Source organism: Lemur catta, chromosome 17, assembly GCF_020740605.2.
Source record: "Lemur catta isolate mLemCat1 chromosome 17, mLemCat1.pri, whole genome shotgun sequence".
NCBI classification, from domain to species: Eukaryota; Metazoa; Chordata; class Mammalia; order Primates; family Lemuridae; genus Lemur; species Lemur catta.
In genome coordinates this window covers 21,041,473-21,166,701 of record NC_059144.1, presented here as the reverse complement: position 1 = coordinate 21,166,701, position 125,229 = coordinate 21,041,473, and the positions used below count along the sequence as shown (strand labels likewise).

Here is a 125,229-nt window from a genome sequence, read left to right as displayed (position 1 = left end):
ATGGGACCAAGTTAAGGATCTTGAGATGGGGAGAGTATCCTGGGTTATCCAGGTGGGCCCCATGTAATCGCAAGGGTCCTCACAAGGAGAAGAGGGAGGCAGGAGAGTCAAAGTCAGGGATGTGATGATGGAAGCAGAAGTCAGAGTAATTCAGGGCCATGAGCCAACAAAGGTGGGCGGCCTGCGGAGGCTGGGAGAGGCAAGGAGACGGAATGCTCTCCTGGGGGCTCCAGAACGACCACAGCTCTGCCAACGCCTTGACTCGAGCCCAGTAAAACCCATTTTGGACTCCTGACCTCAAGAACTGTAAGATACTGAAATTGTGTTGTTTATGGTAACTTGTTGCAATAGCCATAGGAAACTAATCCCCCTCGCTCCCCCAGGGCATCACTCAGGGCAGCTTTCTGTAGCCACCCAACACAAAATTTTACACTTTCCCCCAAAGTTCCTCTCTCTCATCCTTCATCTGTTTATTTTTTCGCTTTAGCGTACAGTGCCATCTAACATACTATATATTTTACTTATTTTGTCTGTTGTCTTCTTCACCAAATAGAATGTGAGCTCCAAGAAGAAGGGAATTTTGTTGTTCTTGCTTCCAGATAAATCCCCAGAGCCTAAAACAGTGCCTGGCACACAGTTGGTGCTTGATGTATTTGTGGCATGAATGACAGCAGGAGAGGGCGGCCGGCCCTGACGCTGCAGCTTAGCGAATAAGCATCACGTGTGTCCAGACGTACCGGATTTCATTTTGTCCTCACGGCAACCGCATGAGGTTGGTAAGGTCATCATCCCGTTTTACAGGTGAGGCTGTGGAAGGGCCTGGACTTGAACTCAGGCCGCCTTACTCCAGTGCCCACTCTCTGAGTCATGCTGCTGCCGTTTCCTCCCTTTCTGCCCTGGAATTCTCACTGGGGGTAGCGGGGGCGTCTCAGGGAGAAAAGATCAGGCCTGGGTGCAGGAGGCTTCAATACCCAAAGGACTGAATCACTCATGGTAAAATTATGCTTGTCAATGAGGAAGAGACTCTACGGTAGAGTTTTGTTTTTTATTTTTTAATTTTATTGGGGTGAAATTCACATAACATGTAATTAACCATTTTAAAATATTTCGAGTAATTCAGTAGCATTTTCGTGCATTCACGGTGTTCTGCAACCACCGTCTCTATCGAGTTCCAAAACATCTTTGTCACCTGGCCCCAAATGAAAGCCCCACATCCTTTAAGCAGTTGTTCCCCATTGCCTTCTCCCCCCAGCCCCTGGCAACCACCAGTCTGCTATCTGCCGATGTATTTACCTATTCTGGATATTTCATGTCAATGGGCTCACAACATGTGATCGTTCGTGGCTGTCTTCTTCCACTTAGAATAATGTTTCTGAGGTTCATCCATTTTGTAGCATGTAGCAGGACTTCATTCCATTTTTTTAGCTGAATAATATTCTATTGTATTGTATATAAGGTGGAGTTTTTCAAGGAGGCAACTTGACAAATGAGATTTTGGAGACAGCCACACTTTGAATCTGGGTCTTGGGGAGACGTAGCTGTGTGGCGTCAAGCAAGGGAGTTCACATCTCTGATTTTCAAGTCCACCCAGTGGAGATCATATAGCAGCCTTACAGGGCTGTTGTAGGAATTAGGCATACATAAGGTGCCTAGAGCATAGTAGGCAGTTTATAAATGGCGGCAGTGTTAATGATTATCTAATCAGGGACAAATTCATCACGAAAACGCTCTGACCTCGAGTCAGCCACGATCTTGGCTCCCTCGGAAGGCGAGCACGTCCTTAGCACCCCGAGTCCTGGGAAACCAAAGCTAAGGGAGGGGTTCTGAGGCTGAGCTCATGCTTGTTTTTAAATTTTTATGTTTCTAGTAGACTTTGCCATCAGTTTTTCCCTTCCTCTTTTATTCGCCAGTCTTGCGAATACATGGCAGTGAAGGAAAAAGGAACTACCTTAAAAAAAAATTCTAAATAGGCCTATGAAAGGAGTTCATCATTAGTCATCAGGGAAATGCAAATTAAAACCACAAGGTGACAATGATACCACGAAGCACCCACCAGAATGGCTAAAATCGAAAAGACTGACCACACCGAATGCTGTAGAGGATGTGGAGTTACTAGACTCTCAGACACGGCTGGTGGGAATGTGAACAGTACAGCCATTTTAGAAAACCATTTGGGAGTTTCTTTTAAAAAATTCAACATACATCTACTCTATGAGTCAGCATTCCACTCCTCGATATTACCCAAGAGAAATGAAAATATTTGTCCACAAAAGTTTTGTACTAAATTCAAGCTAGAATGTTCATAGCAGCTTCAATCATAATAGTAAAAAAACTAGAAATAACCCCAATGCTCATCAACAATAGAATGGGTAAAATGTAGTATATTTATATGATGAAACTCTACACACAATAAAGAAATGATCTACCAATATGCATTAATACGAATGATTTTCCACTTCGATTTTTCGACTTTATAATCATGCGAAAGTGATATGCATTCAGTAGAAACTGTACTTGGAGTTTTTCACTTTCAGTACAGTATTCAATAAATTACATGAGATATTCAACACTTCATTATAAAATAGGCTTTGTGTTAGATGATTTTGCCCAACTGTAGGTTATTGTAAGTGTTCTGGGTGTGTTTTAGGTAGGCTAGGCTATCCCACTGAGATTGAGGATAGTGAAAAAAAACAAAGGTAGGCTAGGCTAAGCTATGGTGTTTCGTTAGGTATATATATGTTTTTCTTTTTTTAGAGACAGGGTCTCACATGTTGCCCAGGCTGGAGTACAGTGGTGCGATCACAGTTCACTGTAACCTCGAACTCCTGGGCTCAAGCGATCCTCCTGCCTCAGCCTCCCGAGTAGCTGGGACTACAGGTGCACACCACCACACCTGGCTAATTTTTTCTATTTTTAGTAGAGACAGGGTCTTGATTTTGCTCAGGTTGTTCTCGAACTCCTGGCCCCCCAGAGTGCTATTATTACGGGCGCTCGCCACCACACCCAGCTAGGTTAGATGTATTGAATGCATTTTTGAGCTAAGATATTTTCAACTCATGATGAGTTTATTGAGATGTACCCCATTCTATGTCGAGGAGCATCTGTAAGCTGTCTGGTTCTTTTCAAATGGAATTCCAAAATAGACAACACTAACCTGTGGTGATAGAAATCAGATCTGTGTTTGCTTTTGGGAAGAGGATTGATTAGGAAAGGGCTTGAGAGGACTTTCTGGGGTGATCAAAATGTTCTGTATCTTGATATGCAGTCATCAACATTGACCAAATGCTTAAGATCTGAGTATTTTAGTATATGAAATTCTACTTTCATAAAAGTAAATTCTACTTTCATAAAAAATCTTCCTGTGGGCCAGGAACTAAGCCATGTGTTTTATACACATTATGTCATTTAACTTGTCAGCAAATCCCTTGAGGTAGGTATTACCTGCTTTATAGATAAGAAAACTGAGGCTCAGAAAAGTTAAGCAACTTGCCTCCAGACACACAGCTAGAAAAATAAGATTAAAACCCAGCAGTATAACTCCAAAGCCCATGCCTGAAGGGTCACCTCTTCTCCCTCAACTCATTCTTTTCCCTAAGATTTTGTAAATGGGAAACTACCTGAGTCCTAGAGAGGGCTGGAGACATGCTCAATGCCACTTAGCTCTTTGGAATCAGAATTGAATTAGAACCCAGATCTCCAGAGCTTTCTTACTGAATCACATTTGGGCAAAGAGGTCAAACTCACTCCCACTTCTGCTCAGCTGGGGGTTGGAGCTAAAAGTATAATTTTTAAAGAGTTCATGTAACATTCATATCATGGGAGGCCCAAACTCAGGGCATAGATATCTTGTGACTTCAAAATGAGAGACGAAGCTTTCCATCTGTCTTTGTGTTGCTGGAGCTGTTCCAGGTTGGTTTTCTGTGAATCATGGCGCCGTGCCATCCACCCTCCCTGTGATTGTCTCGTGTCCCCCAGAGACCCCCTCCCAGACTCGACTGTTACCTCCCTTCCATGCCTTCTTGGGTCGTAAGATGTCCAATTCCAACACATCCAGAAGCTTCCATCTGCTTAATTCAAGAAGAGCAAGCTGAGTTTCTCATCCTCTCCTTGACAGCAAGAGTTCTGACATGGATGAATGTCAAGAATAACTAAAACAGTCAGTCTAATTTGGTCTTAACCCACATCCAATCAGTCAACAATGAGAGTGACTGTTGTCAGGTTCAGCCCATCAAGTTGTTTAAAAAGCAGCGTTGTCTCTGGTGTTCTTGGAGGGCACCATCTTGTGTTTTGAGAGAATTGGGCTCGAACCGTGATAGTTTCCTTCCAAAAACGCTTGGCTTTCTGGGAGGAAAAATATATAGATGTCCCAGCTTCTTCAGCCCTCATCCACTAAAGAGAAACTTCATCTTGAAGTTCCTTTCTCTTCTCTTTAAAAGTCGCAGAATGTGTTTCACGGTCTGCCTGTTCTCTGGAACTGGCAAATGGTGCTGTGAATGAATCACCCTGGCTTCTTGGGAATGTTTTGCTCCAAGAGCTCAAGGGGGTACAACAAGATGATAAACAGCCTCTCGAAAGGCCTCTCCTCCCCCACCCGGGGCCCGAAGCCTGTGAGTTCATGGCACTGGGCTGTGCTTTCGAGACTGCTGGGTCCAGCCCAGCCCTGCCGATGAGGAGACCTAGGCTTTAGCTTTTATGGAAAGGGAGCCGGGGAGCAGGGCCCTGAAACGTGGTTCTCTGCTTCCCAAGCCAGAGACAGATCAAAGTCTGTGGCCCTTAACAAGAGACCAGGAGTTTCAGTTCAGTTGAGGTGGATTCAACAAGCACACCCAAGCCCTTGCTCTGCCCAGACTGTGCTGGGTCCTGAGGACAGCCAGGTGGATCAGACGCAGTCCCTGCCTTCGATCTGTGCGGCCAGGCAGACAGACAGACAATGCCAATAGACTGTGGCAAGCCTGGGGACACTATTCCTGAGGGGCTTTGGGAATACAGGAGATGGCCCTAACCCAGCCTGGAGGACAGTCAGGGAAGGCATCTAGGGGCAGGTGGCAACGCTGGAGGGGGCACTGGTGAAAGGAGGTGATGCTTAAATGGAATGAGACCTTGGGCAAGGCCCTTCCCCAAGCTGGGCCTACGTGTCCCCAGAATACAGTCGCCGGGTGGCTGCCTCAGCTGATGGCTGAGTGTCTCTCCCCTCCGAGCTTCAGAGGTGGAGAAAGTGTTGATATGAGTTTTTGAGCTTCAAGAGTACCCGTCCAGGGGCCAGGAGAGACTCTGCTATTCTGGCATTCGAGGCCTTGGCCTTCTTCATCTCCCACAGGCCCAGAGTCCTCCAGGAGCATTGGGGCGCTGCCCTACAGCCCTCGCAGCTCTGCCCGAGTCCTGATGTGTGTGGGAACACCCGGTGACAGAGGTGAGCAGGAGTCACTCTCCCCACCCCTGACCCTGAACTTGGTCCATTGGAGAAGCTGCTGCAGGCAGGACAAAGCCCTTGGGCCAGCAGAGGACTTAGGTGCACAGCTGCCGGGCAGTGTCACAAAGGAGGTTCTCATTCTGAAGTGTCCCTCTCTCTGACAGTCGCTGGAGTCCCTGGCCCTGGATGGGCAGGGGCGTGTCCTGGGAGCCTCAGTCCCTGTTAGCGGCTCCTGTCTCTCTCCTGCCAGGCTTAGCTCCTGAGGCCCTGGCTCTCTCCCCCTCCTCTCCTCCCGCTCCCTCCAGGACCTCCTGCAGCCCAGCTCCGCCCTCCACTCCCCTGCAGCCTCACTCCCTGAGGTCAGCTAGAGCTGCTTTGTGGCCCAGTCCCCTGGACACTTTGTCAGCCCTGTCTTGTCTCACATGGCCTCCCAGCAACACCCAACCCAGGAGAACACCCTTCTGGAAAGCCTGTTAGGAGGGCTCCTCGGGGCTCTGTCTGGCTTTCTCATCTATATACAACATCTTACTCTGAGCCTCAGTTTCCTCATCTGTGAAATGGGGATAATAATACAGGTGGAGCATCCCAAATCTGAAAATCTGAAATCCAAAATGCTACAAAACCTGAAACTTTTTTTTAAGAGATTTTTTTTTTTTTCTATATTGCCCAGGCTAGACTCGAATAGCTGGGACTATAGGCATGTGCCACCAACTCCTGCCAAAACTTTTTGAGCGCTAACATCATGCTTAAAGGAAAGGCTCACTGGAGCATTTCGGATTTGGGGTTTTTTGGATTGGGGATGCAGTAAGCATGATGTGAATATTCCAAGATATGAAAAATTCTGAAGTTGAAACACCTCTGGTCCCAAGCATTTTGGATAAGGGAGACTCGATCTGTAATACCTTTCCTAAGGGGGTGATGAAGGGATTCAACGAGTTAATACGTATAAGGCACTTAGCGCCCGATGCAGTGGGTTCAATGAGTGATGGTTAAATTATTAATTTTCGCAACATCTCCTTGGATATCTAGGAGGTGTGTCCTATATCATTTGGCCAAAACCAAGCTCTTGATATTTCCCCTCAGCGAGTTCCTACCCAGGCTTCGCCATCTCAGCAAATGCACCTCCACGCGCCCACCCAAAGGCTGGGGCATCTCAAGTCCACCCTCTCTGTGCACTCACACTCCCGATCTGTCAGCAAGGACTGTGGGTGCTTCCTCCGAAAGTTTTCGAATCATCCACTCTCGCCACCTCCCCTGCCAGGGCTGAGCCACTTTCACCCCCTCCTGGCAGCCTTCCCAGCCTCCTTGCTGGCCTCCCTGCCTCCCCTGCCCCCAGTTCCTCCCATGCAGCTGCCAACGGGATGTTTCAAAAACATACCCTGGGTCTTGTCACCACCACCTGCCTCCTCCCTCAACATGCACAGTGGCCCCCCTGCGTGCAAGTCAGGCTCAGATGCCTCCCCGTAGCCCAGGAGGCTCCAGCTTCACCTCCCATTACTCTCCCTCCACCCCCCGCCCCGCTCAGATGAATTCAAGCTAGTCCCTGCCTCTTGCCTGAATGCTCTTCCCCCCAAATCTCCCTATAGCCACTCTTTTCCATCCTTCAAGTTTTAGCTCAAATCCCTTTCCTCTGGGAAGCCCTCCCAGACCTGCCCTCACTGCCTACCCAGCCTGCCCCCCAGTTACTCCCATCCTAGCAGCGGCACGATCTGCATTTCTGCATCCTTACATTTGTTCTCTGCTTTGTCGGCCACCTCTCCCACCAGCCTGGGACCTCCACGAAGGCGGGAGCCGTGTGCAGTTTATCAACCAGGGTGCCCCACCGGACACTCCGTAAATGCTTCATCCATATTCAAGGCCTCAACCAGATCTCCAGCCCTGAGCTCTGTGACCTTGGAGAAGTTACTCACCCTCTCTGAGCCTTGAATTTCTGGTGATGGAGGCCTCCTCCTAGCCCTGGCCCAAGTTGCAGCAGAGAGGGCAAGCTGCCCAGGCTGATCTTTCACCTGTGCGTGCTTCTTGGGGCAAATTTCTAGAGAGAGAGCTCCACAAGCGTTTGCTGAATTGAATCGAAGGACCTGAAGGCCGGGCTCTGTGGCTCAGGCCTGTAACCCTAGCACTCTGGGAGGCTGAGGCGGGAGGATCATCTGAGCTCAGGAGTTCGAGACCAGCCTGAGCAAGAGTGAGGCCCCATCTTTACTAAAAATAGTAAAAATTAGCTGGGCATGGTGGTGCATGCCTGTAGTCCCAGCTACTCGGGAGGCTGAGGCAGGAGGATCGCTTGAGCCCAGGAGTTTGAGGTTGCTGTGAGCTAGGCTGACGCCATGGCACTCACTCTAGCCAGGGCAACAGAGTGAGACTCTGTCTCAGAAAAAAAAATAAATAAATAGAGCTGGCTTTTTCGAGAAAAGAAGGACCTGGAAACACAGACGCCAATACCTCTAGGAATGAGAAGGCCGCAGGGGAGCTCGTAGTTCAAGGCCTAGGGAGCTAATTTGACTATTGGATGATTAAATATGTTTAATTATTGGGAGGTGCCTGTGGTGGAAAGTTGAGCGCAGACCACAGGCGGCAGCAGGCTTGGCTCAAATTCGGGTTGTGGGGAGGAGCCTCCCCCAGATCCAGCCATCTGGATGGGAGAGGTCACAGCCAGGGCCTGTGGCCCCATGTGGCCGAGGCCTGGGCTCCTTCCGGGTTCTTCCGGGGATCCCCGCCCCCGCAGTCCCTCCCTGGGCTGGCAGAGGCACAGGGAGAAGGTGAGGCCAGACGGAGGGTGTGACCTGGGGCGGGGTGGCTGGCTCAGTTCCTGCTGTGGAAGCCAGAGCTAATGTGCTAGCCTCCGGCAAGGGCTGGGACATGCCTGGCACTGCTCCACAGACCTGGGCAATCCAGGCCCGAGATTCCTGTCCCAACAAGCGTGGGCCTGGTCAGTGTCAAGCCTTGTTCTGAGCAATGCTGGGACACGAGGATGACCAGGCCCAACTCCTCCACCCCCAGCCCCCAGGAACATTCACTGTGAGGAGTGCAGGCGGGGCCCATGAGGCTTTGCCCCAGGCTGGGGGGTGGGGGGGGACAGGGCCAAAGAATGAGCAGGAGGTAGCTGGGGAGTAGAGGCAAGAAGGACACCCCCCCCAACAGAGGCATGGGTGGGAGTGCGGGGGTTCAGCCCTGGGGGAAAATGGCAGGGCCCTGCTTGGCCTCCTAAGTGTGGGCTTTGGCCCGAGGCCACAGGGGAGCCACAGAAGGACCAGAGCTATGTGTTGGAAAGAGGAACAGGAGGGCTGTCACAGGGTGAACTGTGGCAGGGGACAGATGGTATGAGATGAGCGTGGGGGAGGGGGTGGGGATGAGTGTGGGGGAGGGGGTGGTCGGGGATGCTGCATTTCTGGCTGAAATTCCTGAAAGCTGGGTCAGCTATTCCTAAGCGGGGGACCCAGGGGAGGCCAGTTTCAGGGAGCAGAGGATGTGTTCCGCTGGGGATGGGTGGACCCTCCGGGATACTGGGGTGGGGACAGGGGGGATGTGCTGAGGGAAGGCCTGCAGGATGGCTGCACTGTGGGGCCAGAGTTCTGGGGAGACCCAGGGCTGGGGAGGGCGCTGTGGCGAGAAGCTGGGTGGGAAGTTCCCTTCCAGGTTTGCTCCCCGCGGCCTACAGAGGCGGCCTCCATAAGCTCCTGATGTTGGCTTCTCTCCTTCCCTGTCCTTCTCTTCCTGCTCCCGCACTCCAGCTCCCTGGGGTCACTTCCCGATGGAGTACTTGTCTCCGGCTCTGCTTCAGGAGAACCCAACTAAGATAAAGTCTAGTGGAAGCCACCAGACGGGCTCCTCCTTGGCGAACGCTGGCTGTGTCTCAGCCCCAAAGCCAGGCCCAGGGCAGAGGAGTCCCTCCTTCCTCAGCACCTGCCCCTGCCCCACCCTGGGAGGGTTCGCCAAGGCCAAGGGGAAGGGGAAGAGCTGGGTCCCGGAACGTCATGGAAGAAAACTGGGCACTTCCCCCAGGGAGTCTCTCTCTTTGTCATCAGGTGGGAGGACAGGAGCAAAATGAGCATCTGCAGCAGGTGCACCCTGAGGGGCAGCCCAGAGAGGAGGGGAAGGCCAAGTGCGTGACCAGGCGCCTGGAGGACCCTGGCCCCTGGGAGCCCTGGGCTGTGGAGCTCTGTGACCAGGCCTTGCCCTTGGGCACACGGACCAACTGGGGAGCAGAGACTCACCGTGATTAGAGGGTGCTAGATGGCACTTTTAAAAACTTACACTATTTTCTATTGCCCAAGTGACATGAGCTCACTGCAGAAAATAAAGACAAGCACAAAGGACAAAAGTTATTGAACTCATCTGTGACCCCCCCCAACCCCGGGACAGCTGATAGTAACAAGGAAGTGTTCATCCCCCTAGTTTTCCTGTGCCCACTCTTTTTAAAAACAGAAATGGGGCTATATCATTAACATTGTAACATTTCAATTTACTAATATAACGCAACATGAACTCTTTCCATGACAAAATATATAGGTCTACATCATTAATTTTAAGGCTGTCATAGTTGTCTACTTTATTAATGGCATCTTAGGTCAGTGGCACCAAAAATAATAATAATCACATCCATTTACTGCACACCTAGCATGTGCATGTCCTGCTGATCATTGAACAGCCGTGTGAGATGTGTACAATTACCCTCAGGTTACGAAGGAGAGAAGGGGGGACAGTTAAGGACTTGCTCAGGCCCGCATGGCTATTGAGGCAGGATTCGAACCTGTCTCTGTCTCCAGAGCTGCTCTCCCCCATGATGTCCAGCCAGCTGGCGGGTGCCCCCTCCAGGGCCCTCATATTTGCTTCTGCAAAGAACTTCCGATGACTCACAGCACTGTGCATGCACGTTACCAGTTCCACTTGGGGGAGACTTTATCGGGGGGAATGATATTGGGGTCGGCAGGGTGGGGTGGGCAGTCCTCACCATCCCTCCTGGCCGTCCCCTCAAGGCCCCCTGGACATTGCACCTCTGCCCTCAGTAGCTATGGAAACGATGCTGGCCAGAGAGGGGAAGGGACTTGGCCACGGCCACACTGGGCAGAGGCTGTACAGGACCGAGGTCCTGGCTTCCGATTCCCCACCCACAGTGTGGAAAAAGCGTGCAGGACATATAGGACAGAGGGAGTAGAGGCTGGAGCTCCGAGGGCAGGGGCCGTGCCGGTCTTGGTCAACCACTGCTGCATCTGCTCCCACCCCCACCTCCGGCACAGCTGCTGACAGGCAGGAGGTGTGAATGGTCAAGGCAGGGACCTGTCTTCCTGCAGAAGGCTCCCAGGAGGGGCCTGGGGTAGGCCAAGGGGGTAGAGTGGGGTTTGGACCAGCAGAGAGGTGCCGGCGAAGCTGCGTGGGCAGACGTGTGGGGGCAGGAAGGACAGCGTCACGTGGTAGGGCAGGGTAGGCTGAGGAGTCAGACAGGCAGAGGGTCTGTGAGTCTGGGAGTGGCCGAGTTGACCCCAGGAGGCTCTAGGCCCAGCCTTTGGGGCACCCCCCTGCCCCCCCCCCCCCGGCCACCACAGAGCCCTGCCTGGGTCATTCCTGAACAGGAACAGAAGGGGGAAGTTGTACAAGTGACACTCAGCTGGTGAGTGGGAGGCAGGGCTTGGTTTCCTTTCCAGACAAGCCCTGGAGTTTGTTCAGCCCCGGCAGCCGCCCCCAGCCCTGCACAGCCCCTGCTGTCTCTGCCCTTGGCTCAGGCCATGGTGAACCCCAGGGCCCAGGGAGGCCAAGAAAGGAGCCATCTAGGCCAGGAAAAGGGGAAGTCCCGTCCTGTGGGAGCCCCTGGGAGAGTGATCTGACGTGTCTGCTTTTCTCTGGGACCAGACTGTGGCATCTGGAGGCCGGGGCTGCAGCTTCCACATCCTCCTCCCTGGTGAACTCCTCCCCGTCCTTCAAGACCCAGTCTAAATGGCCCTCATCTGGGAAGCTCTCCGAGAAGCCCGGAGCAAGGCAAACTCACAAATGCTCCCCCTCTGAGCTCCTGCAGCACTCAGAACACATTTAAAAATAAAAAGAATCACTGTTTATTGAGCGCTCACAATGGACAAGACCTCGCCGCTTTAGCACCTTGCTGGCTCCTCCAAGTGTCGCTGGGAGTTGGTAGCATCACTAGCTCCATTCTGCTGGGCAGCACAGTGAGGCTCAGGGAGGTGACACGGGCTGCAGATGGTGGGCCCGGGTCTCCTGGGCACCGAAGCTCGTGGCTCCCTGGCTGTCCTGCTCCGAGTGTCTCAGGGTCTGTTTCCTCTTCTGGCTGGGGGTCCTCCTGAGGCAGGGTTTCTGTCCCTGGAGACCTGGCCTGGGGAGCTGCTGACCACGGACAAACCTTTGACCCTCCCCACCTGCCTCCACCATGATGAGGACCTATGCTGGTGCCTGGCGTACAGTAGGTTGTTAATAAATTCTGTGACATTGAGAAATCTGGATGATAGTCCAGGCTCTGTCACAAACTTGACCTTGGGCAAGTCACTTCTATTCTCTCTGGTCCTCAGTTCCCTGAGCCTTGGAAGGAAGTGTTTAGAGACGGCTCTCTTAGCTTCCTCCGTAAAATTCTGTCCTTTGCTCTAGAACATAGCATGGCACACAGGCCACCACGCCCAATTTTCCCTATTACGAACATCTACATTAGTCTGGTACATTTGTTACAATTAATGAACCGACACGGATACATTATTATTAACTAAAGTCCATATTTTATTGAGACTTCCTTAGTTTTTCTCTAATGTTCTTTTTCTGTTCCAGTAACATATCTCCTTTTGGCTGTGATAGTTTCTCAGCCTATCCTTGTTTTTGATGACCTTGACAGTTTTGCAGAGTACTAGTCAGGTATTCTATAGGATGCGCTCGCTTGGAATTTGTCGGATGTTTTTCTTGCGGTTTGGCTGGGTTCTGGGGGAGAACGACCGCAGAGATAAAATGCCATTCTCGTCACATCAAGGGTACATGTTATCCACGGGACTGATCGCTGTTGGTGTTGACCGTGATCACCTGGCAGAGGTCGTGTTTGGCAGCTTTCTCCCCTGCCCCTCTCCCCACAATACACTCTCCGGAAGGGAGTCAGTACGTGCAGCCCACACCTAAGGAGCAGGGAGCTACGCGCCCCCTCTGTGAGGGCAGCGTCTAGTATTAACATTTTTTCTTCTTTAGTATCTACTTTTCAAAGTACTCCCACAAAACATTGCTACATTCCCTCTTCCCAGCAGCCTGGGAAATGGGGAAGATGGAGACATTCTGCCCAGGTGGAAGGCAAGACTCAGAGGGGGATCTATGATTCCCTGTCGGGCTCCCGTGGGTCCAGCCTCCTGTCCCTCTGGGCTGTGACATACACAGGTCTGAGCAGCACAGATCACAGTACCTGAGGTCCAGAGTCAGGAAGGGTGAATCCTGCCAGGGTTTCAATTTGAGGTCCTGCGCTTCCCCACCATGTCATGTCACCTCACTGAGCCTCAGTTTTCTCATCTGTACAATGGGGCTAGCAGTAGCTCATACCTAGTAGCGTTGTAAAGAATAAATGAGATGCCACATCCAGAGCCCCCGGAACAGGGCCCAGCTTGGGAAGCTCCATGCACAATGACTGTGAGCTGTTACTGTGATTGCTATTTTTACAGTTATTCTTTCAAGCCCTCCTGTCGCAGACTGTCTCCTTCCTGCGCAGCAGGTTTCTGACCCCCTCTGGTCTGCGGGGTCACAGCTCGGGCTGCAGATTTCCGGGCTGCCCTCTGCCCTGCCGTCGTGCCAGGAGGATCAAGGGCCCTGCCTCCTTTCATCTTTTCACACAGACAGGCCGGGATGTGGCCGAAGGAGGACTGTGTTGGAGGGGGAGGGCAGCTCTGCTTGCCAGTGACTCTCTGTGTGACCTTGGGCGAGTGTCTGTCCCTCTCTAGGCCTCGCCTGTGGCTGAAGGCAGTGACGTGATCAGTGGCTGCGTTTCTTGGCACTTGGCCTTCACACGAGCCTTGTGGGGCCGGGCGTCTCCTCCATTTTCACAAGGGCTGATCTTTTTGGTCTTTGACCTCCACTTTTTGTCTCCGGACTGCAGGCTGGACAGAGATGGGCTTGAGCTCAGGTTTCGCACCTGGGAACTGGCCACACAGTGCGGAAGATGAAGCTGTGAGGGTTTTGGTTGTGCAGGGCCATGCTCAGGGGTTAGCGCCATCTGTATGTCATCTCTTGGCTCCACCTGCTTAGGTGCTGCTGTCTCCATCCCTTCCCTGGCGGGTGGGCGGGTGCTGGAGGGACCTGCCAGCGGCCTCCAGGGAGGACATGCCCCCCTGCTCCCAGCTCCTCCGACACTCATGTGGCTGGGGATGAGTCTATAGTGTCTTGGGTTTTAGGCCTCCAAGCCAGCTTGGCCTCACTCCCTGGAACATAGATATGTGCCCACGCACACACACCCATGTAAGCCAAGGCCTCCGCCTCAGCTGGATCCTGGCTGGTCCTCAGCTGTGGCTGCCATCAGCACAGGGGCCTCCTGACTGCTCCCTCCCTGCCCCCAGTCTGTCCTCGCCTCCACATCTCCCCAGGCCAGGCTCTCTCACCATCCTCAATGGCTGCCCGGTGCCTCTGGACAGAAGCCAAGCCTGGCATTCAGGGATGCTTGGGGATGCCCACTTCCCCCACTCCCAGCCGGTGCCCCATGAGCACCTGCCTGGAGTTCCAGGCACAGTGGGTTTCCCAGCCTCTGTCTTGCTTATGCTGTCCCATTGCCTGCACACCTGTCCTGTCCCATTTCCCCCTGGCCACCATCTCAGGCTTCTACACTCTCCATAGATGACCCCCCCAACAGATGCTGGGGTGGGAGCCCCTCTGGGCCCTTCCAGCCCCTGTGCTTGCCTGTCTCTGACTGAGAGCTCCTCCTGGTCAGATGCCAGCCCTGGTTTGCTCACTGCTGTGTTCCTAGCACCTAGCACAGACCCCAGCACATAGTAGATGCTCAGTAAATATCTCCTGACAGGAGAAGGGATGAGTGTGGCCCAGCCAGGGCTAGTGGATGGCGAACAGTCCAGGCAGAGGGACCAGCATGTGCAAAGGCCTCAGGGCAGGAAGGAGCTGCTATGTGGAGGGATAGCAGGTGGCAGGCTTGGCAGAGGAGGGAGGGGGACCAGGGCCTGCAAATTGGGACATCTCTATGTAAACTGTGAAGTGCAGTGCCAGAGGAGGTGCCAAGCCCACCCCACAGCCTCAGGCTAGAGCCTGCCCACCCCTCCACCCCACTCTGTAGCCCTGAGCCTGGTGGCTTCATGTAGACTACTCACAGCCAACCACCTGGGCAATGGCAGAGCTGGTCTGGAATTCCCCACTGAGTGTCTGTGATGGGTCCAGCTCCAAGGGTGAGCTGGGCTGGGGCTGGGCATGGCCGATTGGCCACCACTGAGCCAGAGCCACCAAGGCTGTGGGTGAGGTAAGGGCAGCACCCCTGATCCCATGTCACAGCTCTGATCTGTAGGTCCCTGGCCAGTCGTGTGAGGCCAGGTCTCCCCCACATTCTCCCTCCTGCCCTCAGCTGTGACTTTGACCCAGATGGAGGCAAGGAGGGAAGAGGAAGTTTCTGGAGACAGAGGACTGTGTACAACCAGTGCTCACCATCCCAACGATGTTGACATCAATAGTATCTATCATCTGCTGGTGCACTGGGCTGGGAAGTTGTCCCTGTTGGGGTTCCAGGACTGGCCCAAGACTATGTATATAGTCAGTGGTCAATAAATGTTTGCTGTTCCTTAACAATGATGAAGGTATTAAGCAATGAGTTGCTGTTTTACTAATAAACAGAATATTTTAAGCAAAATAATGCACAGAGTTACTATCCACCAGGCCAGACCAGTAACTCCCACCTACATAACCCTGGAAGCTGGTGGGGTTGTTACCCCCATCTTGTGATGGGTAAACTGAGGCACAGAGAAGGCAGGGTCACATAGCGATGGGAGGAGTTGGAACTTGAACTCTTGTCTGTGGCTCCCAAGTCAGTGTGTTCTCCCGGGCAACTAAGTGGTGCCTACTCTGTGCTGGCCATGGGCCATGGTCGCTGCCCTGAGGGTGGGGACAGACACACCCAGAGTGGACTTGGGATGTGCCTCCATGGGGGTGTGTCAGGAAGCACGTAGTGGAGGAGGTGGCGTTTAACGGACAGGGAAGATTGGGAAGCTTGGGACAGGGGGTGAGCACTGCTGCTGGCAGGGGTTCCAGCCTGAGCAAAGGCCCCGAGGGGTGGTTAAAAATAAAGAGCACTTCAAAAGCTCAATAATGAAACCACTGTGCTGGCCACTTCCTCCTGAGGTCTTCGCCGCTGAGCCAGACCCTTGAAGCCGGCGGTGGCTTCAGGTGGAAGAAGGCTTTATCTGTGCTCGCAGAGCCGATTCCTGTCCGAGTTGCCCCCTCGCCGGTGAGAGAGCGTGGAGGGGTGTGACTAATAATGACAGCTCACACATGCTGAGCACACAGGACCTCCTTTCATCCTCGTGTGCGCCCGCTGAGCGAAGTGCTATCTTTAGCCCATTTTGCAGGTTGGCATACTGAGGCTCAGAGAAATGGCGCACTCAGGGTCATATATCTGAGAAGTGGCAGAATTGAGACTTGAACCTAGGTCTGTGGGGCCAAAGTCTGTGCTTTTAAGCTTTCATCTCAGCTCTAGCAAAGCCCAGAACTTTCTGTTGGACCCCTAGGGATGAATTTAGTGATGTGCTGGTAAATATGTAACAACCAGCTCTTTGAAAGAAAAAAAAAAGATTTGATTTGTAGCGCTTGCTGATTTCCAAGGTGTAAATACTTCAGTGTAGCTGATATGAAGCTACCGATGTGACGTCATTAATATGGAGTTGGGAAGAGACGAGCACAGTAAGTTCTTGCAAGCGGCAAGAGCCAGCTCCAGCACGTCACTGGATGAATATCACTCCCCACTCCAGCCCAGTATGGCCAGGAAAGGCCTTCAGACGTGTCTAAGGAGTGAGTGAGGGCTGAGAAACCTGCTCCTCCAGCCAGGGCCCCGCCCTGGTCCTGGGAAGCTGCGTTAATCTTTAAGCCAGCCTTGCAAACAAGTGCAGCCGTTTCACCAGCCCAGGCTGGCTGCTGCTGCCGGCTCTGCTGCCGGCTTGCTGTGGGACCTCAAGCAGTCCCTTCCCCCTCTGCCCCTCTGGCCTGAGCATATAACCACAAGCCCTGCTATTCACTGAGCGCAACCCTGGCCCCCCTCACACTTGTCAGTTCTAACCTTCCCAGGAATCTCCTCTGGCCCTGTTCACGCTGGTTTTCTAGGTGAGGGGACAGGGCTGGGGGCGTGGATGGACTTCTACACAGCATAGCACAGGGGCGACTCACCGAGATGTGAACCCGATGGGTCTGGCTTAAGGCCTTGCTCACTCCCGGTTTCCTGGAAGGTATGTCGCACCCCGAGGCCTTTGCCTCCCACATTCTAGGTGCTCCTCCCAGCTATTCTCTGCAGGGCCCTTTGTCCAGGGAGGAGAATCCCAGACCCAATGCCACTTTGACTGGCTGGGCCTTAGTTTCCCATCTGTGAAATCGGAGCACTTTCAAAGAAGGAACATGGAGGCAGGTGGTGGTGTTTAAAGCTGGATTCAAGCCCACCTTTCCCTGTGCCAGGGTTCCGGGAGGACAGGTGAGGAGCTGAGGGTGGGATGCCCACCCCCAACAGGGCAGCCCTGGAGCCTGGGCCAGGGGTTCTGGGGGGAGCCCTTGTGGCCTAAAGCAGCATTTCCTCAATGTCTCATTTTTCTGTAATACTTCCTGTCCCCTGGGTCCAGAGGTACTTGGTCTCTTTATTTACTCGGAAGTGTGATTGCTGCTGAACTGCCAGTGTGAGCCCCCCCTAAGCAATAATATCCAGAACTCGCTGACTTCTGATGGGCTGCCAGTTTTTTTCTTATGCACTTAAAATGATCACATGTCTATTAAAGTAAACGTTGCTCTTCCTTGCCCTGTGCCTCCCGCCCCAGTCCCCACTTTGAGAAACTCAGGTCAAGGACAAGGTCCAAGGTCCAAGGCGGGTTCTTGTCCAGTGCCTCAGTTTCCTCATCTGTACAGGTGATGCCCAGCCGCCCAGCCCCGGGGTTGTTAGGATTAAACCCTCCTGTCGACCTGAGCGCTTGGCATGGCGCCTGGCAAGGAGCGAGTGCTCCATTCGTGCTGATGTTATTATTACTAATAATAATTGCGGGAGAGGTGGATTTGGGGCATACCGGGCGGGTGGGTTGGGGAGTTAGGGACAGATGGGGACCTGCGGTGGAGGGGGGCGCTCAGGCGCGAGTGGGGGGCGGGGCTCCTGCGCCCGACCCCGCCCCGCCCGGACCCCCGGCTCGGGCCACGCCTGGGTCTGTCCCAGGTCACCGGCTGAGAATCCGTCCCCGCGCTTCCTCCTTCCTCCTCCTCCTCCCGGCTGCCTGCCGGGCCCCTCCTCCCTGCTCGCGCGCGCCCTCCCTCCTCTTCCCCTCCCCGGGCCGCCGCCGCCGCCGCCGCCTCCCTTTCTCTCTCGGTCCGTCTCTCCCGGCCCGGAATCCATTCCGGCCCGCGAGCCGGAGCGGCCAGGCCGCCGTCTGCCGACCCGCTGGCCGTCCGGCGGTCCGCCCTCGGGCGCGTCTGTCCGCCGGTGCGCCCGGCCGCCCGCCGGCCCAGGTGAGCGGCCCCCGCCCCTCCGCGGGCCCCCAGTCCCGGCCTGCGCGGGGGCCTCCGGCCCGCGACCACCCTGGCGTCGGATCGCCGGCCCGCGGCGGCTCCTGTCCGCCCCCCGCGGCCCACCCCCGGCCGAACCGGGGTCCCGGAGCGCAGGGCGGGCGCACCGGGACGCGCCCGGCGCGGCCTTTTGTTGTGATGCCGCGGGGGGAGGGGGCCGGGCGGGGGGCGCCGGGGTCCTGGCCGCGCGGGGACCCCCTGCAGCTTGCGCTCCCCCCGAGAGCCCCCAGAAGAGCCGGCGAGCCGGGCCCTGGCCCCCGGGCTAGGTCTAGGCCAAATCTGAAATCTGAGCCGGTCGGCGCCGCCTCTGGTCGTGGCTGCTGGGCCCTGCGCCCCCCGCCCCGGTGGGAGGCGGAGGTCCGGCGGGACGGGCTGAGGGGCCCCTGGGTTGAGGCGCTGGGTTGGGCCACCAGGACCTCCCTGCCTTCGTGGGGCCTCTGGTAGGGCCTGGTGCTGCCGGCCCAGAAGGGACTGGGCCAGACTGCCTTCGGTTCCTGCTGCCCCCAGCCCCCAGCCTTGTCCCTGAGCAGGCCCAGTCACTGGCCCCCTTGAAGTTGGCAAAAGTTTTGGGTGTTCGCCACTGGGCCAGGTCCACCTGTCTGTTTGGGCTGGGGCTGAGGGTGGTTTTGAGTGCCCACCAGGGATACCACTTGCTTTGCTGTGTGTCCTTAGGCAACTACCTGCCCTCTCTGAGCTGGGGTCCTCATTAGTAGCAGGTGGGTCCCGCTGGGATCTCGGGGCTGGTGGAAGGATGGGGGTGAACAGAAGGGACTCACCTGTGGGGTATCTGCTCAGCCCCTGGTGCTTTAGGTGGACTGAAGTGCGGAAAGAGCATGTGTGTGTAGCCCTGACAAGGCTTCCTGAACCTCATGGACTCTGTACAATTGGGGCAGTGGTCACTGGGCCGCCTGGGTGAGTCCAGGCCCAGCCCCAGAGCTGCTGGGATCAGACTTGGTTTCAAGAGTGGGCCAGGCTGGGAGTCAAGACAGCTAGGCTTCTGGGCGCACTGGGCGACCCGGGCCCAGGGACTGCCTGTCTAAGTCCCCATATGTGAATTGAGAATCCTCAGGTGACGATTCTGTGCGCTTCTGCATGGCATGGAGGGGCTTGGCATGTAGTAGGTGCTCAATAAATGAGTCCTTCCCTGGATGAACTGCCTAAGAAAGATAGGCGGGATGTGAGGTTGCTGGCTGGAGTGGGGCTCAGCCCCAGAGGAGGATGGATTGGTGCCCGAAAAGGAGAAAGAAGTCACCCAGCGTAGTCCTGCCACCAGCAGCTGTGTGACCGTAGGCAACTCACTATTCCCTCTGGCTTCAGTTTTGCCAAGTGTAAATGGGCCAATAATAATGATAGCTGCTGACATCTATTGGACATAGAAGATAGGGACTCTTGTTTATCCTCATTTTGCTGACGAGGAAACGGAGGCTTAGAGAGGAGAAGTGACTTGACCAAGGCCATACCGTTTGAAGCTGGAATTAGGGCCTAGACCTCAGAGACCCCAGTCTGGCTGCCCTTGCACCCCTGCCGTGATGGGGGAGCAGGGCTTGCCCAGTACAGAACCAGGCCCGCGGCAGCATCGGAAAAGACTATGCTGATGAGTGATGGCATGGAAGCCACGAGGCCCTTTTGGTGATGTGGTGATGTGGTCTTTCCACCCAGGGAAGTGATTTATAGTGTGTCACCTTTCTCAGCTGACTGTCTGCCTAGGCCCTCCTGTGTGCCCCTGGGCCTTTGCTCCTGAACATGTCCCACCGCGATGCGCTCTCCTCCGTGAGCCCGTTGTCTGCTCTTGCTCTGTGAGACTTAACATAGACCCGCCTCTCTTCTGTCCCCGAGCCTCTTCTTGGAGTGTGAATTATCCCCAGCACACAGCCTAGCTCTTGCTTTTGCTTCTCTGATTGTGACCTGGGGGCTGGGGGGTGGGTGATATCTGGCCCCCCAGAGCCCCAGGGACCAGAGAGGAGATGGCTCAGTGACCTGCCGATGGACCCCTCCACCCCTCTGGTCCTCACCTGACCCCATTTTCCCAAACCTGCCCAGGTACAACCAACCATGACCCTGTATTGAGCACCTACTATGTGCTAGGAGCTTTGGACTCAGGCTGAGCAGTATTGTGACGGGGTTAGCTGTGAGTGGGAATTGTGGGGGGCATTCGAGGCTTCTAGGAGGTGGTGTCTGAGCTGAGGAGGAGCAGGAGTTCACCCAACAAAGAAGGGGGGAGGGAGCTCTTATTTCCCCTCTTGTTCAGACACTTCGAAGGGCCCCTGGGGTTGTGGGGAGTGGCCAGCCTGGCTGGGTACTTGCTGGGGAATTGTGCATAGGTCCTTGGTCTCCCAGAAATTTGAATCTGGAGGGTGAGCCAAGTAGCAAACAAGTTGCCAGATAAATTAATATATAAGCACAGATATGATAAGGGCTCCGAGAGAGAGGCCAGGGGTACTAAGGAATCTTGAAGGAGGTACGTAGGAATAGGCCAGGCATGGAGTTAGGGAAAGGGCTTGCCAGGCAGAGGGAAGTGCATGTGCAAAGGCCCTGAGGTAGAGAAGTGTGTGCTGTTGTGGAGAAACAATGGGAAAACCTGTTGGGCTGAAGCATGGAGAATGAAGGGGAGGGGTGTTATCAGCAGGGCTGGACCATGCAGGGGGCCGAGTGGTCCTTGGGCAGGAGTTTGGCCTTCATCATCACATAGGGGGACTGATTTGTGTCCCCTGTGTGAACAGCCCCATGCTGGAGGCCAGAGGTACAGAGCAGACCAAGGCACATGATGGAAACAGATCTGTGGGCTGGACTCTGACATTCTATGGGGGCCTAGATCAGATCTTAAGAGGAGGAGGCATTTGAAGTTGGGCTTTGGAAGTGGGATAGGAGTTTGCTAGCAGGAAGGCCAGAGAGGGTGAGAGCCAGGGCTTAGGGACGCACAATGCAGACAGGCTGGAAGCCGGAATGAGGTGGGGAACAGGGAGGGGTCGGCTGGAGAGATGGAGACCAAAGACGCGGTAAGGGCTCGGGAGTCACTTCAAGTTCTGACTGTCCCCGCTTGCTGTGTGTCTTTGGGTCACTCGTTGTATCTTTCTGAGACTAGTTTCTTTGTCTTGAAAATGGGGACAATAAATATCTCCCTGCCAGGTCAGGGTTAGAGGAGGGCTGTTATGCCTGGCACCAGTAGATGCTCAGAAAACGGGACCTGCTTTGTGCTGTGTTACATTGGGCAGATCAGTTGGCATCTCTGGGTCTAGCCTCGCCAGCTGTGCGGTAAGGCCTTGAGTGACGATCTCACTGAGTTTGAAGGTGCCGGTCCAGGCAGGGCTGGCCTAGGAGAGGATGTTGGCAGCCAAGGCCACCAGTGTGCTGGGTGACCTTGAGCTCTGCCCTGCCCTCTCTCCGCGTCTTCTCTGGCAAGGAGGCTGCACTGGGGAGAAGGCCATAGGTCTAGCCCAGCCCCGCTTCTTGAAAGTCTGCCCTGGTGAGGTTGGCCCCATTTTCCAGCTGTAAATACTAAGACCCAGAGAAGAAAAGCCACTTGCTTAGGGTCTCCCAATTGTCAAGTGACAGGGCTGGGACTAGGCTGTAGGGTTCTGGGCTCCTAGTCTAGTGCTCGGCACCACCAGGAGCCTCCCAGGCCTCTGCAGGCTGCAGAGCCACTACAGAGGGCCTCAGCACCCCCGCTCTGGGCCTTTTGACCAGAGCCTCACTTCCTGCCCGGGCTTGTGGCCCCTGCACCTCTATCTCCCTTGAGGTTCCCACAGGCCTTTACTTCTCCTCCCCTGCTCACCCCTTTATCTCCATGGGAAACCTCTCTGGTTTCCCCTTGAATAGCTCCTGCGGTGGGGGGGGCACTTCCTCTGGGGAGTCTTAGTTTCCTCATCCATGAAGTGGGATAGTGAGTCATGGTTCCTGAGATGTCCCAAGAGGACAGAAATAAAGTGCTTTGCACACATTAGGTGCTCAATAAATAGGGCAGAGAAGAGCCAGACCTGCTCAAGTTCTGCCTCCTTTGGCAACGGATGCCCCCTTCCTCTGATTCCGTTTCTGAAGCTGTAAATGGGCATAGGGCTTGCACCTAGTAGGGCTAAGGAGAGGATGATGGGAGGCTGTGCCCAAGGCCCTCACCCGTGTTCAAGGCCTCATTCTGAGCTGTGTGTGCAAAGGCAAGTCACTTAGCCTCTCTGAACCTCAGCCTCTGCACACCTTCCTTGTGAGGATTAAATCAGCTAATATATTCCAGTGACTTGAATCTACTAGATGCTCAGTATATTATACATTTTTCTTTCTCTGTTCTCCTCCCTTGTGGGAGTTTAGATATTATCCAGTCTAGAAATGGCCCAAGGCTTAAGTCCCCCAGACCTGGAGTGCTGTGTTGAGAAGCATTCTGAGGTCCAATCTTGGCTTCATGGGAAAGAGTGCTGTGATAGATTAGTAATGTCTGCCTTGGGTGGAGGATAAGAGAGTATTGTACATTTGCCATGAGAGTGTGTCATTCCTGATCTATTCTGACCTTCTCTTTTCACAGATGAGGGAATTGAGGCCAGAGAGACCCAGGGCAAATCATCCAATTTGGGGGGAAATGCAGATCTCTTGTCTTGTTCCAGGACTCACCCCAGCCAGCCAGCCTGCCCTTTCCCCCAGTATACCCGGGTGGGGCTGAGTCGAGGGACAGATGACTGGGGAGGACCCCAGAGCTGGAAGCCTTTGGGACCTCCATCTCCCTACTCCTTGCTGTGGGTCCTTGGGCAAGTGACTTCCCCCCAGCCTTGGTCCCTTCCATCCTCCCTCCCCCTAGAACTACCCAAATAAGCTCCAGAATAAAAGGAGAAGCTGGAAGGGAGGAGAAGTTGAATGATCTTGGCCAAATCCCCTCCTGGTTCTCAGTTTCCTCATCTGTACAGTGAGGGGACTCCCCTCCCTGAGGTTCCCAGGCGGAGGCCTGGCCTGAGTCCTCTGTGGTGCCCATGTGGGGGCATGTGCGGGGCAGGTGGATGGAGGTGGCCGTGGGGCTGTTGAGAGACTCCAGGAATTGGGCTATGAGGCCAGCACTGGCAGAATTGGGGTGCCGGGGGTGGCAATCGGGCTGGGGTGGCATTAGGAAGCGTGGCCTCCCTGGCAAGGTCTGATTAGCTTCTCCAAGGATGCCTTGTCCAAATTTGTGGTCTTAACTTTTACTTCGACTGATGTCAATATCTTCACATCTGATGTTGTACACTCCCGAGCTGGGCCATGGTAAGGTGACCCATTCCATCCTTGCAGAACTTTTATTCCTGTTACACAGAAGAGGAGACTGCGGCTCATAGGAGTTAAGGGCTGAGGCCACAGTCATCCCAAAAAATGAAGTGTGAGCTCAGACCTCTGGCTTCTGAATGACCTGTGGGCATCTGATTCCTGCTGCGTGTGTACCCAGTACGCACCCAGGCTGGACTCTTTCCCAGGTATAGGATGGGTGCGGTGCTGGGGGCAGGTGACCCTGACCCTCTGGGCTTCCAGCTCTGGCTGTTGGATCTCCACTCAGACCCGGAGTGCTGAGATCTTGGATGCTCGTGGATGCTCGTGGATGCTCGTGGCATGATGCTCGTGGAAGTAGCAAGGCCTTTGAAGCCAATTGTTTCTGGGTTTGAATCCTGGGTTGGCCCCTTGTTTGCTGTGTACGATTGTGTGAAAATGACTGCTCAGAGCCTCAGTTTCCCCATCTGTGAAATGGAGATAACAGTGCCAGCTTTGACAAGGTGGCATGAGGCTCAGACGAGCCAATGTGTGCCAAGTGCTGGGGCACAGGGCCCGCACTCAGGAAGTGCTTGGTATTTACGAGAGCCTGTGATTAGGAAGGTAATTCCCTGATGCGGCAGGAATTCTGGGCCTCTGCGGGGCAGTTGCTCTGGGGATCCCCAGGGCTGTGACTGGCACCTTTGTCTGTGGTTGGCTTGTCCTATGGGGCAGGGGTTAGGGGAAGGTTACCTGGAGACGGAGGCTTGGTGGCTGGAGCTATTGGAAGTGGCCAGCTCCATCCAGCCTCCCCGAGCCCCGCTGCTGCCTCAGCCCTTGTCCACATGTGACCCACCAGAGCTTCCCAGTGCCCTGAGCCTCCACTTGGCATTCGAGGTGCTCTCACCAGATGGACTCATCTCTTCAAAGATGGTTACCATTTGAGCACTGTGAGCCTCTTTGAGCCTCAGTCTCTTCTTCTATGTATTAGGAATGAAAGTTCTTCGCGTCCTTGCCTGCCTGGCCTGACAGGCAGGGGCTGTTCCTGCCCCTGTCTTTTCGGGAGGCGGTGAGGCTGCGGGAGAGGCAGCCATGGGCCCAGGCTCCACAGCAAGGGCTCCCAGAGGTGCTGTTGGTCTGGGCCAGAGCTCTTCCCTCTGCCCTGCCCTGATCACCTCCCACGTTCCCTGTCACTCAGGTGACACTGTAGCCTTTCTGAGCCGTTGGCGATCTTCCTGCTTGCCCTGGGTCATCCGGCCTCCATGCCTTTGCCGCTGCAGTCCCCACTGCCCAGCACGCCCTCCCTCTCAGCGCCCTGCCGGTGGCCGGGATGCCGCTGGCTCCAGAAAGCTTTCATCAGCCACCCCCTTCCCCTCCCCAAGCCCACACCGCCCTCCTCTGCACCCCCCTGTCCCTTCTTTGCCCTTCCTCATGGCTCCGGCACATTCTGCAGTCATAGGATTCTTTCTGCCTCTAAGGGAATACAATCATCACTCCCAAGGGCACAGAACTTTACAGTTTACCAAGAGCTTTCCACAATCACCTCTGAGCGTCTGCAGCAGGGCTCAGCGAGACAGAACGGCCATAATGATCTTCACTGGGCAGATGAGGAAACTGTGGCCTCAAGTCGGGCTCGTGCTAGTCCTCTCTCGGCTTGGGCTCTTCCCCCCACCGAACCCCCAGTTGCCCCAGGCAGGAATCCCTCTCCCGGAGCCCCGTGAAAGACTTGACTTATTGTCAGAAGGAGGATTTGGAATTTCAGAGGGGTAAAGTGACTTCCTTGAGGTCACACAGCCCTGAAGGGGCAGAGCTTGGTGCCTTCTAAGCATCAGAGCAGAGGCAGATCATACCACTTTCCCTCCCTTTCTGGAAGGAGCATCAGACACAGTCAAGATCCTGCAGGAAAAATGAGCGACCGTGGGCCAGCCCTTGGGGTCCTTCGGCAGTCACTGATTCCTCCAGCACAGAGTTGAGCCCTCGCTCTGTGCCAGGCAAGTGGCATGTCCCATCCTTGCAGCATCCCTGCGAGGTGGTGGTCCTGGCCCCATTTCACCAAGGAGGAAACCCAGAGAAACAAGGGGACTTGCCCAGGGTGGTCCAGTGCATGGATTTGAACCCAGGCCCCTGAGCACTGCGGGCCTGCCCTGCCTCACCTGGGCTGAGCCTTCTCTGCACCCCCCTAAACCCATGGCCACTCCCCCAGCCCTCCCCACAGTTCTTCCCTGGGGAGCATGAAAACCAGGAGACTTCTCTACACGCAAACATCACCCACTAGCCGTGTGACTTTCATGAGTCAGTTTAACCTCTGTGCCTCAGTTTCCCCATCTGAAAAATGGGCCTAATGGCAGTACTCACGCCATGGGCTTGTTCCAAGGATCGAGTGAGGTATTGTGCACAATGCTGCCAGCAATGCCAGCACGTAGTGCACACTCAATACATGTTAGTTGTTATTTTATTATGATTTGTATTAACCTGGGGAGGAAGAGAAAGACAACCCCAATATCCAGATGGGAAAACCGAGAGGAAGGAAACAGCATCCACCAGGTCACAATGGGGGATCACAGCCCCGAAGGCTCTCGGGGTACATCCCACTTTCCAGATGGGGAAACTGAGGCCTAGAACCTGAGAAGGGACTCAACCAAGATTCCGATTTCTTGCTTTCAGACTAGGTTGAAGCCTGTTTGTCCACTTTCTTGCTCTGGGACTGTGGGCACGTTGCTTCCCCTTGCCGAGGCTCGGTGTCCTTATCTGGGAAATGAGGGTAATAAATAAATGTGTCCAGACCGGGGCCTACGATTGATCGTCTACATCAGCAGTTAGTCTGAGGCCTGGCCTGGAGGCAGCACTCAACAAACAGCTGCAAGGAAAAAGTTCCTGCCCCTTTTCCAAGACTCGGTTTTCTCATCTGTGCAATGGGTCTGTGCATATTATGGGGGAGACAGTTCTATCACATCCCACCAGTGTGGCTCTTCAATCTCTTAGCAGCCACTCTAGGCAGGGGGGAGGGCCGGGGAGGGCAGGTAGGGGTTCCTGTTTGGACTGGGTGTGTGTGGCTGTACCCTGTGGACTTTGTCCCTGAGCTGTGCCAAGTCCCCAAGGTTGGGCCTGGTTAGGAGGCTGAACCAGGCTCCACCAAGCCTTGTGGGTGCCCTGTGGCTGCCAGCATGTGGGTGCTACCACGTCACCTGGTCCACCTGCCCCCTCTGCCGTGGGCCCTGGATAGTGGCTTCTCTCCCCGAGCCTTGGTTCCCTCACCTGTGGGCAGGAGACTTTTCCTTCTAGGGCCGTTGACAAGCTCATTCTGCCCAAATGCCCGCCCATGCCTGGTTTATAGAAAGCACCTAGTTCTTCATGGGATCTGTTAAAAAAAAAAAAAAAAGAAAGAAAGCAAAAAAAAAGCTGGTGTCACGGTTAACTGTCAACGGTCCCGGCTGTCAGGATGGGCAGGGTGCTGACTGGCAGGAAGGGGGAGCGGCGTCTCAGGCAGAGAACCCACGTGAGCAGAGGCTTAGAGGGGGGACAGTTGAGGGAGCACCCCATATCCAGGTGGGTGAAGTGGGAGAGGCCCCCAACCCCCAGGGTTTGGACAGGCCCTGAGGGAAGTGCCAGGCGTCGGCACGCTGACTGCAGCGACATGCGGTGACACTGCCGCCCTGCCCGCCAAACTTCAGGTTTCCTTTTGAAGCCTTGGGAGCTGCCGCCTGCCCTCCCCGCCCCCACCCCTGCCAGGTGTTCCCGAAGGCCCCGGAACCAGATGAGCCATAGTTCTATTTGGGGACAATTCTGCTGTTCCCGTTTCTCTCCTGTGCCCTAGTTTTAGAAACAACGTGGGTTTGGTTACCAGTTGGCCACTTGCAGAGAGCTCCCCGCTCCGCCCACTCTGCCCACACCTTAGATCTGTGGCCGTCGTGGCACAGTGGGATCCAGTGTTGCCGCTGGGAGTTGCCCCTGGGCTCCGCACCTGAGTTCCCCGGGCAGGGAGTTGGCAGCTGGACTCTCAGTTACCCATGGTGACATCTGGGCCTTGTGATGAGTGCTGAGGACCCCAAGAATGTACTTTGGGGGCGGCCTGTACTCTGAGGAAGCCAGGCAAAGACCCTGATCCTTTCCGTGCCACAGGGTGGGAGCCATGGGAACGGTGGCAGCCTAGCACGGTGCCCGGAGAGCTTCCCAGAGGAGGTGCTACCTGGCCTGGGTCTTAAAGGGTGGACGGGAGCTCATGAGAAAAAAAAAGGGTGAGGGTGTGCCAGGAAGAAGGGACCCTGTGTGCAAAGGCTGGAGGTAGCAAAGAGCTTGGCGTGTGTGTGTGTAGCTCGGGGAGGTGGGGAGCAGCAGGTCGTGTACAAGGTGGTGTAGAAGGTGACTTGGTTGATCAGGCAGGGCCTCTAACCCTCACCAGGGCACTCAGGCTCTGGCCTGGGGCCGATGGGAGCAGGGTGGTTGTGGTTGGCCTTTTGTGCGGGTGTGGAGGGAGGACAAAAAGAAGGGTGAGACCCAGCACAGCTGCTCAATTACTGTTGCCAAGTAGAGGCAGCCCACAGAGGCTGGGGCTCGAGACAGGGATCAAAACTCCCTACCTGGGGCGGAAGGTAGGGGCTGATCTGGGCCTTGGAGGGGGTGGGTCAGGGAGGACTTCCTGGAGGAAGAGGTACTCTGATGCAGTAGAAGGATGGGAGGGGTCTCTGCGGGGAGGCAGAGCTCAAACAGGGACTGGAAGGTACCCTGTAAGCAGCTCCTCATGTTGGAGCCCCGAGGAGCCGTGGAGTTGTGACTTGGGAGGGTGGCTGGCACCGGTCGGTGGAAGGCCTGGCCCTTGGGCAGTGAGGAGGGGCCCCTGGGCGAGACAGATTTGTCCGGCACTGGGCAGTGCCTGGCCCACGGGCAGTGTGGGTTTGGGGAGGCGCCCCTGGTGGCTGTACCGAGAACCGGTGGGCCTGGGGCAAAGGTGGGTGCTGGCCAGGGAGCCTCTGCCCCCCGCTCTGCCTGCCTGCCCGTCCTGTCCTCGTGGCCGCCCGCCTGGCAGGAAGAGATGGAGACGTGCTGCGGCCCGACGGGCAGGTTCCAAGGCTGCCTGGCCGTGGGGCACGAGGAAGCCTCGCCAGGCAAAGCTGCCCCGCTCGGGCGCAGGGCCAGCTTGGTTGCCCACCCCTGCCTCTATAAAGACCCCTCTACCGGCTCGAACCCAGAGAGTCCAAACTCTGGGCAGGGCGAGCTGGGAGCTGCGGCTGCTGACTCCGGTGCCAGGGGGGCCTGGGTTTGAATCCGAGCTTTGTTACCTGCCGGCTGCGAGACCTTGGCCAAGTGACTTTGCCCTTCTGAGCCTCAGTCTCCCCATCTCCAAAAATGGGGGTCACCCTAGGGCCTCCATCCTAGGGCTCCTGAGAGGATTAAATGAGATTTTGGAGGAGTGTGCCCAGCACGGTGCCAGCCTCTGGGATCCGGCTTCTGAGCTGTCGCCCCAGCTGGCCGGGGTGCGGGGACCTGCCGGGCTGTGGAAGGCGGCTTCCGGTCTGCCCTGGCTTCTCAGAACGGAGGACAAAGCCCCTTTGTGGCGGGACGGATGGAGCCTGGGAGCCCCCCTCCTCCTCACTCAGTTCCCCCGGGGAAAGGGCGCTTCCTCAGATGGAGAGGATGGGAAACGAAAGTTGGGTCGTGCAGGGGGAGAGGCCAGGCTGGCTGCAGCTGCTCTTGCCAAGGCCTGGCTGGTGAGCTCGGGGGGACCCTTCTCTTCTCTGGGCAGCAGGTGCACTGGGGGTGCCCTCCGCACCTATCCACCCACCCATCCATTCATCCATCCGTCCGTCCGTCCATCTGCAGTACCCTCCCCGTGCTGGGCTGTGCACTGGCAGCCAGCGTCTGTCCCGGCCTGGTGGTACCCAGGCATCCCAACTGTTTTGAATATGACACCCACCACCGAGTGTTCAGCTATGGGAAAGACAGAAGTGGCCCCTTCTTCACGAGACATGTACTTACACTGTGTGTTACGTCATCAGAGCTGTGGTTCATGCTGGGAAGACGCTGAAGGTCCTCACTAGGGCTGGAGCATGAGGGAGGCCTTCCATGAGGAGGTGGCTTTTGAACTGAGACTCAGAGAGAGCAGAGTCAGCTGGGTGTTTTGCCGTTTAAACAGCTGGTCAAGAAAGGCCTGTCTGAGCAGGTGACACGAATCCTGAAGACTAGAAGGAAGTGAGGGAGGGAGGCGCGTGGATGTTGGGGAAGTGTGCTCTGGGCAGAGGGAACAGGGGTGCAAAGGCCCTGAGGCAGGCGTGTGCTGGGGTCTTGGGGAAAGGGCAGTAGCCTATGCGGATGGAGCAGGACCAGTGAAGGGGGCGGGGCCGGTACAGTCGCTTTAGGGCCTTGTGGGGATTTTGTCCTTTGTCTTAGGAGTGTGGGACTGTGAGGTGTGTGAGCAGGGTTGAAGGCTTCAGACGGGCACTCAGAAAGGCTCTCTGCCTTGTACTGGGCAGCCCTAATCCTAACTCGGTTAGGATGTGGTGGTGGAGGGAGGGAGGGAAGTGGACTCGGGGTGTGTGTGGAGATGGGACTGACCGGGGTTGGGACTGGGTTACCTGGGGGTGTCGGGGGCAAGCAGAATCATCCTGCCTCTGTCGGGCAGCTGGTGCTGAGGGGCAGCGTCCTTTCACAGACAGCTGTGGGCTTCTGGTCCGTGTTTGCTGCCTCCCACATCCACGTGGAGACACACAGGCCCAGTGGCTTCCCGGCCTTGCCCCGAGGGCTAGACAGAGTCCTCTAGTTCCTGCAGCTTCAAACACTAGGTGAAGCCAGCTGGATCGTACCCATTCTACAGATGGGAAAACTGAGTCCAAGAGTGGTATGCCATGGCCTGGGTTACACAGTAGGGCTGGACCTTGGCCTCTCAGGGCCCAGGGAGCCTATGGGTTTGGGAACTATGAACCCTTCCCCCTGAATCCCAGCTAACAACTTCAGAGTGTGCCGGGTGTCAGAGCTGGACTCTCTCGGGGAGATGGAAGCTGCCCGGTGTGAGCCCGGGGGTGGGGTCAGGAGGCCTGGACTCCAACTCGCCATATGAATTGGCCCTCAGTTCCTGTGCTCTGAGATGGCCACAGCAACGGTCCCCACCTCACAGTGCTCTTGGGAGGACCACGTGGGACAGCGCAAAGTGCCACCCCCAGTGCCAGGCACCCAGTCCGGGTTCAGTAGTCAGCAGGAGTTTTGATTATTGTTTCTGTGGGGAGTGCGGGAGTACGTGTGACCCCGGGCCCTGGCTGTGTCCACCCCAGAGCTGGGCTTTGGGCAGGGCTGGACGTGCTGAGTGGCCTCTTCCAGATAACTCAGCACCTTGGCACTGAAGGTCCTGGGATCCATGGCCAACAGCACTTTCCACATGGGGAAACTGAGTCCAGAAGGGCACCTGGATAGGCTCAGGGCGACACAGCAACTTGGGAGAGAGCGGGGTTTCTATACCAGGTCACCTGCCGCCCAGCCCCGGGACTCAACTCACCTTGCCCTGCTCAGGCGCCACCCACTTCCGGGCCTTGCCCTCCCCTCCAGGGCTTCCTGCAGGGGTCCTAGTGGGACGGGGTTCTGTCCCCTACACTGCAGGTCTGGGCTGGGGTCCAGAAGGGTCCCCCTTCCTGCCCACAAGGAAGCTCCAGAACAGCTGGGGCTGGGACAGCGTGAGTTAGTGGGAGCGCTGCGGTCCCCTGGCTGCAGTGTCACCCCTCCGTCTCTGCCGGTGCCAGCCCGAGTCCACAGTCCTCCACCCGGCCCCACCTGCAGAGCCGGTTTGAGGCCCGTCAGCCCTGAGCATGTTCACACCGTGACCACGGGACCAGACGTGTCTGGCTGCCCTGGCCTGCCGGCCCTGCTCGCTCCTCGCGCATTCCTTGCTCATTCAGCAAACATCCCCTGGGACCGAGTTCCGGCCGGGCGGGGCTTGGGGCCTGGAGTGGTTGGTGGCAGCCTTGCACACTGCCCTGAGTAAGCGCTGGTCAGAGGCCACAGAGACGTGCCAGGCAGGTGGCAGGAGAGCGCAGTGGTGGGGGCATAGGCTGTGGGGCTGGACAGACGTGGGGCTGAGGCCTGCCACCTCCTCCTCCTGCGGGGCCCTGGGCGGGGTCCATCCATCCATCCATCCATCCAGCAAATATTTACTGAGCCCTGCTGTGTGCCAGCCAGTGTTCTAGAGGATGCAGGTATAGCACATAACCAACCAGACAGAAGTCCCTGCTGTGGCAGAGCTCACATTCTAGAGGGGACATGGGAAAACACAACAAATAAGGCAGCCGCACACATGGGCTGTAAGAAGGTGGAAAGTGCCCCGAGTCCAGCCTCGAGCAGGAAGGGGGTTGCGGAGGTTGCAACTGGAGGGTGGCCAGGGGACACCTCCGGCACCTCCCGGGAGCTCACATCAAAGCAGGGGCGGGAGGAGCCATGCAGCTCTCTAGGGAGGGAACGGCCAGTGCAAAGACCCTGAGGCAGGGCAGGCCTGCAGTGTTGGAACAGCAAGGAGGCCAGGGGAACAGAGCGAGTTAGGGGGAGAATGCAGGGAGGTGAGGGCAGAAGGACCCAGGGGCTGGATCAGGTGGGGCCTCTGGACCATTCTGAAAACGTTGGCTTTGGACTTGGAGTGAGATGGGGGTCACAGAGGAGGGTTCTGGCTCTCATCTGGCTGCTGTGTGGAGAGCAGACTGGGGAGGGAGGCGGGGGCAGGGGGACCAGGGAGCTGGCTGCACGATAGCCCCACGGGGTGGGGGGGTGGTCACGGTGTGCCCGGTGGGGGCTCGTTGTTGGAGAGGGAAAGGGGCAAGCATTTTTTTTTTTTTTTGCAATATTTAATTTAATCCCTCCTTTTCCACTCTCTACCCTGGAGGCGTATTACTGTAACGAACCCTCCTGAACCCATTGCTGACCCCAGCACCAACCCCTCCACACCCATTTTGTCCTACCCCCTCTCCCATGTCACTTTAAAGCAAATCCCAGGTGTCACCTTTCATGTGTAAATACTTCAGTGTGCATCTCTAAACGACAAGGACTCTGTGTTTAGAAAAGTAGCCATTGAACCATAATCCATCTAAAAGAAATTAATACTAATTTCTTTAAAATTTAATTAATTGATTGATTATTTTTGTAGAGACAGGGTTTCCATATGTTGTCCAGGCTGATCTCAAACTCCTGGCCTCAAGCCATCCTCCTGCCTTGGCCTCCCAAAGTGCTGGGATTACAGGTGTGAGCTACTGCACCCAGCCAACAATAATTTCATTATATTGGCAAAATCCTCTCCTCCCAGATATATTTTGATGATGAAGCTGATGCCTCTGGGCCTCCCTCTTCTTGCCATAAAGTGAGGTTCATAACAGCCCTGCCTCCCATGCTGTTGTGCAGTAATTCAGGTAAGAGAGTGAGCACAGGGCCTGGCACACAGTAGGTGCTCAACACGTAATAGCTGCTACTATGACTTTGGTTGATAGCAAACACTTGGGGCACCCTTGCTAGGGTCAGGGCCTTGTCCTGAGCACTTCACCTATATGAATTCATTTAATCCTCACAACAACCCTTTGAAATAGGTTATTATGTTTATCCTTGTTTTACAGGGGAGGAAACAGAGGCACAGAGAGGTGGAGTAACTTTCCCAAGGTCACACAGCAAGGAACATCCAGAGCAGGATTTTGAGTCCAGCTCTTAATCCCCATGTGATGGGGGTTGTGTGAGCCCAGAAAAGGGGGGTGCCTCTCTCACGTCTCTCAGCCTAGGGGGCAAGCAAGGTCAGGTACTACCTGTGATCAGGCCCAGAGGGTACCCTGGGGTTCATGGGGGGACATGGTGGTGGGGTGGGGTGGGTGACGTGCAAAGGCTTGCAGGCTGGAGGATAGTTAGAGTTCAGGGAGGGGAGGAGAGAGGGAGGCAGGAGCTTGCAGCAGCCTCCTCCGGCCGAGTCTGGCCTTGGCCCTGTGCGCAGCAGGCAGGGGTGATGAGGGTTTGGACCATCTTGCTGGCCACCGTCCCCCCACCTCCAGCGCAGAGGTTGCCAGAGACCCCATTTCGTGGATGAGTAAAGGGAGGCTGGACCCTCCTGCAGCCACACAGCCAGAGAGGACCATGTGGAGGGGCCTGGCCGCTGTGTGCTCCTGCCCACCAGTGTCCCTGGAGGGACGTGCCTGCACGGGCGTGGGCGGGGAGGAGTGGCACTGTGTGTTCCCCGAGTGGAGAAGCAGCCAGAGCGGCTGGCAGGAAACAGCGGGTGCCGTGGGCAGGGGCCGGCTGGTGCCTGCACCCCCGAGGGCCCGTCAGCCATCAGCCAGTGGGGGTGGGGCAGCTGGGGGCCCCGGAATTGATGACCTTAGGCTGGGAGAAAGCGAAACTTGTCACCTCCTGATACTGGGGGCGTCTGCTAAGGGATCCTTGACATGCCTGGCCCTCTGGGTGCAGGCACAGATGCTGAGGCCCAGGTGGGGTTGTGACTTGTCACACAAGATCCGATGGGGGCCTTCCGCTCACCAGGCCGGGCCGTGATGCCCTGTGGGCCCCTTGGGGCCGGCGTCTCCCCTTCTAGCTTCTCCTTAGCACAGCGCTCTGGGGCCTGGTGCCCCAAGAATCTTACCTTTGGTGCCAGTGCCCCCTGCCCACACCCTTCCTCAGGGCAGGCCTCAGCCTCGCCGTGTGGCCCAGGGCTGGGCAGCCCCCTCTCTGAGCCCCAGCCTCATCTGTGAAAGGGGATGTCCCAGTGGCTCCCTGAGGTTGGGACTGTGACCTCCCGGCCTCGTGAGCTGCCCTGCCCACCTCCCTTTGGGGCTGCCTGGTGATGGACTCTGGGCTAGCAGCTGGGGTCGGGGGTCAGTGAAGCTCCCCCAAACCTACCAACCTCACCGGCCCCAAGAGGACCCAGCAGCCCGCTTCTCGGTGACCACACTCTTGGCCATGGCCTTGGAGGAGGGAGGGGTGGTGGGAAGTAGGTATGGGGAAGGGGGAGCCACACTGTGTGCCTGTCTTTCCCCCATTTTGCTGCCGAGGAAACTGAGGCTGCCTGACTCAAAGCGACCGGCCCCCTGCCTTTGTCCTGTGGCAAGCGGTCCCATCCACCTGGACCACACTCCCGCCTTCTCTTCACAACTGCCTTGCCTTTGGGCCTCAGCCGAGATGTCTTCTCCTCCGGGAAGCTCTCCGTGGTTTAGATGTCTCCTCTTGCCCTCGCAGAGCTGGAGATGGCTGTGCTCTGATGGGATCGCTGTGGAATGGGGCCTCTGTGCTGTGACCCCCCCACCCCCAGCCCCAGAGGCCTAAGAAAACCTTCATGGCCCCCCTCAGTTTTTTTGGCCTTCCCAATGTGAATTGCTGAACAGACCCCTTTTGGGGTCTCCCCTGAGCCTCCTCATGTCTGGGCCAAGGGCCAGCAGCCACCGGTCAAGCCGGGACTCGACAGGCCCCTGCATTCTGCACCCCTGCCTCCGGCCGCCGTGCCCCCTCTGGGCTGCCCACCGTGCTCTCCCTGCAGGTGCAGTGGGGGGTAGGGGACGGGCTGTGGTGTCACTCAGATCTGAGTTGCACCCCGGCTGTCCCCTCTCTGGCTGGGGCAGCCTCCTGGAGCCCCTGTGTCCTCGTGTGTAAAATGAGTGTGGCCACAGCTTGCGCCAGGGCTGCTGGGAGCATTGGAGGGGTGGCGTGGACCCCAGGTGGGAGGGCGGGGGGCGAGAAGCCCGGGGGGAAACGTGGGCCTCCACACCGCGCTCAGCACACCCCATTGCACCCCAGTCTGCACCAGGGCAGCTGACAACCGTGGGTTCCGGGGAGCGGCTGAGTTGGCCCCGGACCCTGCCAACAAGACCCTGGTCCCGGCTGCTGGCCTTTCCCAGCAGCTCTGGGTGGCAGCCCCTGCCAGGGAGACACTCAGAGGCGCGGGGACTTGTCACGCAGCTGCTGGGAAGTGGGATCCTAGGCACATCATCTAATCTGTGTGTGTTTCAGTCTCAGCTGTACGGTGTGGTAATAATGGCACACAGTAGGTGCTAAATAGATGCTAGCTGTTACTACTGCCATTACTCAGATTCTCCCTGAAGTCGCTGTCCTTTCTACATTTCTACACTTGTAGAAAAACACCCAGTTGAGCAGGTAATTCTTCTGATGGTGTGAAGGACACACAGAGAACCAGGGGACAATCCCTGCCCGTGGGCAGCTTCCACTGGGGTGTGGCAGGCCACACAGGAGGCAGGAAGAGCATGTTGGGCCCAGAGGGGATGCAGTTCCCATCTGCAAGATGGGCAGGTTGGGCTGGTGCCCTCTCGTGCCCTTGCCAGCCTCAGTTTCCCCCTCTGTGGACAGGGCCACTCCTGCTGGGGGCCTGCCCCATAGGGCTGTTGAGAGGAGTATGTGGCACCAGCCCTGGGAGCTCCGAGAGGTCACACACTCACTCCGGAGTGGTCCTTCTGAGGCTCCTTGGCCCAGTGCCGACACTAGCCAGGCTCAGCTCAGAGGCCCACAGGGCGGGAGGGAGAGGTCTGCTGAGCCTGGAGGCTTGGGGCTGCTCCCTGCCCTACTCCGGGCCTGCTGTGTAGCCTTGGGCCAGCCACTCTTCCTCTCTGGGCCTCCATTTCCCCTTTGGAAGATGGGCTGGTTAAGGGACTCTGCTTAGTCCCTGGTGTAAGGACTTCCTGCCTGAGCCCAGCTGGGCCCAGTGGGCTCAGGGAGAGGTGCCAACCGTGGCCCGGGGCCAGGAGAGTCAGGGGCCACAGCCGGCCCTCTGCCGTCTTGGATGGTGGCCCAGGCACCTGACACGGCTTCTCTGAGCCTCTCTCTGTCCCCTCCTCTGGAAGAGGGGGCTGATTGTCACTGTAGCGGGGTCCTGGTGAGAACTGGAGAGTTGACTGTGACTATGAGAATGGTAATGCTGGCAGTGACAGTAAGGGCCCCCCTTTACCCAGCGCGGCGTGTGTGCCCAGGCTTTGCACGCATTGCCTCGTTCACCTTCGCCACTGCCCGAGGACGATGTGGGCATCTCTGCGGTTCCAAAGGAAGCTTTGGTCAACTTGCTCAGGGTCCCCCGTTAACCATGATGCCCCCACCTGGCTGGAGCAGGTGCGTGATGCAGCCTTCTGCGTCTTCTGGAAGATGGATGGCCAATGGGTCCCCACCCTCCCACTGCCTCCTTTCTCCATGCCCCATACATTCCCCACCCCCCACGCCTTGGGCCTCTGTTATTAAGGGACATTCCTGGACCAGCTGAGAACAGCTTCCACCTAGGGCCCTTCTGAGAGGGTGTGATTGCGGATTGCTGCTGGAGGCCCTGCGGGTGTCTCCTTTAGGGGAGGGGCGGGGGTGGGGGAGAGACTGGGAGCCCAGACAATCCAGGTTGCCTCCTGACACTGTCTTTTACGAGCTATGTGACATTAGACAAGCAGCTAGACCTCTGCGCCTCAGTTTGCTCATTGCAAAATGGGGCTGACCACAGAGGACTGGGGCAGGTTTGCCTGGGCTCACGCGGCTATAGCACACTTCTTAGCGTGGAGCCTGCCACACACGGTAGCTGTTGTTACCGTCTGAGAGCCAGCTGTCCCTCCTCTCTGGGGCCCCCAGTGTATTCGGCACCCGTCTCCCCTGCGATGAATGCATGTCAGGAGGGCCCCTGTTTTTCTGCTGCAGGTCTATGGGCTGAGGAGAGGGCGGAGCCGAGAGAGGTTATTTTCAAAAGTTGAGAACATGCTGTGTGATCTGGGGCAGTCCCTCTCCTCTGAGCCTCCTTTTCCTGGTCTGCTCTGTGAGCACTGGGACCTGGGCAAAGCTCTGTCCCAGCCCCTCGTTGTCACTGTCACTGTACCTTCTGTAATTTGTCCCTAGGCTAGCCCAGCCGGCTGGCTTTTGGTATCTTTCCCACTGCAGTGTCTGGTGCATAGTAGGTGCTCAGCTAAGCTTTGTGGAAGGAGCCAGTGACTGCGCAGCGATTGAATGAATATCCAGGGCTTTGCTACTTCCCGCCATTTACTTGCATGGCTCCCTGCCAGGAACATCACCCCCTGAAATCCTGCTTGTTCTCGAAGCCCTTCTCAAACGCTGCGTCTCCCAGGAAGCCTTTCCCAGTTTCTCCCAGCTGGAGGGGATCTCTGAACGCCTGGTCTGAGGCTCTCTGGTGGTACCTGGTACAGTCCGCCCTGGTGCCCTAGTAACAGATTAATAACCAGCAAGGACCTGTGCTTGCATCGGCTTATTTAACCCTCTACAACAATCCTGCGAGGTAGCTATTCACATTATCCTTCCCTTTATAGAGCAGAACACAAGGCGCAGAGAAGTGAAGTAACTTGCCCAGCTATGAGAGCCAGAGCCAGAACTTGAAACCAGGTAAGCCTGCGTTTTTTCTTAGAAAGGAAAGAAAAAACATTAAAACACACACCTACACACAGAGTACAAAACAATTCATTTTAAAAGGAGACAGGGAGAAGTAAATCTTTCCTACCTACCCAGGTCTCCTTGCCAGAGGCAACCACTTCAAAGAATTTCTGGAGTTATCCTTCCAGGGAGATCCAGGCATGGATAAGCATGTATATCTAAACAAATAATGTGAATTTCAATAGTGATGTGCTGGGTGCTGATATTTTTAACTTCTGCATTTTACTCAATATGAAACATTTGCAAAGAAAAATATATATATATATTTTTAGACAATGTCTTTCTCTGTTGCCCCAGGTAGAGTGCAGTGGCATCATCACAGCTCACAGCAACCTCAAACTCCTGGGCTCAAGTGATCCTCCTGCCTCGACCTCCTGAGTAGCTGGGACTACAGGTGTGCACCACCATGCCCGGCTAATTTTTCTATTTTTAGTAGAGATGGGGGTCTGGCTCTTGCTCAGGCTGGTCTCGAACTCCTGAGCTCAAGTGATCCTCCTGCCTTGGCCTCCCAGAGTGCTAGGATTATAGGCATGAGCCGCCGTTCTCAGCCAGAGAATAAAATATTTTTTAAAACAAATGACAGCATAGCATCTACAGCTGACTCTTCTCTTGAGAGTGTACCTCGAGGATCAGTTTGTGCCATGCCTTTCTTTTTTCATGGTTGCATAGTATTCCACTGAGTGCATGGAGGTGAGGTTTTATTTAATTAGTGAAAGATACTTGAGTTGTATCCAGTTTTTCTCTTGTTGCGGACAATTCTGCAGTGCACATCCCCAATCATATGCTTAGTGTTTGTGTGTGAGGATTCCTCTAAGGTTAATCCCAGACTGCAGGGTCAGTAGGTGTATGCATTTGTAATTTTGATAGATACTGTCAGATTGTCTTCAGAGAGGTTGTGCTGTTGCACACCACGCCGCCTGGTTTTCTCCAGTCTCACCAACACAGGATATTATTGAATTCTGTGATATTATTGAATTTTTTGCCAATCTGATAGGAGAACAGTGGCTTCCAAGGTAGTTTTTTAAAAAAATACATCATAGCTTTATTGAGATAAAATTCACATCCCATATAATTCATCCATTTAAAGTGTACAATTCAGTGGTTTTTAGTATATTCACCGAGTTGTGCAACCACCACAGTCTATTTTAGAACATTTTCTAGTTCAAGAGTTCTCAAAAAAAAAAAAAAAAAAAAAACCCAGAACATTTTCATTACCCCAAAAGGAAACTGGGTACGAATTACAGTCATTCCCCACTTCCCCCTAAACTTTCCTCCCCCAGGCCTAGGCAACAATGAATCTAGTTTCTGTTTCTATAGATTTGCATATTCTAGACATTTCATATAAATGGAATCACACAGTATGTGGTTGTTTTATGACTGGCTTCTTTCACTTAGCATAATGTTTTCAAGATGCACTCGTGTTGTCACATGTATCAATACTTCATTCCTTTTTCTTGCCAAATAATATTTTATTATATGCATATACCATATTTTATTTATCCGTTCTTCAGCTGACGGATGTTTGGGTTGTTTCCACTTTTTGGCTATTACCAGTAATGCTGCCGTGGACATTCACGTGCAAGTTTTTGTATGGACATATGTTTTTACTTCTCTTGGGTAAATACCTAGGAGTGGAATTGTTGGTTCATATGGTAGCTCCATGTTTAACCTTTTGAGGAACTGCCAGACTGTTTTCCAAAGCAGCTGCATCGTTTTACATTCCTACAAGCAATGTATGGAGGCTCCCATTTCTCCATGTCCTTGCCAACGCTTGTCTTTTTGATTCTAGCCATCCCAGGGAATGTAAATAGTATCTCATTATCTCATTGTGGTTTTGATTTGCATTTCCCTAATGACTAATGATGTTGAGCATCTTTTCAGGTGCTCGTTGGCCATTCGTATATCTTCTTTGGAAAAATGTGTACTCAGGTCAGTTGCCCATGTAAAAATTGGGTTGTTTGTCTTTTTGTTGTAAGAGATTTTTATAGAGTCTAAACATAAGTCTCGGATCATATATATCATTTGCAAACATTTTCTCCCATTCTGTGGGTTTTCTTTCTTTCTTTTTTTTTTTTCTGAGACAGAGTCTTGCTTTGTTGCCTGGGCTAGAGTGAGTGCCGTGGCGTCAGCCTAGCTCACAGCAACCTCAAACTCCTGGGCTTCAGCGATCCTACTGCCTCAGCCTCCCGAGTAGCTAGGACTACAGACATGTGCCACCATGCCCGGCTAATTTTTTCTATATATATTTTGGTTGGCCAGATAATTTCTTTCTATTTTTTTAGTAGAGACGGGGTCTTGCTGTTGCTCATGCTGGTCTCGAACTCCTGACCTCGAGTGATCCGCCCGCCTTGGCCTCCCAGAGTGGTAGGGTTACAGGCGTGAGCCACCGGGGTTTTCTTTTTAATTTCTTTTTGGTGTCCTTTGGGACATAAAAGGTTGTAATTTTGATGAAGTCCAGTTCATCTCTTTGTCCTTTTGTTGCTTGTGCTCTAGGTGTCGTATCTGAGAAATCATTGTAATCCAAGGTCATGAAATTTATGCCTATATGTGTGTGTGTGTATACACACACACACACACACACACACACACACACACACACTTTTTTTTTTTTAAGAGACAGGGTCTTGCTCTGTTGCCCAGGCTGGAGTGCAGTGGTGTGATCATAACTCACTGCAACCACCAATTCCTGGGCTCAAATGATCCTCCTGCCTCAACCTCCAGAGTAGCTGGGACTACAGGTATAGGCCATCACGTTTGGCTAATTTTTCTATTTTTTGCACAGGCGGAGTCTTTCTATGTTGCCCAGGCTGGTGTTGAACTCGTGGCCTCAACCAGTCCTTCTGCCTTGGCCTCCCAAAGTGCTGGGATTACAGGTATGAGCCACTGTGCCTGGCTATTGTAAATTGTTTTCTTAATTTTATTTTTGGATCATTCATTGCTAGTGTATAGCAATACAATTTATTTTTATATATTGATCTTGTACCTTGCAACCTTATTGAACTTGTTTATTAGTTTTAATAATTTTTTAGTAGAATTCTTAGGATTTTTTATACATAAGATCATGTTATCTGCAAATAGAGATAGTTTTACTTCTTCCTTTCTAATTTGGACCTTATATTTCACTTACTTTCTTCCCTAATTGCTCTGGCTAGAACCTCCAGCACAATCTTTTTTTTTTTTTTTTTTTTGAGACAGAGTCTCACTCTGTTGCCCCGGCTAGAGTGCTGTGGTGTCAGCCTAGCTCACAGCAACCTCAAACTCCTGGGCTCAAGTGATCCTCCTGCCTCAGCCTCCCAAGTAGCTGGGACTACAGTTGTGCTCCACCACACCTGACTAATTTTTTTTTTTCTATTTTTAGTTGTCTGGCTAATTTCTTTCTATTTTTAGTAAAGACAGGGTCTTGGTCTTGCTGAGGCTGGCCTTGAACTCCTGGCCTCAAGCAATCCTCCTGCCTTGGCCTCCCAGAGTGCTAGGATTACAGGCATGAGCCACCATGCCCGGCCTAACACAATCTTGCATAGAAGTTGTGAGAATGGACATCCTTGTTGCATTCCTGATTTTAGGGGGACAGTGTTCATTCTTTTACTGTTGAGTATGATGTAGCTGTGGGTTTTTCACAGCTGCCCTTTCTCATGTTGAGGAAATTCTCTTCTATTGAGTGTTTCTATCATGAAGCGTGTTGGATTTTGTCAAATGCTTTTTATGAATGTATTGAGGTTATTATATGGTTTTTGTCATTTATTCTACTGGTATGGTACATTACACTAATTGGTTTTCAGAAGTTAAACCAACATTGTATTCCTGAGATAAATCTCACTCAGTCATGGTATATAATCCTTTTCATATGTTGTTGGATCCAGTTCTCTACTATTTTGTAGAATATTTTTGCATCCATATTCATATGAGATATTGGTTTGTAGTTTTCTGATGATGTCTTTGGTTATCGTATCAGGGTAATACTGGCTTCATAGAATGAGTGGGAAGTGTTCTCTAGTGAAGAATTGATATTAACGCCTTAAATGTTTGATAAAATTCACCAGTGAAGCTATCTGGGCCTGGGTTTTTTTTTTTTTTTTTTTGGTGAAAAGTGTTAAAATTACTAATTCAATCTCTTTACTTGTTCTAGATTTATTAAGATTTTCTATTCTTAGGTTTGGCAGTTTGTGTTTTCTAGGAATTCACCCATTTTATCTAAGTTATTTAATTTGTTGGCATGGAGTTGTCCCTTGTATTCTCATATAATCTTCATTTCTTTAAGAATAGTAGTAATGTTTTCTCTTTCATTCCTGATTTTAGAAATTTGTCTTCTCTCTTTTTTCCATGTTCAGTGTAGGTAAAGGTTTGTCAATTTCGTTTATCTTTTCAAAGAAGCAATTTTTAGGCTTTTTTTCCTCTATTTTAAGACATCTTCTATTTTATTAATTTCTGTTCTAATCTTTATTGTTTCTTTGCTTTTCCTTGCCTTGGGTTCTTTTGCCAGTGTCTTAATATTGATTTGAGATCTTCTGTTTTAATCTAGGCATTTACAGCTATAAATTTCCCTTTAAGTTCTCTTTTACTACATCCGTACATTTTTTTTTTTTTTTTTTTTGAGACAGAGTCTCACTTTGTTGCCCGGGCTAGAGTGAGTGCCGTGGCATCAGCCTAGCTCACAGCAACCTCAAACTCCTGGGCTTCAGCGGTCCTACTGTCTCAGCCTCCCGAGTAGCTGGGACTACAGGCATGCGCCACCATGCCCGGCTAATTTTTTCTATATATATTTTAGTTGGCCAGATAATTTCTTTCTATTGTTAGTAGAGACGGGGTCTCACTCTTGGTCAGGCTGGTCTCGAACTCCTGACCTCGAGCGATCCACCCGCCTCGGCCTCCCAGAGTGCTAGGATTACAGGCGTGAGCCACCGCGCCAGGCTACATCCGTACATTTTGATGTGTTGTGTTCTCATTTTCATTCATCTCAAAGTATTTTCTAATGTTTTTGTTATTTATTCTTTGATTTATCGGTTATCGAAGAGTGTTATTTAATTTTGATATCTTTGTAATTTCCCAAATTTCTCTGTTATTGATTTCTTATTTCCTTCTCTCATGGTTGGAAACATACTTTGTATGATTTCACTCCTTTTAAATTTATTGAGGCTTGTTTTATGGTGTAGCATATGGTCTATCCTGGAGAATGTTCCATGTGTACTTGAGAAGAATGTGTGTTCTGCTGTTGTTGGGTAGCTTGCGTGGTTTTAATTTGCATTTGTCATACGAGTGAGGTTGAGCATCATATGTTTAAGAGCTGTTTGGCTTGCTTTGTCTGTAAACTGTCTGGTCATTTTTCTTATTTTGTGGGAGCTCATTATATATTAAAGGACAAAAAACCCTTGTCTATCATATGAGTTGCAAATATTTTTCTTAATTTGATCTTTGTCTCTTGAATTTGTGTATGGTGTTTATTGAGCCACACAGATATTGTGGATTTTTATGGGACATTGATTTATCATTTTAAAAATGATTTCTAGGTTTTGTGTTATGTTTAGGAATGCTTTCCCCATTCTGAGATCAGACAATATTATGTATTCTCTCCTCCCCCTTTTAGAGCTTTATAGTTTCACTTTTTTTGTGGTTTAAATCTGATTGATTGGGAATTTGCTGGCATAAGGAGTGAGACTGAGATCCAGCTTCATTTGTTTCCTGCTGGCAGACTGTTGGTCCCAGCTCCATCGTAAAAATAGCCCACCTTTTCTCTCACTAGTGTGAAGTGACACCTTCATTGTGTATTAAATTTCTGTGTGTTTGGGGACAGTTTTTGGACCCTCTATTCTGTTTCATTGATCTATTTATGTGCTGATATCACACAGTTTTAAGTATAGTGACTTTAAGTTTTACTATCTGGTTGTGCTATTTCTCCCTCATTACTCTTCTTTTTAGGATTTTGCTCTTATCTATATACTTTAACTTACAAATTTATTTTATTTTATTTTTTCTTTTTTTGAGACAGAGTCTTACTCTGTTGCCTGGGCTAGAGAGCCGTGGCGTCAGCCTAGCTCACAGCAACCTCAAACTCCTGGGCTCAAGCAATCCTCCTGCCTCAGCCTCCCGAGTGCTGGGACTACAGGCGAGCACTACCATGCCCGGTTAAGTTTTCTATTTTTAGTAGAGACGGGGTCTCACCGTTGCTGAGGCTGGTTTCAAACTCCTGAGCTTAAGCGATCCTTCCGCCTCAGCCTCCCAGAGTGGTAGGATTACAGGCGTGAGCCACCATGCCTGGCCTTAACATAGAAATTAAAAAATTAACTTACCTAGTTAAAAAAAAAATCCTGGGGTTGTTATTGGGATCGCATTCAACTTTTAGATTGATTTTGGAATAATTGATATTTTTATAATGCTAAGCTTTCTTTCATTTTATTTTCTAATTGCTATTGGTATATAGATATATTGTGGAGTTTTGAATATTAACTTAATTTGCTGCCACTTTATTTAATTTGATTTTTGTTTAATAGTTTTGCAGTAAATTCTCTTGGATTTCCCCTGATTTACATCCATACCATCTGCAAATGATGACTCTTTTTTTTTTTTTTGAGACAGAGTCTTGCTCTGTTGCCTGGACTGGAGTGCTGTGGCGTCAGCCTAGCTCACAGCAACCTCGTGCTCCTGGGCTCGAGCAATCCTCCTGCCTCAGCCTCCCGAGTAGCTGGGATCACAGGCACGCACCACCACGCCCAGCTAATTTTTTCTATTTTTAGTAAAGATGGGGGTCATGCTCTTGCTCAGGCTGGTCTTGAACTCATGAGCTCAAGCAATCCTCCCGCCTCGGCCTCCCAGAGTGCTAGGATCACAGGCATGAGCCACCTCACCCGGCCTTTTTCTAATTCCATTTTATTTCCTCCATTTCATTGTCTAAGCTAATTGCATTGGCAGGCATTGTAAAGTGAGGTTAACTAGTGACATGTGTCCTAGTCCATTCAAGCTTTTGTAATGAAATACCACAGACTGGGTGGCTTCAACAACACACATTTATTTCTCACAGTTCTGGAGGCTGGAAAGTCTAAGAACAAGGTGCCGGCACATTCAGCGTCTGGTGAGGGCTCTCCTCCTGGTTTGCAGATGGCCACCTTCTTGCTGCGTCCTCATATGGCAGGAAGAGAGGGCTCTGGTCTTCTCTTCAGGGCACTGATCCTGTCATGGGGACTCTACCCTCATGACTGCATGTAAACCTAATTACCTCCTAATGGCTCACCTCCAGATGTCATCAGACTGGGGACCAGAGCTTCGACACACATTCAGTCCATAGCAACATGCTGGTCTTTTCTGGACTCTTTCCCTGTGAAGTGGCTTTCCTAGCCCTCAGCTCCTAGGCAGTTCTGCCAGACAGTCCCTCCAGGGCCATGCACAGGGTGGGGCACATAGTAGGATTTTTGGAGGCTTTTGCCTAATTGTGAGAGTGATTAGAAACGAGGGCCAGGGTCTGAAAAAGGTCTTCCATAGAAATGATAATGATCGTCTCCGGCCACACCACCCTAAACGTGCCCGATCTCGTCTGATCTTGGAAGCTAAGCAGGGCTGGGCCTGGTTAGTGCTTGGATAGGAGAAATGATAATAATAACTAGTATTTGTCGAGCACTTCCTATGCGCCCAGGCACTTTACAAATATCACCTCATGTTTTCCTCACAATAAGCCCAATTACGTAGGAGCAGTCACACCAGTTCCCAGTTAGAGGGGTGAGCTGGGGCCCATGGGGGCCGCTGCGGCTGCATGGCTGGGCGGTGCTGAACTGGCCTCTGAACCTGGCTTTCTCGTTCCAGCCCTGAATTTTTAAATTTTTTTTGGACCCCTCCATGGTGCTTCTGCTTCCCTGGAGGGTCCAGAGATATGGGTGGTGATGGTGGAGGTTGCCCTCTGACCCCTGTGTTGCCTTGGGCACGGTGGGCAGGGGAGCAGGGGTGCGTCCTGACAGCACTGTCCCGCAGTGGGAGTGTCCCAGCTCCGCCACACTCGCTTGCTGTGTGGCCTCAGGCGAGGTTCCAGCTGCTCTGGACCTCAGTCCCATCTGTGAAGTGGCTGCAGTTACAGTCCCTGCTTCACGGCGCTGAGCGCCGGGACAGTTGAGAACCAACCATGTGTAAAGTCGCCGGCTTTGTGCTCGGCACCCAAGGTCCTGCTGCCTGCTCCTGCCTCCTCCTGACAACACAACAGTAAACAACATGGGTGCTGTTGATAGAGCACCGATTCTTTTCCTCGCAGATGGACTTGCTCCCCAATTTTCAGATGTTGGGCTTATGATTATTCCCCTTTCAAAGGGAGGAAACGGAGAGGCAAAATGACTTGCTCAAGGCGATTTGGCTTCTGAGTGAGGCTCCTCGCCTGGAGTGCTCACTGTCACCTCCGGAGCTCCTGCCCTCCCCACTGAGAGGCAGAGGTGACGTTCTTCAGAGCTGGGAAGGAAGTGGCTGGGGTGTCGTGTCTGAACAAGTGTGTCGTGGGCATCTGAGACCAGGAGGTGAGGGACAGTGTGGTGCCCTCTGGCCGGGCAGGTCGTGGGGGGAGGCCGGGAGAGGCCTGGGGGAGGGTGGCAGCACCAGCCGCAGGGCCGGGTGACCCAGGTGAGGGGGTTAGGCCTCATCCACAGGGGAGTGATAGGAAGCTCTTGCGTATTTTTTTAACGTCTCATTTAAAGAAAATCACAACAAAGTAATTTCTAAATGTCAGTTGACACAGGATATAAAGTAAAAAAGGGATTTTCCTCTCCCCATCCCACACTTTTTGGATGAAACACTGCGAAGAGTTTAGAATCCTTCCAGAACTTTCTCTAAGCCTCCAGAGTGCCTGTGTGCGTGCATGTGTTCACATCCACATGCATGCACGACCCATTTTCTTTACAGAAATAATAGTTGTTCATATTGGCTACAGGCCAGGCACCACGCTAAGTCCATCGCACACATTGTCACATTTAACCTTCCTGCCACCCTGTGATGTAGGTGGCATTGTCCCCACTTTTCACATGAGGAAACTGAGGCCCTGAGATACCCAGAGGAGATTCTACGCTGCCGTCTTCCTCTTCTCACTTAACAGTGTGTGCTGAGCTCTCGTTCTTTTTTTTCTTCTCCTTTATTTCACCTTTTTTAGACACAGGGTCTCGCATCTCGCTCTATTGCTCAGGCGGAGTGCAGTGGCGTGTAGCTCACTGTAACCTCAAACTTCTAGGCTCCAGTGATCCTCCTGCCCCAGCCTCCTGAGTAGCTGGAACTACAGGCAGGAGCACACAATCATGCCTGGCTAATTTAATAAAATTTTTTTGTAGAGATGAGGTCTTGCTCTGCTGCCCAAGCTGGTTGCAAACTCCTGGGCTTCAACCAGGATCTGGCCCCAGAACCAGATCCTCCTGCCTCAGCCTCCCACAGTGCTGGGATTCCAGGCTGTGCCACAACGCCCGGCCTTCTTCTTCTTTTTAACAGCTGCTTCGCTGTCCACTCGGTGACCGGAGCATGGCTTGTTTCGCAGTCCCCCTCTGATGCACACTTAGGCTGTTACAGTTTTCTGTGGAGGCCCCAGTTGTCTGTGTGGTTTAGAGACGACTCTGGCCACAGGAGGAGGGCGGGCTGGAGGGGGCCGCCACTGCTGTGTCCAGGCCCAGGATGACAGGGCCCTGCCCAGCCTGAGGAACGGGAGACAGGTGCGGGGAGGAGATAGCCCAGGGCTCCACATGGGCAGAACCCAGCACAGGGCCTGGCACATAGTAGGTGCTCTGCAGATATCTGGTGAATGACTTGGGGCACGTGCAGAGGCAGGGGTGGGGTGCTGGGCTGGGGAGACGCCGAGGCAGCCGCAGCCCCGGGGAGCATGCAGCACAGGGGACATCGAGGGGGCAGTGTGGGGAGCCGTATCCTGGCACCTCTCCTGGGAGCGATAGCGCAGGCCTGCTGCCTGGGGAGGAGTCCAGAGCCTGTGGTCAGGAGTGGCTCTCTGGAGGAAAGGGGCCACCTTCCCCTGGGAACCCAGGCATCCCCAGGGCGGGGTCTCCACTGCTTCCTCTCGCCCCCCCAAGGATCTATCTCTACCTCGGAGGCTGCAAGTGGAGGAAGAGATGCGGAGGCTTGGCCCTTGTCCATGGGGAGACTCATGGTGACTGGGCGTTTGGGCCCCAGAACCAGGAAGTGGGCAGATAGGGTCCTGCCCCTGGGAGGATGGCTGTCCCTCCCCAGGTCACACACCACAGGGCAGCGGCCCTGCTGAGACTAACCCCACCCTAAACAGGCCATCCTTCGTCAGGCACAGTCTGCTTGGCTGAAGCCTGAATTCTGGTACTTTCTCCAGGAGCGGGGCTGGGCCGCCTTCTCTGCTCACTCACTCCTGCCAAGGACACGTGGCTGCTCCACGTGAGAGGGAGGCCCCGAGGGCAGGAGGTGGGGCCCGAGAATTCCCCCACTGGACCCCGTGAGCAGGCCCTGATTCCTGCCTGCCCAGTGTGGTTCCCTGTTCCCCTTTCTTTCCACTCTCACCCATGCTGTGTGACCTCAGGCAAGTTCTTCAACCTCTCTGTGCCTCAGTTGTCTCCTAGATTATCATGAGGATTCGATAAGTCAATATTTACAAAGTGCTTAGAGCAGGGCTCAGGCCAAGGTCAGGGCTCTGGAAGTATTTGAATATCATGGACTGGTATTTGGTATCTACAATGTGGCATTTCGGGAACAACACAGGGTGCAAATTATACATCTGTGCTCATTTAGTCTTTTGTCTGTTCTGCACATATTTCCAGACACATCCTGGTCACTGGGGATGAGGAGATGGGTCCATTCGGGCCTTGCCCACGGGGAACTCACAGTCAAGGGTGCTGGATGGATCCCGGTGTTGTGTACAGTCTCTCGTTCCCGTGATGCTGGAAGGAAACACACAGCCATGCCCGGGTGGTTGTCTGCTAGGGGCAGGGTTGGGGGGCATTTTCTTTTCTTCCTGGAGTTCCCAAAGAGTCCACGCTGAGTGATAAACATGACCGTTTTGTTGAGGACTGGCCACGTGCTGCACTGTCCTAAGCATGTTCCGTGTACTTTTCTCACTGATTCTCCCGGTAGCCCTGCGTCAGGGGTACCGTCATCCCCAATTGACAGAAGACGCAGCTGAGGTGCAGGGTCCCACGCTGGGGTGGCAAGGCTGGGATTCAGGCACAAGAGTGTGTGTGCTCCAGCACGCTGCCTGCCTCTCACACACACGTGTCATTTGTATGATCAGAATCAACCACTGACCAGAAAAAAAAAAAAAAACAACCCAAAACACACAAGCCCACAAACTAACAAACATTGCAGTTGGTGGCTCAGGTCCCCTTATCTTGGTCTTACGGGTCCTGTTATGCTTTTACTGAGTGACCCAGTGGGCAGCAGTCTTGATTAGTTTAGGAGCTTAGTGGCCAGGGGCTGTGTCTTTTTTTCTTGTTCCCCCCAAGAGGGCACGTGCATTCTCTTGATGCTGGACGGGGCCTCAAGGTCCAGCCCTGGCTTGCCCTATCCATATGCAGCACATCAGCCAAGTACCCATTTTCCTTTGATTACCCCCAGCAACAGGGAGCTCACTCTTCATCATTTAGTTCACTCTAAAGAAAGTGAGGGCTTTTAGATAGTTATTTATATATTTAAAAAATTTGTTACTTTAAAATATATTTTTATGGCCAGGTGTGGTGCTCACACCTGTAATCCTAGCACTCTGGGAGGCCAAGGCAGGAGGATCGCTTGAACTCAGGAGTTTGAGACCAGCCTGAGCAAGAGCAAGCCCACCTCTCTGCTAAACGTAGAAAAATTAGCCAGGCATTGTGGTGCGTGCCTGTAGTCCCAGCTACTTGGGAGACTGAGGCAGGAAGATCGCTTGAGCCCAGGAGTTTGAGGTTGCTGTGAGCCGTGATGATGCCACGGCACTCTAGCCTGGGCAACAGGGTGAGACTCTGTCTCAAAAAACAAAACAAAACATATATATATTTTTTTTTTTTTTACAATTTTTATTTCCTCTCCAAGTCCTACAAACAAGTCCCCTGAGGCAGGACCTGGCTAACTCATCTCTGTGTCCCCTGTAGTGACTAGCAGAGGGCCTGCTAGTGTGTTGTCGATGGCGGCCAGGGAGCAGGTGCGGGTGGCGGGTTGGGCCTCCGCCTCCATCAGGCCTGGGGCTGTAGGTAGTCGGGACCTGACCCGTGGGACACCAGCTATGTGACCGCAATGGCATGGGTTGCCATAGAGACCGGCCTTCCTTGTTACCAGGCCCATTGTCCCTCAGGAGGCCCTGGTGATCCCGTGGGCTGTTGAGCAGGTCTCCCCAGGGCCTTCCCAGCCCCACAGAGTCTGAGCTGGACGGTCCCCAGGGAGCATTCAGGCCACACCCCCATTGTGCAGCCGGGCAGCCTGAGGCCCAGAGGGTTCACATGGGGAGGGGGTTGTGCAGGGGGCTTGGGTGCTCAGGACAAACAGCCTTGCCCGAGGCCCCAGCTAGTCAAGGGGACTTTTCCCCATTCTTGGGTTCTCAGAGGAAATTCTGGCTTGGTTCTGGGTTCTTCAGTGTCCCCTGGAGAATAATGGGAACCCCGTACCTTGCTGGTGTGTCCAGGATCACCGATATCAGTAACAGCTGGCGTGGCACGGTGACGTGCGATGTTCCTGGCACTCTGTATGCCTCATTCATTCGTTACAATAGACCCATCATCGACAGATAAAGAAACAGGGCACAGAGAGACGTTAAGTCATGTGCTGAGGTCACACAGTTGATTAGGGACAGAGCCAGGATCTGAACCTGGGGAGTCTGGCTCCAGAGCCACCTTCACCACCATTCCCTCCCTCGCTCTGGCTCATAAAACACTTTGGGACGGTTTCAGGCCTGGGAGAGTCTTAGCACTGGGCCTGCCGGAGTCAGAGCCTGATGAACAGTGATCCAAGAGTGACAGCTGCTACGATTTCTCTTTCTAATCATATCCTCACAGCAGCCCTGACAAATCTGCTTTGTCCCTGCTTTGCAGATGAGGACACAGAGGCCCAGAGAGGGGAAGTGACTTGCCTAGGGACGCACAGCAGGGAGAGGTGGAGCTGGGCCTCTAGTCTGAAACCCCTGACTCCACACCTGGTGTTTGTGCCCAGGCCCCAGGCTGCTTCCCAGATCCTCTGGGACAGCCCCTGCCTTCACCAGGTGAGATGATGGCTAGGCTTGGTGGGAGCCGTGGCCTTCCAGGGCCTGTGGATGAGGAAGTGGGAGGGAGGGGGTGGCAGGGCCGTGGGCACTGGGAATTTTCAACTTGGTTCCCTCTGTAGTTTCTGATCTCAGCACCTCCTAGCTTTCTGGCACAGAAATATCTTAACTTTTGAATAGTCACTCATTCATTCAACTCCTTATTGAGCACCTACTGTGTGCCACTCCCTGTGCTAGGCACTAGCAGCACAGCAGTGAGGAAGACAGATAAAAGGCCATGACAATAATCATATAAGCACGTGAATTAAAAAAAATTAAAAACAGGGCCACTTATCAAGGAGAGGCACAAAAGTCAGGGGAACTTAACCCAGTGAAAGGATTTGGGGAACACTTCCCAAGGAGGTGACTTTTGAGCTGAGAATTGAAGGAGGCACTGGTTACCCTGGTGAAGTACTCAGGGCAGTGGGAACAGCATGTGCGAAGGCCCTGTGGCTGGACTCAGCTCCCAGCCATCTCTCCTTTAAACCTCCCCGTGTTGCTGCATTGGTTGCCGTTTTTAGCACCTTTCTCCCAGTGTTAGACAATTCCATTCAGTCATACATTCATTCAACAAACCCTCAGTGAGTCCCCTCCTCTGAGCTAGGTGCTGAGTACATAGGCATGACTCAGATACTGTCCCTGCTGCCCATGAGGGAGAGAAACAGTGACTCAAGGAGAGGTGAGAAAGGTCAGGGCTTCTGATGATGAGGGCTGCTCGTATGCCTGGCCCTGTACCAACAAAGCCCTTTTTATGGGTGTCATCATTATGCCCATTTTACAGATGAAGACACCGAGGCTCTGGGAGACTAACTCACCCCTCCTTGGGCCTCGGTTTCCCCAGGCAGCCCTTCCTGCTCCCGGAGGCTCTCCTCCACCCCAGGGTCCTCTCTCCCTCCAGCCAGGATCATGGGCAGCAACAAGAGCAAGCCCAAGGATGCCAGCCAGCGGCGCCGCAGCCTGGAGCCCGCCGAGAACGCCCACGCTGTCGGCGGCGGCGCCTTCCCCACCTCGCAGACCCCCAGCAAGCCGGCCTCGGCGGACGGCCACCGCGGCCCCAGCGCGGCCTTCGCCCCCGCCGCCGCCGAGCCCAAGCTCTTCGGAGGCTTCAACTCCTCGGACACGGTCACCTCCCCGCAGAGGGCGGGGCCGCTGGCCGGTCAGTGGCCGGGGTGGCGGTGCGGGACGGGCTCGCCCTGCTGGCCAGGCCCGGGCTGCTCCGCCAGGGGGGCGGTGTGCCGGGGGCGCAGACGCCCCTCCCTGGGCTGCCGCTAACGACCGTCAGGAAGGGGAGGGTCCGCGGGTGGCTGGCCCGGGGGCCGGGGCGGGCAAGGGCTTTGCAGGGCGTGGCCGTCGCGCGCCCCGCGGTGCCGTCTAGGGGGATCCGACGCCGTCTACGCGGCCTGGAGACGGGCACGCAGGGGACGCCGCCGGAGAGAAGGGCGGCACAGGGGCCAGGCCCGAGGCCGCCGCCCCCCGGCCCGGGACTGTCTCTGCCCCGGGGCGCCGGGAGTTGGGCCGGACGCGCGGCCGGGCGTGGCGCAGGGGCCGGGGGCCCGAGGGCCCGAGCGCGCGGGCGGCTGCTCGGCGGGGCCCGCGCCCAGGTGCGCCCCTGCGCCCTCTGCTGGCGCCCGCGGGCACGGCAGCCCCGGCCCGCGCCGCTCGGGGAGACGCGGGTGTCTGGGATCCGGACACTCAGACCCGGGTGCTCGCATGCACGTGCGCTGCGCCGCCTACTCGGCCGGGGCCACACCCGCGGGCACACCCACGCGGCACACGCACACGCGCCGGGCGGGGCCGCCGTCACGGACCCTCGCAGACACAGCGCGCGCAGCGGTAGAAGCAGGGACACGGGGGCGCACACACTCCCCATGCAGACACAGACACACACGCACAGATACTGTGTCTCCGATGGAGACGCACGCCATGCAGTCTGAAGCCCGTTCAGAGACACACAGGGACACTCAGACTCCGGGGTGGAAATGCACGCATGCGCAGTGAGAACACACGGACACACGGGCGGGTGTGGACCCCTGAGACCCAGACGCACACCCAGGTGAGACACATGAACCCACAGACACACCCCCATTCATTTGTTCAAGAAATATTTGTGGAATTCCTACTATGTGCCAGGACTGCTGTGACAACCTCCGCCCACGCCGGGGCAGGGAGAAACGGAGGACAGGGGTGTACACCTGTGTGGGGCCTTGGAAGGGACAGTTGCCTGGAGCCAGGTCTTCCCAGATACCTGCAAGCCCCCAGAGTCACTCACGGAGAAACAGAGTGTGCCACCCCGTGGGGCTTTCTGCGGTCACTGCTCATTCAGCCCCCAGTTCTTACCTGAACATTTACTGCGTCCCAGGCTCTGGGGACAAAACAAAGATGCTTGTTATCAGGGACTTCTGGTTCCATGAGCAAGACAGACACCAAACAGATAAGATGATACCCAGTGCCACCCAAAGCCCAGATGTGAAGGGACACTCACACCCCCGCACGCCCTTGCAGGGACGCACGGACACACAGACAGTGTGGACACGCATACAGCTCCCCCCACTGTGACCTCGTCTCTGGGCTGGGCACTGATGGTGGTGGGAGGCCCCCCAACTGCTCTCGGCCCCGCCCTTCTGACACACCCGCCCCTCTCTGCAGGTGGAGTGACCACCTTTGTGGCTCTCTATGACTATGAGTCACGGACAGAGACTGACCTGTCCTTCAAGAAAGGGGAACGGCTCCAGATTGTCAACAACACGTGAGTGCCCCTTCCCTGTTGCCCCTCAGGATGCCTTGGGGGGACTTCACAGGGGGGGCTCCTGCCACACAGGAGCTGCCGACAGGGGGCAGTGGGACAGAGGGCAGTGTGGCGCCCAGCACCTACTGCACCTCCGCCCTTGGCAGCACCTCTGTCCTTCCCCAGCCACGGGGACCCCTCCCTGGCCACAGGGGACCCCTCCCCATCTCTGGCTCTGCTTGCTCCCTCCAGCCCTCTCTCAGCTTCTCCCTCTCTCTGCTTCTCTCTCGCTGGCCCTTAGGAGGAAGGTGGATGTCAGGTGTGTACACACTGCGTGGACGGTGGGCTGGGTGGGGGCGCTTTGCTAGGGGTCGGGGTTCCGGTGCCGTCTGCATGTGCTTCCATTGCCCGTGTCCCTGCCTGTGGTCTCTGGCTCCCTCGGCTGCCCCCCACCAGCTTCCCCAGCTTCTTCACCCCCTACTGATTTGACCAGGTCCTGGACCCGAACCCCAGGCTGAGATTGGGGCCATCCATTGCACCTTCCTCACACCTCCTCCCCGTGCCCCTCCCCACTGCCTCACCCCTCCCCACGCAGACCCTCAGCCCACCTTGAGCACTAGCTGCATGCAAGGTCTGGTGCTGAGCCCACTGTGGCCTGGGGGGAGAAGGCCTTGTCCACACCCTCCTGGAGCCAGAGTGCGGCCGGGGAGCCAGCCCTCTGCTCCAGTCCGGGCCAAGTGTCAGGCAGAAACTGGGGTCAGCTCCTGGAACCCCTGCAGTGTGCCCCCCTCTGGTGGTGTCCACAGGGCCTGGGAGGGTCAAAGGCCTTGGAGGAAGGACAGTGAAGTCACGTGGCAGGTAGAGGTAGTGGACGGCCGCCCCTCGAGGAGGGCAGCTTGCAGGAGGGTGCAGGGCTGGAGGGGGCTGACGCCTTCAGGGCTGTGGCAGGCAGGGGGGTTCTAGAGGGAGAGGAGAATCGATCCCCGAGTGTCCTCAAAGTCCTGGCTCAGGAAGTGGGACATGTCCACCGTCCCCAAGCGTGTCTTGCTTGTTCATGCCTCCCTTCCCTTGTGCATGCTGTTCCCTCTACCTGAAATGCCCTTTCTCCAGCCTCTGCCTGGTGAACTCCTATTCATCCCTCAAGATCCAGCATAGGACTGCCTTCTCTGTGAGGCAGAAGGGAACACAGGTGCCAGGTGCTGTGCCAGTCATCGTTGCCCATGTCCCCCTTGTATTAGCTCCTCTTTGCAATCCAGCCAGGGCTGTAGTGATGGGGGAGGGGGCTGACTCCATTTTGCAGATGAGGAAACTGAGGCTCAGAGGTGTCGAAGGCCCTTGTCCAAGGTCACATGGCTACCAAGTAGCAAAGCCAGGATTGGAATTTGGGCTGTGGCTCTCTCCCCTCCTCAAGCTGCTCTCTGGGGGAGGGGAAGGAGCTGTCCCAGCTCCCCCCTTGGCATGTCAGAGTCCTGGCTCCAGTTCGTTTATTGTCACCAGCTCTTTGCACCTGTTTCCCCCCAAACTGGGAGCTCCTTGAGCCACTCTCTGGTCTACCTCCATTCTAGTCCCCATGTCACCTGTTGTTCAGCACACTGGGGTGGCCAGCTGGTGCTGGAGAATGGGATGAATGAACAATAATAACATGGTGCTCTGGGCATTTCTCATGCTCCGGGTGCGAGCCGGGTCCTGTGCTGAGTGCTTTAAGTTGCATTATTTTATTCATGTGTCACCGCAACCCTGAGAAGTGGGAACTCCCATTTGCTCCATTTTACAGATGAGGAAACTGAGGCCCAGAGAGGGGAAATGACTTGCCCAAGGTCACACAGCCAGTAGTGGCAGAGCTGGAGGGGTGGGCCGGCCCTCGGACCCATGGCCCTTGCGGGAGGGCTCAGTGGACGTGCAGCGAGCCCAGAGGAGGGAAAGGCCCGTTCAGAGGAGGAGGACGCCTCAGGCTGGTGGCTGTCAAGTGCTGGGGGCATCTCAGACTGGGTCACAGCGTGAGCAGAGGTGTGGGGGCAGCAAAGGCTCGGGGAACTTTGATTCTGCCTCTTCCACCCGGGGACAGAGGGCAGCCCCCACTCCTTCCTCTGTCCAGCCCCTTCCCTCACTTCTCCCTGCCTTCCAGGGTGGGCTGGGGCTGCTGAGGGGTGGGAGTGATGGAGTCTCACCCACGGGAAGCCCCCGGGCGGCAGGGAGGGGCCCTGGTGGGGGTGGCGGTGGGTGGATTGGGAGCCACTACGCTCCGCTGCTCCTTGCCTAGAAGTCGGGGAGGCAGGTAGAGCTGCGGCTGGCGTTAGAGGAAGAGGAGAGAGAGGTGCTTCATGGAGACGGGCCACCCACATTTGAGGTGTTCAGGTCTCGTACCTCACCCGGGGCCCATCACGATTGCTTAGGGGCCATTGTTGCTTAGTGCCTGCCCCAGCCCGTGTGCGTGGGGGACTCTCTGCATCTAGCGTGGCCCCCACCCCATGTGGCTGTCAGGGGAGGTGGAGCCCATCTATCGGGGTTTGGCCAGGTTGGGGTCCTCACAAAAGCAGGCCCGGAGACTCCGCTTCATGGAACCTGGTGCCAAATGTCCCCGGGTCCTAGTGTCCTGCGTACTGTGTGGCTCTGGGTCAGAAGAAGCCTACTGGGGTCTGAGGTCTGGCTGACCTGAGCCCACTGGCCTGGCGTCTGAGTTTCCAGGGCCCCTCTGGGTTGCTCCACGCACTGCCCCCTCCTCCCGTCCACATTCCGGCATCTTCTTTCAGGGAGCTTTCCAGCAGGTACTGCCGGGCAACGGCACTGCAGCCGACCTCTGCCCCCTTGCCTGGGCATTCCAGGGCGGGGGGCACTTCAGGACTTCAGAGCCTCCAGGGACCCTGCCTTCATGTCCTCTTCCCGAGACCTGCCCTGGCCTCACCCCTCCCTCCCTCATCCCCTCACCTCACCCCACAGACCGTGCACCCCAGGCTTGGGGCTTGGAAACCCGACTGCCGGGCTCTAACTGGGTCCTGGCCAGCCTCAGGCCTGGGGCTGTCGGGCTCTGAATGGCCACGCCCAGCTGCCCCCACTTCTCTGCAGTCCCCAAAGAGCTTCTCTGACCAGTCCCAACAGCCCAAGTGAGTTAAAATGTCAAGACCCAAACTGGCATCATGTCCCAGGTTCCAAAGCTGCCACAGTCCTGGTCCACATGCCAGCCTGGCTGGACTCAGGGATTAAGTCCATAAAGAGGATCCCAAGGCTCAGAGAGGTGAGTTCAGTTGCCTGAGGTCACACAGCTAGTGAACAGCAGCTGGGATGTAAAATCTCAGCTCGGGGATTCCTGGCCCAGCGCTTCCTCCTCCGGCCACACGTGGGAAGGTGAGGGTTTGAGCAGGGGACCTGCGATTCTGTCCTTCCCTTCCTCCCGCCCACCTCATGAGAGTCAGGCCCCAGGGAAGGCGCTGGATGCGTAAAACTCCACCTGACAGGTCCCCAGGGAAGGCGCTGGATGCGTAAAACTCCACCTGACAGGTCGATGTCGCTGTTACTTCCCACCACCGCCACCTGAGGCAGGTTTGAGCCTCCCAAACCCTAGACACGGGAAGATGGGGATTGATGCTTCCATTTCACAGGTGGGCAAACTGAGGCCCTGATGATAATCACAGTAATTTTCTCAGCTTCCCCTGAGCCCAGCTTGATGCTGACTATTTGCACACTTTGCCTGCAAGGGAGATTCCATCCATATGATCTCCTTTATACCTAAAACCCAGAGAGGGTATGACACTTGCCCAGGGTCACACTGCAAATCCTTGTTGGAGACTGGGACTGTGCTGCTTTGGTTTTTAAAAACATTTTGGAGAGTAGGGAGGGGCACCCCGGAGATATAGATTTAGTTGTTTTTATGTATTTGTTTAGCCAGATCAGGATACTAGCAGCTCATGCATATGCTCCGAGGGAGGCATGACTATCCCGTCCTACAGATGAAGAAACTGAGACTGGAGGGTGTGGTGTGGAGGGGTCAAGGTCACACAGCCAACAAGGGGTGAGCTGGGATGGCGCCCAGAGCAGGCCAATTCTGGAGCTCGAGCTCTCAAACACCTCCAAAGTCAAGGGACAGGCTGAAGTTGGACCTCCCGGTTCTTTAGTGATATTGCAGTCCCCTTTCTCCCTGTCGCTTGTGAAATAAAACCCCCACACTGGACTGTGAAACCCCAGACTCGCATGTGGCTGATGGTGGGAAGCCGGGAGCTCTGCTTGCTGAAGTCTGGGTAACGTCAGCTGAACCCGTCTTGCTGCTGGGGCCTCGCTCAGCTGCCACCGGGCACTTGCTTCTGCCAGCCTCCCTCTGAGTTGGGGGCCAGGGGCTCCCCAGAGGCCAGCTTGCAGACTCTGGCTTTGTCACGCTGCCTCTTTTTTGTAAATTTTTTTGTAGAGGCGGGGTCTCATTTTGTTACCCAGACTGGTGTCAAACTCCTGGCCTCCAGGGATCTTCTCGCCTCGGCCTCTCAAAGCGCTGGGATTACAGGTGTGAGTCACTGCAGCCGCCCAAGTGGCCTCTTTTTGTAGCCTCTTGACCTTAGACCTTGGCCCAGTCCTGGTGTGGCCTGTCCTCTGACCCCACCCTGCTGCCTCGGGTTCTGTCTTCCCCTGGCTTTCCCGAGGGTCTCAGCCCCTGTGAGGCCTGGAGGGGCCAGCTGTGGGCACCCAGAGACCCTGGTTCCCACCCCTGCTCTGCTATTGATTCGCTGTGTGGCTTTGGGCAAATCACTGCCCTTTTGTGCCTCAGTTTCCCCACTGGTGAGATGGAGGCTTTGGATTAGAAGATCTCAGAGGGCTGTTCCCTGTGACTTGAGTCCTTGCTTTACAGCTTTGGGCAAGTCCCTGCCCCATCTGTTCCTCAGTTTCCCCAACTCTGTAAAGAAAGTGCTGGACTACTCTAGCCTGGGTGCTGTGTGTCCCTGGGTTGATCCCTCAACATCTCTGAGCCACAGTTTCCTCATCTGGGGGCTGGGACCTTGCGTTCCTTCCTTGCAGGGTGGTCGTGAGGGTCAAACGAGACAGACAGGTGTGGACACCGCGGGTGGGTTTGCAACACGGAGGTGGGTGGAGATTTTGTGCATCCAAAGGCTTCTTTCCTTGACGTGGGACTTGCCCCCTCCCTCCAGGGCCCCCCTTCCTGAGAGATCCCACGTGAGCTTGCCGCCTCCCTGAGCATGCGTGCGGCTGTCACACCACTGAGTCAGGCCCACACAGCCCCGGTCGTACCCCCTTTGGCTCACTCCATGCAGAAGGGAGCCCCACCCTCTGGTTCACCTCAGCCCACCCAGCTGAGCCCCAGGGTCTGGGGTGCTCACTTGTCCTTTGACAGGTCCTCGTAGAGCTCCCTCAGCTCCACTCTTTCCTGGCCTCAACTTCTCCGTCTTTAAAATGGGCTGCAGAATCTGGCCAGGGCAGCTCAGAAGAACTGGGAGCCAGGGAGCCAGGTTCAAGTTCAATTGTGTGACTGTAAGCAAGGTCCTTTCTCTGGACCCTAGCAGGGGCTGGGGGGACATCCTGCTTATATAGATCTTCTCAGGGTCATGGTGAGGTCCAAAGGTGGCCTTGGGTTGAGAAGAGCTCAGCAAGCCGTCAGCCCCACCACACCCTGCACGGACTCGTCCGGGAGCCCAGGCCTGGCTGTGTGACCTTGAGCAGAGGGCTTCACTTCTCTGGCCTCAGTCTTCCCATCTGTACAGTGGGATGGAGAGGGGGCCCTAGTTCCCAGGTCGCCTGCCCAGTGACACCCGCCCCGTCCCTGTGGTCCCTCTCCCTGTCCCCTTTGGTTGCTGTGGATGTGAGGCCTCTGTGGCTGCCCCCGTCCCCGTCCCCAGCACCGCCTGGCTCTCCTGCTCTCTCCCTCGCTCTTCCTGTCACTCTTTGCCTCTCACCACCCCCATCTCTGCCTCTTCTCTCCTCTTGGGCTCTCGCTTTCTCCTCCCTCCTCTGTGTCTCTGGACCCCCGCTCCAGCCAGACCTGGTTCACATTCAGATGGCTGCAAAGGTACTTCCACCCCTCCCAACGCCCACCCTGATCGGGGGACCCAGCCACCGCGCCAAGAGCTCCTCCTGCCCGTGCCCCCAGCACCTCCTCCCCCCTTCCTCCTCCTCACGGGGCAGTTCGCATAGAAGTGCCCTGGGTATTGGGGCTCTGCCACCTCAGCCCCCTCTGACATGGCTTGCTGTGTGACTTTGGGCAAGTCCCAGCCCACTCTGGCCTCAGTTTCCCCTACAGATGGTAGGCTGCAGGAGGAGGCCTGTAGTTTTCAGCTGAGAAGCCCTTTAGGTGTGACCCATGGTTTGTAACAGGGACAAGCATTGCTCTAGTTTGCAGGGTTGGGGCCTAGATTGTCACCGGTCACCAAAAGAACCACCCCTTGCCTCCACCCACATCTCATCAGCTCCCAGGATTGGGCTTCTGAATCTCAGGGCTTGGGAAAGTCTGTAGGTCTAATTTGACTCCATTGCTGGCAGGAATCTTCTCTCTTGTTACAACTTTGCTTACCCCCAGGGACAGGGAGCTCCCTCCCTCACTCCCAAGACAGCTTGTGGCATCTTGAGATGTCTTGATACATCTGAAAGGAAGCAGCTTACTGCCCGTCCCAGGACTTTGCCCCTGTGGATTTGGGGCTCGGGCTGATCAAGGTCAGTCCCGCCACTGTCCTGGACAAAGCCCATCTGAGCCAGCTTTGGCAAAGAGGCATGTGGGCCAGGGAGGGGCAGAGTCCCAGGCCAGCTTGACCTGGGACTCTGCGAGAGCTCAAGCCAGCCCCGCTGCCTCCCCGGGCCTCACTGGACCTCAAGGGCCCCAGCACAGCACCCAGGAAGACCCGGGCACCGGGCCCACCGCTGATGGCTCCCTTCTCCTTTGCTCCTCCTTCTGCCCCTGCTCAGAGAGGGAGACTGGTGGCTGGCCCACTCGCTCAGCACGGGACAGACAGGCTACATCCCCAGCAACTATGTGGCGCCCTCTGACTCCATCCAGGCCGAGGAGTGAGTATATCCCCGTCACTGCCGGCGCAGAGTGTCTTTCCTGGGCTGGGGTGGGAGGTCTGGCTGCCCAGGGCTCCAGCCACATCCAGGGAGAGGCGCTGTGGCTGGGCAGAAGCCTGGACCACCAATGACACCCACCTCCCTCCCACCCCAGGTGGTACTTTGGCAAGATCACCAGACGAGAGTCAGAGCGGTTGCTGCTCAACACCGAGAACCCGAGAGGGACCTTCTTAGTGCGAGAAAGCGAGACCACAAAAGGTACGAACATTCCTGCTGGCCACTGAAAACTGAGTCTTTTGCGGGTGGTTTAAGCTGGGTGTTGCAGAGTGAATAGGAGTTTGGTATATGGAGTGGGGAGGGAAGAGCCCTCCAGGTGGTGGAAATGGCAGGATCTAAGTCAGGGAGGTACATCTGAGGAACTCTGAGCAATCTGGGGTGGCCAGAGGGCCCAGTGAAAGATGAGGCTTAGCCTCTCTGGCCTCAGTTTCCTCAGATGAGGAATGGGCACAGGTTGTCAGGAGGTCTGAGTGTCACACGGCAAAAGGCTTGTTCCCAGGGTGGGTGCTGATGTAATAGGCCCCTCTTCTTCCCCTTCCCAGGGGCCCTGGGGCTGCACTGGGTGCCGGGCCTGGCTTTGCGCCCCCCCGGCCGGGCAGTCCTGGCCCCTGCTCCTCTCCTGTCCCTGCCCCTGGCCAGAGAATGAAGATCATCCCCTTTCTCTCCAGCCCCTCTGAAAGTGGGTTGCAGGCGCCTCGTCACCATGGCAACCAAGCTGGGCCGCTTCCTGTGGGCCTGGGGCTCAGCGGGAGATGGGGAAGCAGAGCATCCATGTCGTGCGTGTGCGTTTATGAGCAGTTGTGTGGCCGTGTACACGTGTGCATGCCTCGCGTAGGCCTGGGCATGCGTGTGTGTGCACGTGGGGGTGGAACTGTGTGTCGCTGCGTGGGAGTGAACTGTGGTTTGTCCTTGTGCCCGGGGGCCTGGGGAGCGTGTACCTGTGTAAGCATGTGGCCGCTGGGCACGGCATGCCTGTGCGTGTGTGCGCACGTGGTCAGGGTTGGCTTCAGCCTCAGGCCTGTGGCTTCTACATGCACACGGCCTGGACCCCCTGGAGAAAATCATGGTTGCCCAGTGCAGGCTTTAGATGTTCGGGTGTGGGCTTGAGTGCCAGCTCTGTGACCACAGGAGGGCCACTTCCCTCTCTGGGCCTCATTCCCCCTTCTGCACACCGGGATTGTAACCTCTGCCCGAGGAGTGCCCAGGGAAAGGTCCGTGGGCTGCCCGGCTGGGCGTCCCGGGATGTCTGCATGCTGCTGGGCTGGGCTCCTGAGAGGCTCCCGCTTCTGGGGCTCAGCCTCTGTCCCTGATGCCACCCAGGTGTCTCTTGGGCTCAGGTTAAAAGAGGTTCCTACCCTGGCCTGCTAGGCAGGAGGAAACCTTTCCAGCCTAAAGCTTGTCTAGGCTCAAAGGAAAAGGGAAGGGACCACCAGGGCTGGCGCAGCTTGGCCTTGGCAGCCTTCAGGCCTCACCTAGCACATGATCCCCTGCCCGTGACTGACATCGCTTCTGCCAGCCACCCCCTCCTGCCTGAGCCTGGGCCTGTCTTCAGAAAGGGGCGGGCCACAGACAGTGCCCAGAGAGGGAAAGCAGTTAGGCCAGGGACACACAGCCACATGGGGCCCTTCCCAGGCTCCCAGCAAGCATTTACTGAGTTCCTGGTATGTGCCAGGCCCTCTTATATGTTGTCTCATCGAATCTTCCCAGTAGTCCTGGGAGTGCCCCCATTGTGCAGAGGAGGAAAAGGAGGCTCAGAGAGGGCAAGTGACTTGTCAAGGTCACACAGCTGGGATGCATACCTGGGATTCGGAGGTCTTGCCAGGGCCGAGGGTGCATGGCAGGACCCTAGGTCAGGTGTTGCTTTGCTCACTTGGCCCTGCCTCAGTGGCTGGCCCAGAGCTGGTTGCTGAGCGACAGAGCGACCCAGGGGCTCTCAGTCCCGGCCTGTCTTCCCTCCCTTCCCTCCCGTGTGGGGCAGGCACAGAACAGTGCTTAGTGCCACGGCCTGCGGGGGCCACCGGCGTGCCGGTCACACGCCCCTCTGGGCCGGCTCTGCAGGTGCCTACTGCCTCTCCGTGTCCGACTTCGACAACGCCAAGGGCCTCAACGTGAAGCACTACAAGATCCGCAAGCTGGACAGCGGCGGCTTCTACATCACCTCCCGCACCCAGTTCAACAGCCTGCAGCAGCTGGTGGCCTACTACTCCAGTGAGTGCCCGGGGGGCCAGGCTACCCTGGGGACATGGGAGAGGTCTGGGGGCTGGGCTACCCTGGGGGCATGGGAGAGGTCTGGGGGCCGGGCTACCCTGGGGGCATGGGAGAGGTCTGGGGGCCCCAGCCGCATACCCTGAGGAGGGGGCTTTGGAGCCTTCAAGGGCTGGGGCCTCTGTTACCCTGAGGAGGCCCAGTCTGCTGCTCCCCCCACTTCGCCTCCCTCTCCCCACCCCCTTCCTTCCCCTTCTCTGCTACTGTCTCTCGCCTCCTCCCTGTCCCCCTCCTCCCTGTCCCCCTCCTCCCTGTCCCCTGCCCTTGCCCACTGGCCTCCCCCACTCCTCTTTCTCTGCAGCTGTCTGGTGAGGAGGGGGTGCCTGCAGAACACCAGAGTGAGCTGGTGGGAGGGAGGGGACAGAGGCTGGTGTCGTTTGTCTGCGTAGCTGTAGCCGTAGGACCGGTCTGAACCGGTTACTGGGAGAGGAGGAGGGGGTGGCTAGACCGATTGCAGCAAAGAGGGAGAGAGCAGGAGAGAGTGGCTGAGGGGGCTGAGGGGGCTCGCGGAGCCCACCCTGTGGAGGGTGAGGGATGGGGCGTTGTGCCGTGGTGTGTCCCACGCACGTGTGGACCGCAGTGTCAGAAGCCACCGTGTGCCCATGTGCCCGTGTGGCCGTGGCCTCTGTGTGTAGCTGTGGTCTACTCCCCACCTTGTGTAGCTGTGGTCTACTCCCCACCTTGCGTCCCCTCCTCCTCTCAGCGGTGCCTCCCACCTTCCCCTACCATCGCCACCGCCACCGCTCTCTGTCCCGTGGCCACCACTGTAGGGTCCCGTTCCTGCAGACCAGAACGCTCCAGGGGCTATCTTGGGAGCTTAGGATGAAGACCCTGCTGGCCCTGAGGCCTTGGGTGTTCTAATCTCAGCCGCCTCCTGGTGCCACCCTTCCCCGACCACTCCCTGCAGCCCCTCGGCCTCCTGGGCTTCTCCAGCCTTCTCCAGCCCGCAGCTGTTCTCAGAGCGCTTGCCTGGGGTGCCCTCGCTCCCCAGCCCCTCGCCCTCCTGCTGTTGCGCACACAGCTCTCCTCTCCTGGACGCATTCCGACACATTTGCCGTCCTGGGGGGTGATCGGGTTCCTCCCTGGACTGTGAGCTCTGAGGGCAGGTTCCTCTGGACGTAGTCCCCACCGGGTCCCTGGGTCCCCGTGAAGTCTGATGGATGAATGAATGAGTGACCCAGTGAGCAGATGCATAAAGCACTGGGGGCCCGTGCAGGGGCGGGGCCGTGTACACACAGCTGTGCACGCCTGGCCTCCAGGGCAGCCCGTGTGCGTGCGTGTGCGGGGCTGCACACGCAGTGGAGAGGGAGGCCCAGGGCAGACGTCCCACCTGACCTGCACCTCCCTGCCTGTGTTCTCAGAACATGCCGACGGCCTGTGCCACCGCCTCACCACCGTGTGCCCCACGTCCAAGCCACAGACTCAGGGCCTGGCCAAGGATGCCTGGGAGATCCCTCGGGAGTCGCTGCGGCTCGAGGTCAAGCTGGGCCAGGGCTGCTTTGGAGAGGTGTGGATGGGTAAGGCTGGGCCCCTGCCCCCTCGGGAGAGACCACGGCCCCCTCGGGGGGAGGCGTGTGGTGTCTCCACCGAGAACCAGGCAGATGTCTGTCCTGTGTGGCGGCAAAGCCTCCCTTGGTTCCCTTTCTCTTTAGTCACCTCTGCTGAGCAGTAGGACCTATTTTAAATATAGAGCTTCCCGGTGCTGACGGGCACTGAGTTGGGGTGTAGCCCCCCCAAGTGCTGTGCTCGGCAGCCCTGCAGATTGTCGCACCTATTTATCGAGAGCTGCTCAGGGCCCGGCACCCTGGCTGCCCACAGACCTGCGGGGTGGTCTGGGCCAGGCAGCCGCACTCTGAGCCTCAGTCTTCCCAACTGTAAAATGGGGCTGGTGCTAATAGGACCGTCAGGGGCTTGTGAGAGAACAGTGGCCCATGCGTGTCCACATGTTAGCTGCTGCCCGTGGGAAGAGCAGCCCCCGCTCGCGGAGGGGGATGCTGGGAAGCTTAGGGTCTGGCATGTTCTGGGCCTGCCTGTTAGTGATTTCCTGTCTAACCTTGGAGAAATAGCGAAAGCGTCCTTGAAAATGAGCACCATGCGGCCGTGACAAAACCCAGACCCCTCTCCTGCCGGCTGCTTTCTGCTGACGCAGAGGAATCCTACGGGCGGGGTGGAGGTGGCAGATTGTGAGTCTGCGGCTTTAGCGGGAGCACGGGGTGCTGCTTGCAAGGTTGTTTCATCTGCGCCACAGTGTGCACGCGGTGTCACTGTCTCCTCTCCCCTCTCCAGGGCTGACAGGGGAGAGCAGACAGGCTTCCCTCGGGGGAGCCGTGCAGGGACAGAGGCCTGGAGGCTGGGGAGGGCCAGGGCAGGGAAGGGAAGGCGCCGGCTTGAGCTGGTGAGAGGGGAGGGCGGTGGGACGCCGGCGCGTAGACACGGCAAAATGGGGACTCGAGCAAACCCTGGGTAAACCCACAGCATCAGCCGTTCTGGTGGCTGCAAAACCACCGGCCTTGGGTGTGTGGTGACGCCTGGGGGAAGGGTCTCTGCTCCTCCCTGGGTGCTCCAGGTAGACTCTTGAAGTGCCACATGCGGATCCCCAGATGGCCTTGGCCAGGGGGGCCACAGAGGTGGGCCTGAGCCCCAGCCCACAGAGGGAGGCCGGGTGACGGGGAGAATGGGCCCAAGGCCACTCATGAAAGAAGACTCCTGCCCAGCTGGGACGAGAACCCGGATTAAACACGCTGGTTTAGCACACAGCGTCCCCCGAGGCCCCCAGATAATAGTGAAACGATAAGTACATTCTTTCCAGAGCCTCACAGTGGGCCTGGCCCCGTCGCTAAAATCTCATGTAATCCTCAGTCGGCTCCCACAGGCAGGCGCGATGGCCTTGCCGCCTTCCAGACGAGCTGGCTCTGGCCGGAGGCAGAGGTGGAGGCAGGCCCCGGCCAGTCTGACCGCCGGCCTCTGTGCTCAGTGCAGTGCTGTGCTTTTGGGGGAGCGTGGGCTCCAGAGGCGACCTCTTGCTCTGGGGGCCTCCGTGGCCCCCGGCCCAGCTTCCCCTCGCCCCTGGCCCCAGCCAGTGCCCCTTCCATCTGCCGATGCCCAGAAGGAACGTGATCACCCGGGAATGGGAGCACCGAGTTGGAACCCCGGGCTCTCATTTGTCAGGCCGATACGCTGCTTCGGGGGACATTCCTAGTAATCATAGTCCTGGCGACAGCCACTGTTGTTTGAGCGTGTTACCAGAGACTCATTTGATCCTTGCAACAGCCCTGTGAGGAGCACCCTGTCATTGTGCCCATTTTTACAGATGGAGATATTGAGGCGCAGGAAGGGCACCGGCCTTGGCTGGCCTTGGCACGTGGCTGGGGAGGCCAGAGCTGGAGCTGGCACCCAGGCAGGCAGATCCTGGGTCCCTGTGCCATGGGAACAGAGGGGCCTCCACTGAGGCAGCCTGTGCCCCTCCCGCCACAGGGACCTGGAACGGCACCACCAGGGTGGCCATCAAAACCCTGAAGCCGGGCACGATGTCTCCGGAGGCCTTCCTGCAGGAGGCCCAGGTCATGAAGAAACTGAGGCACGAGAAGCTGGTGCAGCTGTATGCGGTGGTGTCTGAGGAGCCCATCTACATCGTCACGGAGTACATGAGCAAGGGTGAGGCCGGCACGGCTGGCACGGGGGTACGGGGCCGCCGCCTCCAGGCAGCCGCCACGGACAGGGCCGTTCACAACTGGGGACAAGCCGCATGTCCCCCCAAATCAATAGAATAGAATCAAATGCTCATGTCAATGGAAATTTAAACCAAAGATTGCCTTTCTCATTTCATTTTTTAAATGATTTCCCGTGGTCCATCTTGTCCCCCCCACTTTGGTGGTTCTCTAAAGCTGTTTGCCGTATTTGGGGCTAAAAGAGAACTCCCTCAACCCTCCCCGCTGAGCCACATCTAGATCAAGTTGCTGGCTTGACCTTGACTTAATTTTTAAATTAATTAGTTATTTTTCAAAGTTCCACTTTTTGGAGGTGTAATTTACATATGATAAGATACGCCTGTTCTAAGTGTCCGGTTCAATGAGTTTTAACAAATGGTTTCTCTGTGCATCTCTGACCACTGTCAAGATATACAACATCACCATCACCCAGAAAGTTCCATGTACCCCTTTGCAGATAGGACCCTCCAGCCCCAAACCCAGGCAACCACCGATTTGCCGTCTGTCATTATAGATCCGTTTTGTTTGTTCTAGAACTTCCTATAGGGAACCTTTTACATGTGAGATTCATCCTTGTTGCATATCTCAGTAGTCTGTTCCCGTTTTGCTGCTGAGTAGGGTTCTGTTGTATGCAGGTGCTACAGTCCATCTGTCCACCTGGAGGGGGACGTTTGGCTGTTCCCCTTCCTGCTTGTCTTTGAGTGACAAACGCTGAGTAGGACTTAATTTAGTGTTGGGTTTCCATAAAATCTGCTGTGCTGGTTACAGCAAGGCCAGCCTGGCTGGGGGGACAGGATTTGGGAATCCCTGCTTCCTGGCTCAGGGAGGACAGGGCAGGGGCTAGAGCTGGCTCTCTCTCTCTGCCCAGGGAGTTTGCTGGACTTTCTCAAGGGTGAGACGGGCAAGTACCTGCGGCTGCCTCAGCTGGTGGACATGGCTGCTCAGGTGAGTCAGCCCCTCCTGCCTCCTCACACCCTGGGCCCTCGACACCCAGACCTATCCAGCTTAGCCAGATCTGGCCTCTTGAGTGCCCCCTTCAGGAAGCCTGCCGTGATTGCCCCCACTTACTCATTGATCTTGCCCCACGTGTCACTGCTGCCATGAGTGGTGCTTCTGGGCAGAGGAAAGCCCTTACCTGGGCATCAGGAATCAGTGACTTGCTGTGGGACCTCAGGCCTCAGTTTCCTTCTCTGTAAAGGTTATTTAGTCACTCAGCAAACGTGTATTAGTGCTTGCTGTAGGCGGTGCTCTACAATCATTTTTTCATTTAATCCTTATCACAATCAGGAGTAATAGGGATTGGCTGTTATTATCATTTGACAGATGAGAAAACTGAGGCTCAGAGACCGGACTTAGGGCAATGGGCAGGACCTGACACCCATCTGTGTCTCTGGGTCAGTGGAGGCCTCTTTTCACGGCCACCACATTTTCCTGGCTGCATCTTATCTTGTGTGTCCCCTTTGCCCTCTGCCCTGCGCCCCCTCCTCCCGCTGAGCGCTGTTCCTGCTTTTTATGTTTAATGTAAACTGGCTTCACTTGCCTGAAGTAGTGTGGGGAGGGCGGGGAGTGTGGTTGCCTCTCCACCCCTGTGGGGACCCCAACCCTGGACACGTGCCCCGTGCCCCTGGGAAGGGCGTGGGGTGGCCCCTGAGCCAGGCTCCCGCGGTTGTGCCTGCAGATCGCCTCGGGCATGGCATACGTGGAGCGGATGAACTACGTGCACCGGGACCTCCGCGCTGCCAACATCCTGGTTGGAGAGAACCTGGTGTGCAAAGTGGCTGACTTCGGGCTGGCCCGGCTCATCGAAGACAACGAGTACACAGCCCGGCAAGGTGGGCGGGGTCTGCGTGGCGGGAGCCGTGTGGCCCTGGGCAGTCACACCCCGCTCTGAGCCTCAGTTTCCTCATCTGCCAAGTGGAGATGAGAATGGTGCCGCACTGATGAGCCTCCCTGACCTTTTTCGCTCCGGTAGGTGCCAAATTCCCCATCAAGTGGACGGCTCCAGAAGCTGCCCTCTACGGCCGGTTCACCATCAAGTCGGACGTGTGGTCCTTTGGCATCCTGCTGACGGAGCTCACGACGAAGGGACGGGTGCCCTACCCTGGTAAGCAGGGTCCCCATGGTCATCTCTAGTCCCTGAACCCCTCTGCCCTGGTGGCCTTGGGCAAGCCACAACCCCTCCTGAGCCTCAGTTTCCCCATCTGAATAACAGAGAGGTTGAGCACCTGATCTTAGGCTCTCTCCGTGGTCAGGGCTCTCAGCCTCGGGGACAGGACCGACCATGGTCACGCCCAGCCTGTCCTAGGCAAGAAGCCCTTCTGTTGTCCCCTTCAGCTTCCCCCGCCCCACTCTCCTGCCCATGCCTCGCTCTGCCCACAGGGATGGTGAACCGGGAGGTGCTGGACCAGGTGGAGCGGGGCTACCGGATGCCCTGCCCGCCCGAGTGTCCCGAGTCCCTGCACGACCTCATGTGCCAGTGCTGGCGGAAGGAGCCGGAGGAGCGGCCCACCTTTGAGTACCTGCAGGCCTTCCTGGAGGACTACTTCACGTCCACCGAGCCCCAGTACCAGCCCGGAGAGAACCTCTAGGAGCAGGCAGGGCCAGACTGGCTTCTCCGCTTGGATCCTGGTCTGGGGCCCCCCTTATGCGGATCTCGCCTCCCGCTGCCTGCCCACGTTGGCCCTCTCTCCGGGGGGCTGAATTGCCAGGGGCCAGGCCTCTCCCTCTTTTGTGGCATGGAAGGGCTTTGGGACCTGCAGGAGCCTGTGAGGGCAGGACCCAAGGCCGGCACAGTGACTCTGTCCCTGCTCCTGCTGTAGCCACACGCCCCCTCCCTGCGCTCCCTCCCTGAGCTGGCCGGTCTCTGGAGGAGGAACTGGGAAGAGCTGGGCTGGACTGGGCCTGGCTGGGGCGCCCTGTTTCCTGCCCCAGCCTACTCCACGCATCGGGCTCCCCTCCCCACTTCCCACGCCCCTATGTCTGTCTCGAGAGCTGGCCCAAAGAGCCTTTCCAAAGAGGAGCGATGGGCCCCCGGCCCTCAGCCTGCCTGCCACCCTGCCCCTTGCCATCCACTGCGGAAACATCTGTAGGTGGAGGCCGCCAGGGCCAGACCCCTCTGCCCAGCTCGACGTGATGCTGGCAGGTGGGATGAGTACCCCTCAGACCCCGCCCTTCTTAGATGTGAGGGACCCTTGGAGACCATCCATTGCTTGCTCCCATTTTACCCATGGGGAAACTGAGTCCAGAGAGGGGATGTGACTTGCCAAGGCCACAAAAAAGTTCAGGGTTGAGGTGGGATTGGAACCTGGTGCTCCTTCCATCTTCCTCAGGAACCAGTGAGAATCATCCTCTGAGGCATCACAGATAGACTGGAGCAGCCAGGGGACAGGGGACTGAGGACGGGTTAGACACAGCAGAGCTCTGCAGCTGCTGCCCCCTCGGCTGGGCTGTCGTGGGGGAGGAGAACGGAGGCAGATGTGAGGCTGAGCTGGGAGTGCGGGGAGGGCAGGTGTGGAGAGGCAGGCTTCAATCAGGATGCGGCTGGCTTTAGACCTTCAGAGCCAGCCAGCTATGAAAGAGTGAGCTCCCAGGCTCTGGAGGCAATCAAGCAGAAATGGGAGAGCCAAGAGGCTGGGAGGCCCTGGCCCTGACCTCAAGAGGGAACCCCAGGTCCTCCTTCCCCCAGTTTGTCCTGTGGCATTTCAACACCTGGTCTCTGCTCTCCTGCCTAAGTTGGCACCGCTTGGCTCATGAGAAGGGAAAGGAGTGCCTGGGCTGGGGTGCAAGAGGATGAGGTGCCCACTGCCATGCACCAGGACTGGCTGCGTGACCTTGGGCGGCCCCTGCTTTTTCTCTGGGCTGTAGTGTCTGCCCCACGTGTGGCCATGGCCTCTGCTACTGCTCAGCTCCTGTCCTGTCCAGACTCTGTGGCAGGACATCCATAGGGAGCCCAGCCCCGGGACATCAGATGACTATTTTGGCCCTGGCTCTGCTGTTCAGCCTTAGGGTGTGTGGTGGCTTCTCCCTGGGCCTCAGTGTGCCCATCTGTAAAAGGGCAGCCGATGAATTTGTGGCATCTTGCCAAGGGACCCCGTGTGTGTGTGTATGTGTGTGCATGTGTGTGTGTGTCTCCATGTGTGTCCATATTTAACATGTAAAAACGCCCCCTGCTCCGTCCCCCAGACACATTGTACATTTCACCCATGGCACCCCATCATAGCAATAACATTCCCACTGCCAGGGGTTCTCGAGCCAGCCAGGCCCTGCCAGCGGGGAAGGAGGCCAAGCAGTGCCTGCCTATGAAATTCCAACTTTTCCTCTCATCCATGTTTATTACCCACCCGTCCATCGCGGTCACCTCTGGGCTCGCTCACCCCAGCGTGCTCTCAAATCCCCTCCGGTTGCCCGAGGCCCTTTGTATAAGGTGTCCTAATACTGTCCTTTTTTTAAAAAAAAACAGTGTTTTGTAGATTTCAGATGACTATGCAGAGGCCTGGGGGACCCCTGGCTCTGGGCAGGGCCTGGTGGTCCCAAATTCTGTGGCCCAGGCTTTGGGGGGAGGAAGGGGAGGGGTCCATAATTGGTTGTAAATACTTTGCATACTGTCTGATTAAACACAAACAGACCTCAGAGTTTGGCCAACAGTTTATTGAACATCTACTGCGTGCCAGAGAGTGACAGGGGTGGGTTGTGAGAACAAACTGCCATTGGAAGGGCCTTGGTCCAGCAGCTCCGGTAGCTGGAGGGCTTTGGGCCGGGCGGGAGGTGACATGATCAGATTGGAGGCAGCCACGGTGGAGCATGGCTGTGTGTGCACCTCTGCACCTGTGTTTGGGGTGAGCACCTGGGAGAAGCACCAGGCGAAGCCCAGGACTTCCCAAGTGTGACAAGGACAGGACCCAAATGCCCGTGGTGGATGGTGGCAGTTGACACCGGGCACTGGGTGGGGGGGCTGTCAGGCCTGTGTGGAGTTGCTGGTGTGTTCACAGGGAGACCACAAACACCCTGGGAAGATACTGCTGTGTGTGCTACTCGCGTGTTCCGAGGCACGCTGGGCAGGGCTGCAGGTGGGGGTAGATCAACAGAAGTCCTGGGCATTCTGAAGCAAAATCCAAAGACCCTTCCCTGCCTCCTCCGCTCCACCACCAAAGGACACAACCTGGAAAGTTGATTAGCAAACAGTCTCCACAGGAAGAGATTTATTTTACATAAATACATATCAGATCGCACACCTACGCATGTGAGTCACCTCTGGCCGTAATAACATTGCTTAATTAAAAACAAGTTGCAAAAACTGGACATTTCTCTGTTCAGAGTTATTTTCACAACCTCATATACCATAGTGCCCAGGTCAGAATGGAGACTCCACGGGGTGTGCATATGTCATGCAGAGGTGGGGAGCAGAGGTGGGGGAGCAGAGGAGCAGAGGTGGGGGTCTGGATGTGAGTTTGTCCTTTTCTTGCTGGTAGGGGTGTGTGCCCGGCTGGGTGTGCCTTCGTGTTCATGTGGGCAAGTGTGTCGGCCCGTTTGCTCCCGGGCGTCTGTGCAGATGGCTGTCTGGATGTTCGTGTCCAGGTGGGCTGTGAGCCTGGGCTCCTGGGGCGTGTCCCCGATGCGTGTACTCGGGCATTAATGAGGGATGCCGCCTGCGGGTCTGTGCGCTCTGGCTGTGTATACGATGTGTGTGTATGGCGTGCACACAGATGGGGGGTGGGTCCTGAGCCTGCAGCCTCCCGGGGCGTGCGGGACCCGCCGCGTGTACCTGAGTTCACGAGGACGTGGGTGGGGGCGGCGTGTGCCCGCGCGGACCCGTGTGAACTCAGGCGCGCACCTGGCGCCGGCCACTCCCGGCAGGGCCCACGTGTGCTCGGGGGCGCAGGGCCACGTACGAGCACGCGGGGACGCGCGCCAGCCCCGGCGGGGACAAAGCGCTCGCCCGCGCTGCCGCGGCGGGTCGGGAGTGCGCCTGCGCGGCGCTGGCGGCGGGAGGGGGGCGGCGAGGGGGCCGGCGCAGTCCCCAAGGCTCGCGGGGCGGGGGCTGGTGGCGGGACAGCAGCCCGCCCCCCCTTTCTCCCTCGTCCTCCCCCGTCCTCCCCCGTCTATCAGTGCCTCTCCAGCTCTCTCTGGGCTCTGCCTTGACAGTTTTCTATTTCTTCCTCCCTCCGGCCACCCCCTCCCCTTGGTCTTTCTGTCTCTGCGCTTCTGATTTTCTTGTTTGTGTGTGTGTCTCTCTGGGTCTCCCTGCTGCTCATTCCTGTCTCTCTTCCTCTGGGCCTCGGTGCTGTGTCTCTGTTCCTTTAGTCTCCCTCGGTCCTCCTCCCGGCCCATCTCTGTCCTCTCTGACTCTTCCCGGGCCACCCCACAGCCTAGGCCTTCGCCAGGCCCCTGGCCACTGCTGGGAATGCTCTTTCTCCCTCTCTGCAACCTGGCAGACTCCTATGCAGCCTTCAAAACACACCTCGGAGGCCACAGGCTACCCCTGGGAGCTCTCCCTGCACCCAGGCACCATGGTCCCGCGGCTGCCCCTAGAACAGCGCCCCAGGGCCTGGCTGAGGTTCCTGCTGCGAGCCCAGGGCAGGACGCACTGGCCACGTCTGATCAGGCAGGGCAGGCGGGAAAGCCACTCTGCCTCTGCGTCCTCCTGTCCCTGGTGCCTTCTCTGGTTGCAACTCCACACTCTGGGCCTGGCTCCAGGTCAGTCGCGCTCGGCTCTGCCTGTACAGGGAGACACAGTGCAGAGGCGCAAGGCTGCCCCTCCTCCAGCCCTTCTGTCCCCTCCTTCCTCAACCCTGTCCAGTTTCCAGCCCCCTTCAGGGGAAGAGAGGCCCTGGGACCCGGTGCCCAGCCGTCCCTTTCTGGTTTCAGTTGGTTTCACTTATTCTGCCTGCATTTCTTCTTCTTGAGAGACATAAAATGTTTTCCCCCATGACAAAAATAATATATATTCTTTTTGGCAGAGTAGGAAAGATACAGAAAAGCACAAATAAGAAAAGACTAAATCATAGTTTGCACCCCCTACTCCGTCCCTCCTGGCTGGAGGCTGGGGCATGTCTCCAGGGTGTGTGTGACCTTCCGGGCCTGTCACCGCTCTCTGCCTCAAAGTCTCTGTCTCTCTCTCCATCTCTCCATCTCTCCAGCCTCCAGGCCGCACTTGTCGCTCTCTCTCTGGACTGCTGGCCTCGTCATTCCTATGTAAAACTTGGGCCGGAGATTCCCCGCGGGGCGGTCCTGCCGTGGCCTGTGCACGTGTGTGAGTACGGCGCTTGCCTGCACGTGTGTGTGCCAGGCCCTCTACGCCTGGGCCGTGTGTCTTTCCGCAGCCCCTCTCTGCCCACCTTTCTGCATGTGTTCATGACCTCCCTTCCAGTGATGCACTTCCAGTGTGTGCAGCGTGTGCAGCGTGGGGTGTGTGGCACATGCCATGTGTGCAATGTGGGGCCTATGCACAGTGTCATGTGTGTGCTGTGTGCTGTGCGTGTTGTATACAGGGGGGGTTGCGGTGTATGCAGTGTGTGTAATTTGTGTATTGTGGGTAGGGTGTGTGCTGTGTGCACAGTGGGTGGCAATATGGGGGGTGCGTGGTATGTGCAGAGTGTGTGTAGTGCGTGTCGGATGTGTGGTGTGATGTGTGTACGGCGAGTGGTGTGGCATGCACGGCATGCTCATGTCCCTGCTCCCGCTGCCTCCCAGGCTGTGCTGGGCGCTGCGACGTCTTCGTTCATCCTCTGCTCCTTTCATCTCTTCCCTTCTGTCTCGTAAAATTCTCCAGACCAGATTTTGTGCAGGGCACACGTGCGTGTGCACACACACCACGCACACACAGTCCCTTGTCTGCATTTTCCCTCTTCTCTGTCTTCTTTTCCGATTTTTCTCTTGGGGGCTCCAAAAAGCTGTGATTTGCAGAGAGAGAGAGAGAGATGGGTGAAGACAGAGAAAGAGAGAGACAGAACGGACGGGGAGGGAACCAGAGGGAGATGGGTGGGCTGCAGTTGGAGGCAGGAGGGGCAGGGAGATGGGCTCTGTCTGTCTGTCTGTCCGGGTCCTTCCTGACTGTCGCTCTCCCCAGCTCTCCCCTCTCTGGGGCTCTTCCCACCCTGCTCCAGACTTGTGCTTCCCTTAGATCATGTCTCCTGGGATCCTGGGCCTGTGTCCGTGTGTCGGCCTCTGCGTCTCACCTCCCTCTTGCTGTGGTCTCATTAAATGCCTGTCTCTTTCTTTGATTGAATGCTGATCCTGGCGGGCTGTGTGTCCTCTGCACCTTCTCCCCTCTCACTGCAGCCTCGAACTCCTGGCTTGCAAGTGATCCTCCCGCCTGGGCCTCTGGAGTAGCTGGCTCTGCGCTCATGTGTCACGGCACCCGGCCGCATCTTTCTTCTTCCTCGTGTTGCTCCTGCAGTTTGCCCTCGTGCGAGTCATCACAGTGAGATGCGCGATGCGTGTGTGGGGGAGACACCCCCTCTTTGTCTGTCCTTCTCTGTGTCTCTGTCTCTCTCTGTCCACCTCTTTCACCCCACAGAGGAAGGTTTGTTCCTTCCTCTGAGGTTCCCCCATTCATTTGTTTCTTCCCCCCAACAGACACATGTGGCCTCCGTCTGTGTGTCTTTGTGTCAGCCCGGGAGTGGGCTCCGGCCCCTTGTCTTCCCCTGGGCCTCCTGCCCTCCCAGACCTGCAGGCTTGATTCCCAGTGTGGGCTGTGCTCCCTGCTCTGCCCGCCCCCCCGCTTCCTCCTCCGCTCCCCCCTCTTCTTGCCCCAGTATTGGGGGTCGCTGCCGCTGCTGTGGGCTGCGGGGTTTGTTTTCTTTCACTCCCTCTGCTCTTCCTAAAACATTCATTGTGGAGCAGCAGCTGCTCCTGCCCAGCAGAGAGAGACAGAGACAGAGAGGCCCCCTCCCTGCTGCCCACCTGTTCTCTCCCTGTCTCTAAGGCGATGGCCTGGCTCCATGTGTGTGGCATTTTTGCCCTGTGTGTGTGCGTGTGTGTGCGCGCACATGCAGCCAGTGCTTCACTCGCCTGCTGCCGCCCCCGCTCTACCTCCATCTTGACTGTTCCAGATGTGCCAGCCCCCGTCTCCCATCGCTCCGGTCTCTCTCGCCCCCTTCCCTCCTCTCTCACCCTCTGCCGTTTGGGTCCCCATTAACCCCTGAATCTCTGCAACTTTACAGTCATGCAGCTGCGTGGGCGTTCCTGCACGCATTCACTCACTGGCTCATTCATTCGTTCCTTTAACAAGTTTCCATTCGGCCCCTACTGTGGGTCCAGCCCAGGCTCGGGGGCTTGGGCGCTAGGGGACTGGTGGGGAGGAAATCAGCTGGGGCCACTCACTGCTTAGAAGGACGCATGGGCAGAACAGCGGCTGCAGGGCCCCGGGTCTCGAGAGAATGGAAACAGGGCTCTGAGCCTGTCCGGAGGGGCAGAGAGGACAGGCTGAGCTGAGGCAGGAGGATGAGGGGGTGACGAGGTGAAGTGGGGAGCAGGGGCACTCCGGGCAGCAGCCCCACACGCGCAGAGCCCGGGAGGCCAGGCCGGGGCAGGCAGTGCATCGTGGCGGCGTCTCTCTCCTCTGCCTGCCCGTGTGTACACTTTTCTGGAGTTTGTGACAGTGTGTGTGTGGGAGCGTGTGTGAGGGACACACACACAGAGACAGGCATATAGACAGACGCCAAGAGAGGGCAGGGAGGTCCGCAGAGGGCTCCTGTTTCTCCTCTTTTCTCTCCTCTCTCTCTCCCTCCCTGTCCTCTCTGGGGCTTTACTGGCATTTGTCTTTTCTCTGGCCTTCCCGCATTTGTCTGTCCATGTGGGATTCCTTGGGTCTGGCTCCCCTTTCCTCACTGCCCCGTGCCCCCCGAGGCCCCGCGCTCTCTCCGCAGCAGTCCAGGCGTGTGTGTCCGTGTGCAGTGCGTGTACTGCACGGCCGCACCGGGCAGGTGCGCGCAGTGTAGCGCGTGTGTAGCGCGACACGCGTGTGGCTTGAATGTGGTGTGTGGTCCCTTGCTTCTGCCTGAGTCCCGCACGGGCTGTGCCGGGGGCCCTCCCACCCCCAGACATCGTCCTGCCCCTCGTTCCCTCCTTCTCTCATACGGTCCCCATCCCGCCGTTCTCACTGTCTTCCTCCTTTTCTCTCTGGCTTTGTTTTCCTCTCTTTGTCTCCGTTTCGCATCTGCTTTTCTCATTCTGTCTTTTGTTTTTGTTCTCTCTTTGTGTCTCTCTGTCTCTGTCTGTCTCTGTCGCTGAGCCTCTCTTTGTCTCTTTCTGTTTCTCTCTGTCTTTGCCTCTCAGTTTTGGTTTATTTAACTCTGTGTGTTACCGGCTCAGGCACTAATTAGATTTTCCCGTTAGGACATGACTGCAAAGTGTGTGTGTGTGTGTGTGTGTGTGTTCTTGCTCTTTCCAACAGGGTTGGCCATTATTCCACTTCCCATTCATTTACTTCCCCCGCCGCTGGCAGCATTTGTACGGTCCCCTCAGGCGTGCGCATGTGTCTGTGTGGCCAAGCCGGGCCCGCTCCTCACCTGTCCCCAGGGCTCCTGCCCTCCCAGTCTGTGTGGGCCTGTGGGATTGGCAGGGTGTGGAGCGCCCGCCTCCCCTCGCTCCGTGTTGGGGGTCGCTGCTGTGGGCTGGGGGCTTGTTTTCTTTCACTCCCTCTGCTCTTCCTATAACACCCATCGTGGAGCAGCTGCTCCTGCCTGGCTGTGTGGGTGCGTGTGTGTGTGTGTGTGTGTGTGTGTCCCTGTGTGTGTGACAAAGAGAGACAGGGTCAGAGCAGCCCCCTTCCTGGCCCCCTCTCTGCCGGGGTTGGCTTTTGTGCTCATTCTATGAGTGACTTGCATTTGTCCCTTCGTTCAGTCAACACCCCTTGGTCTTTCCTGTGTGCTGGGTTGTGTGTGCGCGCGTGTGTGTGTGTGTCTCTTGGCCTCTCCTCCTTCCCGCCTGTTCTCGCCCTGTCTCTGAGGCGCCACTGAAATCTGCCCTGGCGCTATGTGTGTGGCATTCACAGAGGCTTGCGCGCGTGGATCAGAGTGTGTGACAAACTGTCTGTGTGTCGTCTCTGCCACTGTGCCTAATCTCTTCTTACACTCTGGGGTGATTTCTTTTATATTTTCTTTTGGTCAATACATGCCGAGCAGCTCCGCTGAGGCGTGCACGGTGTGCGCGGTGTGTGTGTGTGTAGGAGAGAGCCCTCTCTCAGGCTCCGTCTCGATTTTGCAGACCTGGCCGTGTCAGTGTCCCCACGTCCCCGGCGTCTCTCGTTGTCTCTTTCCACATCCACCTCTGAGGCCATCTGCCTGTCCATCCACCTCTTGTCCAACAGCTATTTCTGGGCCCTTTTCCTCCCTCCCCTGTCCCTGCCACTTTCCCAGGCCTGTCCTTCTGCCCTCCTGTCCTCCCTGCTGGTTCCTGCTGGGCCATCTATCTCAGTGTCCCCCGGCCACTGAGGGCTCTGGACCCGTCACCCCCACTCACCACCCGCCACCCCCAGCAGGTCTCCCAGGGGTCTCTCCCGTGTGAGGGTCTAGGAGTCATTTTTTTTCTCTCTTTTGGTCACATTACCTTTTTATTTCCTTTTTCTTCCTTCTCAAGGTTTGTTCTCACCTGGGCATCATTTGTACCCGTGTTTGTGCACACGTGTATGGGTGTGTGTGCATGTGTGTGTGTCCCTGTTCCTGTCTCCCTGTCTGATGCATTCATCTTTACTTCCCTCTTTTATCCTCTTTCTGTCATTGAAAAAATTGGCATATAACTTACACACTGTAAAATACACAGATCTGAAGTGAAAAACCCTGACAAATTTCATGCGTCTACACCTGTGGCTCCACTACCCGGAGCAAGAACGCACCGTCCCAGCCCCTGCGGCCTCCCTCTTGCGTCTCCCGCTCATGGTGTGGGGTTTTTTCTCGCTGTGCGTGTGTGTGACAGCCTGTCTGTCTGTCTGTCTGTCTGTGTATCTGTCTTGAAACTTTCTCAGCTGTCGCTTCCCTCCTGGGAGTCGCTGTCTTTGTTCCTTTATTCCATCAACAATCACCGAATCCCTCTTAAGCCGCCTCTGTGCGTCTAACGCCCCCCACCACCGCCTCCCTCCCACTCTCTCCGCGTCTCCCTCTCTGAGCCCTTATTGAATTCAGCTCTATTCTGTGCTCGCTGCAGGAGCGTGTGTGTCCCCATCGCCCACCGCCTCCCCTCTCTGCTTCCCCCACTTCTGCCGCCCTCCCTTCCTCTCCCACTCTTGGGGCTTCATCTAGATTTTTCCAGGTGAGCCTGGCCCTGTGTCTCTCTCTGGCTGTCCCTCCCCAGCTTCCTGCCCTGCTGGCTCTCAGGGGCGCGAGGGGCTGGTTCCCACCCTGCCCACATATGTGCCCCTGGCCCCCTGCCTGTCACACCTCCCGCCCCCTGGCCAACTCTGGGTGCTGCGCAGACAAGCCGCCCACGCTGGGGCTCTAGCCAGGAGCTCGAGCTAAGCCGGGGCCCATCCGCTCACCACGTCCGTGTCTCCCACCGCAGAGCGATCCCACCCCCTCCCTGCCCCACCCGCGGCTCCTCTGCCCCTCCCAGCCTTCATGCTGCAGCCCATTCTGACTCCACGTCTGGACCCCAAATGGCTCTCACGGTGACCCCACGACCTGATGGCCTTCCTGCAGACACAGCTGCCTGCCTCTGTACACATGGCGTCCCCCGAGCCACACGGTGTCCCCCGAGCATCTCTGCAGATGCCTCTGCCAGTCTTGCCCTTCCTCTGGGCTTTGCTCCTCATCCTCTTCCCTTCCAGCCCAAGCCTGGTGACCTGGCCTTCTGTAGGGACCACCCCTGGCCTCCACGCCCTGAGTTCCAGCCCTCCCTGTACACCAGCCTCCCGGACATCCTGTGGGGACCCTGTGACAGAACCCACCACCTCCAAAGCCACCAGGTGCCCTGGCTTGAGTGCCCTGCTGCCCAGTGGCACCCAGCATAGACCTGGGCTCGAGGACAACGTCCATTCATGTGGTCCCCAAGATGGCCTTGCCCATCCCTGCCTCTCCCCCCAGAACCTCTCCTGCCTTGGGCCGTGCTCCAGTCCCCTCTCTGGCATCCCTGTCACCTGTCAGCTGCTGCAGGGACACAGCTGGTGCAGAGTTCCAGCCTGCACTTGGCCTCCACTGGGCAAATTTGTTTGTGTGTTCAGTAAATGCTTCCTGACCGAGCACCCTGCTGGGCCAGCCTAGGGACAGAGGAGCATCCACGGCCCGGCCCCTGGTCTGCTGGGCTGCGGGCACATACGCGGCCTCATGTCCTCTTCCTCTGCTCCGTCTTCTCACTTCCCCGACCTCCGTTTCCTCCCATCCTGCCCTCGCTGTGTCCCGCCTGTCTCTCCCTGTGCCCGCAGGTGTGTTTTGGTCCGTCTCAGGGTGAGCGTGTCTCCTGGGTGCATCCCTGTCCGCGTCTGTCTGTCTGTCTCTGAGTGTTGGGGTGTGTGTCTGCTCTGGCTGTCCGTCTCTGAGCAGTGGACGTGTTTGTGTGTGCGTTTGCCTGGGTGTCCTGGTGTCTGATTTGCGTGTGAGGCTGTGTCCTGGTGCGGCCTTCTGGCTGGCTGTTTTTGCCGGTGTAGAAGCAGCGCTGCTGGTCTCTGCACCTGGCCTGCTGTGCGGCCGCTGTCTGTCTGTCTTTCTGTCTGTGTGTCTGCGGGCCAGTCCTGCCTGCGAGCAGGGGGAGCCGGAGGGTGTCTCCCTGAGCGAGGGGTTGCCTGGGTGAGCCTGTCCGCGTGTCCTTCCTCCCCTCTGTGGGGGCGCCGGAGGCACCACGGGCTCTCTGTCTGTCTGTCTGGCCACAGCATCCCTCGCTGGCTGGCTCACGTCTTCCCTCCCCCTCTTCCACCTCCCCTGCCTCCCCTCTCCTGGGGGCTCTGCTGGGGTCTGCACGTCACTGCCCGAGCCTGAGAGGCGGCGTGTGTCAAACAAGCCCTGGCCGAGACGCCCTCTCCCCGCGTGGGCCGCGTGCGTGTGCGTGCGTCATCCAGGAGCCTCTGGCGGAGTGGGGGGGTCTCGCCTCACCACTCCCGCTCTCTCCCGGCCCCCTCCCTCTGAGCCTTTCGAGAGCTTCCCTCTCCTTCCTGCGTCAGGCTGCGGCTGTGCTCCCTGAGCCTCTCGCTCTCCCCCTCCTCTTGCCTGTCTGCTGCTGGGCAGGTTTGTTCAGGAAAATAAACTTGTTTGTTGGGGGGACTTTCAGGGTTTACTTGGGTGCTCCATGCACAGGCCCCTGGGGGGCAGAGCTGGGCAGGGCGGGGCTGGGCCATGGGCTCCTTTTCCCTCCCTTTGTCCTCACTAGGGCCCCATTCCCCTCCAGGGGTGCCCCACGGGAGAATCCAGGCACAAACCGCGGCCTGCAAGAAGGCCCCTTGGCTCTGGCATTCTGCAGCCCCTTCTTGCCCCCCGGCACCCCACCTCTCCCTCCGCACCAGCCACCTGCCCTTGCCGTTCCCACCTCAGGGCCTTTGCACATGCTGTTCCCCCTGCCTGCATTGCTGTTTCCCCAGAGCACCGAAAACTCCCTCATTTGCCTCCTTTGGATCTCTGCTCGGATGCCCCTGGCTGGAGAGGCCTTCCCTGACCACCTGTCTAAGACGCACCCCTGCTGCTCTCTTAACCCCTCTCTGCCCTCTGTGTCCTTACAGCTTTGTTGCCCGGCCATCAGCTTCCACGCTGGCTTTGGGGCTTACTTCTGGTCTCTCACGCCACCCTCCCTGCCACCGTGCGATAAGCCCCACGAGGGCAGGACTGCGTCTGTCCTCCAGCTCCCTCTGCCCAGAAATCCGTGTCCTCCGTGCCTGCTTGTTGAATGTCAGTCCATCTTTTTATTGAGATGAAATTCATATAACATGACACTGACTTTTTTTTTTTTTTTAGAGATGGGATTTTGCTATGTTGCCCAGGCTGGAGTGCAATGGCTATTCACAGGCGCTATCATAGCTGACACTACAGCCTTGAACTCCTGGGCTCAAGCAATCCTCCTGCCTCAGCCTCCCAAGTGGTTGGGACTAGAGGAAAAATTAAGCATTTTCAAGTGAACAATTCAGTGGCGTTTGGTACATTCACGGTATTGGGCAAACACTGCCTCTGTCTAGTTTCCAAACATTTTCATCACCCTAAAATAAACTCCCATACCCCATTTCCTCTCCCCTTTTCCTGTCCCTGGAAACCACTGATCTGCGTTCTGCCTCTATGAAGCTACCTGTTCTGGACATTTCATGCAAATGGATCTTACAACATGCAACCTTTTGAGTCTAGCTGCCCTCTCTTGGCATGTGTTCGAGGTCCATGCATGTCGTAACATGTCCCAGGACTTCATTCCTTCTTATGGCTGAATAATTAATATTCCACTGTATGGATGGACCACACTTTGTTTATCCACTGTGCAGCCTTTTGAGTCTCCCAGCTTTTGGGGAGAACTGGGGGCTCTACCTTCTCAGGCCCCCTGGTCCCGGAGGATCTTGGTCACCCTGGGCCCAGCTCTGGACGCTTGACTCCTAAAGCTGTGACTCTCACCCTCCTGCCGGAGCTGCCTGCCACAGCTCACTGCAATTCCTGCTGCCCCCCGGTTGCCCGTCCCTGGATCCCCCCTCACCCTCTCCAGACACCAGCTCCTTCTCGAACCCATGTCTGCCCAGCCTGTCCTTTGCCGCGTCAGCCCTCCCCGAGCCCCCTGCAGTCCCTGGGCACAGTCCCGGCCTTCGCCAGGGTGTCAGACCCGTCATGTCTTGCAAGCCTCATCCCTCTTGGTCACCTCACACCGGCCACACCCCTGCCATCCCAGACACCCCTCTGGGCCTTTGCACCTACCACATCTCTGCCAGGAGTGCCCTTTCCCGACCTCCCCTGGTGCTGTCTCCTGCTCCAAGTCACGGTCCCTGCAGATCGACAGACTATTCCCTGACTTCCCTGTCCCTCCCACCCCCAAGGGGAGTCATTATCTTCCCTCTGTGACCTCCCAAGGGAAGGGGCTTCCAGAGTAGCTCCTGCCCTACTGTGTGCTAACAGTGTCGTTTGTCAGTGGGACCCTGTCCAGGCAGCTAAGGAGAGGGACTTGTTGGGGGAAGGAAGGGCAGACAGGGAGGGCCGCATGCCTGACCCTGGCCCCCTCCCCTCTATCTTCCCCCTCCTCCTTGGAGCACTCCCTGCCGGGTTTCCTCTCACTCTGGTTTGTCTGTCCCACTGTCTGTCCCACCTTCCTCCCTACAGTGTGGGTGTCCTTGGGGTCCTTTTCGGCATCAGATGCTGCGTGTGTGTTTGTGTGTGTGTCTCATGGTGCCACATGTCATCCCCCGTCTCTTGGTCAGTCTGTCTGTCCCTCTGTCTCACCATGCCGTACTCCTTGTTTTCTCTCTGCTCTAACCCTGGGGGTCATTGTCATTCTTTGAGCATGTGAGACAGACAGACAGACAGACACACACACATACACACACACAGAGGACAAGCGCACCCCCGCCTGGCCCCCTCTCTGCAGGGTCTCGCTTTTGCGCTCATTCTGTGAGTCAGGCGTCCTCCCTCCTTCAATCAACAGGCCTGCGTCTGTGTGTGTGTGTGTGTGTGTGTGTGTGTGAGTGTGTGTGTGTGTGTGTGTGTGTGTGTGTGTGTCTGCCTCTCCCCCCGCTCCAGCCTGCTCTCGCTGTCTCTAAGGCCCGCTGGAGTCTGCCTGGCTCTGGGAGGGAGGGGAGGGGGCCGTGTGCGGGCAGCCCCCACACCCAGCGCTACTCTGCTGTCTCTCTCCAGGTCTCCTGTCTCTGACTTCATGTCTCTCTGTGCCTCTCAGCTCTGTCTCCAACTTTCTCTCTCCCTCTTCCTCCTTCCCTTGGCCCCTCTCTCCTCCCTTCTCAGTTTTTCCAGATGTGCCATGTCTGACTCTCCCTCATGCCACGTCTCCCTCGCTCCCTCCGCCCCTCTCGGGCTCTGTCCTGGCCTCCTTCCTCCCGCCTGGGTGCGTGTGTGTGTGCGTGTGTGTGTGCGTGTGTGTGTGCGTGTGTGTGTGTGTGTGTGTGTGTGTGTGTCTGCGTGTGTGTATCTTCCTGGGGCTCTGTCCCAGGGTCTTATCTTCCCACTGACACCCCCAGCTGTGGCCTCACCCAGTCCTGGGCTCCGTGCTGAGGGGTCGTCACCACCCCCGTATCCCACAGAGGCCACGAAGGCAGACTCACCCTCTCCTCCTGCGACCCGGTCCCCAGATCCAGAGTGGGAGATTCCTGTCGCTCCCCTAGTTGCCAGGACCAGGACCGTCCTCTTCTTCCTCAGGGTACCATCACAAGGTACCTGGACTGTCCCCCAGGCAGCTCTCGATCCAGCCACCCCTCCCTCTCGGCGCCACTGATCTTGGGCCACCCCCGTGTCTCCCTGGAAGGACCCTGTTTCTGTGATCCCCTCAGGGATCAGAAACAGCCCCCACCCCCAAACCTGAAACCCGTGAACTTGCCATTGTGCAAAGAGCAGAGCCCCCTCCCCGGGTTGCCCAGGCCCCGGCACTCAGGTCTCTGTCTCCTTCTCTCTCTCTTTCCTCCTCTCTCACGCCGGGCACTTCTGCTCCTGCAGTCCTCGTCCTCTGCCTGGCAGGCGGGCACGCTCCGTGCCCCTCCGTTTGGCAAACTCCTCTTCCTCCCAGGGCCCTGCTCTGTGCTCTCAGACTCGGGACCCTCCTCTGGGAGACCCTGCCCCTGCCCTGGCCTCTGCGTCAGCCTGGGCTTGTCCCTGCAGACTGAGGTGGGCTCAAGGGGAACAGGCTGAAGTCCCAACCTACCCCCAGGAGCCTGCACACAGCTGATGATCAGCAAATGCGCCCCAGTGTGGGGGTGTGGGGCTCGGTGCCTTGGGGGCCTCTCTCCCCCTGCCGGCCTCCTCTTCTCTGCCCACTGCCTCCCCGTCTCTTGTCCCTGAGTCTTATGTGTGTGCGCGCATGTGCATGTGTGCATGTGTGTGCGTGTGTCTCAGCCTCCCCTCACTTGCTCTCTGTTGCTTCATCTCCACTCACTCCCTCTGCACCATTTTTCTTCTCTCTTCGTTTTCTTTCCAGGCACGTGTTTTTCCTTATTGCAAAGGTAATGCATCCATCTTCCTGATAGTGCGTTTAGAAAATACAGAGGAGCAGGGAAAACAACAGAAGTCCCCATGAGTCCCGTCTCCCAAGAGCAGAGGCCCCAGGGCTCTGGGGGGTGGACCCCGAGCCCGTCTGTGCACCCGGGCGCCTGTGCATGTGGTGTGCGCCTCGAACCCTCATCTCCCTCCACCTTGTCTCTGTCTCCCACTCTCTCTGCCTCGCTCGCTCTCTGTCAGTGTCGCTCCGGTCTGTCTCTGAGCCCCTTTGTCTCCGGGTGCCTCTCTGTCTGCCACCCTCGGGGTTCCCACCCACACCCACGTTCATTCATTCATAAAACCCGTTCTGCAGACGCTGGCCCCGGACGTGTGCATGTGCGGGAGTGTGTACTTCGTGCAGCACTCAGGGCTCCCTGAATCTTGTCCTGACCCTGCGGGAGCCCCCTGGGGTGTGTGTCTCCACGCCGCTGGCTCCCTGGACACCTGCCTGGGTGTCCGCTTGTTTTTGTGCCATCTCCCTCTCTCTGCAGCCTCGTACAACTGCCATCTTGCCCTGTGTGCGTGCGTGCGTGTGTGTGTGCGTGTGTGTGTGTGTGTGTCTGTTCACTCACTGCCTCTCTGTGGCTTCCTCACAGTTGGGTGACCCTCCGTCTCCGTCTCCGTGGGTCACTCCCATTCATAAGCTCTTTTGCTCATTCAAAAAATACAGCATGGTTTTTTCTAAATGGCCTGCCGTGAGCACGGAAAGCTTTATTAACTTTGTAGTAAGAAAGACCGCGAGAGTGGCGGGGCGCTGCTAGACCTTTGCTGGCGTGCAGAGCGCAGCGCGCCCGGGCTGCGGCCTGAGAGTGTGTCCGCTGTCCCTCCGCGTCCAGCCTTCCTGGCCCCCTCCCCTCTCTCCTCTTCTCCGCTTTTCCTTCCTTGGAGATTTCTGGAATTTCACTCTCACTGCTCATGCTGTGAGCCTAAAGAATGGGGCTGTGTGCATGCATGTGTGTGTGCGTGTCTGTGTGCATGCATGTGTGTATGCGTGTGTGTGTGCGTGTGCGTGTCTGTGTGTGTGTGCGTGTCTGTGTGTGCGTGTGCGTGTGTGTGTCTCTGTGTGTGCGTGTGCGTGTCTGTGTGTGCGTGTGCGTGTTTCTGTGCGTGTCTCTGTGTGTGCGTGTGTGTGTCTGTGTGTCCGTGTGGCGAGTGTGAGCCCGCGTGTGCTCTCACCTCCCCCCCACACTGCCCCTCGGAATTCTCGCCAGCCTTTGTTCCCCTCCGTGGACGTTTTCTTTCTTTCAGAAATGACATTCACTGTTTTCCTTTGGTTTCAGATATAATACGCATCCCCTGTAGAAAAGGCGGCAAATATCCAGGGGAATGCACAGAAGAATATAAATAAAATCCCCCGTGGTCCCGTGTCCTGAGCAGAGAGGACCCACAGTTAACGTTTTGGGGGCTTTTCATGACCTTTTCCACGTGTCCGTGAGCCTTTCTCTCTCTGTGTGTGTCTTCCTTTGCAGACTCTGTTCCACTCTTCTCACTTCGTCACTCCTCCAGAAGCATGCGGGGGGCCCAGCGTGGGACATCCTGTGTGTCTTTGTCAGTCCATCTGGATGTCTCTGCCTCTCTCCCTCTGCGTGTGTGTGTTTGTGTGGGGGGGGAGAGAGAGAGCGCGCGAACACTGTGCACCCCTCCCTTCCCTTCCTTCTCTTTCCTCCCCTGCCTCCCTCGGTGGGCAGGGCTGTGCTGGCACCTGCCGGAGCCCCCGTCCTTTCCCTGCCCCATCCCTCTGGATTTTGGGCTCCTTAAGGATGATGAGCTTTGGGGAGTGGAGGGGGCAATGCAGGAGGAGGGCACAGCTCCCGGCAACAAGTGGGAGCAGGAAACAGGACAGTGTTTCTGGGAGATTTCCTCCTGTGGCCCCGGAGACAAGAGGGCAGGGGGCAGGGGCCTGTCCCCAAACATCTCCCTGAAGTCCCCTCTCTTCTCTGTCTCTCTTGCCCTGGTCTGGACTTTGCCTGCGGTCCCTCCACCAGCACGTGGTCGAGTCTGAGGTTTGCAGTGTGCAGGGGGGCCATGCCGGGGCCTGAGAGGCTCCAGGGGCCTGGGGGTGGGGGCAGTGAGCAGAGGGAGGGGAGGACCGGTAAGAGTTTCCCACTCCCGTGAGGGTCCCAGCCTAAACTCCGACCCCAACCCAGCTTTGCCCTGTCTCTGCCTTAGGCTTCCCCCAAGGCCCCCAGCCCAGCTGTCGTACAAAGCGGGGGGCTTCAGGGGAGGGCCTGAGTGCAGACTTGGAGCCAGGCAGGTCTGAGGCTTCCTCCGGTGTCACTGCTTCTAGCTGGGGCCTCCGCCCTTCAGCCTCGGTGTCCTCGTCTCCGAAATGGAGCTGGCGATGGTGCCCCTTTCATGCGCTGTGGCGAGGGGGGAAGGGTGAAGGCAGAGCCCCGGGAGGGCAGCCTGGGCCCACTGTGCTGTGGGCGTTCCCGTCACTGGCCCTCTCCTTCTGGACGGGGCTCCTGTGTCCGTGGCGGTGCCCCCAGCCCCTCTCCTGGCACGCAGCAGGTGCCCCTGGCTCAGAGCGACCTGCAGAGCAGGCCTGACCGAGGCGGGCAGACGGGCGGACCGGCGTGTGAACACGCGTGAGTGTGCACACACCAGACACGGCAGGGCTGACCGGTGGGTTGGAAGGAAACTGAACTCAGCTCTAGAGACGGGCACTGAGAAAGGGAAGACAAAAAAGTTGGGAGAGGGGACAGGAGAAAGAGCCTCACGGGGCAGACCCAGAGCCCCACACAGAGACTGGGACTTGGCGTGGAGCCTGCCCTGCAGGCGGCTGTTGGGGTCTGTGCCGCGGGGCAGGCCAGCTGCAGAGTGTGGGCGGGGAGGAGCCAGAGACCCCAGGAGGACAGGTGGGATGGGGAGAGAGACAGAGGGTAACAGTCAACTGGAGAGACACAGAGAGACAGAGGGAGGTAAGAGACGCAGGGAGAGACAGAGACAAGCAGAACAACAGAGAGACCAGGGAGAGACAGAAAGTTGCTCAGAGAGACAGGGGACACAGAAGGAAACAAAAGCGTGGGTGACAGAGGGAGATGGGGGAAGAGCGAGACAAGAGCGTGCCCAGTGGGGACTGAGGGGAGACATAGCACCCTGAGGGGAGGCCTTGGCTTTGGGAAAGGCTGGGCCAATGCCAGGAAACCTGCTGCTGCCCCGGGGCAAGTTTTAGCAGTTAGGGGGAATTCTGGGCTTCACCCCATGGGCCATAGGGAGCCAGTGAAGGTTGTGGAGAAAGGGAGGGATCCCGTCACAGTGGTGGGGTTTGTAACCTGCCCTTTGGAGGCAAGGGAAGGAGGACAACCTGAGGCTGTGAGGGGCTGGGGCAGGGCTGGGGAGAAGGAAGGAGGTTGGTCTGCCCAGGCGTGGCTCTTCCAAGGCGTTCAATGGATATTCAGAGAATGGAGCAGGGAGAGAAAACACGGCAGCCTGCAGGTGGGGGGGACAGGAGAGGGAAGGCTGCAGGAGCACTGGGGACATGGGTAGTCTCCCCCAGTGTGGGGTCCCCACCTCCAAGGCTTTGCTCTGGCTGTGTCCTCAGCCCTGGCCGCCCCTTCACCCAGCTCCCTCCTTCTCTTCATCCCCTCCTGTCACCCCCCAAGTGGGCATCCTGCCTCGGGGCTCTCATGGGCCCCTGGGCACATTCTCATCACCGCCGTCACCATATTCTCATACCCATCTATCTCTTCTGTGCCTGCCAGGTCCCCAGACTGGGAGTGGCACCAGGGCGGGCCTGGAGCACAAGTTCTCTCTGGAGACCTGCCCACACCTGTCCAGGATAGGGCTGAGCACACACGAGGCACTCGGGGATCCCGGACAGTGGCTAGAAGAATGAATAAATCTCCTTTCTCCACCTGGTTAACCTGGATGCATCCTTCAAGGCCCAGCTCAAATGGCCCTTCCTTGCTAACGCCTTTCCTGATCCCCTTTTCGTAAGCGACTCCTTCCCTGGGCTCCCTCGTTAACGCGTTGTTACAACACATCTCAGGTCACAGCATTGTCCTCTTTGTGTGCGTCTGCTGTCTAAAGGCTGCGGGTGCTCAGGAGCAGAGCAAGATGGAACATAACAGCAGCAATGGCAGCTGGTTCTCGTTAGCGCTTACTACCTGCCAGAAACCGTTCTGAGTGCCTTACGTGCGTTTTTCACTTAATCTTTTATGAGCATATTCACCTAGTCAATGCGATTGTAGATACTCTTATTTTACAGATGGCGAAACCAAGGCTCAGAGAGGTTAAATGACTTATCCCAGGTCACACAGCAAGTCAGTAGTGGAGGTGGGATTTGAACCCAGGCTGTCTGGCTCCAGAATCACCGTGTAAGTGAGGTAAGGTGGTGTGTATTAAACATTTCTCTCTCACAGTTAAAGGGCCCTGGAGTCTCTCTCTTTTCTGTCTCCCCTGTCCCGTCCTGGGATCCTTGTCCCCTCATCCTGTGCCTTCTCCCTGGACAGCTCATTCCCTACCCGCTGTGCCGACCCCCCAGTGTCCCTCCCTGCGGGCAACGAGGATGAAGACACAAAGCCAGCACCTGCCGGGCCCTCCGCAGAGGCCTCAAACCCAGCACCTGCCTCCGCAGCCCCCAAACATGTTTTTCTCCTGTTCTCATTAGCGCTGGGCATTACCACCCACTGGGGCTGCAGCGGGAGGCATCTCTGACTTCTCCGGCTCCCGCCGCCCACAACCCATCTGTCCCCACTTCCTGCTGCCTCTCGCTCTGGGGACCCCTCCTGCAGCACAGCCCCCACCTCCACCCTCACCCTGACACTTCTGGCTCCGACACCTGTTGCCTTCCCAAGTCCCCATGTCTGTAAACGAAGCTGGTGACCCGTTCGTTCCTCATGGGGTGCCTCGAGGATTAGGCAAATCTGGAAAAGCTGTTACGGCATGGCCAGGCTCTGGCGATCCGTAGCTGCTATTAAAGATTAAACGGGGAGCCGTTATTAAAGATTTTCTGAATGAATGAATGACTGACCCCGGGGCTGTGTTCTTCTTCCTGGTACTCCTCCCAGATTCCCATCCACATCCCTTGTCTCGAGGGCAGGAAGTTTTAACGTTTTGGAAGGATGGCTTCGCTTCGAAATTCCTTGGATCTCTCCAGCCAGCGTGCAAGCATCTCCCATCTTAGAAAAAGGTCTCTCCTCCCTCCATTGCGTCTCTCTCCCAGCCACAGCCCCGAGTCTTCCCTGCCTGCCCAGGGAGGCTCTGGGAAAGAGTTGTCCCCCGCTCCCGCCCCCTCCAGCCCATTTCCTCCACCCACTTGCACCAGCCCTTCCTCCCTCGCCCGGCCCCCTCAAGCTCAGCAGTGGTCTCCATGTTGCCACATTTCATGGACATTTAAAATTGTCATCTTCATCTCACTTGGACTCTGAGCAGCATTTCAATGCTGTTCTCGGTTTCCAGTTACCCCTCCCATCTCTCCCCGTGTCCCTCCATGACGGGGGACGGGCTGGAGAACCCCTGCTAGCTGCAGCTGGAATGTCGGTGGGCCCATGGCTCAGCCTCTGCATATCCTCTCTGTCTCTGTCTCTGTCTCTGTCTCTCCTCACTTCTTTGGGAAGCTTGACTCATCTGGTCCTATGACTTGAAAACCCAGCAAGCCTCATGTTGATGATGCCCTGCTAGAGCCGGAAGCCCAGGCTTGGATGTCCAGCTGCCCGTGGCCATGTCCCTGTGTAGGTCTATGGGCCACTCACACTTGACATGCTCCACCATGTGCCCTTGACTTCCATCCTCCCAGCCTCACCCCTGCCTGGCCTCCCGCACTTCTGTCTCTGGCACACCCACCACCCGCACCTAAAACGGGCCTCACTCCGCACATGCCACCCTCCCTCCATCCTCTCTCGCTGCCCGACGTTTCCATCTCCCCTCAGCTTCGGATGACTCTTAGGTCTCCACCTTCTGCCTAATCTTCGTTCTGAGCCCCTGAGCTGCACCATCAGCCGTTCCCTGGATGCTCCACCTGGAGGTCCCTTGGGCACCTGCTACTCCGCATGTCCCAGAGTGGACTCAGCATCTCCCTCCACATGCTCCTCCTGCGGGGGTCCTTGTGTTGGAAAAGACGCCATGCACCCTACCCTGGAGGGGGGTGCCCACAGCACCCTTGATTCATGGTACTTCTCACTGGTGGCCGCCTGCGACCTCCCACTGTGCCCACGGAGGTTTGCATTTCCTGGTTCTGGTCTTCTCTGACCCAGCCCCGTGGCCACCCTTGATGCCTTCGACACCCCCATAGAGGGTAAGGCCAACACCGAGGGCTGGACCTCCCAGGTGCCGACAATCCTGTCGTGTGCTGGACCTCAAGCGTGACCCCGTCTTTGACCTTGCTGCACAAGGACAGTGCCAGCTCTGAAAGCTCAATTTTGAGCCACCCCACGCCCCATGATCGTGGCTGCCATTCCATCTCCTTTACTTGAGCACAGCTCTGATCTCAACATGACCTTGGAAGTCTTTACCCCTCTGACTAGTCTTCCGTCCCCGCTTTGTGACGGGCGCTGCTCTTGGCAAGATGCCCAGTGACTTCTGTCTCGTCCAGTCGACTGTCAGCCTTGAGCCCTTGTCTTCCTTGTCCCATCAGCAGTGTTGGATGTGGTCGATTACTTCTTTTGTCCCAAAACATTGGATTTTCTTGGCCTTCCGGTTTTCCTTCTCAGTCTCTGTTGCTGGGTCCTGCTGCTTCCTCCTATCTCTAAGCGGCCCCCACTTCTCTTTTTTATCAGTACACTCTCCTTAGGTGACCTCAGCCAGTCCCTTGGTCTGACGCACGGTTTATTTGCTGACGGCTCCCTCCCTCTACCTCTCCCTGCACTCCAGACCCTACAGCCCATCAGCGTCTCTGCTTGGATGTCCAGCAGGCATCTCAGGCTGTGTCCTAAGCTGAACTCACCCCCTGTCCCCTGCAAACCTGTGCTTTCTCCAGTCTTCCCCTTGTCCGTAAGTGACTCCACCTGGAGCCCTGGTGCTTTTGTCGATCATGTCCAAGAGTAAAGTCCCACTGACTGCACTTCCAAAGCTTCTGGGATCCATCCCATTTTCCTCACCCAGCTGCCCCATCCTAACTCCAGCTGCCATCATTTCTCTGGGACACCTGCCCAGCCTCCAGCCTGGCTCCCCACTTCTCCCCCTGTTTCCAGTTCATGCTCCATCCAGAGCCAGAGGGGTCTTGTAAATTAGATTGTGCCACCTCCTGATCATAAGATCCAAATTTTCTGCCCTACCCTACAAAATCCGACATGATCTGACCCTGATGCTGTCTCTGGCTTCATCTCCTGCATTTTCTGCCTCTCATGTGCTCAGGTCCGGCCCCACTGGCCTGCTTGCTGTCCCCCAAACGCCATGCTGGTTCCTGTCTTAGGGCTTTTGCCCTTGCTGTTCCTTTAGACTCTACTCCCAGAAATTCACAAGACCACCTTCTTCCTTCTTGTCACTCAGGGCCCAGCTCAGATGCTACCTCCTCCAAGGAGCCCTTTCCTGACCATCCCTTCCCAAGTGGCCCTCCCGTACCCTGGGCTCTGCCTCACCCTGGTTGACCCTCTTTTTAGCTCTTACCAGTATCCAAAATGACCACACTGACTCACTTGTTCTTTTTTCTCTCTTCTTTGTCCTGGAAGAGACGGTTCTGGGAGAGCAGGGGCTGGGTCTGCTCTGCTTCCTGCTGTAATTCGGTCATTCAACAGTGCCTGGCACACAGTAGGTGCTCCATAAATTCCTGTGGGTGACGTGCATGACTCTGAGTGTTGCAGGAGTCCTGTCAAGTCTGGTCTGTAGCAGCTCTCGCCTCACTCCCTGCGCTGCCCTCCTCTGCTCCCTTCTGCAGTCTCTCCTGGCCCCTGGGTTCTCCCCGGGAGCCCTCGCAGGTCTGGGCCTCTGTTTGTGAGTGGGGCTGCTGTGTGTGTGTGTGTGTGTGTGTGTGTGTGTGAGCGTGGGTGAACACACACCCATGCCTGAGTATGGGTGTCTGTGCCCGTCTGTCTCATTGTGGGTCATATTTCTGTTTCTTCCACTTATTGGGCTCTGATATAACTCTGATTGGCCTCATTCATTCATTCATTTAATTTACTACTTTATTCAGTTTTTTCATCTTTAAATATCTTGTGGTAGATGCTCTGCTAGACAATGTAGATGTGTGGGGTGTGTGTGGGTGTGGACACATCTGTGAATCTCTCACAGTCTGGGCTTTGTTCTCCTCTCTGGTTGACCCCATCCACCCATCCATCCCTCCCTTCATCCCCCCACCTATCTATTCATCCACCCATCCTCCCATCCATCTATCCATCTACCCATCTTCACATCCAACTATCCATCCACCCATCCTCCCATCCATCCATCCACTCATCCTCCCACTACCTATCCATCTACCCATCCTTCTACCACCCATCCACCCATCCATCCTCCCATCCATCTATCCATCTATCCATCCATCTATCTATCCATCCATCCTCACATCCAACTGTCCATCCACCCATCCTCCCATCCATCCATCCACCCGTCCTCCCACCACCTATCCATCCACCCATCCTCCCACCACCCATCCATCTACCCATCCTCCCATGCATCTATCCATCCACCCATCCTCACATCCAACTATCCATCCACCCATCCTCCCATCCATCCATCCACCCATTCTCACATCCATCCATCCATCCCTCCACCCCCACCTATCTATCCATCCACCCATCCATCCACCCATCCTCCCACTACCCATCCATCCACCCATCTTCACATCCATCCATCCACCCATCTTCACATTCATCCATCCACCCATCCTCATATCCATCTATCCACTCATCCATCCATCCATCTTCACATCCATCCATCCATCCATCCTTACATTCATCCATCCACCCATCCTCATATCCATCTATCCACTCATCCATCCATCCATCTGCCCATCATATAACAAGTATCAGGTTCTGTGAGAGTCAGAGAGGTGAATGTGTGTGTAGAGTGCACAGTGAGCCTGAATCCGCGTCCCTGCTGTCTGTCTGAACGTCCCATTCCCCTTCACTGCCTGTGTTTCTATCTCATTCCAAAGCCACATTCCCCATCTCTCTACAGAGGAGCCTTGTTGGACTTTTGCTCTGTGTGTGTGTGTATGTACACGTCCGTCAGTCTCTCACATCTTTCCTCCTGGGGCTTGGGCTGTGCGGTTCCCGGTCTCTGGGTCGCTGTCATTTACACTTTGTCCATCTATTTGTTGATTCATCCACAAAAGGTTGATTAAACACCTGCTTCACATCAGGGCCGGGGCTGGTCTGTTGCGGATGTGTGTGCGTGTGTGAGGGCACCCTGTCTGCTATCCCTGCCTCTGTCTCCTTCCCCTTCTCTTCCTCCACCTGCCTTCATACCTTGGGGCCCCACCCTCCTCCTCTGTACCTGCTCACCCTGCTGTTGGTGCTGCCAGCCCACAGCCCAGACTGCCTTCAGGCGCACAAGTTGAAAACCCAAAGCCCACCCCCCACTGGCTTTGGTACTGAAAACATAGCATATGACAAACTCTCCACATCATTTCCACACCCCTCACGTGTCTCTCTCCCTGTTCTCATTAGCGCTGAGTGTCATTGCCTGCCTGGGTCCATAGCCAGGAGGCCCGAGTCATCTCTGAGTCCTCACTCTCCTGCCGCCCACGGCCCATCTGTTCTTCTTCCTATAGAATCTTCCTCCAAAAACTGCTCAGCACTCCCCCTACCCCCCACCCCCTTAGCAGCCCCCACCTCAGCCCAGGCCCAGACAATGGAAGCCTGGACCACTGCACCCATCCGTCCATCCATCCATCCATTGACAGAATTGCATCGAACATCCACTGGGTCTCTGCTGAGGACACAGGCCCCAAGTCCCAGGCCATGTCCTGGAGGAGCCCAGAGTCCAGGGGGAAGACAGACCAGTTGTCACTGCACTACAAGACCGGTGACAGGGGCTTCCCAAGACTTTTTTTCCCTTTGGTCATGATACAGTGTGTGTTTGGGGGAGTAATACCTGCCTTACTTGACCACGTATTCATACCTTCTTCCTCCGTCCAGCCCTCCAAGGGCTGCATCCTCTGCTTTGGCCCTTGCCCTTCCACGAGGAACACCTGTGCCATGCTGTCCACGCCCAGGGCTGCTGCAGTGGACCCTTCTGTGCGTCCTCTGTCCCTTCCTCAGCCCCACTTGGATGCCCAGCAACGTCACAGACTTGCCAAGACAGGATCGAACTCTTTGGTGCCCCCCGTGTTCCCATGCCCACCTCTGTGGCCCTAACTTCTTGCCGATTCTTCCTCCAGCATCTCTCTCCCATCTTTCAGTTCTTTCCCGGCCTCACGGCCAGTGTCGTTGCCCTGGCAACGGCCGTTCTCCCTTCTCTCCTGGCTCCTCTCTACCGTGGAGAGCGCTCATCTTGACCTGCCCAACTCCTGTCCTCTCCTGCCACCCCCTCAGCCTCGGCATGGCCACTTGTTCCCTCCGTCCCTGCCGTGGTGCTCAGGCAGAGCCCTCGCCCGCCTCCAGATCCACAGCCACTTTTCCTGTGCACCCCCCTCTGCCTGATGTGGAGGCCCCTGTGCACGTCCCACGGGCTCCTCAGTGTCGGCCACGATGACCTCTTTTCCTCCCCTCCCATCATCCAAGAATAAGGCACCATGTCCCCTTCGACGAAGCTGCTGCTGGCCGCTCTCCCCTTGGGGACCCCACCATCTCCCTGGAGCCCCCCCAGGCACGGCCAGGCATCCTCGGTTTGGGTGCCTTTCTCCCCTGCCAGACAGTGACCCTTGGTGCCAGCACAGACGAAGGCCAGGGAACGTGTGTGACTGGGGCAGGGAGGAGGGATGGACGGACAGACGGGCGGTGTGTCTGCCTGTGGGTTTCCTCCTTCTCGTTCTTTATCAGCCCCTTTCTCCCTTTGCTGCCGTCTCTCTTTCTATGTTTTTTTTGTTTTTTTACAAAAATTACTTTTCACTCTCACCAGTGCTATACGAATACATTGTCTCCTTAGAAGATTGAAATATTACATATGAGACTAAAGTCTCTTCCACTGCACCTCCAACCTATATCTTGGTCTCCAATCCTCCCTTTCCCAAGAGGAAACTAGAGTTACCAAGTTAGTGGGGAAAAAATTCATCGCACACACACACTCTCATAAAACAGCTAAAATCACAGCCGATGGTGAAAGATTACTTTCCTGCTAAGATCAGGACCAGGGCGTGGGCATCTGCTCTCTCCTTCCCTGTTCAACAGCATATTGGTGGTCCTAGCCAGCGCAATAAGGCAAGAAAAAGAAACAAAAGAACATACAGCCTGGAAAGGAAGAAATAAAAGTGTCTATCTTAGCAGAAGACATTATTGTCTACATAGAAACTTCTAAAGGATCTACAAAGAAGCTCCTAGAACTATTAAGTGAGTTTAGCAAGGTTGCAAAAGAAAAGGTCAATGTCAAAAGATCAATGAACAATTGGAAATGGAAGCCTATGTATTCCTCCAGAAAATGCAGAATAGGTTTGGTAGTCTTGTCGTCAGAATATTGCTGCTCTTGTTTTTAAGAGAAATTGCCTTGTACTGTGTGTATTATTCCCCAGGGGGCTTTTACCCATAATAGCTCCCTCGGGGCCCTCTCTCCTATTAGGACATCCATCTGTACTCAGTTCTTCTCCTGTGCTGTGTAGGACTCCAGAGATGGGGTGTGCCAGAGTTTATGTAGCCCTTTCCCCAGGGATGGACATTCTGGCTGTTTCTACTTTTTCACCGTTACAGACAGGGCTGCAATGGACACGTGTGTGTCTCCTGTTGGCCTCCTCGTTGGGAGGTTCTAGAGCTCCCCAGACTTTGTGCATTCACCTGTCTCTTGGGGTCTCCCAGTGCTTTGTCGCTCTCCTTCCCTGCCTCATTCTCTCTTTTTCTTCCGTCATCTTTCCCAGTTCTCTCTGCACTTGGCCCTAGTTCTTGAGAGTGTGTGTGTGTGTGTGTGTGAGTGTGTGTGTGTGTGTGTGTGTGAGTGTGTGTGTGAGTGTGTGTGTGAGTGAGTGTGTGTGTGTGAGTGTGTGTGTGAGTGAGTGTGTGTGTGTGAGTGTGTGAGTGTGTGTGTGTGAGTGTGTGTGTGAGTGTGTGTGTGTGAGTGTGTGTGTGCGCTGCCTAGTCCCCACTCTGTGTGTGTGACAGTTAGGGTCCCATCAGGAAATTGATGTCACAACCAAACTCGGGTGACTTCAGGAGACTTCCTCTCTCTGGGGCCTTCCTCAGGTTTTGTTCTCACCACTCTCGGGGTCCCCCCTGCTCTCACCATCCACCCGCCCTCCCAGCCCCCACGCATCCACCCACAGAAGCCCACCGGGCCTGTTCCAGGAGCCAGGGCTGAGCAGTGGCGTGCGTGTGTCAGAGTGTGTGTGTGCGCACACCTGCTGGGGTCTCCCCTGCCGGCCCCGAGGGCTCCCCGAAGGCCCCACGTCCCTCTCTTTCTTATGGCGTAACTTTTGCGTTCACACATCATCTCCCTCCTCTCCTGCCTTGATGTCTCTGTGCGGCTGTGCTCTTTCCCACTCTCCCGAGAAGCATTTTTCACTTTCGCTCTGAGATTGTGCATGCTTCCTGCTGTGTATGTGTGTGTGCACGCGTGTACACACGGGTCACCACTGGGTTCCACCCTCTGTCATTCTCAGCGACCCCTCATCCATCTGCCTGTCCGTCCATCCAGAACACCACCCTGCTGGGCTGGGTCCCAGGGTCTGTCTGTCTGTCCTGTCTCCCTCTCACTGCCCGACTCCTCCTGCTTCACTCGCCCTCACACCTTGGGGTCCCTGGCCCCTGTCCTGGACCTTCCCCGCTCCCTGGACCAGTACACGGAGTCCTTCTTCACTCTGATGCCCAGCATCCCTGCAGCCCGGACCCTCCTCCTCCTCTCCCGCTCCTGCTGCTGACTGTGGCTCACGCAGACTTGGCTCCTGACTCGAGCCCGGCGCATTCTGTCCCAATCCCCCAAACGTGTTCCTCGCCCAGTTCTCATTAGCGCTAAGCATCACCGCCAGCCACCTGGGGCTTCGCAGCCAGGAGCCCGAGTCATCTCTGACTCTACTCATTCCTGCCGCCCACCACCCATCTGTCCCCCTTTCTTGTCAAGTCTCCCCCTGAGGGGCTGTGAGCAGCCCCCCTCCCCACTCCCATCCCCATACCGCACCCCCCCCCCCCCGGCCAGGCACCAGCTTTCTGATGCCTGGACCATCCATCCGTCCATCCGTCACCACCTTGTATCCATTCGCAAGCCGGCACTGAACACCCGGGTGTCACTCTGTGCAGGGGAGCGCATGTGCATGTGTGTGTGCGCGTGTGCACGTGTGCCTGTGGGGGGGCCACTCCCAGCCCCTTCTCTGGCCCCTTCACCCTCCTGCTCTCCAGCACAGACGCCTCCTGCAGCTGTGCCTCCCCTTCCGCCTCCTCGTCCACCCCCGGGAGTCCAAAGGCCCTGCCACAAGGTGCGGCTTCGCCTCAGTGTTCCCTCCACCTCCCCCCTTTGGCTTAAGCCCCAGACCCCACAGGCCCACCCTTCCCTCCTCGGCACCCCCCAGGTCCCCACACCATCCCCACAGTGTCACTCCCACCTCCTGCTTGCTCTTCCCACCCTGGCGCTGTCCTCTCCAGGAAATACTGGGTGCTGGCATCTCTCTCCCTTCCCCTCTGCAACGGAGCCCCTGCCCCAAGCCCCTGAGCACCCACGAGGCTGCCGCACCTGCCCCTGGACCACCTGCAGCCCCGCTCTCCTCTGCCCCTTGGGACGCTGGGGCCGTGTGGCTTGTGGACACCAGCTCCTGCCTCGCTCCAGACACCGACGGCTCCGAGTCTCCTCTGCCTCTCGGGCTGGGCCTCCTCTGTTTCCTTTGGGGGGTTTCTCCCACCAGCCTGGGTGGGATCTGGGCGCCCCCAGGGCTGTCCTGGCCCCTGCCTCTCCCTGCCCTGCCCACTCCCAGGCCCCTTCCTCCGCTTCCACGGCCCCCGGCCGGCCAGCTCCTCTCTGGCCCTGGCTCCGGCCTCTCTGCTGGCATCCTGTCCTCCCCAGAGTCAGCTGACCCCTCCCTTGGGGCCTTGCGGGACCCAGTGAGCACTCCTCTGGGAGCACCAAGCACCAAGATGTGGCTGTCTTTGTCCCCACCCGGCTGCGGGCTCCTCTCGGGGTCCTGCTGGGCGGGAGACGGGAGGCGGGACGGACAGAAGGTGCCTGTGGATCTTGCTCTCTTGCCCTGTCTCCCCTTGTCGCTGCTGCTTTCCTCTCTGAAGCACCGTGCTGGAAGGACCTACTGTGTTTGTAAAAGCACGAAGGCCTCCTGTCTGTGCCTCGGGTCCCCTTTGACCCCTGCTCCTGCCGGCGCCTCAGTCAGGTCCCAGCAGGAAACAGATGTCTCCCCCAGACTCAGGAAGCCTGGAGGGTCCGTTCACAAAGGCACGAGGTGTGGGTGCAGGAACCCAGAGGAGCAGCAACCTTGTCATCACCAGTGGTCCCCAGGAACGAGGGTGGAGAAGTTTCCAGAATCGTGGAGAGAGGGCTGCTGAGAGCAGAGGGACACAGCAGCCTGAGCTCCTGGGAGCCTCCTCCCTGCTCCCTCCCGTCTCCTGCCAGGGGTACCCCTGGCCAAGGCCAGTGGGGAGCAGGGAACCTGGGGGCCATTGCCTCAACCACACAGCTCAGCCTCTGGGTGGGAGTGGAGGGGGCGTCCGGTGGAGCCAGAAGGGCCGAGGGGAGTCATCGAGCCCCGGGTCACCCTGGGGTCTCATCCCTCTAGGCCTTTCTCAAGCTCAGTCCCCCCTCCACTGCCCCCCTCACCGCCCATCTGCCAACACGGTGAGTGGTCCCCGAGCCAGGGCCGGGCTGTGGGCTGTGCCTCCACCTGTCTGCACCCCCCCTGCCCCCTCAGGGCTTCACTCCCCTTCCTTGACTTTCTAAACTTTCCTTTGACCACCGCCCCCACCTCGCTGCCTGTCTTCCGCTCCCCAGCCACGCACCTCCCCTCTCCAGAGCAGCCTGATTGAATTTTGCTCCATTTGTGCGTCATTGCTGCTGTTTGTGTGTGTGTGTGTGTGTAGCTGCAGCCGCCCCCCAGCTTTCTCTCTCGTTCCCGAGGCTTGTGGAGTTTTTCTCTTTCTCTGTGTCTTGCCGTGTGTGTGTGCACGTGTGTGTGCATGTACATACGTGATTAGGGTCGTTGCCCACCTTTCCTGTCCTGCCTCATCTGCCTGTCTGTCCATCTGTCCTTCCTTCTACCCCCCCACACCCACTCACACATCCGTCCACCCACCCAGCCACCCACCCAGCCACCTACCAGCTTGTCTACCTACCCACCCACCCATCAACTCATACACCCACCAACTCACCCACCTGCCCACCCACCCACCCACCCATCCATCCAGTAGCTACTCAGCAAACACAAGTCGAACACCTGCTCTGTGTCCTGCTGAAGAGGGACCCCAAAGACCCGGGCTGTGTCCTGAAGCAACTCAGAGTCCAGCGGAAGACAGAGCAGTTACCATCTCGTGAGGACAGGGGGGTGGTCTCTGAGCATCACACTCCGGGTGTGTGTGTGTGTGTGTGTGTGTGTGTGTGTGTGTGTGTGTGTGTGTGTGATGTCTCCCTGTGTCACCCACCCCTCCATACCTGCTCCCTCCTCATCCCTCCAGGATCAAGCGGTCCTGGGAGGTGTCCTCCTCCCCTGCTCCTCTGCACCCACAGACTCTCTCTGGGCCACGCCACCCACGTGTGGGCCTGCAAGACCCCCTTCACTCACCTGTGTGCAGCAGGCCCTCCTAGGCACCCGGGGCCCACGTATCTGTATGTCTTCTCATCGCCCCGGGACGTCCCACAGCGTCGCAAACTCTGTAAGTCGGGCAGGAAACCTGTGACTGCCCCATCCCTGCTCTGCCCTCCAGTCTCCATCTCCACCCAGAAGTCCAGGCGCCCTCCCTGCGCCCACCCCCACCTGTCAGTTTTGCTGATTCCTCCTCCAAACCGCACCCACCCCACCCTCCTGACTCCTCTCCAGCATCCACCAGTGAGCTGCCCTGGCAACACCGTGTCCCCTCTCCTGGGGTTTTCGGAGGTGAACTCACTCCCTCCACTGACCTTGTGTCCCCATCTCCCTCCTTCAGTCCATGGAAGAGCCTGGCGGGTACTTTAGGCTCTGACCTTCTCATTCCCCCGTCCCACCCCTCTGAGACCCCCTGCTGCAGACCCTGAGCCCACCTGGGGCTCACCCGGGTCCTCCACTGACCTGTTTGCCAAACAGAATCAGCTCTTCTCTTCCCTCCCTGCCTCTCATTCCTTAGGGACCCTGACCCCTGGGACGGCACCTGGACCCCTGCTTCTCCCTTGGCTCTGGGGACAGTGAGGGTCCTGTCTTCCTCCCACCTCTTGGACCGTCTGGTCTCTCTGTTTCCCTCAGCGGGTTCCCTGGCCCCATTCCCTGCAGTGTCTCAGTGCGCCCCGACCCCGCCCTTCCTGCCTGCTTTCTCCGGGCCAGTCCCACCCCTCCCGGGGCATGAGGTCCATTCCTCTAGGCCACCTGACTGTGTCTGTGGCCCAGACCCTTCCTGCTGAGCCAGGACCCCCCATCCATGGGCCTCCTTCCTGTGTCCTCCCCATCCACAGCTCTGCTGGCCCTTTGCCTAGAGAAGACCCCAGGGTGCCTGGGGCCCTCAGGCACTGCTAGATTTGGATGTCTCTCTTTGCGCTTCTTGGGATGGGGTCTGTCTGCACGTCTGATGTGGCCAACATTTACAACTGGAGGGGGGATGGACAGACAGATAGAAGTTGTGTCTGTCTGGGGCGGTCTCTTCTTTTCCTTCAACCCTCTTGTTCTCTTTCTCCCTTTGCTGCCTCCTCTCTTTTAAAAATTAATGTTTAATCACTTAAGTGACACATGAGCACATCATCTTTGCATAAAAAGTAAAATATTACAGATAAGACTGCAGGGTCCGCTTTGACCCTCCTCCCATCCTGTTCTGCAGCCACTGCCTTCAGGGGGAACCAGCTTTTACTTTAGCACTGTGGTCCCCAGCCCCCCTAGTCCGTGGCCTGTTAGGACCGGGGGCCACACAGCAGGAGCGGAACGGCGGTGAGGGAGTGAGGCTTCACCTGTATTTACAGCCGCTCCCTATCGCTCGCCTGCGGAAAATTGTCGTCCTTGAAACTTGTTTCTGGTGCCAAAAAGGTTGGGGACTGCTGCTTTAGCAGGTCCCATTCTACATTGTATACTTATTTTTAAACATCGAAATATATATATTTTCCCCTATAGAAATCTAAAGTGCTCTTTAGTAGGTTTTGGCTTAGGGTGTTTTTTCCTGAGGAATTGCACCGAGCTGTGTGTGTGGCCCTGCAGCGGGGGGCTCGGCAGTATTTGGGGATCTCTCCCCCTCTCGATGCACACAGATGTGCACTGGCCTTTTGTCAGCTGCGTGGCCTTGGAGAGGACAGAACTGTCGTGGTTTGTTTAGCCTTTCTTCTGGTGATGGGCATTTAGATGATTTCTGCTTTTTTGTCACTAACACGAGGCACCCTCAAATATCTGTGTCTCTGCTTCCTCTTCCTCGTCTGTGGGTGCTCCCTTCCGCCTCCCGGGCTCCGGGTCACTCTCTGTCTCTCCTGCCTTCCTCATTCCCCGCCCCCCCCCCCCAGCTTGTCATCTGTCCCTGTTCTTTCTAGATGTGGCTGTGCCGACATTCTGTGTGTGTGTGTGTGTGTGTGTGTGTGTGTGTGTGTGCGCGCGCGCGCGTGCGTGTATGTGTTGTCTGTTTTCTTCTCACTGTGGGTGTATGTGTTAGTCAGGGTCCCAACAGGAAAGAGAGAGAACACTCAAATTTAGGAAAATCTGAGCAGTTTATTTACAAAGGTGCTACATTGCAAGTCGTGGGAGTAGAGAAAGGCTGACAGATTTTGCAGAAACCAAGAGCTAACAGTGGGGAGGTTGTGACCACTACAGTCCCTGAGGGGTGCGGGCGGGAGGAATGAGCAGGCCCTGGGGACAGATAGCCACAGACAGGGGCTGCCGTGAGAGGAGCTGGGGCCTACAGTGGAGGGGCCACCGGCCCTCAGTGACCCAGGGGAATGAACATCCTCGTCTCACTCTCCTCCCGCACCCGCCTCCTGCCAGGGCGTCCCATGGACCAAACCCACGAGGAAGCCAGAGGGCAGGGGAGGCCCTGAGGGTGGCTGGTGTGGTCAGCTCCTTGCAGCAGAGGAGAGGGGTGCAGAGGGGAGCGGGAGCAGCAGGCAGAAGACATCTAGAATGTTCTCTGTCTCGGCCTATTACCAGGTTTTATTTCCAGTCTCTGGGTTACTCCATCCATCCACCCCATCCACACACCCATCCCGCCAACCTATGTGCATGGGCACCCTGGGTGTGGGGGGCACCTGTTGGAGGGGTTGGTGCCAGGTCTCCGCTGCCCCCCACCTGTTTGCGTGTCTGCTGTCCCCCACCTGTCTGCATGTCCGCTGCCCCCCACCTGTCTGCATGTCCGCTGCCCCCTCTTGTTTTCAGCTTTCTTATTGTTACCCCCCCTTCTCTTCCTGTGTCTGACTTTGCCTTGCTCATCCCTGCGTCTTCCCTCTCTCCAGAGGAGAATTATTGAATTTGCTCTGAGGCTGTGCGTCATTCCTGCAGTGTGTGTGTGTGAGACTGCGTGGAGCGTGTGCTGGCTGCCTTTCCTCTGCAGCGTTCTCTTTTCTGGGGGCTTGTGTGGTTTTGCTCTAAAGCCCTGAACGTCTCATTGATTTCCCTGATCCAGGTTCCCACCCCATTCCCCGGAGGTAACCTCAGTTATCACTACGATGGCCAGCAAAGTAATTGCCAGGCGCCTTTCTCTTTCTGGTTCCTTTATCTGATTTTATTCTTAATCCTTGAGTTCATCCATCCATTCCTCCAGCCAGCCATCATCCATCTATCTGACCACCCATCCATCCTTCATCCATCCATCATCCTCCATCCATTTGTCCATCCATCCATCCATCCATCCGTCTGTTCATCCATCCACCCATCATCAATCACCCATCCTCCATCCATCTGTCCATCCATCCATCCATCCATCTGTCCATCCATCCATCCATCCATCTGTCCATCCATCCTCCATCCATCCATCCATCCATCCATTGATCCACCCACCCACCCATCCATCCATCTATCCAACAAGCATACCCTGAACACCTACTGGGTGAAACACAGATAAGGCTCCTGCCCTTTGCCTGCCTCCCACTTCCACCCAGGGCTGGCTTTTCCTGCAGCCTGCCTCTCCATTTCCTTTGATCCCCTCTGTGCTCCCAGTCAGTACAGTTGCCCTGGCAATGGCTGCCCATCCATCCTCCCTCCCCTGGGCTTCCTCAGAGGGTGGGCATGCTCACCTTCCGCCCACCTGAGGGGTCCGATCTCCCTTGACCGTGGTTCTTATCACCCTGCTGTCCTTTCCATCACAGCCCTTTCAATATGGCCATGTCCCTCCCTCCCTGCTCTCCACAGGGGTGGCTCTGACCCCCCAGGGGCTTGGACAGGCCTCCAAACCCCATGGGCCATCTTCTCTCCATGGGGGGCATCTGACGCTGGGGTCTATCCTGGTTTCCAGACCCCCCTTCCTTCCTGGACTCCCATCTCTTGGGCCATCCCCTCCTGTTTCCTTTGCAGCCTCTGCTGCTCCCACCCACCCCTCTGTGTCCCTGCTCCCAGGTCCCCATCCTCCCTCTCCCCGCTGTCCCCCCACCAGGTGTTCGGTCTCCTTCTGGACCTGGGTGACCTCCTTCATGCCAACCACGCCTAGTACTCCCCCTCCCCACTCCTGCAGATCTCACCCCTGCAGCTCTGCTGAGCAGGGTCAGGGGAGGCCCCATGTGATTTTTAAAGATGTCTCTGCAGCCTTTTCCCAGGGCCCATCCTATTGGGCGGGGGCTCCCATGCCCTGAGCACCCAGGTACAGGTGCGTTTGGGCATCTTCCCCACCCCCTCTGGGCTCCTGGAAGGCAGGATCTGCATTAGCACAGGGTGGGGAGCAGGAACGTCTGTGGCTGGAGGGGAGGATGGGCAGATGGACAGCCCAGGGATCTGGAGAGCTCTTCCTCCTCCTCCTTCTCCTCCCTCTCACGGTCCCTTTTGTCCTCTCCATTTTCTCCCTCTTCTGCTTTGAAATATTAGTTTTTTATTGTGCATGTGATACACAAAGAACTTCTCTCTGCACAAAATTAAAGCATGACAGAGAAGACTGACGTCTCTTTGCCCCCTCCCGATGCCAGCCTCACCCCCACCAAGAAAAGCCACCGTGGCTGGTTCTGTGTGACCCAGACACACTGTCCATATCTAGCTTCTTGTCCTGCTAGAGCTGCTTTTGGGGGGTGGGATTTAAAATATAAATGCTATTGTTGTGTGCAGGGTCTGCCAGTGGGTTTTGGCCCAGTCCTTTCCCCGAGCACGTGGCTGTGTGGCCACTGGAGCACTGGAGCCAGCTTGTGCTGAGGGCAGGAGCCAACCTCGGGCATCTTTTCCCGGCTCTGTTCAGCAGTGGCACGCTGGCAGCTTGCAACTGGCACAGGGGTAGCATTTACACCACAGGAATGGGCATGAGATCGCATCAGGAATTTCCCCCAGAGAGCCAGCGTGCCGGCCACCAGCAGGCACCCTAGTTCGCAGACCTGCTCCCGGTTGGTTTCAGGGTGGAGCTGCGTCGAGGGTGACCAGCTCTCCTGTGGGTGGACCTGCAGGTTGTTTTCTCTTTTTCACCATGGCAGACAGGGTCGCCACAAACATGCGTGCTGAGGACTTCCCTGCTGCCATGTCATCGTCTTCTGGGTTTGGGGTTGGCCCCCAGAATTTGTGCCTGGTGTGTGGGTTCTCTCCTGTCTGCCTGTCTGAGCAGGCACACACTCCGTCTCTCCTTCCCTCCTTCATTCTTCCTCATTCCTCTCTCAGTTCTTCTCCTCTCCAGATTTGGCCCTTGCCCTGCGGGTCACCATTTGGGTCTGTTTCCATGGGGATACGTGGGTGGCAGCCGTGCCCCTCTCTTTTTAGGCTCCTTAGTGGGTTTTGTCCTCCCTCCCTCCTTCCCCGTTTCCGGGTGTGCACGCCTGTGCCCACATCTCCGCCTCTGCCTGCCTCTCATCTCCCCGAGGGTCCTACCTCCCCCTCTTCAATTTATTTTTTAACTTTATTATTGATGTAGCTCCCACTCTGCCTCCGCCTTCATCTCGCTCAGCTACGCTCCCTCCCGCTCTCCAGAGGAGCTTTATTGAATTTTGCTCCGAGTGCGTGCGTCACTGCTGCTGTGTGTGTGTGTGAGCGCGTGTGCGCGCTCGGCTCCCTCTCTCTCTTGCTGGGGCTTGCGGAGTTTTGCTCTTTGTCTGTGTGTGCGTGTGTGTGAGTCACGACTCTCCCAGGAACGGTCCGGGCTGGGTCCCACCCTCTCTGACACGCACATGGACTCCACGTCTGAACATGGAGTGCCCAGCCAGCTCCAGACCCATGTCTGTCTGTCTTCGCTTCTCCTGTCCCTGATCCCCGTCCTCTCCCACTGCACCTGCTCCCTGCACAAGCTCACTTTGGGCACGGAGCCCTCTGGGAGGCCACCCCCGATCTCCTCTTGTACCCTAAAACCACTCCACCCCGTTTCTCTTGCATGTCACAGATTTGGAGCCTTTCTTTTGTTTTGTTTTGTTTTTTTAGAGACAGGATCTCACTCTGTCACCCAGGCTGGAGTGCAGCGGCCCGATCATAGCTGCAGCCTCAACATCTGGGCTCCAGTGATCCTCCTGCTTCAGCCTCCAGAGTAGCTGGGCCTACAGGTGCCACCATGCCTGGCTAGAGCCCATGTTGACTGGGCCCTCCACAGGTGCCTCAAATGCATCTCATCACCTCCCAAGCCCTAACCAGCTGCTTTCCTGTTCTCATTAGCGCAGAATGTCACCACCTTCCCTGGGGCAGTGCTGCTGCCAGCAGCCTTGCGCTGTCTGACTCCTGTTTAGCCACCCAGGGCCCGTCTCTCCCCCTCCCTGCCAGCTCTCCCTCCCAGGGGCTGCTAGAGGCCCCATCCCCTGAGCCCCTGCTGCGGCAGCGTGGGGACGGACCAGTGAATGACCGCCTCCACCCACCCAGCCACCCAGCCACTGAGCGCCCGAGTGCTCTGCTGAGGACAGGAGATCCCAAACCCCAGGCTGTGTTCTGAAGAGCGTGGAGGGAGGCAATACCAGTGATCACCCATGGGAAGATGGGGTGACAGGGACTTCTGAAGTCTCTAAGCATCCTCGTATGTGTGCACCCCCTCCTCAGTCCCCTTCGGTCATACCCCCAGGCATCGCCCCTCCCTGCCTCCTTCCTTCAAATCCATGCTGACTCTTCCTCCTTTGCTCCCTTTGCCCCCATGGCCAGGGTGGCTGCCCTGGCGACAGCCATCCTCTTCCTGCCTCCCGCGAGTCTATGAGGACTGACGTGCTCTGGTGACCTGTCGCTCCTCCCTCCGTCCATCCGACCATCTGGGAAAGGAACCTCGCTCTGCAGTTCTGTTCCCGCCCTGACCACACCCCATCCCTGGCGACGGCCCGGCCACCTTGGCGGGGGTGGGGGGGGGGGACGGCTTTAGGGGAGGACGGATAGACAGAAGACATGTCTGTCTGCGGGCATCTTCCTTTTCTCCAAATCTCTGTTTCTTATCCCCTTTTGTGCTTCCTCTTCCATTCTTTTCTTTGGAAAAATTAATTTTTAATTATGCAAGTGATAGTCTGAATGCATTCAACCAGTGTTTGCGGTCAGGCTGCGGCGTGCACACGTCTGCCTCTCTGCTCTCGGACTCTCCTTCCTCCTCCTGCTCTCGCTCCCCTTGTTCCACATTCCCTCTAGATTTGGTCCTCACGTTGTGTCACATGGTGTCTGTGTGCCTCATCCCAGGTCACACCTGTGGGCTCCTCTTTATCAGGAGTTTTTTCTCATTCTGATTCTCATTTTCCCCTGTGCACCCACTCAACTTCCTGTCCATTCATCCACCCACCTTGGACACTGAGCACCTTCGGGGAGCCGGAACCTGAGATGGCTCACATGTGTGAGTCAGTGTGCACGTCCCCTCCCCCGGGACATCTCTTGGACCCCTCCTTTCCCTTCTCCCCGCTCCGCCACGCTCCCTCCTGCTGCAGAGGAGCCTGATTGAATCACTCTGGCTGCACGCCATTGCCGCTGTGTGTGTACACGTGTGGACGTGGAAGTCACTGCCCTCTCTGGGGTGTGGCTGGGGTGGGCTCCCACCCTCTCTGTCACTGTCATGGCTCTTCATCTGTCTGCCTGTCAGGCCGGCCATCCGCAGTGTGCTTAGTTAGCTCCGGGGCGGGGTCTGTCTTCTGTCCTGTCTCTCTCGCTGCTCGGGCAGCCAAGACCCCCACCCCACCCCGTGCTCTTTCCCTCAAGCCGCTGATCCCTCCCAGGAGCCTCCAACCCTCTGCATCATCCTCACACCTGGAAATGAGTTTCTCTTCCTACTTTCATTAGCACTAAGTGCCGCTGCCTGGGGCTGCCTGGGGCTGCGGCGGAAGCCAGAGTCATCTCTGCCTTCTCCTGCCACCCACGGTCCATCTGTCCCACTCCCTGCCACGTCTCCCTCCGAGGGGCCACTCTGAGACCCTCCTAAGCCTTCAGCTCCCGTCTCTGGCCAGGCCCCAGCATCTGGTGCCTGGACAACTGAAGAGGCTCCTCCTTGGTCCTCCACCCTCCACTCTCACCCCTTCTTCATCCTCCACTAGCCTCTGGGAGAGTCATGAATCTTCTTGCTCAAACCCCCCCATGGCTCCCACATCACTCAGAGTAGACTCTAGCATCCTCGTCACGGCCCACGGGCCTCACGCAGTCTGTCTCCCATTGCCTCTCTCCCTCCATCTTCCCCTCCTCTCCCCCTTGCTCACGCTGCTCCTGCCACACTGGCCTCCTTGGTGTTCCCTGAACAGACACCAAGACTGGCATAGAGTCTCCACCTCTATGCAGTGTTCTCTGCCTCCCGTGACTCCTAGTCCCTTCTCCACGCCTGGACAGAGACTTCTTTCTACGAGTCTTAGTCTGTTCAAGCTGCTGTAACAAAATGCCATAGACCAGGCAGCTTGTGAACAACAAGCCTCTATTTCTCACAGTTCTGGAGGCTAGAAAGTCCAAGATCATGGCACCAGCAGATCTGGAGCCTGGTGAGGGCTCTCTGGTTCATAGACCGCACCTTCTAGCTGTATCCTGACATGGTGGAAGAGGTGACAGGTCTCTCTCGGGCCCCCTTTATGAGGGCACTAATTCCATTCATGAGGACAGAGCCTCCCAAAGGCTCCGCCTCCTGATACCATCATCTTGAGGGTTAGATTTCAACATATGAATTTGGGGAGGCGGGACAGAAACATTCAGACCATAACACCAATCCTGGAACTTTCTATTAATATGTCACTCCCTTTCTCTAACATCTGGGAGAAATGCCAAACTCCTTAACTTAGTGTATCGTCTTTTACTGCGTAACAAATTACTCCATACGAATCAGCTTAAAACAACAAATATTTATTTTCTAACGGTTTCTGAGGGTCAGAAGTCCGAGAGCAGCCTGGCTGGGTGGTTCTGGCCCAGGTTCCTTCGTGAGGAGCGGTAAAGCCGACGGCTGGGGCTGCCGCGTCCTGAAGGCTTCAGCTGGGGCCGAGGGTCTGCTTCCAAGATGGCGGGTCTCTCCCAGGGCTGTCGGCGGGAGGCCTCGGTCCCCACCATGTGGGCTTTCCACGGGATTGCCCGAGTGTTCTCACAACATGGCAGCTGACAGTGATGTCAGGGAGCGCAGGTGCAAGAGCACTAGAGCAAGCCAGCTCAGGGAGCCACGGTGACTTGTATGATCTTATTTCTGAGGTTGTACATTGTCACTTCCACTTTATTCTACTCACTGGTAGACATCAGGAGCAGAGAACCTTGAAAAATTATTCTGAGTGAGAGTTGGATGAGTTCTAACCAAGGAACCTCTGACATTTCCCCAGCTAGATTTCCGAATACTATGGACTAGTGACTTCTATATTTTTTTTTAGACAGGCTCCCTCTGTGTCACCCAGGCTAGAGTGCAGTGGTGTCATCAGAGTTCACTGCAACCTCAAACTCCTGGGCTCAAATGATCCTCCTGGCTCGGCAGGCGCACTCCACCATGCCCAGTTAATTTTTCTATTTTTTGTAAGATGGGGTCTCACTAAGTTGCCCAGGCTGGTCTCGAATTCCTGGCCTCAAGTGATCCTCCTGCCTGGGCCTCCCAAAGTGCTAGGATTGCAGGCATGAGCCACTGCACCCAGCTGAAAACCATTTCTTAATTTAGCATTGCTTGTTGTCTGACGAGGCTAAGGCTTTTCAAAACCATCAAGTCCTGGTTTCTAAATGTTTAACAGTTATTCATTCATTTAATTTCTTTCATCTTGCGTTTTACTATAAACACCAAAAATAAACCAGATGGCATCTTCAACACTTTGCCTGGAAATCTTAACTAGATCACCCGGTTCATTAGGCACATCTCCTGCTTTTCATGTCGCTGTAAGCAATGGTGTCACTAAACTTTCTACCACCACATTAAAAGGATTCCTTTTCCTCCAGTTTCTAATAAGATTTTCCTCACTTTCTCTTAAACCCTCACCGCCATCTCCTCAAAGGGCACCATGCATCTATAAACAGCTCCTTTAGAACTCTTCAAACATTCGATATCATTCTTAACATCTTTCCGGCTTCTCCCCAATACCCGGTTCCAAAGTGGGTCCCATGTTTGAGGTTTTCTGTGATGGCAGCGCTCTACTTCCAAATACTGAAATATGTGTTCCTTATCTATGACTGTAATAAATTGCTCCAAACCTTAGCACTTTCAAACAACAAACAGTTGTTATCTTACATGGTTTCTGACGGCCGGCAGTTGGGAGCACCTGTGGGTGGTTCAGGGTCTCAGGACACTGTGGTGAAGCTGTTGGCTGCAGCCATGGGGACCCGAAGCCTTGACGGAGCTGCAGGACCTGCTGTTGGGAGGGCTCGGTGGCATGACTGTTGGCAGCAGGTCTCAGTTCTTGGCCACGTGGGTCTCTTCAGGGGGCTCCCCAAGCGCCCTCAGGGCGTGGCAGCCGGCTTCCCCCAGGAGGATGAGAGAGAAAGAGAGAAAGAGAGCAGATGGGGGAGGGAAAGGTAGGGAGCAGCCGCAGTCTTTTTATGACTTAGTCTCCCAAATCCTACACCATCCCTTCTGCTTTGTCGTATCATCAGAAGCAACTCACTAAGTCCAGTCCACACTCAGAGCAGGGGATTAGGCTCTGCCTCTGGAAGGGAGGAGTGTGAAAGAATTTGTAGACATATCTTAAAACCACCACACTTGGCATTCAAGGCCCTCTGGTATCTGGCCCCAACCAACCTTTCAGGGCTGCATTAAGTCCTTTCAGAGGCCCCAGGACTAGGGTTCCTCCTCCTCAACAATAAATAAAAACAACTGATAAACCATAAAGTAAGTGTCAGGAGGCCCACAGAGTGCTAGTTTTTCTCACGATAACAATTTTAATAATTTTTTTAAGTTATTGAGGCATAATTTCCATATAATGAAATGCATCCATTTTAAGTGTCCATTTTGATGAGTTTTGAGAAATGCATACACCAACATCACCCCACTACACTCAGAATATAGAACTCTCCATTTCCCCTGAAATTTCCCTCCATGCACCTTTGCAGTCAATCTCCCCACCTCTCTCTGCCCCGGGGAGCCAATGATCTGCTTTCCACCGACGTAGACTAGATGTGCATATTCCTGAGTGGTCCAGACATGGAATCGTGTAGCGTATACTTTCTGCTCCTGGCTTATGCTATGCAAGACAGTGTTTTTGAGATTTATCCATGTTCTTGCATGTATCAGCAGTTTGTTCCTTTCACTGGTGAGTAGTATTCCGTTGTACACATACACATACACATTCACATTCCGTTGTACACATACACACAAATTTATTTACCTTTTTGAGTGCTGATGAACATTTCTTTTCGCCCCTAGTTTTAGGCTTTGTGAATAAAGCTGCTATGATATTTGAGGGCTGGTCTTTGTGTGGACATATGTTTTCATTTCTCTTGGGGGTAGCATCGCCAGGCCCAATGGTTAGTGCATATTCAAGTTCATAGGCAACTGCCAGAAAATGTTTTCCGAAGTGGTTACACCGTGACACACTTCCACCGGCCAAGTACGAGAGTTCCAGTTGGGACACATTCTTTCCAACATTTGATATTGTCAGTCATTTTAATTTTAGCCATTCTAACGGGTGTGCAGCGATATCTCATTGTTGTTCTCATTTGCATCTTCTGCATAACTAATGGGTGATGTTGAGCATCTTGCCATGTGTTTATCTGCCATTCGTATGTCACCTTCAGTGAGGTGTCTGTTCAGATATTTGCTAATTTAAAAAAATTAGTTTGAGTATCTTATTACTATCGGTTGTGAAAGCTCTTTACGTACTCTGGCTATGGTGTGAGATAAGGGCGGAACCTCCCTTTTTTCCATATGGATTTCCAATTGTTCCAACACCATTTGAGAAAAATTATCCTCTGCCCACTGAACTGCCTTGGCACCCTTGTCAAAAATCAATCGACTGTATACATGTGGTTCTATTTCTGGACCCTCTTTTATGTTCCATTTATCCAAAGGCCAATATCATATTCTCTTGATGACTGTAGGTTTGCAGTAAGCCCTGAAATTGGGTAGCTTGAGTCCTCCTACTTTGTTCTTTTTTGTCAAAACTGTTTTGGCTATTCTAAGTCCTTCGCGTTTCTGTATCGATTTTAGGATGTTTATCAATTTCTACGAAAAGCCTGCTAGGACTGTGATTGCAATGACACTGGGTCTACAGATTGATTTGGGCAGAATTGATACCTTCAGGCTGTGTGGCCCTGGGTCAGTCACATGCCATCTCTGAGTCTCAGCTTCCTCCTGGTCCCTCCCTGAGAGGGTTTCGTGAGCAGGCAGAGCCGACCCGAGCACAGTTCTGGGCACACGGGGGAGCGGCCCCTGTGTGTGTGGGGGAGGGGGCTGCCGAAATACTCTGCACAGTGCGTGCCAGCAGAAGGTCACAGGGCCGTGGGGGCTGCCCCAAGCAGGGAGTCCGTGTCCCAGGGCTGGGTCCCCCCTCACTGCCCACTTGCCGCACTCCAGGCATGTGGTCTCCTGTCCCTGGGCCTTAGTTTCCTCATCTGCAAGTCGCAGGCAGCAGGGGAACTGCTGGGCAGATTAATCGAGATGGCGGATGAGCGCGCACTGCAAAAACCATCTGTTTTCTCCATTCCCCCTCCGGCTGCCAAGTGCGGCAGGCGCAAATCACATCACCACGCTGATGGGCGCCAGCAACAGATTAATTTTCTCCGACTTCGGCTAGGTCTTAAGTGCAGCTCAGCAACCCCTGGACTGGTCCCCAAACTCCTTCCCTTTCCATTCCCGCAGCAGCTGTTCCGCCCGCGTCCCCTCCGTGCCCCACGCACTTGCTCCTGCTTGGTGGGGGAAACAGAGGCCTTTGGGGAGTCACCAGCTCCTGCCACTCCCCTCCTCGTGCCTGCACAGAGATCTGCCTGCCCCTTCCTGTGTCCAGGGCCAGCTGTCTTCTGCCTGTCTCCTCCTGGGCCTCGAGCCCACTTTCTCCTTCCTCGGGTTTCTCCCTCTCCGCTGGCTCTTTCTCCTCCACCCGTAAGCATTCCCGACAGCCTATGTCCCTGGCCTCTGCTCCCCCGTCCTTCCTGCTCCCTCTTGGGCAGGCTTCTCCCCATCTCCCCTTCTTGTCACCGTCCCCACCACCCCAGTGTGGGGCTCCCAACGTGCTCCAGGGCTCAGCTGCCCACCTACCCTCCTGGGGGCTTTCGACACCAGCCACAGTAAGTGGGACAACTGCTGGGGACCCCAGACAGGATGTAACCCCCCTCCTGGGAACATATGGGACCCCACAAGGTTCACCCAGGACACGGGGATAAAGTTACCCGCTGAGGGCTTAATTAATTCACCTCGGGCAGCTCAGCCCAACACTGAGGTATTGTTTAAATCTAATCCGTCCACCGGGCCCCTGATGCCTGGATCCCGTCAACGTGGGGCCTCCCAGCCCGACTCTTCCTTCTTAAAGGACCCTCTCCTTCCCTCCACCCTCTGCCTACAACCCCCGCCCCTCCCAGGCCTGGCTGCGCCTGCTCTGGGCTTGCTCCAGGCCCTCTGGCAACTGAAACCCCCCTGGCCAATGTCACCAGGGTGTCCCTTGGGGTCACAGCCAGTGGCTTTAGCTTGGCAGCATCTGAGACCACTAGCCACCTCTTCTTCCTCAAATATGCTGCCCCTGGGTTCCCAGCACCCATATCTCTCCTGGTTTTCTCCGCCCCTCTCTGGCCACTTCTTCCCCTCCTTGTGTGTTGCAGCTCCTCTTCCCCGGTGCTCCGAGCCCTAAGCCTTCCTCCTCCCACCGTTGCTCTCCTCTCCTCTCCCTGACTCCCTCTTCCTGGGCTATCCTCCCACTCCAGCCCTCTGCCCTCCTCTGCACTCTCCCAAGGGCCAGACCCTGGGTTAACATCGCCAATCACACGTCACCACCATCACCACCACAAAGTCATCAGACCCCAAACCAAACTGATCAGTTTTTTGTAAATAAAGACGTGGAGTCACTACGTTGCCCAGGCTGGTCTCTAACTCCTGGTCTCAGGTGATCCTCCCCCCTCGGCCTCCTGAGTAGCTGGGACTACAGACATGAGCCACCATGCCTGGCCCAAACTCTTCATATTTGTCACAACTATACAGTAAAAAGAGAGTCACTGTATGTAAATTATACCTTAATAAACCTGACTTTTCAAAAATACCTCCCTGTTGCGTGTAAATGGTACAACCACTTTCGAACACTGACAATATCTACAAAAGCTGAACACACGCCTACCCTACGCCCCAATGATTCCACTCCTAGGTATATACCCAGCAAAATGAGCGCACAGGGCCAAGTAGGCAGGTGCATAGCTTGCTCGCAGCAGCTCTGTCATAGCAGAAAACTGGAAACAGGCTGATGCCTGTAATCCCAGCACTCTGGGAGGCTGAGGTGGGAGGATCGCTTGAGGCTAGGAGTTCAAGACCAGCCTGAGCAAGAGCGAGACCCTGTCTCTACAAAAAAAAAAAAAAAAAAAAAACCAAAAAACAAAAACAAAACTGGAAACAACCCAAATGTTCATCAACAGGAGAATGGATAACTAGATCCACTGGTGGTATATTCATATGAAGGATACTACATGGCAACGAGGAAGAACAAATCGCATTTACACACAGCAACGTGGTGAACCTCATAGACATACGTTTCGTGAAAGAAGCCAGACACGAGAACACATTGATTCCATTTATGTGAAGTCCAAAACTAAGTTAAAAAATGTCACTCTTGGGTGACCAAAGTCAGGATAGTAATTACTTCTGGGGGATGGGTACTAACTGGAGAGGGGTGCAAGGGAGCTTCTGGGGATGAAATTATTTTATATCTTGATCTGGGTGGTGGTTACATGGTACATACGTCGTGAAAAATGCACTGAGCCGCACACTTAGGATTTGTGCACTGTACTGTGTACACACTAGGTGTGTTAACACACAACAACATACATCCATTGCTCATCGGCTTCGCTGCCCACTGCGAGAGCCAAGGGTGACGGAGGATGAGGAATACGTGATCCCAGCCAGGGGACACGATGAAACTGGTGCCTGCGTGGGCGCCACCACCCATGGAGGGGGGAGCAAAGGTCCCTAGAAGGACACAGGGATCAGGTTACCCAGGAAAGGTGGCCAGTTTAATTAGGTCCTGTTCCACCTAACGCATGTGATTGTCTGATGCTAATCCCTCTACCTGCCCCATCTGCTCACTAATTGCCTCGTCCTTAATTACTCGATGTCCCTGTCTCCTTCCTCACAGCACTGACACACTCACATCTCATGTGTGATAAAAACCGGTTCTCACCGGATGCTGCCTCCCCACCTCTCTCTTTCCCTCCTGTCCCTGTCCCCTCTCCTGAGCAGCTGCTCCTACAAAGGTCCCCCAGAGCTTCCCAGTGGCCGTGCCGGCGGGGGCAGGGGGCCACTGTCCCTTCCTCATCCCCCCTTCCACCTCCTTGCTCACAAGCCCTGGCGACCACGCCAGGAATCATCGTGGATGATTCTGGAATCATCCTCCTCCCTTGCTTCCCAGAACGTCCTGTCCTGTTCTCCCATGACCCCCTTCCGGACCTTCTTCCGTGTCCTCGGTGGGCTTCCCATCTGGCAAGGCCGCAAGTCAGCCCCCGGCCTCTTCTCCCTGGCGGCTCCTCATGTCCCTGGAGTGGGTCCTCCTTCCCAGCCTGGCGCTCTGGGTCAGACGTCGGTCTCTGAGCTGTAGACCGGGCCACCAAAGCCCCCTGCTATTAACCATGGCGGGCACGTCTCAGTCCCCACCCTGCTTGGGGTGCAAGCAGAGGGCCCAGGCCTACCGTCCGTCTCCTCCTTGGTCCCCAGAGCAGCCGGCTCTGCAAATCCCTCAGCGTCCAGCTCGCCCAGCTCATGTTTGGAGCCCGTGCTTTCTGTGTCATTGTCATGTCTCCCGCTGCACCTGTGCTGGGCCTCTTCACCCTCTCTCTGGTGCAGAGGACCCCCTCACCCAGCCTCACTCAGTCACTGTCCACACGGCAGCCAGAGGGTCTTTAAAAATGGAAGTCAGATCTCAGACCCGCGAGGCCCCCAGTGCGCTTGGAGTAAATGCCAGCAAGGCCCTGCGTGAAGCACCTCCCCCTCCCTCCACCTCCCCGGCCCTGCTACCGCCACACCGGCCTTGTCCCCCCTGTCCCAGAACACACCGAGCTTGTGCCTACCGCAGGGCCTTGCTCTAGAGGCGCCCCGTGGCGGCTGAATTGTCTCCCCCACAGTTCGTATGCTCAATTCCTACCCCCTGTACCTCAGAATGTGACCTTATTTGGAAACAGAGTTGTTGCAGATGTCATTAGTTAAGATGAGATCACGCTGGAGCAGGGCGGGCCCCAATCTGACTGATGGCCTCATAAGGAGGAGAGAGTTGGGCCCTGACATGCACAGGGGGAGTCCATGTGAAGGTGACAACAGAGGTTGGGGGACGCGCCCATCTGCAAGCCAAGCAAACCACCAGAAGCCAGGAATTCTTCCTCACCAGCCCCAGAAGGGACCAACCCTGACAACCTTGGTCTTGGACTTCTAGCCTCCAGAACTGAGACAATAAACTTCTGTTGTCGAAGCCACCCAGGTTGTGGTACTTGTTCCCTCTGCAGGGCATGCCTCCCTGCCTCGAGCGTCACCTGACTCCTGCTCTGTCATTTAGGTCTCCGACAGAATGTCACCTTTTCTAAGAGGCCTTCCCTGAATATCCCACCTAAATAGCTTGATCCTTCCCCGCACCCCACTGCGAGGGCAGGCTCTGGTCCCCCTCTAGCCTTTTGCCCTTGTCCTGCATTCTTGTCATCACACTTAGGACCACCTGAACACAGAGCATGTTATTTGCACACGTGTTTGCTTTCTGGCTCCCCTGCAAGCTTAAGAGCTCCGTGCGGTCAAGGGCTTTGGCATCTTCTGCCATGTCTCCCGTGCCCGGCACAGGGGCTCTCAGATAAGGGGTCCACTCGGACACTCTTAGCCAACCTGCAAATCCCTAGTGAGAACACGCGGGGGAACAAAACAGCCCAGGACGTGCGGCAGGGCGGGGAGGGAGGGCGTGTTCTGTGGAAAGTGGGGAATGTGTGGAGTCCCTGCTGGGGAATGTGGAGGGAAGCTGCAGAGAGGTGGGGAAGGAGCGAGGCCCATCTGGAGCCGGGAGGCAGAGCTGCAGCTGAGTGGGGCTGTGTGCTGTGTCTGGCACCGCCGTCCACCTGCAGCCCACGTCCCTGGGTCCTCCCCCAGCCCACAGTGTCCAAACCCGAGCCCGTCATGTTCCACTGAGGACTACTCTTTATAGTTTGCCTCCTGCAGGGGACACTACAAGCACCTGCCGGGTCCCCCACGGGGAACCTGGGCAAAGCACCCCTCTGTCCTTCCTGTACCCCAACATCTGATGGGCCGACTCCTGTACACCTCCAATCCCTCTCCTCCACCCTAACATCAATTCCATTAAGGCCCCAAGGATTCAGAACAGCCAGGTGACAGTGGTGGCCTCTGGGAAGGGAGAGGGAACTAACCCCATAGATGTATTAATTTTTCAAATAAAAGCATTAAAATTTACATAAAGTGTTAGTGTCTGATAGCAGTTGCCCAGGTCCCCCATCTCAGGGGCCCTAACGCTTAACAAGGCTCATGAAGGTCACTTTCCAGAGCAGCAGGAGTGGGTGGGGGTTCAGGCACTGTGGGGTGGCGGGAGGGGGGTGGTGCAGGCCAGGGCAGCTTGCCACCAGCACCGCCCCCACCCCGGTGTGCAGGGAAGCTGTTTTAAGGCCACTTGGGAACTCTACCCGGCTGCCAAGGCTGCAGGGCCCAGCCCCACCCTTCACCCTACCAGCGCTTGTCTTTGGGGTGATGGACCCATGAGCCTCCTTGCTCTGCTCCATGACTGGTGTGTATGGACAATGGGGCCCCCGGGTGGCCGCTGGGACATCCACCATAGGTAGGGAAGGTGGTCCCTGGATCCTGAGGGTCCACCATGGTCAGGACCCAAACTGCTGGAAGAAAGGAGAGGTCGCTCCATACGAGTTCTCTCCTAGCCCCCACGCCCCCCGTTTGTACCCCTGGGGACACTGAGGCCCAGCGAGGCAGGGAGAGGCACTGGGGGACGGTCCTCTGACCTGAGCCAGTCCCACAACCCCATGGGCTTCCACTCAGCCCAGCACCTGGCCCCACAGAGTCGGGGGCTGCTGAGGCAAGGGGGGCAACACTTGCAAACTGAGCGAGGGTCCCCACGGCCCCGAGAATCCCAGCCCACGTGTGCAGCTTCCCTTCCCGGCCTCTGGCAGCCTCTTCTTGCCCACCCACACCCGCACCCCCCAGCCTCTGCCCGCGCTTCCCTCCGCCCTGGAGCTTCCGTTTATGTCTTCTTTGACAGCCCCCCAAGTTCAATGATTAAAAGAAAAGATTGAACTGCATTTCAGATACTTCATTTCATGTCAGGAAATGCTTATTGAGCAGCCACCGGGATGAATGCCAGTTGCCAGGTGCCGAGGGTGATTCAGAGGCGAGGGCCGCTGGCTCCAGCTGTGTGGCAGGACAAATCCCGCGAACTCGAGCTGCCGCCAGGACCCCGGAACAGGCGAGCGGGCCCCAGAAGAACGCCGAGCTCACGTTCCTTGGCAGGAAGAAAATGATTCAATTTTGTTCCATTCAATGAAACACATGTTCTTGTTCGAAACTAATTTGCCACTGCCACCCCTCGCCCCGCACGCCCAGCTCCGCTGTCCCCCTCCGTCCCGTCACTCTTGCCAAACGCTGTCCTTCCCCGAAGGTCAGGATTCTGAAACGATTTTCTATTTCCAGAATTCCAGAATTCTACATTGTGAATTTCATTTTCTGTCTCTGGAAGGATCTGCTGGCTGCTTTTACAAAGGTGACCCGAGGGGTTGGAGGAGAAGGACGGGAGGGAGACTTTTCTCTGGGCATCCTTTTATAGATTTTGAATTTTGAACCGTGTGAATGTATTTTCCGATTAAAAAAAAAAACACCATTTAAAAATTTAAAAAATAGTTTCCACTTAAAATTAATACCCTTCTGGCCCCTGCTCCCCTGGCTAGCTCCCACGTGGCCCTCTTTCCTGCATTGCCGGGGCCTCAACTGCCTCCCTTTCTGGGGTTTCTCTGCCTTCCCCTGAGGCTGCTCTGGCAACAATCCCCAAAAAGCCTCCCTGTGGCCAAGTCACCTCCCCTGACCTCTCTGGACACGGCCCACTGCCGGCCAGTCCACCCTGGAAACTCTCTTCCCTGGGCTCCCATGGTCCCCTCCCCCGACCTGCCCTGTCCTTCCAATCTCCCTGGGGTGTCCCTCTGCATGCTGGTGAGGTCCTGGCCTCCGCTGGGCCACTCTCCTGCAGTATCACCTGTCCCGGAAACTTCAACTCCCTCCTGGACCCAGTGACGTCTGGTGCATACTCCACACCAAGTCAGGGTCCTTCCCTGCTTGAGGTCCGCCCTCACACATCCAGCCCAAACCTCCCCTCCAAGCCCCAGAACCCAGACCCACCTGCCTCCTTGACACCCCATTTGTTTGTCTCAGGGACCTCACCCCAACCCATCTGGGATCGACTGGCTGGAGATCTGTACTGTGTCACCTCCTTGCTGTGGGCAAATTTCTCAACCTCTTTGCGTCTCTGTTTCTTCCCGTGTAAATGACAACAGACGAGGTAGTACTCTACCTTACGGGATAGTTGTAAGTATGAATGGATTAATATAGTAAAGCTCTTAGAACAGTGTGCAGCACACTATAAATACCAAAAGGCATTTGTTAGATTAAAATGTCCCAAATGGAACTCCTGATCTTCCCCTTGCAAACCCGGTCCCCTTGCAGCATCCCTTTTGCTGCCATCCCGCCCGTTCTGAATGCCAGAAACCCAGGGTCTTGCTTAACACTTCTCCTCTCCTCCCCCCTATCCTCCCACGCTCCCAGTGTGCACCTCATTACCAACTCTGCTGCATTTTACCTCTTAAATCTCCTTCATCTCCACCCCCTCCCTGGCCCACGGTCCCCTGAAATTGCTCTTGTTAAACTCATCAATGTTCCACTAATTGCCAAATCAAAAGAAATTTTCAGCCTTCATCGGTCTGGATTTTCTGCTACATTTGGTCCTGCTGATCTCGCTCTCCTAGAAACGCTTCGCTAGCCCAGTTTCCATGACAACCTACTCTCCGGCTCTGCTCACGTGGCCACGTGGCACTGACATTTCTTTCTTTCTGCTGCTTTTGTAGGTGCCCCGGGCTCTATCAGCCCCTGAAATGATGGGGTGGGGGGTCTTTAGATTCCAGTGGGGCTCTCTCTGCCTCTCAGTCTCCCTAGGCCACAGCCATCGATGTGGTGCACACCCCAACCCTGTATCCCCTGTTGAGATGTCCTGCAAACCAGACTCCTGCACCCGACTCCCTGCTGGTCCAGGTGTCCGCAGGCCCATTAAATTCAACTCTGGACTGTGGCCATGACCCCTCCCTGGTCCACTTGCTTCTCCAAGTCCCAGTGAGATCTCCATAAAACAAAGATCTGTGCATGGCTCTTGTCTGCTCAGAACTCTTCCACGGCTTCCCATTGCCTATAAGATTAAATTCAAAATGTTGAGTATCTTTTTGTGTGTTAATTTGCCCTCTGTTTATTTTCTTTGGTGAAGCGTTTGTTCAAATTTTTTGTTCATGTCTTATTGGGTTGTTTGCTTTTTTATTATTGAGTTTTTCTTTTCTTTTCTTTTCTTTTTTTGAGACAGTGTCTCACTCTGTCCCCCGGGCTGGAGTGCAGTGGCATCATCATAGTTCACTACAACCTCCAACTCCTGGACCCAAGTAATTCTCCTGCCTCAGCTTCCTTTGTAGCTGGGACTACAGGTATATGCCACCACGCCAGGCTAAGTTTTCTATTTTTTGCAGAGACGGGATCTCACTCGCTCAGGCTGGTCTTGAACTCCTAACCTTAAGCAATCCTCCTGCCTCGGCCTCCCAGAGGGCTAGGATTACAGGCGTGAGCCACCGCACCCAGCCTTATTATTGAGTTTTAAGACTTCTTTATGTATTTTGGATACAAGTTCTTTATCAGATATATGATTTGCAAACATTTTCTCCCAGTCTGCGGTTGGTCTTTCATGGTCCCGGCGATATCTTTCAAGGAGCATACATTTTTAATTTTGATGGAATCCAATTTATCAATTTGGTCCTTTATGAATCATGCTTTTATCTTTTGTGGTGTCGTAGCTAAGAAATCTTTGCCTAATCCAAGGCCATGAAGGTTTTCTCATATGTTTTATTCTAGAATTTTTATAGTTTTAGGTTTGACTCTTTTGATTTTTTACTTTCATTTCTATGCCTGAATTAGAGTTGGGCTTTGGCTATTGCAGAGGAGAGAAGGCCTGCTAACATTGCAATCTACCTAAAAGGCAAAGCTTAAAGACCTTCAGTGGCTCCTCACTGCTCTTAGGATAAAATCCCAAACTCCCTAGTGTGGCTCAAAGGGCCTGCAGGAACTTCCTGGCGCAGTTCCCACCTCTCCTCCCCTTCCCTTTCTGGCTCCTCATAACGCCCTGTGCCCTGGATATGCAGAGAGAACCGCAGTTCCTTGAGCTCAGTGCCCAGGGCAGCTCTTTCTCTGAGCTTCAGGGCAGGCTGGCTCAGACAACCAAGCTAATGCCAGACTCCATCCCTCCTCTTCTCCAGACATAAAGTTTTTGAACTCGCAACTATATCCAGGACGCCACCTGGGCTTCTTCCAGCCCTCGTCACCATTTATTTCCCTTTCCCCCGTCAAAGCGTTCATGTCCCAAGCCCATGCCCTTCGGTTCAGGTTCCCGGCACACTTCCTCCCCGTCTTTTTTCTTTTTGGAAGGTTCTTTTCTGTTTCCACAGCTGAGATTATATCCTGCATACAATTTGCACCCTGGCTTTCTCAGTTGCTGCTCTACTTTTTCATATCATAAGAATTTCCCAAAGCTTTTTGTAAAAATACGATGAGTTGATGAATAATAGTCCATTTGAGTGGATGTAAAATAATTTGCTTAACATTTTCCTGATAGTTGGTTATTTTGGTTGTTTCCATTTTTTAGTACAAACAATGCTATATTACATCGCCTTGTACATAAATCTCTGTCAATTTGAGGTTATTTCCTTCTGATGGCTCACCATAAGTGTAATTATGGGGTCAAAGGCTGGAGTAATTTACATTCCCGTCAGCCGTGCTGTCTGTTCCATCACACCCTAGCCAGCGTGGGGGATTTTCATTAAAATTTTTTTCTTTATTCTGTGATGGGCAAAAAAGTGTTATCTCACTGTTGTTTTAATTTACTTTTTAAAAAATAATTAGATACTGGAAAATAGGTTCAACCTATGAGCCATGAAAAATTAATCTTCTGTTAATTGAGTGTTCCCATCCCTTCACATTTATCCAGCGGTGACTTGAATTTTTAAAACTCAATTTGTATGGATTCTTAAACACCGGAATGTTAACCCTCTGCATGAAATCCTCAAGGTTTATTTTCAATTTTCATAGAGTTAAATCTAAAATGTTAAATCTCTTTTTCTTCTCCTTTTCCTTGTGATGGCTTCCCTCGCTTCTAAGCTTAGAAGGTCCACCCAGCCCTTTGGATAACTATTCACTTCTACTCTATTCGAGTGTGATTTTTAATTTAAATCTTTAATCCGTCTGAACCTGATGCCTATGTCTGACATGAAGTGAAGAATGAGTGGATTTGCTTTTCCAAACAGCTTAGTGATCATTCCAGCACCTTTTATTGACTAATCCCTTCTTTCCTCACTGCTTTGGGGTGTGGAGTATGGGAATGTTTTTCTCCTATAGCACGTGTGGGTTTAATATTCTCTACCCCACTCTACGCCCCACTGTCCAAGCTTCCTGGGAGCACTTTTCTCCGGGTGCCGACATTACAAAGAGTCCCTGCTTTGGCTTTTGAGCTTCTGTGCGGGCTTTTGTGAGTCTACAGCACAGGCACTGATTGTGCGGACTATTGTCTGCAGGAGAGCCTGCAGAAAAGAAAGCCACAGCTTTTCGGGACAAGAGCTAGGGCTTGAGAAAGGAAAGATTATGGATTCCACAGAGCTTGGAGGATTTGGAGGCAAAACTAAAAGAAAGAGGCCAAGAGTTTATTTATGCACAGACCGTAGATTGAAAAGACAATTCACAATGATGTCCGAGCCGGAGCCCATTAACCTTTGGGCAGGAGGAGGGCAATCCAAGGGGATCCGACTAGAACTTTAGTGCTACCTGGATCCCCCAGAAGAGGCTCATGCCCCAGCCCTTGCGCCGAGTCCCAGGGAGGAATATGGTGGGGTCTCAGACAATTTCGGGGGGATCCCAGAGCAGAAACCTTAACTCTAACTCGGTGGTTACATCAAAGACAGCAAAGGCAGCAGAACGCCCCAGAGCGGCCCAGTGGGGAACAGCAAGCACTTCAGAGTGTCTGGGGCCCCTGCAAGGGACTGGCTGGCCGGCTCAGGGAGGGAAGCCAGGGACAGTTGAGAAACGTGCAGAAGTCGGGGAGACGCTGGCTGTGGTTCCAGGATGCAAGGATGGGACCAAAAGAGGCAAGATCCTGCCTGGCAGAATGGAGCAGCCTGTCTATCCTGTGTGTGACAATGTGGCATTGTCACACACAGGTCACCTTTCCCTGAGTCCTGCGGCCTGGACCTGCACCTTGCCACTGTGGTCTCCTCGATATGGTTTAGGGTTATATTTGGATAGCGAGGTGGGCCGGTCCAGCTTTGGGCTCCAGGCAGCCTTCTGCTGAATGTCTCCTGATGACCGGCAAACACCGCTTTCATCTTTCATAACCTTTGTCCTGGACTTGATTTCCGCTGCAGTCAAGTTTTGAACATGAGCTCCCTTCGGAGCTCACCCTGGCGTGTAGAGCAGCTGGATGCTGGAGTCAGAGGCAAGGAGAGCAGAGCCTGAGTCCGCTGTCTGCGCTAACACACCCCGAGGCCTTCCACAGCCAACAGCCCACGCTGGGCCTCAGCCTCCTCCTCCGCTGCTGTCTAACATCCCTGTCTGCCTCGCAGGGTTTATGACAATCGCATGAGATGTTGCGATGGCCCTGCCGTGTAAACTGTGAAGACCTGTGCCCACGCTGGAGTGGGTGGTCCTGGTTCTAGCCCATGAGAATAGCCCATCATCCCTGCATGACAAGGATGCCAACCACACGGCCCCTCCAGCCCTCCTCACCTCTCCTTCATCGTGCTGTGCAAAATTCAGCACACACGGAGAATCTGTTTGTTCATTTCACTGATCACAAACTCTTTTCAACTAAAGATTTGTGGCCTTCCATTTCAGACATTTTATTTCAAATCAGAAAATATTTATTCAACAGTCCCCATCTGGCCGCTCCAGCCTGGGGATGATTCCAAAATGAACCAGACAGGGTCCTGGCCATGGGGCAGGGTGGAAGTCCTGCCAAAGTGAGACACAGTTAAGTCACAAAGGTCACAGGCAAGCTCCCTGAGAGAAAGCAGGCTGCAGATTACTCGGTAAAAGGCTGATGGAATTCTGTCCCAGGAGGAGGAACGCACGTACTGCCCGGGAGGCCTCATTTCACTGGAGGCCTCATTTAGCTAATTGCCCCTGCTCTGCAATAACTCATATCCCACAGGTACCGTCCTCTGGGAAAATTAATATGCAAATGTTGCTCTTTTATTAAAAACAAAACCAAACAAAATATTCTGCTCCCTTCTTCTAAACCCTTCCCTTCCCAGGCAGACCCTGGATCGCTCTTGTTTCCTGATCTCGCCTCATCCCAGAAAACCTGACAAAGGGCCCCAAAGGCCAAGTCCAGGGTCGCCCATCAATCTTCACCTCCCCTGACCTCCCTGCCATGGCCCCTCTGTCCTTTTGTAAACTCTCTCTTCCTCGGGCCTCTGGGAATCCCCCCTCCTGCTTTCCCCTCGGGTCCCTCCGTCTCGGCGTCTGTCTTCCCACATCCAGCCCCCTTGGCCTGGG

General features: G+C 55.9%; 1 protein-coding gene and 1 long non-coding RNA gene across 6 annotated transcripts; both read left to right on the top strand.

Moving 5' to 3' along the window:
* The first annotated feature begins 16,730 nt into the window (after positions 1 to 16,730).
* SRC (SRC proto-oncogene, non-receptor tyrosine kinase) lies at positions 16,731 to 71,215 on the top strand. 5 transcript variants are annotated; one of them, XM_045528619.1, is made up of 14 exons: positions 16,731 to 16,800; positions 37,537 to 37,609; positions 50,632 to 50,798; positions 51,736 to 51,993; positions 53,484 to 53,583; positions 60,457 to 60,555; positions 60,710 to 60,813; positions 62,671 to 62,820; positions 64,239 to 64,394; positions 66,352 to 66,531; positions 67,453 to 67,529; positions 68,263 to 68,416; positions 68,557 to 68,688; positions 68,964 to 71,215. In XM_045528619.1, exons 4-14 carry the CDS (start codon positions 51,744 to 51,746, stop codon positions 69,170 to 69,172), a joined length of 1,611 nt encoding a protein of 536 aa, XP_045384575.1. In that variant the 5' UTR covers positions 16,731 to 16,800; positions 37,537 to 37,609; positions 50,632 to 50,798; positions 51,736 to 51,743; the 3' UTR covers positions 69,173 to 71,215. The 5 variants fall into 5 exon arrangements, with proteins under 5 accessions (XP_045384575.1, XP_045384574.1, XP_045384571.1 ...); XM_045528618.1 differs by lacking the exon at positions 16,731 to 16,800 and adding an exon at positions 16,970 to 17,039; XM_045528615.1 differs by lacking the exon at positions 16,731 to 16,800 and adding an exon at positions 17,911 to 18,052.
* Positions 71,216 to 71,941: 726 nt separating this feature from the next.
* Positions 71,942 to 86,091, top strand: LOC123622360. Its single transcript, XR_006729483.1, has 3 exons — positions 71,942 to 72,011; positions 73,721 to 73,833; positions 85,945 to 86,091. It is a non-coding gene; the product is annotated as an uncharacterized LOC123622360 (long non-coding RNA).
* The last annotated feature ends 39,138 nt before the right edge of the window (positions 86,092 to 125,229 follow it).

Coding starts and splice junctions, on each gene's coding strand:
- SRC (XM_045528619.1), top strand. CDS start 51,744: ATGGGCAGCAACAAGAGCAAGCCCAAGGATGCCAGCCAGCGGCGCCGC. Junction 51,994..53,483: donor GAGGGCGGGGCCGCTGGCCG/GTCAGTGGCCGG, acceptor CCCTCTCTGCAG/GTGGAGTGACCACCTTTGTG. Junction 66,532..67,452: donor CACGGAGTACATGAGCAAGG/GTGAGGCCGGCA, acceptor CTCTCTGCCCAG/GGAGTTTGCTGGACTTTCTC.